Source organism: Trichomycterus rosablanca, chromosome 4, assembly GCF_030014385.1.
Source record: "Trichomycterus rosablanca isolate fTriRos1 chromosome 4, fTriRos1.hap1, whole genome shotgun sequence".
NCBI classification, from domain to species: Eukaryota; Metazoa; Chordata; class Actinopteri; order Siluriformes; family Trichomycteridae; genus Trichomycterus; species Trichomycterus rosablanca.
The window spans coordinates 43695918-43840096 of record NC_085991.1 but is presented as its reverse complement, the minus strand read 5'-3'; the positions used below and the strand labels follow the sequence as shown (position 1 = coordinate 43840096).

The following is a 144179-nucleotide window of genomic DNA, read 5'->3' as shown; positions in this document are numbered from 1 at the left end:
CAGACACAGCAGCACTTCTGGAGTTTTTAAATACTGTGTCCACTCACTGTCCACTTTATAAGACACTCCTACCTAGCTGGTCCACCTTATAGATGTAAAGTCATTGACGATCGCTCATCTATTGCTGCTGTTTGAGTTGGTCATCTTGTAGACCTTCATCAGTGGTCACAGAACGCTGCCCACGGGGCGCTGTTGGCTGGATATATTTTTGGTTTGTGGACTATTCTCAGTACAGCAGTGACAGTGAGGTGTTTAAAAACCTCCATCAGCGCTGCTGTATCTTATCCACTCATACCAACACAACACACACTAACACACCACCACCATGTCAGTGTCACTGCAGTGCTGAGAATGATCCACCACCCAAATAATACCTGCTCTGTAGTGGTCCTGGGAGAGTCCTGACCATTGAAGAACAGCATTAAAGGGGGCTAACAAAGCATGTAGAGAAACAGATGGACTACAGTCAGTGCTTCTATATGGTAAGTGGAGCTGATGAAATGGACATTGAGTGTAGAAACAAGGAGGTGGTTTTAATGTTATGGCTGATTGGTGTATTCTTGTTACAGAACTCATTCTTAAACTTAAACAAAACAAGTTTAAAGCATGTTTATTAGTGCTTTAGTACTTCTTTGGTGTTGACTTATTTTCTTCACTCTGACATGAATCAGAAATGCCCTGACTTGTCTGAGTGGTGTAACACACATTCCACAGTCTGCAGAATGAATGTGTGCTTGAAAAACACAGCAGTAACTAAGCACTAAAACGTCAAGAAAAAGTTTATATAAAGTGATTCGTAACACACAAAAACTTATTTTTGTACAGCATGAAAAAGGCATTGTGTTAAGTTGAAAATGATCATGTCCACCTACACACTCACAGTGGTTTGTGTTGCTTCACAGCAGTGTTTTTCTGAAGTTAGATTGCTGACCACCTTATTCCATGAATACAAGAAAGGAATGTTATAGGTGGTGAACAAAATAACAGAAACACTACAAAGATAAAGTTAACTTTAAAGAGTCACCATTGCAATCACAAGTTCTATAAAGGTAATCAACATTTAACAGCATATATCAGCAGTGGTGGCAAGTCAAAACTCATTGACAGTGAAGGACGGACACTTTACATAATAGTAGCTAAACATCACAAAAGTACAGATAAAGAAATAACCTTGATGAATAGTGTGTGTTCCATAATGATACAGCAAATCGTTTGGAAATCATTTGGTCCATGGACTGCTCTGCTTGGTTGTTTAACAGTCAACAGGTTGCACACTAACAAGCCAGATAGATATATCTGGATGATTATACACCCATATACACCGATGAGGCACAACATTATGACCACCTTCCTAATATTGTGTTGGTCTTCCTTTTGCTGCCAAAACAGTCCTTCAACTGCGATGCACTGTGTATTCTGACACCTTTTATCAGAACCAGCATTAACTTCTTCAGCAATTTGAGCTACAGTAGTTCGTCTGTTGGATTGTATTGGACCACATGGGCCAGCCTTCACTCCCCACATGCATCAATGAGCCTTGGCCGCCCATGACCCTGTCGCCGGTTTACCACTGTTTCTTCCTTGGACCAGGAACACCCAACAAGAGCTGCAGTTTTGGAGATGCTCTGACCCAGTCGTCTAGCCATCACAATTTGGCCCTTGTCAAACTCGCTTAAATCCTCACGCTTGCCCATTTTTCCTGCTTCTAACACATCAACTATGACGATCAAATGTTCACTTGCTGCCTAATATATCACACCCACTAACAGGTGCCGTGATGACGAGATAATCAGTGTTATTTACTTCACCTGTCAGTGCTCATAATGTTATGCCTGGTCGGTGTATATCTGGATGATAATACACCCATATATACTGTTAAAATTATTTATGAGTTGTTTGATCAACACTAGGAGGAAGTCAGTTAGTTCCTTTGCCGTACCCAATCACCAGATTTATAAATCATTAAACTTGATAAGAATTATTTAAACACAGACTGTAAAAAAGAAGCCCTGGAAAGTCCTGCTCCCTAAAAGCAAATAAATATAGTGTTCCGTATTTGCAATATTTTGTATATTTCTTTACAGTATTTTAAGTTGTTCTTGCAGGATTATGTAAAAATGCATGTATTTTATTTTTATCTATCATGCTTTTGAGATTAAGTGTGACTATTAAAAAGAGATTAGAATAGTTTAAGTATACATGCATACAATATTGTTGCAAAAATACAACAACAGGCGTCACAGGTTACCCAGGTTACCACAGGTTGCACCCTTTTTAGTGTAATGAACACAGTATGGATGGTTTAACAACACTTCCCGATTTGGGACCAATAGCAGTGCCTAATTGTTCTGTACCACCTTTTAAGGTCATGACATAATCCAAGTTTCCTCACAAAACAAGTTCAAACAGAGCACAGAAACGCCCTGCATATCTCCTCTTACTGAAACACAGCCTGGAAGTCCTGAATTTGTTCATAATGGGTCCAGTGTAAATAATAAATGTAATAAATTAACTTCATTATTAAATTAAAAATAATTGCATGTTCTAAATTAATTGACATTGAGCATTGGGGTGTATTACAGTGTCCATGAGCTTAAATGTAATATTAAGATGTCTTATTTAAACCAACAGACTTCTGGACATATTTAGTAAATATGGTTTTACTATCACGCTTGGAAGCCTATCCATACAGTTAAATCTATGCAAAACACCTAGCATTCTCCCACTCCCAGTAAAAGGTAAAGTCCGCTTACCCCAGTGCCATTGTCACAGACTACCACTTTTCTTCCTGCACTGTCCATGCTGCAGCGGTCAGTAGCAGGTTAAAGCCCTGCAGTCCTGCAGCAGTATTATTCCCACTTTTGTAGCTGTAAAAGAAGCCGTCAGTATGACAGAGTGGCTTCTCCACAAATGCTTGCCTTCACTTCTGTTTAGGAATGTAGACAATGTGCTGTAAGGGCTGGCTAGAAAAAAACAGTCACTCCCACTGAGATCCCACCCATCCCACCTGTACCTACCGAGAAATACTTATAGGTAAAGGAGCTTTCAGATTCTCCAAATTCTGCCTAGCACTGTTATACATTTACATCCTTTTGTAGGTTGCATATATGTTATGTGTAGTTTATGAAGTTTTTCAGTTTCTTCTGTAACATGGGAGCATACTCTGCAGCTTTTATTTACCTGCTTGTTTTTAGTGTAGACTTTATGAATGTCAAGTCACGGCAAATATTGCATTCCAAAAATATTCATTTCTGTATTTATTTATTGTCTGTTTTACCACATTTTTAGCCTATTCTGAGTCGCAGTGGATATAATTCATCAGGCATAAGGTAGGACCCCCTCCCCCAAACAGGTCACCAGTCCATCACATGCAAACACACACACACTCAATTTTTTATGCATTTTTATGCATTTTGTCCCTTTTTCTCTTGATTTTTTAGTGTGTCCAATTTTTCACCCAATTGCGTTATGCTTCCTCTCCACTGGAACTGACCCCCACCCCGACTGAGAAGAGCGAGACTGTCATTTACATTTTCAGCATTTAGCAGACGCTTTTATCCAAAGCGACTTACAGTACAGTGACAGTATATTGTCTAAGCAATTGAGGGTTAAGGGCCTTACAAAAAAAAGGATATTGTAAATCTCCTATGTGTTTTAACGGGCAAACCATCACGATAGCATACCCCCCGTCAAACCATGTGTAATATCTACTCTCTCTTACTCTATATTCCATTATCGCACAATTTAACATTTTTAGTGTCCTGATAACCTGGCATAGCAACTTAGGATTTCAGAATATTGTATATGATGTAGCTATTTCCCAAAAACTTCTATATATTGTTAAATTCCAGCAATATTTTTTATCATGGAATCGATAGCTGGATAGGCAGTATTTTACAATCTAGTTCAGTGGTGTTAAACTATATAGGAACTGGGGGTCAGATCAGTCATCCTTTCCTATAATCAGGAAAACATAACATGTGGTTTTATGTCTTTGTTAACATTAGGAAGGCATTTTGAGGCATTTGAACACCTGATCAATAAGATTTTCATTTAAGATGCCAATTCACAAGTTTACTTATGTGAAGCATATGCTACTCTCTCTACTGTCTCAGCCCAGATCTCAACCCACAAACAGTGCACAAATGCGTGCCTTGAAAATATCTTTCCACCCTTCCACCACCAACGACTTGACACAAGGGAGGTTGCATCCATCAATTTATGTTGTTTATGCCAACATCTAAAAATAGTATCTGTGTTTTGCTGCAAGACTTGAGTTCATGCCAGAATCAATGTTACTCAGATCAGAACTTTTTCCTAACTGGAGTTCTGTCATACAATTACTGCTACTCTGTACATCTTCTACCCCTACCCCAATGGAATGGGATCATAGAACCCCACTGACCAGATGTTGTATTGGTATTGGTGTTTTAAATGCAGCGGCATGTTTGAGGTTTTTGAACACCCTCTTAGCACACGATGTAGATATAAAGTAAGACACTACAGTTATATTTTATGTATGTCCTATGGTAGCATTTGTTGCTTTGTACCTGGTACTACTTTTATCACTGAAAATGGACCTCAATCTGTTTCTCTACATACTTTTTTAGCTTGCTTTCACCCTGTTCTTAAATGGTCAGGACCCCCACAGGACCACTACAGAGTAGGTATTATTTAGGTAGTGGATCATTCTCAGCACTGCAGTGACAACTCACTGTCCACTCACTGTCCACTCTATTAGACACTCCTACCTAGTTGGTCCACCTTGTAGATGTAAAGTCATAGACGATCGCTCATCTATTGCTGCTGTTTGAGTTGGTCATCTTCTAGACCTTCATCAGTGGTCACAGGACGCTGCACACAGGGCACTGTTGGCTGGATATATTTTTGGATGGTGGACTATTCTCAGTCCAGCAGGGACAGTGAGGTGTTTAAAAACTCCATCAGCATTGCTGTGTCTTATCCACTTATACCAGCACAACACACACTAACACACACACTACCTGCTCTGTAGTGGTCCTGGGAGAGTCCTGACCATTGAAGAGCAAGCTAAAAAGGTATGTAGAGAAACAGATGGACTACAGTCAGTAATTGTAAAACTACAAAATGCTTCTATATGGTAAGTGGAGCTGATAAAATGGACAGTGAGTGCAGAAACAAGGAGGTGGTCATAATTTTATGCCTGATCAGTGTATAATGCCATCCTACCATGTGTTGTACTTGTAAAAACATAGCAGGTGCAACAGTGTTGTTAGGACTGTAAACACCTCACTGTTTATGCTGGGCTTCAATCAAAAATATGAAACACACAGTGTTCTGTGATTAGGAAGTGTCCACGGATGAAAAGAGTAACGGGAAAAAAATAGTTCTAGTCTCTAACTGTACACCTATGAGTGCAAGCATGGTTAGGTCAGTAAGTTTAAGCAGTATTTAAAAATCCTAACAACACTGCTGCACCAGATACACTCATACCAGTACAATACACTACCATGTTATCACCATGTTAGTGTCACCGCAGAGCTAACAATGGTCCACCATCCAAGCATCATCTGGTCAGCAACAGTGCACAGAGCAACATATGAGCTAAAGTCTGTAACTGTATACCTACAAATTTCATCTGTATAGTAAATGTAGCTTTAAAATAATCAATAGGTGTACACTATATAGACAAGAGTATTGTGACAACACTTCTAACTTTTGAATTCTTGTTTTTCAGCCACAACAATTACTAACAGGTGTAATAAATCAATTGTATAATAGAAAATTATATGCTTTCAAACTTGCCACAACAGTTTAGGGAATGTCATATTCTGTTTCTCAAACTCAACTGAACAGCTTTGAAATGAACTGGAGCATAGATTGAGGCTTTATTGACCAACATCAGTGCCCAGCCATACAAATGCTCTTTTGACTGAATGGGCACAAATTCCCACAGACATGCTTCAAAGTCTTGTGAGTAGGCTGTTGTTATAGCTAAATATCGCATAGAGAAGTCAGTCTATTTTAATACCATTTGTTTTTTTGAAATGGGATGTTCAACAAGCTCATGGTCAGGTGTCCACATACTTTTGAACATATAGTGTATGTACTTCACCTAATAGGTTGACCTAATAAAGTGCACATTAAGTGTTTATATGATGAAGTGTTCATAAGATGGAGATAAAATGAGTTTCTATCTAACAGAATCTAAAATGAATGATAGAATTTATCTTTTTATTGTACATTTATTATACAGTAATGTTGCCTAATTCAGTTCAGGTGTTTTCTTGTTCATCATACATGTGCCAGCTTACAATCTTACATTGTGTTCCTCCTGTTACAAACAGTGAAGCATTTATTTTATTTGGCAACAGTTCAGTAATCAGAATTGATCAAGGTTCCCGATTCACTGATTTCACAAACGTGTCCTTTTAAGTGCAAGTCTTTAGATTCTCAAAAGTCATTTTCAGATGCAGATTCAGTCCATCTGATCTTTATCAGTTGACAGTTAAGACACTCCAGCATGTTCTCCATGTTCATTTAGCGATGTATCTTACTTTGGATTGTGCTTGTGTCTGCAGTCAATCAGTCTTTATTGAAGGCTTTGCTCAGGGTTCGAACTCACTGTCACTGCTGACTGATATATCAGGTGTGGATGCTCTGGTGTCTCGAAGGCCTGAACCTAAACTACAGTCACTGTTCTCTGAGCTGTGATTCTGCTCTGAGGAAAAACGATCTGGAGAACTACCAGATGTGAGAAGAGACGAGTCCTGTTGCAATCTAGAAATTGAAATAAAAAGGAAAAAAGAAAGATTGTTTAAGACATATGTTTAATTTCTTTATTGTGGCAGGAAGTTGAATATTTATATAGTTTGTAGGTCTGGTTTTGGCTAAGCTGCTTACCTGTTTTTGGCTGATGCCGCTCTGTCTCTTTGGCGTCTATTTTTGAACCAGTTGCCCACTTGTGTTGGTGTGAGACCTGTTGCCTGGGCCAGGTGTCGTTTACGGGATGGGTTTGGGTAGGGGTCCTGCAGGTACCACTCTCTCAGCAAAGTGCGTGTCCTTTCCTGAGAAGACAATGCATTGTGAAGGTGGTGTATTTAAAAGCAGGAAGCATCTGTATCCATTCAAAAATACTTAGTAATAAGTCAGACATAAATATTTAATAATATTTAATATATAATACTTGTATCAAATTTACATTTTTGGCATTTAGCAGACGCCTTTATCCAAAGCTGCACTGTGACAGTCTGATCAATTGAGGGTTACGGGCCTTGCTCAATAGCCCAACAGCTGCAACCTGGCAGTGGTGGGGCTTGAACCAGTGACCATTTTGACTAGTTCAGTACTTTGTAAGGAAGCAAAAACTAATCCTGCTGCAGTATTTAAATATTTTATATATCTTACAACCCTTTTGGTTATTAATAACAGGTTCATTACTTGCAATAATAATTTTAGGAAAGAAAAGTGATCTGCTTTAAATTAACAAGTCCTCAGATACAGTTTATAGGACAAACAACAATCATTTAGAGTCTTAGAGACTACAAAACAGCACAAAGAAACCAGAATCAATCTGACTGTGAGCATTTGTTCTACGTGGATTAGCACTGACTGCAACCAGGACAGACGACTTTCGATTTAAAGAAAGAAAATCATCTGTGACTGAGCAGCTTAAGTGCCACAGGTGGTCCTTAACAGAAAAAGATTAAATACGACAACATTTCTGTATTTACATGGTTTTAATATACAGTGGCACTTATAGTAATGAAATATTTGAAGAGTTTAATAGGGAGCATAAGGTTACACAGTGGTGGAATAAACTATCCAGTTTAGCAGAATAGTGCTGTGATTTTCCTTCTTGTTGTCTTCTGTGCGAAGCAAAATGTATTTTCTTCATTTATATGAATATATCCATTTAATCATTTTTTCATTGTTATTCCATAACTGATAAATCCTGATTAGGGTTGCAGTGAGTACTACATATACTTATTTGCCTATTTACTCTGTGTTTTAGTCATACCAAGGAGCAAGATGTGGGCAACATGCCAAACTACAGACCAGTAACCACAGGCCAGATTCAAGCTCAGATTCAAGCTCCCTGTGTCCACCCTGAAGCTGTACAACTGTGTCAATAACAACTGATTGTTCTTATGTCTATGTTTTTTAAAAGCCTTTTTCTTTGGTTTTACTTTCTTTAGAAACGGTTGTACAATTGTGCAACATTTAAGGAATTGGACTAGTAATCAAAAGGCAATTGGTTCAAGCCCTTCATCTGCCAAGTTGCCACTGTTGGGCCCTTGAGCAAGGCTCTTAACCCAAATTGCTTGAGTTTAGAGAGTTTAAGAGCCACTTAAATAATTTAAAGAAAATGTATTTGTTGTTTATCATGTTATGAATATATTATCATTTATTTTTATCATTTATTATTACATAGTAAGCAGTATAATTTATAATACTATAATAATAATATGATAAAATAGTCAGGAAGGAAGGTGAGAACTCATTTAAAAATAAATAAATGATAGAAAATTTTTTTTAAAAACTACAGATTCATAAGGGATGGCTTGTGGGGCAAGCCGTAGCCTAGATGTTAAGGAACTGGACTAGTAATCAGAAGGTCACTGGTTCAAGCCCCACCACTGCCATGTTGCTGCTGTTGTGCAAGGCCTTGAGCAAGGCCCTTAACCCTCCAAGTGCTCAGACTATATATTGTACCTGTAATGTAAGCCACTTTGGATAAAGGCGTCTGTTAAATGTAGAAAATGAAAATGTAAAAGTGATTGTGTTCCTAAGTGGAGTACTCAATTGTTGATTCTTTTTTTGTGTAGGTATAGTAATAATAATTATTATTGTTGTTATTATTGTTAGTGGTAGTAGTAGCATTAGTATTATTAACATTATTATGTATTATGTTGATTCTAAAAACTTAATTTAGCTTTTATTTTCAGGTTTGGTTTATTATTAGCCCATAGTGTATGACCAGCAAAATAAATAATAATTAACACGTACATTTACATTTTCGGCATTTAGTAGACGCCTTTATCCAAAGCGACTTACAGTAGTGTGACAGTACGCAGTCTGAGCAATTGAGGGTTAAGGGCCTTGCTCAAGGGCCCAACAGCAGCAACTTGGCAGTGGTGGGTCTTGAACCAGCAACCTTCTGATTACTAGTCCAGTACCTTAACCGCTAGGCTACAACTGCCCTAGCGTATTAATATATTAATACTTTCATGGAAACAGATACATACATTAGGCATTAAACAAACTGACCCAAAACATCCAAATTTAATGAACTGGATTATGTCTGTATTTTGGTGAAGAAAGAAAGTGTCACTTTAATGTCATAAACACAAGTTGCCACTGTTGGGCCCCTGAGCAAGGCCCTTAACCCTCAATTGCTCAAAATTGTGTTCAGTCATAATTGTAAGTCGCTTTGGATAAAAGCCTCTGCTAACTGCCGTAAATGTAAATGTGTGTTATTAAAGACTGGTGTTTTTACCTTGAAGCAGTGGGTTTTCTGCTCTCCATCCCAGATGGTTCTGGGCAGTGGGAACTTCTTGCGGATCCGGTACTTCTCCACCGGTCCCAGCGGTCTGCCGCGCATGCGCTCCGCCTCCCGGTAATGCGCGTGCAGCCAGAGATCCTGCAGCTTGGCGTGGGATTCCCGGGTGAACCGGTGACTCTGTAGAATCCGGTACAGAGCCTCAAAATCTCCACCGTGGAAAGCAACCAGAGCCCGGGCTCTCATCACTGATTCATGCCGGTGTAGTGCATCTGCTGCGGAACCTAACGCCGCTGCAGCCGGGAGAGACCAGAGGAAGCGGCCCAGGCGCTCCATGTCCCCCGTTTCTTCCAAATTCTCACACACACGAGCCACCTGATCCGCCGTGAACATCGGTAACGGGAACATTACTCCGTTTTACTTGTTTTAACTCTATAAAGAAGCCACACACTTGCTTCAGTATTTGCAGGTTTGCGCACTAAAGCTGAACTTTGCGCATTTTCTCCAAATGTGCACTGAATCATCCAGAGTCCACACAGCTTTATAACGAAGTCACTTCAATCATGATAAAGAATTATAGTCATTAAAACTCTAAATAAATGAAATAGCATGCACTACACAGACTAAACCATTTAGAACAAGTTGATGGAAGTGTCCGTGTTAATGTTCGTCTGTATTTAAGAAGGAAGGGCAGAAGTATTTATAATGAGGATTCTATTAGCATCTCTGTAGTTGTTTTGAGAGGGGATTAAATGCCCCAGTCATTAGCCACTTAGCAGGGGGGAATAAGCACTGAGGTTAGCACTGATCAAATTGTCAGTCTAAGCCCAGCAATACATTAACTGTATGGATAGCTAACAACATGCTTATTTCATAGGTTTTATTTGCAGCTGTAAGTTATACAGTGTTTCTTTCTGTAATTTACATCCAATAATTGAAAATACTTTGATTTTAAAGCTGCAACATGGAACTTTATGGAGGCTTCACTGGAGAAATCTGTTACTGCAAGCAAATGGCAGAGAAACATTTATACCAAGAGGTTTAAACTGATCCCTGTACTTTTTAATCAGATGACAAGTCAGTACATTTGTAAATGGCATTTGGCAGATGCTCTTATCCAGAGCGACTTACAGTAGTGCTTTCATAGTAGACATTTCATTACTCTAGTTTAAGTAAACAACAGTCCAAGAACACAAATCTGCTAAAACCTGTTAGAACCAAAGTGTTCTTTTGTTTTTGTTTTTTTAATGAAAAAGTGTGTTAGTAAGTACAGTAAGTACATGTCAGCTTAAGTGCTTAGTAAAGAGGTGATGAAGGTTTTTAATCGTTTTTTAAAGATAGCAGGAGACTCAGATTCGGACAGACAGAGGAAGTTTGTTCCACCATTTGTGTGCCAGTACAGAGAAGAGTCTTGATGCTTGTCTTCCTCGAGTCCTGGATGGAGGATCAAGTCGAGCGAGAATAGTGGCTCGGAGGTTGCGTGGTACAGAGCGGGGTTTGATTAGACCACGAAGGTAGCTTGGGGCTGGTCCATTTTTGGCTTTGTAGGCGAGCATCAATGTTTTAAACTGGATACGTGCAGCTACAGGAAACCAGTGAAGAGAACACAGCAAATGGTTTTCAAGTTGTGGCATCTGTAATTCTTTACACTTGAAAATGATTTAGGTAAAACTGAAAATGACTTACATACTAATTGTAATGCCAGTAAACATCAGTTTAAAAACACAAAGAAATATATACCTAAGTATGTGTTTCAGCTGTATTTTGTCATGTCAATCTAATGTTTTTAAATTGTTCGGTAGGCCTATAAAATATAAAACAATGACTTAATAATCTTAGCAGGTTAAATGCTTTCTACCATGCAAGCTATCATATGTATGGAAATATTTGCTGACATAATTTGGCTATCTTTTTTCACATAGTTTATGATCATTTATTGTGTGTTTTCTGTTAAGGTTCTATTGTATTGTTACTATTAATAAAAATTAGGTGGATAGATCTAAAAAAACAATACAAGTATGTGTTTCAGCTGTTTTTTGTCATGTCAATCTAATGTTTTTAAATTGTTTTGTAGGCCTATAAAATGTAAAACAATGACTTAATAATCTTAGCAGGTTAAATGCTTCCTACCAGGCCAGCTATCATATGTAAGGAAACATAAGCTGACATAATTTGGCTATCTTTCTGCACATAGTTTATGATCATTTATTGTGTGTTTTCTGTTAAGGTTCTATTGTATTGTTACTATTCATGTAAATTAGGTGGATAGATCTAAAAAAAAAAAAAACAATCAAATTTGCTAAAACAGTGTGATTAAAGCAAATATAATGCAAGCTTTAAAAAATCAATGCCGAGCCATGCTGTCATTTACATTTTCGGTATTTAGCAGATGTTTTTATATAAAGCAACTTACAGTACCGTGACAGCATACTGTCTAAGCAATTGAGGGTTAAGGGCCTTGCTCAAGGGACCAACAGTGAACCACTGGCAGTGGTTGGGTTTGAACCAGTCCACTATAGTCCCCTATACTAGTCCACTATATAGTCCCCTATACCGCTAGGCTACAACTGCCTGTCATGTTTAATTTCTCAGGGCAGCTGTAGCCTAGTGGTTAAGGTACTGGACTGGTAATCAGAAGGTTGCCAGTTCAAGCCCCACCACGTGCCAGGTTGCCATTGTTGGTCACTGAGCAAGGCCCTTAACCTTCAATTGCTTAGATTGTATACTGTCACAACTGTAGGTCACTTTGGATAAAAACATCTGCTAAATGCCAAAAATGTAAATGTAAATTCCCCCAGCTAGCATGGCATCGTCTTCCTGTGTCTGTTTAGGCATCCTCAGTTGTCTTCTCACCTTGAAATATATGGCAGTATGTGGATTGGCTGCTCTAATCTGCTAAATAAATAAATAAATATATGCATCAGTATGTAAAGTCCTTTAAATGGTTTTGTAAAGTGTGTTTTGGCCGTGCGTTTAGTGTTTTTGGCATAAACTTCAGACCCTAACTATAACAAAAGAGATACTGATGATAAATGTATGAATTCATCCATCTTAGTTGCCTAATATTTTTTAAAAATAAAAATAACAAGTGTTGTCTCTTATTACATTTTGTGTAAATTGTTACCAGCCTTTGTTTTTATAAACAAAGTTATAATTTCATGTTACTGGGACATAGTCTTTTTAAATGTTAGGACACCCCTGCTCAAATATTATTCTATACAGGGAACACACTTAATTGTGCCAATTTATTTAATTTGTTTATTCTATTTAGTTTACATGTTCTCCCTGTGTCCACATGGCTTTCCCCTGGGTGTTCCGGTTTCCTCACAAAGACATGCAGTCTGGCCAGTAGGAGCTATTAAATATTGCCCCAAGTGTGAGTGTGTGTGTTTGCCCTGTGATGGACTGGCGAATGAGCACTCTTTGTTGTGGATGCAGCAAATCTGTTTCCCTCCAATAAGTTGATTGGGGTGTCAGGTATGTCTGTTGGCTAGCTGCTAAAAGTGTGAAGAACATTTGTATAAGTAACTGACTGTAAATTGTTTGTTAATTTAACAACTTGAGAGAAGACGGGGACCTGTTTAACATACGCAAAGAAGCTAATTGGTAGATTCCCTATCTGAAGGGAAGTAACATTCAGAACAAACTAACATTCAGAAAAGACCTCAATAAACTAACTGTGTCACAGATTAAAACAGTGAGTGTAATTGGTGCTAATGCTGGAATCGTAATAGTTTATGGTACAGATAGTTGTGAGACTAAATGCCACTATATTTAGATCATTCTATTAAAGTAAATTTGTCCATATTGTCAGATGTAATCCAAAAACCACAGGTTTGCCATGATAGTGAAGCTACTAGAACAGAATTATCACTGTCCATCCAGAGGCAAGCAAGCTTTTTATCGCCACAAGACTTAAACACATGAAAAGAAGCCTGTGTTCTGGGCAAAAAAGGATACAGTTTTCTTTTATCTTTGACCTTGGCAAACATCGCTGTTCCATGTATTTTAGGGCTCCTATTTATGTTGCCACAGAGAGTCACCTGCTATAATCATTTAAAATTACTAGCAAGCAATTAGGAGACCATACTACAAAGCTGAATGACATTTTAACACCACTAACCTCGCTGAATATGATTTTTAAACCCACACTAGACCTACACTGACAAAACTAACATCTAAACGTAAAATCTCAGATTCCTTTAGTTTGAATTGGGTAGTTTGAACTGCTTTTTTACATTTATAAACCTTTACTATGTAAAAACAAGAGTCTAGTTTCTTAATGTATTTGTTTTTGTTAATATACAAAAATCAGAGCAAGAATATAATGTTCAAATAAGATGTAAACTAAATAATTATTGTTCAGTTTACATACACAAAGGTTAAATTCCTTCGCATTTATAGACCTACCACCATATGGTAAAAATCTTTTTACTACTATATTTGGATAATGCCGAACCTCTTTAATTGGGATTTGCATTTCACCATAACGCCTGAACCACAGAAACCAGTATCCCATCATGCAAGCATCTGTTTTAAGGCACATGTTTGTTTAAGTGGCTCTCAATCCTCCTCCACTCCACCTGCCTAATGTCAGGTTAATTAATCCACACAGTCTAAGTTACACCGTATCCTGAGGCACCCTGAAGCAGAATTAAACCCGTCTGTACACTCAGTAAGGTGATGGGACAGCACAGCTTTATGTCTGTAGCACACTAACACCTTAAATAGTATTTTAAAATAGCAGGAACATCAGCAGAATAGTGTAGTTCACAGCCCAGATCTCCAAGCTGAAGGGGTGCCTTATTGTTTATACAGATACAGTGGTACCTTGTAACTTAACGTCCCCTAAACTCAAGATCTTTGAAACTTAATGCCCTTTGTCGAGAAATGTGTACCCTTAAACTCAACGTGTTCAGTTTGTTTTTTAAATTATGTATTTAATTTCAAATGAACAATGAACAGTCGCTTTCCTCACTGTTTCACTTTACATTTGTGTAAGAATCAGCTTTTTATTTCAGTGTTTTTTATATTATATTTGTGTTATTTTCAGTGTATAAGTCTAAAATGCCTAAAGTCCACAGGACCATGAAACGCATTAACAGGTTTCCCATACATCCTTATGGGGAAAAATACCTTGAAACTCAACGCCAGTCCCAGAACCAATTGACGTTGAGTTTTAAGGTACCACTGTATATTGTTATTTACAGTATTTATCCCCACCCTCTTTTCATGTGACTAAAAAGTAAAGTTGTATTAATGGTTATTAAAGCTTTTTTAATATGGTAAAAACTAGGGATGCATCAATACCATTTTTTCCCAACCGAGTACAAGTACAAGTACATGTATTTTTGTACTTGCCGATACCGATACCAATACCTATTGGATCTGACATGCTAGAAAACTCGATCCGGTCGCAGAGCGCTCGGCATGCCGGTCGGATCGAGTTGTTGGGTAGTTCACACTTAGCGAATGAGAGCCGAGTTTTGATCGCCGAGCGAACGCCGAGTTGCTCCTGAGCCGGCAAATCTAGCGCCGACCAGTCGCCGAGTGAAAATCAGGGCAAAAATCGTGTAGTGTGAACTAGGCATAACGCAGCAACGTGCACTAGGCACACGGTATCGGATGTTTAGTATCGGAGCTTGGGAGTACGAGTACGGATGTTTAGTATCGGAGTTTGCGAGAACGAGTACAAGTTAATGAGCGCGGTATCGGGCCAATACCCGATACCAGTATCGGTACTCATGCATCTCTAGTAAAAACAATCAATTAAAGAAGAACATATCGTACTTAAAAAAACTGTGAAAAATATTGTATAACTGGCTTCAAAATACGTCAAAAACAAATCAATATGTTAAAACAGGAGGCATACCTTTTTTGTTTTGAAGAAGAGTTTTCTTATTTATGAATCACCCATGATAAATAGTAATGCAGTGTTATGACATCATAATCACTGCATTACACCAATCAATGCATTAAATTGTATTTCATTTTTTATTTCAGTTTTTATTCTCTTTTTTATTTCATAATTTGGGAACTGGAAAGCAAATTTTAGACAGTAAAATACAGGCAGAGTTTTACAAAATGAAATAAAAATGTAATTTGAAAATAAGATTTTTGTTGTTTGTAATGGTTAGTAATGATTAGATAAGCTTTTAGTTTAATTGTGATTGTATTAGCATAGCTGAATTAGGTTTTACGCTAAATATTAAATGCGTTTTAAAACAAAAAAAAAACTTTTGTAAAAGCTTTGTTTTGTTGGGGTTTGTTGGTCTTACCTAAAAGGCAGGAAGGTCAACAGATACAGTTTTAGACATCATATCAGACATGTGATTTTAATGACTTTGTATGAGTGTATATCTTCATAAGCTATAGCAAAGTGTCATTTTGCCATTACAGTAATTAAAAGAATATTTTCTTAAATATAGTTTTTACATTGACTGAATCTTCAGGAGTCCATATGGCTCTTGACAGAAATACAGGTCACAGTCAGGTAAAGGATCAACACGGTTTAGGCTGCAGTTAAGTCTAATGTGATACAAAGAGAAATCTGTACATGTGATCTTTAAACCTCTGTGTTTAGGGAAAGATCTTCTAAAGATCTTCTAAAGAAGACATGGTCTCATTTCATTCTCATGTTTTACCACCACTTTAACCTGGTCAGTGTCGTGATGAGTTTGGTTTTCCCAATTATTTATTATTATTTAAATGTCAGTTATTTAGTTGTATACCAGCAATGTGTTAATTTCTTACTAACTTCATTTTAATACTGACTGCGTAAATTAATTTAGCCAGATTTGAGATGGATCAATCCTTTTTTTAAGGATTCGTTTTGGAACCCCACTTGGCATAATTAATTAGGCTTAAATCTGGTCCTTCTGCTTAAAAATGAACTGCTAATATTGCCACCAGGCAAACCGGCTCTTACGGGGGTAAAGCGGTATTACCACAGGCTGAGATATCCACAATTAACAAGCAACTGGGAGGAGAACTAATTAGTGTTATCTCTTTATCATCCAGCTTCTCTACAACTAAGACAAGAAACTCACACAATCACACACACACACACACACACACACACACACACACACGCACACACACACACACACACACACACACACACCCTAACACCCAATCACACATTAATACTCTGCAAATAGCTAATCACAAACTCATTTGCAACTGAATAAGGACCCCTTCTCAGACCGTAATGCCCCCTCCAGCTGAGCTGGAGTAAATGGTATTCACCTGCTAAAGCAGTGTTGCACTTCCCCTCCTATTGTTACAGTGTGTAATAGAAAAGATAAACTGCTTTAGCCACAGTGAAGGGGGCTGAACAGACAGGAGGGTAAACAAGTAAACTGCCAAGAAACAAATATTGGGAGAAGGAGAGCAAAGAAGGAGGGGTAGGAGATGAGGCGGTCTGTCTAAAATATGGATTTTGATGCTGCATGGTGTTTAAGAGCATTAAATATACTGGACCATATTTTTACCACTTTGTGTGTGCATTTTTGCATTTATGGTACCTTTATTAAGATTATTTTTGTACTTGTGTTATGTGTGCAGTGTGTAACTATGCAAAGATAGTGAATAAACACAGAGTTGAACATTCACCAACATCAAACAAAAAATTTTTTGTTTAATATTGACAGTATGGTCATGAGGTCAGTTGAAATTAAACATAATACTTTCATTGTAAGCTTAAAAAATAACATGAATGCACAGCTATTCTTACACATTTTCGCCCACAGTTAATCCAGAAAGGAAATTATGCAATTTGTTTTGGAATTTGCAATCATACACCACATTAGCAAACTTAATTGTTTTAGAACTAAAACGGGTGGCACAGCAGTTTATAAGGTAGCTCAGTGGTATCCGCTGGTGCTATCAGTCAGCCATGCGCTTACACAGACAATGATTGGCTATGTCATCTGGTAAGGGGAGGGTTTGGGATTTGTGGCTGGACTTGACCTGCCCCAACCCAGACCAGGATAAAGCGGTTGATAAAAATAATATTAAATGAACAAAAACAACATGAGTAAACATGGTCATTACATTTGATTAGGAAAAAAATGTCATACACCAGCTGGTTGTCTTAAGAATTTCGGTTGTCTAAGAATGTTTTAGGCATCAGATTTTCTATTTGTATGTATTCACGAAATACAATTAAGTTGATCAGTGAAATCATTCTATACAGTGAATCAATGTATACATCGATATAGTGATTTGGACAGCTGTATAGCAGCTATCAGCAAACAGAATATAGTTGAACTGCTAAATAATATGAGAGCAGTAAAAACAAATGATAGATGTCCAAATCTTATAAGATACAAGTTGACAGCCAGTGATTCATGGCACAAATGACACCCCCTGTTTAATTAACAGGCCTTATCGGATTAGATTACACATTTTTAGTAAACAGAAAGATTATGTTACTAATTAAATCTGTAGCACTTAATCTCTACCTGTTTACATATTCTTATGTAATCCAGCAAATACTGCTCCTAAGAACAGACTAAAAGCTCATTTTGAAACCGCTTTTACAACAATGTAGTGTTCATCCAAACGCTATTACACCTCTTGTAGTGCTTCAAAAAACAATCTTGGTAGCAAAACAGTATTAAATATCCACTGCAGGACACCACACACTCACTCACATCTAAGGGCAATTTAGAGCAGCCAATCCACCTTAGAGAGTGCCCTGTCCTTAGGGCCTTAAAGTTGCTTCATCATGCTGCAACAATAAGGATACAGTAATGTTTTAGTTTTACTTAAATTAGATGTTTCACTTTGTTATGCAATATTACAATATATATGGCAACATGGTGGCAGCATTCTTGGGCGCACACACACACATGTGTGTGTTGAAGTGCAGCTGAGATGGGATCAACTTAGTGAGGTAGGTTTAAATTATACCTAGCCCGTCTGTCCAAGGCCACATGACTTACTGGCCTATTGATACATGTCAGGGTGGCCACTAAGCCCTAGCTTGACTAAGCATTTCCACTAGCAGTATTTTTATTGTTGCAAGTAAAAAAAATGTGGCACTAAATTATCATTTTTGATTGATTGATTTTTAATTGCAATAAAAGCTGAGTTGATCAGTCCTGCTGTCTGTGTGGAAGAAACCATGGTTCGATTTATGGGGAGGGGATTGTGGGGGTTGCTAGTTAGCTAACATATAAAGTTGACTTCCCCAAGTGTCACTCGCTCACATTCGCACTCTGGAAGTAAACAGTAGTCCAGTCATACCTATTAATTATGCAGCACTAGCCACACCCAGATGTATGTAATTATAACTGTGTTTTTAACACAAAATAGTTAAAAGATACACCATATGTACACTTGATTGTAACATTAAAATTAAAGTAGTCAGTTCACCAGCCAGTTTAGTGGGTAACAAAGTGCTGCTTATAAAAATCTGTCTTTTAACAGGATTATCTATTTATATTTATAAAGCTGTACTTGGCCAATACAGATGGTTTAAAATAGGTCTAACAGTAATAGAACAGACGGCATGTAAAAGTGCCAAGAGGAAATAGATGTTTCAAAGAAAGATGGTGTAGAGCCAACCAGTTGCTTTGGCCAGTTAATATGTAAAATGAAATATGTACAGGCAAAACTTTGGACACATTTCCAGTTGTAAAGTATTAACACAATTGTTAGGACTTAAATGACTCATAAGGACTTATTAGGAGTCATAACACTCAACAACGATGGGCTCCATCCAAGCAGCTGACAGAGGTTCTGAAACTAAAGCTAAATAATGACTATGTTAGAGAAAAAGTATAATATATAATATATATAATATATAAAAAACTATATGCAAGCATCTCTAGCTCACAATTTGTCAATGGCATTTACATGGAACTGTAAAAGTCAGGGCAAGATTTGGATCCTAGCAACATGGTCACATGTAATAGTCCCAGTGCCAATGACACTTTTTGTGGTTTCTTTCATTCTTTGCATTATTTGGATATAGGGAATATATGGGAAAAGAAACGTAACTTGCATCTATAATGAGCATTGGATGTGTACAGTACATTTTACATTTTACAGTGCATTGGTATGCCAGGATTCTTGGGCAAAATTTGACTTGCACCAAAACAGCCACAAAAGTTCAGTCTATTTAGCCCACAGTGTTAATAAGCAGTAATAAGTAGTACATTTGTTTCAACAACAGATAACAAATTAATAATTTGAACTGTTTTTTATTTTGTATTTTATAAATGTCAGCTAGTAAAATGCTGATTGGATACTGATTGGAAAATAAGTAGCTCCAGTGGCTATGGAGCTACAAAGTAAATTTCAAGCTCTGTATCCATTAACCGAAAGATAGCCAAATATCTTTAAATATTACAAGGGTTCTTCAAAACGTTTATGCACTTTATTTCAACAAAAACAAGTGACATCACTTTTCTACAGTCACCTTCCTTTGTGATGCATTTTTCTCAGCGTCATATCATTTTACTGCCATTGTCCATTACTGTAATTTAATTTTAATTTTTCACTATTCATCTATGCTATTTTTCTTTTTTCTGTATATATACTAAATTCTGTCTAGCATGTTAAATTTGTACATCTGTATCTGTATAGTCTTGCCTGTATATTGTATTGTTTGTATATTGTACAGAGATAACAAGAGCCGAAAAAAAATTCCTTGTGTGAGTAAACATACTTGGCGAATAAAGCTGATTCTGATCAGCAAAAAATGTTTTTGCTTGAGCCACTGATGCACCGCTGCTTTCACATCATCATCACATTGGAAAACAGATGGCGCTAAATCCAGACGATAAGCGTCTCTCAGACGTGACCAATTACTACTCCTCCAACCATCACCGTTTCCAACCACAAGATAAAAGTGCAGAACCTTTTTGAAGATCCATCGTACTTTACCTAAACTGAGTAGACTGCATTTTATAGAGCTGGAATTAGACGTCTACTGGCCCGATTGTGTAAACAAAGTATACATTGTTTCTTTACACGTTGTTTGGATTAAACCACTTGAAGTCCTGTATTGTTTTATGAGTGACCACATAATGCACTACTTGTAAAAACAATGATCAGTTCACTGAGCCATAAAACTGACCCACAACCTGCTTAAAAGGGCAAAAGTGGTCAGGACCGCTGTGGCTCCCCTCCCCATAGGTCAACTAATCTAAAAGCAGACTGCCTCCTGCTAGCATCCGAGGGGGAGCTATTGCTAATTGCTTGTGTCGTAAATCTTTGTGACCCGAATAAGTCTCGTTCCCCAAAGCTGTCAGGATAAACCTCAGCAAACCTGCTTAATAAGGCTCTTTATCCACAACATCTCTAATTCCCTTCATCCTCCCCTCTACAACATGCTCCTGCTCTTAGAGGGGAGGGGTGGGAGAAGAGAAGGAAAGCAAATGTTAAAGTGAAGAGTGTGAGGGGATAACGCTTTATAGTCCTAGCATAGTATCATATAAACACTACACCGATCAGGCATAACATTATGACCACTTTCCTAATATTGGAACTGGTGTTGGTCCTCCTTTTGCTGCCGAAACAGCCCTGACCCTGTCGAGGCATAGACTCCACTAGACCCCTGAAGTTGTGCTGTGGTATCTGGCACAAAGATGTTAGCAGCAGATCCTTTAACTCCTGTAAGTTGTGAAGTAGGGCCTCCATGGATGGACTTGTTTGTATAGCACATCCCACAGATGCTCGATTGTATTGAGATCTGGGGAATTTCCTTGGACCACTTTTGATAGATACTGACCACTGCAGACCGGGAACACCCCACAAGAGCTGCAGTTTTGGAGATGCTCTGACCCAGTCATCTAGCCACCACAACTTGGCCCTTGTCAAATTCACTCAAATCCTCACGCTTGCCCATTTTTCCTGCTTCTAACACATCAACTTTGAGGATAAAATGTTCACTTGCTGCCTAATATATCCCACCCACTAACAGGTGCCGTGATGAATAGATAATCAGTGTTATTCACTTCACCTGTGAGTGGTCATAATGTTATGCCTGGTTGGTGTATATAAAGAACTGTTTAGGAACTTTTCAGAAGACATGTGTCCTGTTATATCTGACATAAAGCTACCACTGCATTTCACCATAGAACAGTCAAATATGGTGGTTCTAGTGTGATGATCTGGGGCTGCTTTTCTTCCTCAGGACCTTGTCAAAATTAATAAAACCATGAATTCTGCTCTCTACCAGAAGATCTGAGGGGGAATGTCCACCCATCAGTTTGTGACCTAAAGCTCAAGAGCAGTTGGGTTATGCAGAAGGACAATGTTCCAAAGCCCCTCCCCAAAACACAGCCTATCATGTCTGTGTAAATGCCCGGCTGGTCTATAAAACTGATAACATACAAACCCAGATCTCAGTGGTGGTGGGCTAGCATAATAGGACACTCAAGCACCATAGACAGCATTGTCAGGACAAAAAACAAGTCATGAAGTTCACGGAACTGTCTACCTGAAGCCTGGCACAACAATAAAACCTCCCAAAGTTGGTAATTCTGCCAAATTGAGCATTGGGGCAAGAAGGGTCCTGTGCAGAGATGTGAGAACTTATTAAATAGACAACCATCTGGATGATAAACAGGCACTCCACGTCATCTGGCTAATAGCATCCCTACAGTGGTGGCAGAATCATGCCATGGAAGTGAATTACTGTGGCTGGGGAAAAATTAAGGGAGGAATAACTGCAGTCAAATACAGAAACATGTTTAAAATATTCCTTTAATAATCTCCTTCAGAGAACACACAATCTTATCTTTCAACATGACTGGACCAAAGCATATAGCCAATACAACAAGAGTGGCTTTTGTAAAATGTTTTTGAATGTCCTTAATGTGGCCCAGCCAAAGCATAGACTCAAATCCAATAGAACATCTGGGGAAGGATCTCATGATGCCAGTTTAGAGATGCTCACCATCCAGTCTGATGGATCTTGAGAGGATCTGCCTTGAAGAATGGGATAAACTGGCCAAATCCAGATGAGTACATTTTGGAGAATATATCCAAGAAGACATGCAGCTGTAATTTCTGATAATTGGGCTTTTACATATTGAATTTGGGTTGTTAATAACTTTGTAAATAAGACATTTTTTATTTAATTTAAAAAACAAACTCTGAAAATATGCTTTTACTCAGTAGGTATGGATAATTAAGTGAACATTAATGGGTAAAAGTGACAATTACATGCTTTTAAATCCAAATTCACAACACAATAAAAAGTGCAAAAAGTAAAAGGATCTGAATACTTACTGTTGCCATTATACCACAGAAACACTATATCCCTATAATCCCATATCCCAGAAGCACAGTGCACAAGCACACGGTGAACAGGGTGCCAGTTCATCTTAGTGCACCATACTCACAGTTACTTAATCATAGACACTCACACACTACAGCGGTTTAGTGTAGCCAAATCACTTACAAGCATACCTTTGGGATGTATTCGAAAAAAAAAAACAATGATACTTTTTTACAGTGCTGTAATGAAATGAGTAAAAAACAAACTATATCCATATGCTGCTAGCATTACGCTGGCGTATATTCCACTCGTTACTTTAATTTCTTAACCTATAAGAGCTGGTAATGGGATTTGTGTCACAGATGTCAGGTGCCATTTGTTAAGATCTAAAGCAGCTGGTTGTGTAAAAGGGCACAGTACAGGTGGATAGTACTCAGTCAGGCTAAGCTATATTTATGCAGCATGTCTTTAGTCTGACAGAAACATCATCTCTGATGTAAAAGGTGTGAAACAGTAAGAAATAGCACATGTAAGGAAAACTTGACTTCTGTTAGAATGGTTCTACATTAACCACATGTATTAGCTATAAAATCTTTAACAATTAGCACTTTGAGATGCAAGATTATAAAAAAAAAACCAACACAACAGTTTTTATGTACCCGCTAGCAAAGGGTGAACCAAGCTAGTTGCCCATGTACAAGACTGTTGGGAATGAAGTAATTCATCACTGACCCAATGTTTCCAGTTTGACCGAATACTCAGTATATGAGTGGTATCTTGATTCATGCAAAAAAAAAGAAAAAAACTGTGTGGTGGTAAGTAGATGGAATGGTGAATGGGACAGTAAATGGGACAGTGGTAGCCTAGTGGGCTCTCAGTCAGAAGATTGTCGGTTCAAATCTAGGTTCTGCTATGCAGCCACTGTTGGGCCTTTGTGCAAGGTCCTTAACCCTGTCCGTTCCAGGGGCGCCGTACAGTGGCCTGACCCTGTGCTCTGACCCCAGCTTCCAAAACAAGCTGGGATAGGCAGAAAAAGAATATTATTATACTGTACATGTGTATATGTATATACTGTATGTCAATTAAAGCCATTTTTCTTCCTCTAGAGTGGACTTAGTGACTGGACATCTGCAAACATCTTTGAGACACTAATATGAGACTCACTTGTTGTTTAACTATCATTTCAACTGTTGTTATTTAAATATCTTTTGGATATTTTATTTTTGTTCATTCTATTTTTATTACTTGGCTTTCACATAAATCTCTAGTAGATGACGTAGATTGTAAATCAATTTGGATTCTGTTCCTGCAGTGCCCCCTATTGGTCCTCTTACAACTCAAAGTGGTACATCGGTTTAAAAAAGACAAAGATTTTACATTTTTCTAATAAATTTAAACTAAAAGTATGTATTTACATTTATAAAGCATGCATGTATTAATAATTAAACCCCATGCATGTATTTAAGATGTATACACCGATCAGCCATAACATTAAAACCACCTCCTTGTTTCTACAATCGCTGTCCATTTTATCAGCTTCACTTACCATATAGAAGCACTTTGTAGTTCTACAATTACTGACTGTAGTCATCTGTTTCTCTGCATGCTTTGTTAGCCCCCTTTCATGCTGTTCTTCAATAGTCAGGACCCCCACAGGACCACCACAGAGCAGGTATTATTTGGGTGGTGGATCATTCTGGTATGAGTGGATCAGACGCAGCAGCGCTGCTGGAGTTTTTAAACACCTCACTGTCACTGCTGAACTGAGAATAGTCCACCAACCAAAAATATCCAGGCAACAGCGCCCCGTGGGCAGCGTCCTGTGACCACTGATGAAGGTCTAGAAGATGACCAACTCAAACAGCAGCAGTAGATGAGCGATCGTCTCTGACTTTACATCTACAAGGTGGAACAACTAGGTAGGGGTGTCTAATAGAGTGGACAGTGAGTGGACATGGTATTTAAAAACTCCAGCAGCGCTGCTGTGTCTGATCCACTCATACCAGCACAACACACACTAACACACCACCACCATGTCATTGTCACTGCAGGGCTGAGAATGATCCACCACCCAAATAATACCTGCTCTCTGGTGGTCCTGTGGGGGTCCTGACCATTGAAGAACAGGGTGAAAGCAGGTTAAAAGGGTATGTAGAGAAACAGATGGACTTCAGTCAGTAATTGTAGAACTACAAAGTGCTTCTATATGGTAAAAGGTTGATAAAATGGACAGTGAGTGTAGAAACAAGGAGGTGGTTTTATAAAATACTTAATAAAAATACACAAGCAGACGCGTCTTTCTTGTAAAGTAGTCCTTAAGTCCATGGTGATGTAAAGCTTGCTTGCCTGTGGAGAGTGTCACCAACATTCCAGCAGCTCCAAATTAATAGCAGACCTTACATTTAGGGTTTTGTCTCTTTGCAGAGATGAAAGTTTGGGTTTCCTTTCTGTCCTTGGCAGGAGACCACTGTTCCATGTACATTTTAATGTGTCAATCTCTAACAACCAATAAGAATCTGTGCCATGTTTAATGACATTATAGAAGTCACTACACAACCAAAGTAACCGCAGACAGTCGTAGCGGTTAAGGTACTGGACTACTAATCAGAAGGTTGCTGGTTCAAGCCCCACGACTGCCATGTTGCTGCTGTTGGGTCCTTCAGCAAGGCCCTTAACCCTCAATTGCTTAGAGAATATACTGTCACAGTACTGTAAAGTATTAAGCCAAGTTGATGTATGTTTATGACCCAGCAGATCCTCAGAAAACACACAATAAATGAATGTAAAGATGTTTTTGCTATAAACGACAAAATCCTAAGTGTGTCCCCTACAAGTGTATGTAAATGCTTCATTTCAATTGTACAGCTGTTTAAATCAGCAATAAAAACATTAAAGCTTATTCAGGACAGATTTTAATCGTTTGAAATGAACAGTTCAGACACAATTTTTAGCATCACTCAAATACTGATAAATACACAGTTTAATGTTAATAAATATATAAATGACATACTTCACTTAACAGAAAATAATTTACAATTGTACAAGCATGCACAAGCCTTACAGGTGACTTTTTGCAACCCCCTTATATATTAACAATGCTGCTACCACTGTAACAGTATTCAGTAGTAATGTTCACAATATAATAAGGTAGTGACTGATAAAATAATAAGGTTTTTACACATATGAGTCAAGACAAATATTTATACATGTACATTTTACAGCTGCAAAAGAAACAAAATAACCAAAACATTATTATTCTGGTCAGGGTTGCAGCAGTCCCGGTTCCACTGGGAAACACTGACCCTGGACAGTGCGCCAGTCTATCAAAGGGCTTCGGCCGACCCAAACTATACAGTGGTGTTCAAAAAAATAGCAGTCCAACACCATTAACTTGATAAATCAAAGTTTTTAGTAGAAATGCTATTTCTACATAGCAAAAAATTTACTTGAAAGTGTAGTAGAAGTAATGAAAACAAAACAAACCCAACAATTAGGACATGCATGCCGTTCATTCTGAGTAATCGAAGCATTGATTGAAAGGGGGTTGTTCAAAATAATAGCAGTGAGGAGTTCAATTGGTGAAGTCATTCATTCTGCAGAAGAACGGGTGTCAGTTTTGGCCCTTATTTAAGGTAGGAGGGTGGCAAATGTTGCACAGGTTGGTCATAGCGCGTTTCCTTCTGAAATATTGGGTAAAATGGGTTGTTCCAGACATTGTTCTGATGAACAGCGTACTTTGATTAAAAAGTTGATTGTAGAGGGAAAAAACATACAGAGAAGTGCAGCAAATAATAGGCTGCTCAGCTAAAATGATCTCAAATGCCTTAAAGTGAAAACCAAAACCTGAAAGATGCAGAAGGAAGCGTGGAACTACTGTTTGAATGGATCAAAGAATAGCCAGAATGGCAAAGGTTCAGCCAGTGATCACCTCCAGAAAGATCAAGGAACATCTGAAGTTCCCAGTGAGTACAGAAGATGATTAAGTAAAGCCAATTTACCAGCAAGAACTCCTTGCAAAGTCCCGTTGTTAAGAAAAAGACATGACCTGAATGGGTTCAAATTTCCCAAAGAACACATTGACTGGTCCAAAGAGAAACGGCTCAACATTTTGTGGACTGGTGAAAGCAAAATTGTTCTTTTTGGGTCAAGTGGCCATAGACAGTATGTCAGATGACCCTCGAGCACTGAATTCGAGCCAAAGTACACTGTGAAGACAGTAAAGCATGGTGGTACAAAACTATGATATGAGGATGTTTTTCATACCATGGTGTTACGCTTATTTATGGCATACGAGGGATCATGGATCAGTTTAAATATATCAGAATACTTGAGGAGATCATGTTGCCCTATGTCGAAGAAGAAATGCCCTTAAAATGGGTGTTTTAACATGACAATGACCCAAAACATCTTGGTTACAGACAAACAAGATTGAGGTAATAGAGTGGCCAGCCCAATCCCCTGACCTCAATCTCAGAGAGAACTTGTGGGCTGATGTCTAAAACGCGTTTTTTTGAGGCAAAACCCAAAATTGCAGAAGAACTGTGGAATGTCGTCTAATCATCCTGGACTGGAATGAATACCTGTTCAGAGGTGCCAGAAGTTGGTCGACCCCATGCAACACAGATCTCGGAAACAATTGTTCTTCCACTAAATATTAGTTCAGTAATTTAAAGGAAAGTGAAACCTCAAACATTTTCAGTTTATAGATAAATTTTTTGAGTTTTTAAAGAAAAATGCTGCCACTGCTATTATTTTGAACAGCCTAATATTCATTTTTCTTAACTTTCTGTAAATGATGAACACAAACTGGCTAAATGTTGTTAATGTTTTGATTTAGAATTAAAAGTGTAGTATTTTCAGTGCATTTGCATTTATGGAAATAAAAGTTATTATAATGATTTTGTGCTTTATTCACTTTTTTTAAATCACTGCTATTTTTTTGAACACTACTGTACATAGCCAATCATGTCTGTATAGACACCCAGCCTGCCGTTTGCATCATAAGGATTTGTTTGGGTCTTCAGGCTTTTAATGGCCTCATCCATTTTATTGTTGGTTGTCCTCTTCCTCTTTTACATTTAACTCTTCCAAACAGAACTGTCTTCTCTAATAAAATGGTTCTTCTCATAATGTGTCCAACATAAGAGAAAAAGCGCAGTGGTAGCTAAGCAGTTAAGGTACTGAACTACTAATCAGAAGGTTGCTGGTTCAAACACCACTGCCGCCAAGCTGCCACTGTTGGGCCCAGCATTAAGACCCTTAACTTCCAATTGCTTGAATTGTATTCAGTCATAATTGTAAGCTGCTTTGGATCTAAGCATCTAATAAATGGTGCAAATGTGAATGTATGCGTACCTAGGTAATCCAAATTTTAATTAGTATTCTCTCCTACTTATTACATACGTTACTACATAATTTTTTAATTTTCTCTTCATCAGCCATTGTTTCCTGATCAGGGTCACGGTGGGTCCGGTTTCACTTGTAAACATTAGGTGCAAGACAGGAATACCTGTACGGGAAGACTATCCCTCCTCCAGATGTAGCCAATCATGTCTGTGTATATGCCTGATGGATCAATCGCACCACCTAGATTCGAACTAAGTTGACATAATACACCGCTGCGCCACCCAAGTGCCAACATAACGGGTTATTTAAGATACTAATAAGATACTTCTATAAGTACCATGAAGTATTAGTGTGCAATTTTCATTCAGTCATACTCTAAGAAAAGAATATACATATTATTTTTGAGTTTATCAAGTGCATTAGGGATCACACTTGCTTGTCTAGTCCAATTCAAACTGAAACTGATAGGTGTTTAATTTTCTGTTTGGTATGTTTTGGGTTCACAAAGCACAGAAATATTTTGACCTGCTTATTTTATTTATATATATATATATATATGGGAGAAAAGCGCATAATATATATTTTATATATATATATATATATATATATATATATATATATTAGAGATGGGACGATCGATCGGCTATGAATCGGTATCGGCCGATTTTTAATCAAAATATGCTATCGGCGATCGGCCGATATCTCCTAAAAGTAGCCAATCCGATCGTGTGATATATAAAGATCATGTTAAGTTAACAGCTCAGTGGATTGATCCAGACGCCAACCATCACATCACCATTCATCAACCATCGTACAGAAACCACAGTGAAAGCTCTTCATGACCTAAAATAACATCATTAACTTTGTGCATCATACATACGATGTAATTTTGCTGATTGTAATATTTACTTTAAAAAGATAATTCAACCCGGTCACATCTGAGTCGATTCTATCAGCACGTTATATAAACTCGTGGTTCACTTTGGTAAATCGTAAGCGGTTCTTACTTGTGATGTAGATGAGAACAGAAAATGTTACAGAGCCAATCAGAGGCAAAAGTTTATTAATTACCAAATTCGTTAGTTCAGGATCATCTGCTGAACTTTTAGCTCCTTAGACGGAACGAGTCTGACTCGGTTACAGATCTGTGGTAATAGCAGTTTAATTAAGCTTTTTAATGAAGCTTTTTAATGTAAGAGAGTCACACAGAATGTTCTGTAGTAGTTGGTGTTTATTTAAAACCACGACATTTAATTAATAACAGTAAACACGGAGAGATAACTGAGAAGAGAAACTTACGCTTGGCGAAAAATTAATCGACTCATGAATCAATGAATCACTTATAGCGATACTGTGAACAAAGCGTATCTTCTAAGGGCACACACACACACACACACACACACACACACACACACACACACACACACACACACACACACACACACACACACACACACACACACGCGCGTGCGCGCGCTGCTCCGGTTTATCTTCACTGTGAGGCTCCTTTTAAGTTTATTTATTTTATTTACTGCTAACCCCCCCCCCAACCCCCCCTCCCCCCGATCGCAATCGGCTATCGGCCGATGTCCCTGAAAGGAGATCGCAGATCGGAATCGGTGCCAAAAACCCCGATCGGCACATCTCTAATATATATATATATATATATAAAATATATTATGCGCTTTTCTCCCATTTTCTCCCAATTTAGCGTAGTCAATTTGTCTTCCGCTGCTGGGGAATCCCCAATTTTTTGCAGTTGAGGAGGTTATATTGCTGCTCATGCCTCCTCTGACCTGCGCGGAGCCCTTAACGGAACCCTTTTCCACCCATGCACTCTGCACAGGTGCCTCTATCCGCCAATCAGGGTCCTTACACATCGTTTGAACACCCCGCCCACATAGTCCGGTCATCCCCCCTTGCAGGCACTGACAATTATGCCTGCTAGATTGCGCCCAGCTGGCCGGTGGCAACGGCGAGTTTCGAACCAAGGAGTCCAGAATCTCGACGCTGGTGTGCTAGCGGAATCCCCCACCACGCCACATGGCCACCGTTCGCTTATTTTGAACTCTTCATTTTTCTTCTCAGAGCTATGTGTAGCGGTAGGGCAGTTGTAGCCTAGCGGTTTAGGTACTGGACTAGTAATCAAAAGGTCACTGGTTCAAGACCCACCACTGCTAGGTTGTCACTGTTGGGCCCTTGAGCAAGGTCCTTAACCTTTAATTGCTTAGACAGTATACTGACACAGTAGTGTAAGTCGCTTTGGTTAAAAGCATCTGCTAAATGCAGTAAATGTATGTGCTCTGCTTATTAAAAGTCAAAGTCATAATGCCACAAACACACAGTCTAATCATGTTATAAAAAGAAAAAAACAATTGGAGCAAACTTTTACTTTTGGCATTTACATTCCATACATACATAGTGTTCTAACATTTCATTATGTTTAAATGGAAGTTTCAGTAGTAAGTATAGTCCTTTTTTCATACTATACATGCATACACTACCCTGACCAAGAAGAGCTATATTATTATACACACCCCATCGGACGTATGTAGTAGCCAACAATACATTTCACAGAGATATCAGTGTCCCATATAAAGTCACGCACTGCTCTCCATTATTCACCATCTCTTCGACCAGCCAGCAAAGGCCGCAAAAGCAGCAGCAATAAGGAATCCCTTCAATCCACCGGCCCACCCTCAGACATAGCCAATCATATCTCAAAAGTGCCCCTTTTCCTTTGTTATTAAACTTATTTCAGAAATATTTTATTTAAGGTCCATTAAAGAAGCAGCTGGTTCAGAGCTACACTGTACCAGCTTGAAAACCAGTGGTCATGAACATAGTGCTGGGTAATATGATACACAGTAGATACTGAATTATATTATGTGAACATTTACTTTGTGGGGATTGTCAGTACTTTATAGGACTGGCTTACAACTGCACCCTTTGTTGTTAAATTCTCTGGTTTTAGTGAAAAAAAAAAAGAATTTAAAGCACTGAATGTTTTCTATTGTACGTGTTAATATACAAATATAACATTTTGTGCTATATTGTCCAGCAATACGTGAATATTTATGCCACAGTAACAGTAGATATACACTGATCAGCCATAACATTAAAACTATCTTCTTGTTTCTACACTCACTGTCCATTTCATCAGCTTCACTTACCATACAGAAGCACTTTGTAGTTCTACAATTACTGACTGTAGTCCATCTGTTTCTCTGCATGCTTTGTTAGCCCCCTTTCATGCTGTTCCTCAATGATCAGGACTCTCCCAGGACCACTACAGAGCAGGTATTATTTAGGTGGTGGATCATCCTCAGCACTGCAGTGACACTGATATGGTGGTGGTGTGTTAGTGTGTGTTGTGCTGGTATAAGTGAATAAGACACAGCAGCGCTGCTGGAGTTTTTAAACACCTCACTGTCACTGCTGGACTGAGAATAGTCCACCAACCAAAAATATCCAACCAACAGCGGTCTGTGGGCAGCGTCCTGTGACCACTGATGAAGGTCTGGAAGATGACCAACTCAAACAGCAGCAATAGATGAGCGATCGTCTCTGACTTTACATCTACAAGGTGGACCAACCAGGTAGGAGTGTCTAATAGAGTGGACAGTGAGTGGACACAGTATTTATAAAACTCCAGCAGCGCTGCCGTGTCTGATCCACTCACACCACCACCATGATATTGTCACTGCAGCACTGAGAATAATCCACTACCCAAATAATACCTACTTCGTGGTGGTCCAGTGGGGGTCCTGACCATTGAAGAACAGGGTGAAAGCAGGTTAAAAAGGTATGTAGAGAAACAGATGGACTACAGTCAGTAATTGTAGAACTACAAAGTGCTTCTATATGGTAAGTGGAGCTGATAAAATGGACAGTGAGTGTAGAAACAAGAAGGTGGTTTTAATGTTATGGCTGATCAGTGTAATATTACCTTTTTTGTTTTTTTTCTTGATTTAGACCTTCTTTACTCAATGCACTGTTTAAAAGAGCGCTCATGTCAGGAGTAAATGTACCACAGTTGTGTTGGTTTGAAATCCTTGGCATTATAAATCATTTACAATATTATAAAAGTACAGAGACCCTGTTTTCCAGTCAATGCAGTGACATGTTTCCCATCACACAGCTCAATAAACAACCTAAATAAGCAAAAGGAAATGAGATGCCTGTCCACAAGCTGTCACGTAATACTAGCTTGCCTATGGTAAGTAAGTCCAAGTTATAAGTTATACTTACATCCAAACAAAAAGACAATGTCTTGAATACTGACTCATTCAACATTATTGTATCTCAAAGCTTCATAAATGTGCTTAACTGCTTAGCAGGACATTTTCCACCCTCAGCAGCGGCGTGGTGAGTTGGGATACTTGATCTTCAGACCATCTTTAAACTTACGGAAGAGCATCCGGTTCTTGCGGTTCTCCTCGTCCTTGCGGTTGTGAAACTCACCGTGCACCTTAAAGCCGCGGTGCACCACGAAGGCATTATTCACCACAGAAAACCTGAACCCTGCTATGTGAAGCTCACATGCCTGCAAAAGTATAAGAGGAAATTATGAGTCGGTCAAAAGAAAGTCCACAGCAAAGAAGTGTGTTCTTTATCTACCAGATTATGGCATGTAATCAAATTAAAGTTTATTTGTCACATACACAGTTATAAACAAAAGCAGTGAAATGCTCGGCCACATTAGTAATTTTATGAAATTGGACAAAAAATATTTACATAAAAAACTAAATAGGTGCTATTCCGCTAGCACACCAGCGCCGAGATTTTGAACTCCTCGGTTCGTCGTCACCGGTCGACTGGGCGCCATCTAGCAGGCATAATTGACAGTGCCTGCAGCAGACAATAATTGGGGAAGGGATGACCGGACTATGTGGGTGGGGTCTTCAAACACTGTGCAAGGACCCTGATTAGCAGATAGAGGCGCCTGTGCAGTAAGCATGGGTGAAAAGAAAGGCGTCCGCTAGGACTGCACACGTGTCGGAGGAGGCGTGAGCAGAAAATATACCCTCCTCGAATGCAATCTCCAGGATCCCCAGCAGTGGATGACAGATTGACTATGCTAAATCAGGAGAAAAATGGGAGAAAATGAATAAATAAATAAAAAATAAAATGTATGCCATCATCATAGACAGGAATGCTGAAATTGGTAGCTGGAGCAGTAAATAAACATTTATTCATCTTCAATACATCTTCAGCCATTAGGGGGCCGCAATTGCAGCAATAATAAAGAATCCATTCAGCTCTCCAACCCCCATCATGTCAATCATGTCAGAGCTGAGATTTAAACCTGAGAGTCCAAGGTGTTTTTTATAGGGCTGCTACTAACAACTATTTTTCTATCGATTAATCTATAGACCATTTTACTAATTAGTCAATTAATCTAAACCAGGGGTGTCAAACTCAAGGCCAGGGGTGTCAAACTTTCAGAGCTTAAAAGACATATGATTGATGTGATGGTTCAAGTAGTTACAAAGATGCACTTATAATGTAATGGGACACCTGCGCCTTTAAGTGGCAACCGTTGACATCGTAGTCATGGCAACTAACTTTGACTGCTGCTAAAAACCATGTCACTTTTACGTTTTAGCGGCAAAAGCGGTAACGTAAAAAATAATGAATAAAAGTTCATTCTCGTACATTAACTGCATCTCTCACAATGCATGCCGATTTTGTGACCTGCAAAGTGACGCATCCCACCACTAGATGATGTTGAGAAATATTTACAAATAATGTCAAAATGTACAAGAAGACAAAATTGAAGCAGAAGGAGGTAATTTCATAAAACATGGTCAAGTGAATACAAGTTTGTGCTTCAAGAAGTATAAATTTGGCATTTTGACACCAAACACAGAATTTAGCCTCCAAGAAAAACAACAAATTGTCCAAGACTTAAAAGGCAGACTGCAATCACAGCAGGACCCTTTAAGGGCCACCATAAAGCAGATGTGGCCCTTTGTGAAAATGAGTTTGACACCGCTGATCTAAACGATTAATTTTCCTCCAAAAAATTTAATTTTTTATTTAATTTCTTTTATTTTCTTTATCAAATTCTCAAGTGCTCCATATTAAACAAAGTGCAACATGTGTTTATGGCATTCCGTACACAAAGCAAAGTGCTTAAACTTATAGCAGAAATAAAATAGTTAGAGGTGGGCAAGTCTCATTAAGTCCATTGTACAGCAAAGACAGAATGAGCCCAGATTCTAACCTACACATTCACTCAAAACTTATAAAATTCTAAGCCATGTAAACAAAGTGGTAAGCATTACGGCGCATTCACATGAGAAGCTTTTTGCGTTTTGAGCGCCGTGGCAACCGCAAAAATCGCGAGCCCAACACAGCAAAAGTGTGCGGCGCTTGTTTCTTCTCTCGTGAATGCGCCCTAAACTAAACTCGCTAAGAAATATGGTATTCCAAGATCTCGCGATTAAGAAGCTTAATGAAACAATATAGACGTGCAACATCGCGCTAGTGCTGCTGTGTCGTACGCAGCAAGTAGTACTGAGGGAAATCATATAAATGGTTATATGAATGTAGACGTTGTAGAAATGAAAAGGGATCATTTATAAACATAGTTTTAAAAACGATGCATCGATTTAAAATATTTAACGCTAATCGATTAGGTTTGACCAATTGCGGCAAATCTATGTACCAATGGCAAGCCTAACCAGGATAAATGGTTACTAAAGATAGATAAATAAAGCTAAAAAACTATTTCTCTGTGGTGATAATGAATAAAGAAACGGGAAAAAATCCACATATGTAGCTGATACAAATCCTCTTAACCCTTTGATGCACAAGCTAAGCAAACCCCTTCTAATGCACAACATGGGTCAAAAATGACCCATATTCATCCATTCAAGAATATTTTCATATGCACATTTGTCAGTTATTCATGTATTTGCTGTCTTAGCTAATATACTAGAATACTAGAATATGTAAACAGCTAGCAAGCAAATAGTATTGGACATATTCAAGATTCAAGAGCCTAATCTTTGGTTGTCTTTCAAAAGATCAGTAAATATGTTTTTGACTACAAACACTTACAAATGTCAGTAGTTCCTGTCAAATTCCATAGTAAATACATAAGGGTCATTTTTGTTGAGCATTAGAAGGGTAGTGATACAAAAATGATTTTTATTAAAAAAGCAAAAAATATAAAACTGAAATAAGGATTTGTGATGATCAAAAACAAGTTAATTGAAAAATTCATGAAAGCTTGAATGACGAAATTAATTTATTGCAAAGATGTATAAAATAAAAACTCAGTTGGGTCACTTTTGACCCAGGTTGTGCATCAAAGGGTTAAACATGTTAGCCCATTATATCAGATGCTTCTGTAGATTATCTTAAATGTCAGTTTTAATTTGATATCAGAACTCACTTGACTGATGCGGTTGAAGCCATACTGCTTGAAGCTCTCATCAAACAGTGGCACTGATTTGGGCCCAATGTAAAAGGGCTCCCATGGGTCGACCCAGTTCAGTGTATACGCCACCTCCAGCAGCCCTGATGTCTTAACGGCCATATTTATCCACTTTGAGAAGTTGGTAGGAGCTTGGCATCGTGGGCACAGTTCCTCGTAGAAGGGCCTGACCTCACCCACCAGGTAAAGTTGTGCCAGTTCTGATTTAGAAGCGGGTATTTTGCGTGTGTGCCTTATTTCAAAAGCAGGTAGGACGAGAACCTCATCCAGGGCTGGTTCACGCTTCATAAGCATCGTGACGAACTGGTGATGGAGGTCTGCACTGGGCAGCATGTCGATATCAAGGACAAGTATGTAGGCAGCATCTGTGGCAGTCCGTGCCACGTTACGGAGGAGGTTGTTGGGGTAGGAGATGTTGCTTCCCATTGCATAGTTCTTGTACTTGTCTCGGTATGATTCGAGCTTTGCAAAGACACCGGGACAGCCGTCTTCTTCAAGTCCAGCAAAGTGCTCTCTGTCTTGGTCTGGGAAGCTGGCCATGTCCTCCGAGTGGCACACCAGGTGGAAGTCCACCAAGGCTTGGACACGTGGACAGAACATGCTGAGGGCGTAGACAAGGGCAGTGGCAAACTTGACATCCTGGCCATGAGCGAAGATGGCAACTGAGAGGGAATGTTGCCAGCGTTCAAGCAGAGAATCCAGGTGGTGCAGGTTGTTGATAGTTGTATGTGTAACCAAAGCCAAGTGATGAGATCTCTGATCTGCACCCAACTTCTGATTTGCGGAATAGTCACTCTTGATAAGGTTTTTGTAAATACGGTACTGACCACTGCTGTCAAAAATCCCGCCGCTGGATAAAGAGTACCTTAGACGCTCCTTTTTAGAGTTCTTCTCTTGCGCATGCGCAGTGCGCTTGGAGCCGAACAGCTGGGAGTAGCTATAGTGCTGCTGTTTACCGTGCAGTTTGGACAGAAATGACAGGTAGATTAGCTGCAACAGAGCTACAATCAGCAGGGCACTTAGCACCACTTTAAACACCGAGCATTTTTTAGAGAAATGCATTCCAAAAACGTCAGTAAATTCAATCCAAAGTGTTACACAACTAGCCTACAGTAACCACCAATGCAGAGCCTTCACCTACACCATCCGTCATGTGTCTAGAAGTATCATATGTAGTGTTGCACAGTGCAAAGCAGCTGAGCTGATCATCCTAAATAAGCGTCCATATTTTCTTTTCTAGCAGATTATTCTGTCCGAGCAGATGCAGCCGGGCTCGACTACACATTACTGCGCATGCGTACCACCGCCGCATGTTTATGCCATCGACTGTAAATACTGGACCAAATGGCGCCACTGATATTTTTCTCTTTAAATGGAACAATTAACAATTATAGGAAACACATACATACATAAAACATTTATTACAAGCACACTAAATCTGTTATTATCATGCAGTCAAACATGTTTGTTTAGTACAGACGTATTTCTTGTTATTACAGTAAGCTGAGCGGTGTTTCCTTGCGCCTCTTTTAAGATATTACGGCACAGTCGCTGCTCTCTGACGCCCTTATTTTTTACCGTAAATATCCCCTGGACTTTGAAGCTATATATTATTTTCAGGTTTGTGGTAAAAAAGACCAGTTTATTCTGTGTAGGAAAAGAACCAGTTAGAGCAAAGTGGCTTAGAGGAATGTATATTGTTTATCAAAAACAACCAGAAATTAATACAAATACAAATACAACGGCTTTGCTACGCTTGTGTTCTACCGTAAATATTAGAAACTATAGCATGACATACGAATGAAACGAAACAAATACTACTTTATTTATTTATGTCTTATTGTTTGCCGACATGGATAAACAATAGTTCACAACTACAGCAATAACGAATCAAAAGAACAAATGTATTTTAAATGTATTGTATGTTACTTCTAATGTAATACTTTCCACATCGCGCTCATACAAGACGAGGTGGCCGAGTGGTTAAGGCGATGGACTGCTAATCCATTGTGCTCTGCACGCGTGGGTTCGAATCCCATCCTCGTCGGAAAGTTTTTAAACGTCGAGCCAAAAACACAAATAGTATTAACTTTTAGCCTTCCATAAAAATAGAAGTCCCAATAAATTGCCGAAAAGCAGTCTATTAATAGCTACAGGGACACACACATTCATAGGCTTAATCCCTATGGGTCAACAACTATCCTCTATGGACAGATATGTAAGGAGTTCCACGCACAGGATAGCCTTGTTGGCCGAAAGATTTCCGTCTGGGTCAGCGAGGCTGGCCACAAGATAAGAAAAGGTTGAGAAGGGAAAGAGCCTTTCCTAAATTGTTACTGTAAAGTCGATAGCATTAAAATATAAAACTTGTTACCAAATGCTGTAGCTAAAACACATGAATTCAAAATTTAGAAGGGGTCCCAGGACTTCAAGACAGTGAATTACACTGAATGGCTTTGGGTGTGTAAACAAACATGGTTCATGAGTAATGTTTCACCACATTTACAGCATTAATTTTATCCAAAGAGACTTAACAGTTGTGACCAAATACAATCCAAGCAATTGAGGGCTAATGGCCTTACAGTGGCATCAAACCAGAACGTTTCCAAATGATGATTTCCAAATGTATATGATTGTACAGTTCTATTCTGATAAAAGTTGTTTTTAGACTGGCAATGTCTACATCTGAAGGAAACATAGGAAAAACATGGGGTTGATTATTGATTTGTTTGTTGTTTATTAGGATTTTAACGTAATGTTTTATACTTTTGGTTACATTCATGACAGAAACGGTAGTTACTCATTACACAAGATTCATGAGTTCATAAGGTTATATCAAACACAGTCTTGGACAATTTAGTATCTCCAATTCACCTCACTTGCATGTTTTGGACTGTGGGAGGAAACCCACGCAGACACGGGGAGAACATGCAAACTCCACAGAGAATGGACCCAGACCTCCCCACCAGGGGATTGAACCCAGGACCTTCTTGCTGTGAGGCGACAGTGCTACCCACTTAGCCACCATGCCGCCCTGATAATTGATTTAATGGGTATAATATAATATAAATCATATGCTAGGTCTTGTCAGTCTTTTGATGTTGACCCAATTAACCTATGGAAAATAGGCACAAGGGGCAAAGAATGCATTTTTATGCATTTCAATACACAAGAACGCATTAAGTAACTAATTTGTCTTACCCTGAGACTTACATTGTTTTAATTGTTTTTTTTTATGTTGGTTATGTTTTAAATGTTTGTAGTGCTACATGAGTTAACAGGTTGTCACGTTTATTGAATAAAAATGTGAACACATTTATGGCCATTACACATGCATTCATAGCAACACCTTTAAAATGCTGAATTTCTTTCAAGACTTGCAGTCAAATGCTCTTGTAATCGTTTGTCCAACCAATTTAAAATGTTAAAAGCAGTATTCAACATTTCACTAACAGTATTTTCCACACTGATTTTGTAGGGATAAACCGAGCGGCAATTAGTTTTTTACATTTTACAATTTCGGCATTTAGCGAACGCTCTTATCCAGAGCGACTTACAGAAGTGCTTTCATAGTAAACATGACCTTACTCTAGTTTAAGTAGGCAACAGTCCAAGAACACAAATCTGCTGAAACCCTGTTAGAACCAAAGGTTTTTTGTTTTGAATGAATAAGTGTTAGTAAGTAAGTACATGTCAGTTTAAGTGTTTAGTAAAGAGGTTTTTAATCGTCTTTCGAGCGAGACTAGTGGCTCGGAGGTTGCATGGTACAGAGCGGGCTTTGATTAGACTTTGAAGGTAGCTTGGGGCTGGTCCATTTTTGGCTTTGTTCACGCCAACATGTTGATTTATACCAATGCCACTAATCTTTTTCAGTTTTTTCAAAATATAAAACCACGTTTTAAGAGGAAAAATCACAATGGTTTAGGAATTATCCAGTATTATAAAAACTTTTCACGGGAGTGGTAGCTCAGTGGTTAAGGTGCTGGACTACTAATTGAAAGGTCACTGGTTCATTCCCCACCACTACCAGGTTGACGCTGTTGATTCCTGAGCTAAAACCTAAATCGTTTTCTAGCACTGAATAGTCACTTTAGATAAATGCATTTCAACTGTTTTAATAAATTTTTCACTTTTATACTGCATCCACATTTCAATCTTAACTAAGACACATGAGAACATACAACTGGGGGGTGTTCAAGAGTGCTTTTTAATTCAATAACAAAAAATACAAACATAAAAAAGCTTTGCTGACTATTGTTTTTGGCAAATGATCTTAAGTAGGACTGTTATATGCTCTAGAATCAATAAGTGACCACAAAATGCTTTTTCCTTTTCCTAAGATACAATTTCTAAACAAATGTATTATTAGGGCATAAGAGAGGCCAAATAAAGGCCTGCGAGCATTTATGTCTTCATGAAAATGTAGTTTATTAATAGTGATACTCAACACATTCATCTCTTCAGTTTCTAGTTTGAAAATGTAGTTTTAATTGGTGTGTTGTTAAGTTCATGACGTAACAGTTTATTTCTGTACGTTTATTGAAATGTAAATGGCAAATGCAGTTTCTCAATAAGCATCATGATATGTAGAACACCAGGCTGGTGTGTTAAAACCTAAATGTTGCGCATGTGAAGCAATAACAAGGAGTGAAGGATCAGAGTTCAAGTCTGCACTACTTAAAATGAATTCATCATGTTAACTTGTTATGACTGTACTGTGTAACTACAAGAATTCTCAAGATCAGTTGTGGTGTATTATGGTCTACAGTGTAATTGAAAGAGATATTAGAATTTTATATTATGAATATACAAAATTCACATGTAAATTGTGACTTCACAATATTCAGGCTCTCTACACCATGTCAACTTTACACCATCAAGTACAGTTTTATATCGACTAAGAAACGAGGACTCCTGCTCCACTTTTAGACCCTCCTCCTTCACTTTCTTTAGATTGACCACTGTTGCCTTTGCCTTGTCGGTCATCTTCACCAACCAACCGGATGTTGTAGCGTTCCCTGTATTCTGTCAGCTCCCGACCTTTTGTCTGCATTTGTGTGTTGAGTGACTCAACAATCTTTGATATCTAATAAAATAAATAAAGAAGAAATGTTGTTATGGAAACATACACATTTTGGACATTTGCTGAGAATATACACTCACGCAAAAAATACATTTTACAGTTTACAAAGTCCTTTGGAATTTTCATGTATTTTTCAAAATGTGCTTGTTCAAGTTCTCTCCGGTCATATTCAAGTATCCAAAATTGTTCATTCGTATTTTTTAACTCAAAATAATCTCTAATTGTTTCTTCTGCGGGCGGCATGGTGGCTTAGTGGGTAGCACTGTCGCCTCACAGCAAGAAAGTCCTGGGTCCTTTCTGTGCGGAGTTTGCATGTTCTCCCCGTGTCTGCGTGGGTTTCCTGCGGGAGCTCCGGTTCCTCCCACAGTCCAAAAAAACATGGTCAGGTTAACTGGAGACACTGAATTGCCCTATAAGTGTGTGTGTGTGTGTGTGTCTGCCCTGCGATGGACTGGCGTCCAGGATGTTACTGTGTGCCTTGCGCCCATTTAAAAAGCTGGGATAGGCTCCAGCACATTCCCGCGACCCTAACTGGATAAGCGGATAAGAAAATGAACGTTTTTTCTACACATTTATGCAGCCACTAAAACTGTATGAAGTCCTCAGAGAAGAGGATGTAAATGATGTGTATGATTTTTAATTAGGAAAATCAAGAAGACCTAATAAACATAACATTGTGTTGCATTGTTTACACAACAGAGGCCATGAGAAGCAATTTTTGGTCACCAAATTTCCACCACAACAGGTACACTTTAATGGTAACATCTATTTTTCTTGTACAAAGCAAAAACATTGATTCTGCTTAAAACAGATTCAACAGATTCATCTGATTAAAACAGGCATTGGCACTTATACCACTAACACAAGTTAGACATGGGTTAATTAATTTATACATACCTGTTCTTTATTGTTTTCCAATGCAGGAAGAACTTCTTTAACAGTCCTTTCTACAAGAACACCTCCAACTAAACGATAGCACTTCCGTGAGGGGTCAACGTCTTTCAGTGTGTCTATTACCAGGCTAAAGAAAAAAATTGTTGTTTATATTCATCTGAAACACTGACATAAAAGCTCTCTCACACAAAACCTAAAACAGAAGTGACACACATTTACCAGTGATATTTTAACTTGGTATTACAAGCACAAAATGCTTTCACACAACAATGTAATTAAACACAATTGTCAGCAAGTATCAAAAATTGTTCATTCATATTTAATTTTTTTTTACTTCAAATAATCTCAAATTGGTTTTTTTTACAGGCGGCACGGTAAAAAAAATCACTACCCTCTACGGCATAAGCCCACAGGTAAGTTTATTGCATGTGCAAGTGTTGTTAGAGTGATTTACATATGATGGAGATGCACAGTTTATTCATTTTAACATTATCCTCGGCATAAATATCCAACAGATACTTTATTTCTGAATTACTGTAATTTATGTGTATTTTTTATTGTTTTCACTAGTTAAATTGTTTAGCTTTCAGATGTTTGAAATCACCCAGCACACTACTGCATGCAACACGTAATTGAAAATAGTAGAACACTACTCATCTGCTTGCTACTGTCATTGATATCAGAAGAATGCACACAACAGTCACCTACCCCACTGGTCTCCCACTACATGACAACTAAGGTGGATAAACTGTCTAGAAAATAATCTAAATCAAAAATTATAGTGCCTTGCGTCATTTTTGTGAGAACTGAAACTGAGGTGAGACTGAGGTCTACATTGCAACAGGACACTGAACAGGACAATAATTTGTTAAAAAGTCACATCTAATTGCTACTTTCAAATCTAATTACAAAACTGTAGTATGACATTTTAAAATTACAGTTTATGAACAGTCCCTGTTTAATTTGACTGAGCTTTAATGAACAGGCTCAAATGTTAGAACCCAGATGTTTACAGCTAAGAGATGCTCATCCCAGCTGTAAAATCTTTCCATACATTCCATACACCGGCATTACTGGGTGGCTCAAAAGTAGTCAGCCAGAAAACCACAAGTCTAACACAACTGCTGACTAAGCAGAGATATTAACATTTCACATAACTAATAGTTTATCATTACAGAAGCAAGGAAAATATAAGACTGTAGTGTATTTATATTCACTTATGCTTAATCAACATTTAAATTGACATATTTGGCATTGGCATGGTTGCATTAATACAATTACAAATTATTGTAAAAACCTTGCTAAACAATTGTTTCCAATTCATTTGTGCTGTGGATGTAGAATACAATGATCTTTTCAAACCACTCCAGAGTCTAGCCCCTTCAGGAAAGTAATTAAGTAATTGATGAAACTGATAAATAGTCCACCTGTGTTCATTGATCTCCATCTCTAGTTCAGCAGCCTTTGAGGCCATGCTGCGCTGCTCCTGCCGCATCCTTTGGAAAGTTGCCACAACCTGTTGGCAGAACACACACAGCCGATGCTAGTTACTCTGCAACATGCAGAAACCATATTTATTCTGAGCTTTATTCGAGATTTAAACCTACAGAACAATACTGATGAATACTTTAGCCTGCATAGATACTGAGAAATAACTTAACAAAATATGCACAGTTTTTTAGTAAAGCGATCAAGATGCTAGAATTGTCCATCTTTGGCAATTATGTACAAGATGTTTTAGAATAGACTTGTCTTTGGTTGTCATAAATATTAGTACATGTACAATTTGTGGTGTATAGGGTAAAAATTTACAAGGTTACAAGGTGAACTACAGCAAAGGTTTTTCGTACAAATATACTTCCCTTAGATGTTAGCCATTGAGAATGATAATCTGTAATTTTTTTTATTCGTAAGAAGTCAAGCCGCTCAGGTGGCGCAGCGGTAAAAAGACACGCTGCAACCAGAGCTGGATTCTGAGTACCTCGTATCGAATCCAGCTCTGCTTCCCCGGTTCGAGGCTGAGCAGCTATATGAACAATGATTGGCTGGTTGCTCAGTTGGGGGGCGGGACAAAGAACCGGATGTGGGTCTCTCTCTGTCAGAATGCGATTACGACCTCTGCCGGCTGATTAGAGGCACCTGCACAAAGATGAGGAACACGCCCTTAGGGTGTGTCTCTCCGCATGCAACGCTAGGTGGCGCCACACTCATCAATGTGTGGGTGGCAAAAATGCATCCGGCTGCTGCCCATGTTTCGGAGGGGATATGGGTTAGCTTCGATCTCCTTGGTCAGGGCAGGGTTCGGCACAGACAGAGAGGAAGTACGATGCAAATTGAACAATTGGATGTGCTAAAGGGGGAGAAAAAGGGGGGGAAAATAAATAAAATAAAATAAGAAGTCAAGACAATGATGAATCCATTTGGGATCACATTTATGTGTTTTTAAGCTGGTTTGTCTTATGATAGACATGATTTAATGAGGCATACACTGTTTCAACAATATTGTTTGTGTCTGGAATGTTCCATGTTATTCTAAATATTAAAAACAATCCAGTTTAATACAGTCTAGTTGTCCTTTATATGTATCAGATTTTATCCCATTTCCTTAGTCATGTTACTACAAAAAACTGCATGCATAAATCAATGTACACTTGGATGTCATTGGCATAAATAGAGCACCGTTTAATGCACACTCAGCTCATTCCATACCGACAGTGTCTGACTGAAATTAACTCAGGCTGCCACTGCAGCTGGTGTCCAACACTTGCTCTCTGCCTGTTATCACACTCTACTACTAACTATATTATAGTCCCGAGTGTTATTCAAAAAAGTAATGTCTGGATTTCCCATCTATTGTATTTCCAAAACCAACCAAATAGAGCATTTACTGAGTAGTTTAATCTACTGTAAGTGTAAACATACACTCTGTTCTCTACTTATTGCCCTAGTTAAGTGGTTTTACTTTTTTTAATTTAAAATCCCAGCTTAATATACAGTATGTACAGAATCACAAGATATTTAATATAAAGTAAACTACTATTTTATAGGTCTCTGGAGTCTGAATGCTTAATCAGTAGTAAAATGTATTTGACACAGTGAATGATCTGAGCCACTTATGTTATATGATGTAAATGCATATCATTTATTTGAGCTGAAACCAACTGTGCATTTTGTAGTATCTGCTCTTAATAATACTTAGTATTGGATCAGTACATACCCACTAAATAAAACACGTTACAGAGCTTTTTTCATTTTAAACAATGTTTTGGCATATTGGAAATGGTAATTAAAGTTCAAACAAAATACCTTAAATATCTTAAATACCTTAAGTTTCTCTACAGTTCATGATATTCTACATCATGATAATTGCATGTTCAGTTAATTTCATTTTTACTGACTGCTTTTACATGGTCAGGGTCAGAGGGGTTCTAGTTCCAATAGGAAACATTGGGCACAAAGCAGGATCACCCTGAACAAAGCATCAATCCATCATAAGAAAACATATGGAAGTTATTATGGAAGTTCTACACAATTCATTTAAGATCAGCAGCACTGTTTTATCTTTTGATTAGTTATCCAAACAGTGGCATAAATGCCATAGCAAAATCACTTATAATAGAGCAGTTTCTATTTCATACTACTGTATACATATCCTCATATCGCACATACTGGAAAGAACAAAATGATCAAGACATTAATTAGGTCTGAATGTATGACATGTCGTAAACATTTTATTTACTATGCTGTGCACTAGGTAAAGAGTTTAGCTATTTAATGAAATCTACTAAATTTACTTTACCGTGTGTACAAAGTCACATCTCATTTACTACGCATTGCACTAATAATGGGCATTTGTCATTTGATGGTATGGTTGAATATACAGTGCTTTATGGATTCCACAGTGTAGTCCTGGTGTTGCTGATCTCTAACTCTGATGTGGACAAAGGATTTATTTATTAGTTTTTTTAGGATTTTGACATCATGTTTTACACACTTTGGTTACATTCTTAAAAGGACAGGTAGTTGCTGGCTACACAAGATTCATCAGTTCAAGTCTTTAATGTCAAACACAGTCACGGGCAATTTCACCTCCAATTCACCTCACTTGCATGTTTGTTTGTTTATTAGGATTTTAACGTCATGTTTTACACTTTTGGTTACATTCATGACAGGAACGGTAGTTACTCATTACACAAGGTTCATCAGTTCACAAGGTTATATCAAACACAATCATGGACAATTTAGTATCTCCAATTCACCTCACTTGCATGTCTTTGGACTGTGGGGGAGAACATGCAAACTCCACACAGAAAGGACCCGGACCGCCCCACCTGGGGATCGAACCCAGGACCTTCTTGCTGGGAGGCGACAGTGCTACCCACAGTCCCGGCATGGTGTGGATGTACAGAAATATGGTGTAATTTGTACTTAATATATAATGGTGTTAGCCAGTGTTGCATGCAGACAGTGAACTTGGCTAAATGTCCATTGAGACTGTCTGAATCCTACTGCACTACACAAGGTGGAAAATGATTTCTACACCCGTTTAAGAGCACTGCAAACAAAGACTGTCTCATAGCGCATACTGTCGTATTAAATATTGTGTTATTTAGTATATAACCACTGTGTCTATACTAACTGGACTTTATATTCAGCCTGATATTGAGCGGTTTTAGCCGGAGTCACACACACGCCTCTGCTTGTTAGCAAAGCTAGCTCATTGTGCAGAGCAGGAATAAAGCTTGAAGGCCGCAGACACTTTTGTTTTATCGCATAAACAGATGAAATAAAATGTGATATATTTTGCACATTGGTTGTAACTAAGCGCTACCTGCTCAGCAGAGGGACCGGACTGCTTTCCTCCACTGCTTTTACTGGCCGTGCTGCTACTGCTGTTCGCTGCCATGTTGAAATGAATAGCACTCCCCATGCAGGACCCCTACATCCTCTATAGGTCTGTCAGAGATAGCGCCTACTCAAAAATACACCACACATTCGGTTATGCAGCTAACATTAACAGGTTAACATTTTAATACCGCGGTTTAATAGTTTTGTCTTAGTTGGAGATAAAGTGAAGTAAAATTAGTATTTAAAAGTGTAACTATTCCAATAGCAAGCCCAAACTATATATATATATATACAGTGTATCACAAAAGTGAGTACACCCCTCACATTTCTGCAAATATTTCATTATATATTTTCATGGGACAACACTATAGACATGAAACTTGGATATAACTTAGAGTAGTCAGTGTACAGCTTGTATAGCAGTGTAGATTTACTGTCTTCTGAAAATAACTCAACACACAGCCATTAATGTCTAAATAGCTGGCAACATAAGTGAGTACACCCCACAGTGAACATGTCCAAATTGTGCCCAAATGTGTCGTTGTCCCTCCCTGGTGTCATGTGTCAAGGTCCCAGGTGTAAATGGGGAGCAGGGCGGTTAAATTTGGTGTTTTGGGTACAATTCTCTCATACTGGCCACTGGATATTCAACATGGCACCTCATGGCAAAGAACTCTCTGAGGATGTGAGAAATAGAATTGTTGCTCTCCACAAAGATGGCCTGGGCTATAAGAAGATTGCTAACACCCTGAAACTGAGCTACAGCATGGTGGCCAAGGTCATACAGCGATTTTCCAGGACAGGTTCCACTCGGAACAGGCTTCGCCAGGGTCGACCAAAGAAGTTGAGTCCACGTGTTCGGCGTCATATCCAGAGGTTGGCTTTAAAAAATAGACACATGAGTGCTGCCAGCATTGCTGCAGAGGTTGAAGACGTGGGAGGTCAGCCTGTCAGTGCTCAGACCATACGCCGCACACTGCATCAACTCGGTCGGCATGGTCGTCATCCCAGAAGGAAGCTGACGCACAAGAAAGCCCGCAAACAGTTTGCTGAAGACGAGCAGTCCAAGAACATGGATTACTGGAATGCCCTGTGGTCTGACGAGACCAAGATAAACTTGTTTGGCTCAGATGGTGTCCAGCATGTGTGGCGGCGCCCTGGTGAGAAGTACCAAGACAACTGTATCTTGCCTACAGTCAAGCATGGTGGTGGTAGCATCATGGTCTTGGGCTGCATGAGTGTTGCTGGCACTGGGGAGCTGCAGTTCATTGAGGGAAACGTGAATTCCAACATGTACTGTGACATTCTGAAACAGAGCATGATCCCCTCCCTTCGAAAACTGGGCCTCATGGCAGTTTTCCAACAGGATAATGACCCCAAACACAACCTCCAAGATGACAACTGCCTTGCTGAGGAAGCTGAAGGTAAAGGTGATGGACTAAACCCAATTGAGCACCTGTGGCGCATCCTCAAGTGGAAGGTGGAGGAGTTCAAGGTGTCTAACATCCACCAGCTCCGTGATGTCATCATGGAGGAGTGGAAGAGGATTCCAGTAGCAACCTGTGCAGCTCTGGTGAATTCCATGCCCAGGAGGGTTAAGGCAGTGCTAATAATGGTGGTCACACAAAATATTGACACTTTGGGCACAATTTGGACATGTTCACTGTGGGGTGTACTCACTTATGTTGCCAGCCATTTAGACATTAATGGCTGTGTGTTGAGTTATTTTCAGAAGACAGTAAATCTACACTGCTATACAAGTTGTACACTGACTACTCTAAGTTATATCCAAGTTTTATTTCTATAGTGTTGTCCCATGAAAAGATATAATAAAATATTTGCAGAAATGTGAGGGGTGTACTCACTTTTGTGATACACTGTATATATATAAACAAAATTCTAAAGGAGTATGTGTGTGATATTCTTTAGACCAGTGGCGGCTGCTGGTCTTTCAAAGAGGGGAAGCTCATTGTCGGCTTACACCATAAAATTTGTCAATTCATTTATATATAAATGTATAAATTCTCCCCTTTGTTAGTTTTCAAGAAAATGTCCTGAAATGGGATGCAGTTTGTCTTCCGACTTCACTCGCAAAATCCGCGATGGTACTGAAGCTCCCAGCGACAGCTGTCAATCAAAACGGGATTCAGCCTTTCGACTGATCCTCCAATCATCTTGCAGAAGCTCAGCGTCCAGACCCGCCCACAGCCCCATTCACCCCCAGAGACGCTCAGCGTCCGGGCCCATGCAGCCCCATAGAAGCAAAGAGACGCTCAGCTTCTGCGGGTAAATGCATTGACGCTCCGGGAATGTATGAGTTAAGTTAACAAAATCGAGTCGATTTGTGATAAGTAGCTGATTCTGAACGAACTCGTCTTCAAGATGAACGTGTTCTATCGCATTTGTAGTCAATGAAATGTTAACACAACTGTACATATTTCACCATTTAATTTTTGACATTTTAGGGGAAGCTGAGCTTCCCTTGCAGTCTTAGAGAAATCGCCACTGCTTTAGACGCATATTAGGAAAAATTATTTATGACTTTTAATGATTTTAGGTTTACAGATAATATTACTTAGAAATGAACATAGAGAAGTTTGTAAATGCTTTTAACACCTCTTACGAGACAATTCACCTTTGATGTCATATCCACACACATCACTTCAAACAATCGTTTAGGCATGCTTGATGCAAGTGTTTTCAGGAGGCTAGTGGAAACGTTGCTCCAAGTGTTGAAGATGGCTTCACGAAGGGCATCCACTGTCTGGAACTGATGTCCATTTTTGTAAACTTCCCTTGCCATCCATCCCCAAATGTTCTCATTCGGATTTAGATCAGGGGAACACGCAGGATGGTCCAAAAGAGTGACGTTATTCAATTAACTGTGGATGTTAACCTGCAAGTTACACTTAAAATACTGGAGGTCCAAAATTTTCTTTCAAATAATAGGTTATATGTGTGCTTTAAACCACCTAAGTCCACCAACAACCCAGGTAAAACCCTGCATTTGTGCCATTGTGTTTAGTCAGGGCTCTCAAGTTTCCAAGGAGGGGGGGGGGGGGGGACGACGATATAATTGTAGATATACGTTATAAATATACAGAATAAATTTGGCAATTTAACCTCCAAGAAAAACAACAAACTGTCCAAGACTTAAAAGGCGACTCCAATGGGGCGCCCAGGTGGCGCAGCGGGATATTCTGCTTGCCACCGGTTGGCTGGGCACCATCTAGCGGGCGTAATTGGCAGTGCCTGCAGCAGATAAGGTAAGATAAGGTAAGATAAGGTAAGATAAGGTACGATAAGATAAGGTAAGATAAGGTAAGGTAAGGTAAAGTGAGGTAAGGTAAAGTAAGATAAGGTAAGATAAGAAAAGATAAGGTAAGATAAAGTAAGGTAAGGTAAAGTAAGATAAGGTAAGATAAGGTAAGGTAAGATAAGGTAAGATAAGAAAAGATAAGGTACGATATAGTAAGGTAAGGTAAAGTAAGATAAGGTAAGATAAGGTAAGATAAGAAAAGATAAGGTAAGATAAAGTAAGGTAAGGTAAAGTAAGATAAGGTAAGATAAGGTAAGGTAAGATAAGGTAAGATAAGGTAAGATAAGAAAAGATAAGGTAAGATATAGTAAGGTAAGGTAAGGTAAGATAAGGTAAGGTAAGATAAAGTAAGGTAAGATAAGGTAAGTTAGTACCTGATGATTTTTTTCTTTTACGAACTTTATTAAACAACAAATATATTACAAAAGAATACATCAATCACAGCCAAGATGTAACATACGCAATGAAAATTAGACAATTATTAACTAAAAATTGCTCAAGGTTATAGAAACAGAAATAAAATAAACTATCAATAAAATGAGCTAAAGCAGGAATTTATAGATAATACCATTTAATGATTAAGGGATAGAGAAGTTTTCTAACAGTGTTAAAGTACGTCTTGCCTTCACATTTTCACAGAGTTTTAACGAATTAATGTACGATATAAAGGATGCCTTAAAAGTGTTAAAATATGGTCTATTATTCATAAATTTACAACAATTAATGTGATATTTGGATAATATTAAGAGAAGGTTGACAATATAAGTCTCATCTGAATTCAGTATGTCACTTTTAGTTATTCCAAACAGAATAAATTCAGTTTTCAATTTAAAGTTATAGCTAATTTTTCTATTAATAAAATTATTTAAATCAGTCCAAAAAATTGAGCAAAATGAACAATCCCAACATACAGTAAGTGAGTAAGGGATTCTTTATATTTGTGACAAAATGAACATTCAGTATTTATATCTTTTTTAAATTTAGCAATAGTTTTATTGATAGGGTAACATCTATGCAGAATCCTTAGAGTTTCTTCCCTTACCTTATTTGTGATTAAAAAATTATTTGGTAAAAGCCATGTTATTTTCCAATCTATATCATAATATAAGTTATTCCAAAAGAATACTGCAGCTGGTTTAGATATTATATTCCTTTGAACAATGTTCCTAATACATAGGTTAGGTTCTCTTCCACCTCCAGCACAGAGCACAGGTTACCAGCTGAAACCTATTTCAGACCTCACCCAGCAACAAGAAATTCTATTTTCTGATTGGCTGAGAAATTCTATTTTTCTGATTGGCCGATAGGTCGCTAATTCAAGACAGCGGTATGAGCGCAGAGTAGTCTGCCCTTGACTCGTGTGTAGGATAGGATATACAGGTCCTTCTCAAAAAATTAGCATATTGTGATAAAGTTCATTATTTTCCATAATGTAATGATAAAAATTAAACTTTCATATATTTTAGATTCATTGCACACCAACTGAAATATTTCAGGTCTTTTATTGTTTTAATACTGATGATTTTGGCATACAGCTCATGAAAACCCAAAATTCCTATCTCAAAAAATTAGCATATCATGAAAAGGTTCTCTAAACGAGCTATTAACCTAATCATCTGAATCAACGAATTAACTCTAAACACCTGCAAAAGATTCCTGAGGCTTTTAAAAACTCCCAGCCTGGTTCATTACTCAAAACTGCAATCATGGGTAAGACTGCCGACCTGACTGCTGTCCAGAAGGCCATCATTGACACCCTCAAGCAAGAGGGTAAGACACAGAAAGAAATTTCTGAACGAATAGGCTGTTCCCAGAGTGCTGTATCAAGGCACCTCAGTGGGAAGTCTGTGGGAAGGAAAAAGTGTGGCAGAAAACGCTGCACAACGAGAAGAGGTGACCGGACCCTGAGGAAGATTGTGGAGAAGGGCCGATTCCAGACCTTGGGGGACCTGCGGAAGCAGTGGACTGAGTCTGGAGTAGAAACATCCAGAGCCACCGTGCACAGGCGTGTGCAGGAAATGGGCTACAGGTGCCGCATTCCCCAGGTCAAGCCACTTTTGAACCAGAAACAGCAGCACTGGACTGTTGCTCAGTGGTCCAAAGTACTGTTTTCGGATGAAAGCAAATTTTGCATGTCATTCGGAAATCAAGGTGCCAGAGTCTGGAGGAAGACTGGGGAGAAGGAAATGCCAAAATGCCTGAAGTCCAGTGTCAAGTACCCACAGTCAGTGATGGTCTGGGGTGCCATGTCAGCTGCTGGTGTTGGTCCACTGTGTTTTATCAAGGGCAGGGTCAATGCAGCTAGCTATCAGGAGATTTTGGAGCACTTCATGCTTCCATCTGCTGAAAAGCTTTATGGAGATGAAGATTTCATTTTTCAGCACGACCTGGCACCTGCTCACAGTGCCAAAACCACTGGTGAATGGTTTACTGACCATGGTATTACTGTGCTCAATTGGCCTGCCAACTCTCCTGACCTGAACCCCATAGAGAATCTGTGGGATATTGTGAAGAGAAAGTTGAGAGACACAAGACCCAACACTCTGGATGAGCTTAAGGCCGCTATCGAAGCATCCTGGGCCTCCATAACACCTCAGCAGTGCCACAGGCTGATTGCCTCCATGCCACGCCGCATTGAAGCAGTCATTTCTGCAAAAGGATTCCCGACCAAGTATTGAGTGCATAACTGAACATAATTATTTGAAGGTTGACTTTTTTTGTATTAAAAACACTTTTCTTTTATTGGTCGGATGAAATATGCTAATTTTTTGAGATAGGAATTTTGGGTTTTCATGAGCTGTATGCCAAAATCATCAGTATTAAAACAATAAAAGACCTGAAATATTTCAGTTGGTGTGCAATGAATCTAAAATATATGAAAGTTTAATTTTTATCATTACATTATGGAAAATAATGAACTTTATCACAATATGCTAATTTTTTGAGAAGGACCTGTAGTCATTTCTGTGCGCCGAAGTTAATCATTTCTCAGAGTGAGAAATACCATGTGTGGCGTGTGAGATAGTTGAAATGCGTGTGTCTCACGCTCAATGCGTGAGACTTGAGAGCTCTGGTTTAGTTATTGTAGCATTCTGTTAACTACAGATTTAAAATATGAAATTAAAAACAGTTTTTTTTATTCCAGGAAAATGGCCACATGTCAAGGAGGGCTGCTGAGGTAGAGAGAGTCTCAGTGTATTTGCCTTCATTCACATCAGCACAAAAGGATGGGTCGCCCATATTCAAGTTTATAATAGTTGCAACAAGTTTGACATGTAGCACACTGCTTCTCAACCAGATTCACAGAACGTCAATGTTTTTGTAGCCCATATCCTAAATCAATTGAAGTAAGTGCTAGTTGACTTTTTTATTAAAAAATATTGAGTTGGAAATATATTTGTGTAAAAATATATTGTGGAACAACTCGCTTTTTTCAGTTCTGGTGCTGACAATATCTACTGGTATTCATTCATCCACCTTTGTGCCCACTCGCCCATCTCTGTATGCTTAAAGCCCTGACTGTTATCAAATTTTGTTGGGTGTGTTCACCTGAGCTACTTTGCAAAATAGATGTACTGCAGCATAAAGTAAAGAAGTTAAAGAGAGAAAACATCTGTCTAAGACATTAGTGCAGGTGAAGGTAAGTCATGTTTTTCAGCAATAAATATTTTGTGCACCATAAAAATTAATGCTGAGATCACAAAATATATATTTTGCAATATACTGACCACCCAAACAACAGATTATCTTTACAAATAACATTATCTTTGAAAATAACAATACTATGTCCCTTTAACTCCTGCTTAGGCTCAATCAATGTTGTGACCATAAAAGTATTTATTTTCTTTTTAAAGATTGTTTTTTCAGTTGCTGCTACTATTAACTATTACTATTATTATTGTGGGCCTGTGGTAGCCTAGTGGGTAGGGCTTTGGGCTATCAACCGGAAGATTGGCGGTTCAAATCCAGGCTCTGCTATGTAGCCACTGTTGGGTCCTTGAGCAAGGCCCTTAACCCTGTCTGCTCCAGGGGCGCCGTAAGTTGGCTGACCATGCGCTCTGACCCCAGCTTCCAACACCAGCTGGGATATGCGAAGAAAGAATTTCATTGTACTGTACATCTGTATATGTATATATGACAAATAAAGGATATCTTTCTTTCTTTTCTTTCTAAAAAAACATTCATAGAGTTTAATACCATATCGCAACCAAGAGAGTTGTACCAAGAGACTGTAAGAAGTGCCAAGTGAGAGTGGTGATACATTCTTAACAATATGGGTGAGCAAGAACAACATCTGGTTATATGGACTGTACTCTGCTAGATGTGAACAATTAAATGGAACAGTACTTGGGCTGCGAATAATGACGTTTCTCAAGTCCATAAGATTGAGGAAGCAACCAATAGCTAATCTGTTGCTGCACAGTTTGTATTAGTCATCCTCTAGTCCTTAATCAGTGCAAAAACAGATGTTTATTCATAACTTCAATAGCATTTAAAGTATTTAGCATATTAATAACTTCAATAGTTTTTAAAATATTCATCAGATTACTCCAAAACAAGTAGGATTTTATCAAGTGTAACCCACATTACATACTACAACTCTTATACTGACACTTTTACCCTTTATTACATAATAAAAAACAGATTTTTATTCATTAATTGACTTCAGTTCAGCATTTAACACAGTGATTCCATCCAAGCTGATTTTGAAGCTCAGTCAGCTTGGCATCAGCACGTCACTCTGTAACTGGATTCTGGACTTTCTAACTAATAGACCTCAGTCTGTTAAGTTAGGCAGTCTCCACTCATCCTCCATCACCCTGAACACAGGGGTTCCACAAGGCTGTGTGCTGAGTCCCCTCCTATACTCCCTGTTCACCTACGACTGTGTTCCTGTTTATGGTTCCAACTCCATAATCAAGTTCGCGGACGACACCACGGTGATAGGCCTAATCAAAGACAACGATGAAACGGCCTACAGGGAGGAGGTTCAGCATCTGGCTGCATGGTGTGAGGACAACAACCTGGAGCTTAACACAGGGAAAACCAAAGAGATTATTGTGGACTTTAGAAGAACAGCAAGTCAGGCACACGCCCCCATCTGCGTCAACGGTGCTGTAGTAGAGCGGGTGCCCAGCTTCAAATTCCTCGGCGTCCACATCTCTGATGATCTCTCTTGGTCCCTCAACTCATCAGTCCTGGTCAGAAAGGCACAACAGCGCCTTTACTTTCTTCGGAGACTCAAAAAAGCCTACTTGTGTCCCAGAATACTCGTGGACTTTTATTGCTGTACCATTGAGAGCATTCTTACAAACTGCATCTCTGTGTGGTACGGCAATTGCTCCGCAGCTGACCGGAAAGCTCTTCAGCGGGTGGTTAAAACCGCCCAACGCATCACCGGCACTCAGTTACCCACCATACAGGACACTTACAATAAACGGTGCGTGGGCAAAGCGAGGAACATTATCAAGGACGTTTCTCATCCCAACCATGGACTTTTCACCCTACTTCCGTCTGGCAGGCGTTACAGGAGCCTCCGCTCTCGTACCAGCAGGCTCAGGAAGAGCTTTTTTCCTGAGGCTGTAACCCTGCTGAACTCCAGCACACCATTGTAAAAATATCACTGCACTTTGTACCACATTTAACTCTGTACTTTTTACAAATGTTTCATCTTGACTGTATATACAATCAGTATTTGCAAATTTGCACATGGCACTATTGCACTGTTTACACCAGCACAATAATAATGTATATACTGTATATACTTGCTATACTTATATACTTCACTTTATTTATTTATTCTCATTCATGTAGCCACTCTAGTCACTTTCATTTCTCTGTAAATACATATTAGTCTATTCACTGTACAATTAACATTGTCTGTTTAACAGTCTTAATATTCTGTTTAATAGTCTCAATATTCTTATACGTCTCCTTATTTCACCTATCTGGTCACTTCTGCACTTTAACTGTGTATTATATGTATATAATCTCTATCTTGCACTTCTGGTTAGATGCTACTGCATTTCGTTGGCTCTGTATTTGTTTACTCTGCACAATGACAATAAAGTTGAATCTAATCTAATCTAATCTAATTACTTCAATAGCATTTAAAGTATTCAGCATATTAATAACTTCAATAGTTTTTAAAATATTCATCAATTTGCTCCAAAACAAGTTGTATTTTATTAAGTGTAACCCACATACTACAATTACACTGTTAGCCCGGACTTTATATTTAATCAAACATTTTTAGTACAACATACTGTACATAAATTATTTAAGTTTTTTTGCTCTACTATAAAATGCAGAGTACATTGTACTAATTTGAGTACACATTTAAATGTGCTAAAAGATTTAAGATTACTAAACAAAAAAAATTACTTTTCTATCAGATTAACTTAAAAAAGTTAAGTTAAGGTAATAAAACAGAAAAACGCCACCATTTATGCGTAAGCCCGCCTTTTTTCAGCTCGCTGTTGGTGAATCAGGCAAAAATGATTTTCTTGTGTTCGGGTAGCCATTTGTTTTAACTTTTGAAACCTGTTGTTGCAAATTACTTTTTACTTTTCATTGAAGGCTTTTTGCAAAAGTAAACTTGTCTTCCTCAAATGTCTTTTGTGAAGTGGAACCTTTGTTAAACTAAGTGGACAAACATTTTCTTCCTCATTATGCTATTTTTGAGTAGCATGTACACCAGTCTGATGGGGCTTTTTCATCTTCCGTCTAATTTTGGTAAGTGTTGTACTTTACTTAACAATTTTGTTTAAAATAAATGATCTTAATGTTGACACTAAATAAATAATCAAACAGCGCTGCTTTATTTGCCGTATTTAGGCTACATGCTAGCATGCTAGCCTTCATACGAAGCAAAGAGTGTGCTGGCGAGTGTGTACGAAGCAAAGAGTGTGTACCATTTTTTTAATTAATGGTAATATCTGAGGGTGTTGGGGGGGTTCAAGACTAGTATATTAGAATTGTATTTGGTGATATATAACTGTAAGTTAGTTAACGGTTAGAAAGTGGCAGTAAATACTTAATGACTATATAAGATAATGAGGGTAGAATTACTAAGCAAATGCACATGTAATGGGTTGGAAGCATGAGTGTGTGTGTGTGTGTGTGTGTGTGTGTGTGTGTGTGTGTGTGTGTGTGTGTGTGTTGCAAATAAATGTGCATAGTTAAACGGATTCTCTCTCTGCCTGCAATCTCCTTCATCCAGTATATCACAGAGACAGAGGGATTAACATTGTCTTGAATTAACATTATCTGTAGTTATGTTAAAAGTTTGTTAAAGTAACATTTAAAACATTAAAAAAATGTTTTTGGGTTTGTTCTTTAACTTGTATTATATGTCTTGAGAATATTAAGAAAACTGACAAAAACTGACAAAATAACGTTGAAGGAACGTTTTAATAAAACATTCATACAACCAAAATGGAACGTTAAGGGAAAGCTCAGAGAACCTTATTTAAAATGTTCTTAGAACCTTCCAAGACAACGTTTCTATGAACATTTTCATAACTTTAAAAAAAACGTTTTGAGAACATCAAGAAAACTGGACAAACAAAGGTTAAGGGAACATTCAAATGCAACGTTCCCACAACCAAAATGGAACGTTTGTTAGCTGGGTATACACAAACACTCTTTTGTTATGCCAATTGGTTAAGAGAAGAGCTAATAGGGCTTGTGTGGTCATTTCAAAAAGCTGATTCAAAGTTGATTCTCAATAAGTAAACTGTTGAGACCATTTTTTTTTTACAATGCACACCTTTTTTATACAAATGTTGAATGACGAGCAGGTTAAATGTTAAACAAATCCAGCACTGCAACTTGGGTCCTTGGGACCTGGGTTTGATCCTTGCATTTAGTCTGGTCATTGTATAGTCGGTAGCTATTTCTATGAACTGTAGACTTTGGGCATTACCATGGCTGCTGCTGGCATGGGTGTTGCCTCTTTAGTAGATTTTAATAAAATCACACAGGGGCAAGCCGTAGCCTAGTGGTTAAGGTACTGGACTAGTAATCAGAAGGTCGCTGGTTCAAGCCCCTGCTGTTGGGCCCTTCAGCAAGGTTCTTAAGGTGCTCAGACTGTATATTGTAAAATAGACGTAAATATAAGAATACAGTATATAAACATTGGTTCTTCACTGTATTACAGTAAGTTTTTAGTTGACATTACAAAATAAGTGAGTGAATTAAAACTAAAATAAAAAAAATCGGGCATTGATATTATTTCTGTTAATTCTAGCTACGAGTGCTTTTCGTGGAGCACTTGAAGGTAGCATAAGGGCGGTTGTCATTGATCACGTGACTTTAGTAGCCCTATCCGCTTGTTAAGTCGTGACGTGTCGACCTTATGAAACGTCACATCCGGGTCCAAGTTGGCTGAGACCCCTCGTATTTTCAATATACCACAGTGCTGTGTCCGAGTCGGAAAAAAACTACCCAACTGTCTTTCTACCGCTTTTCTTGCAATTAGATATCATGAAGTAATATTTTTGTTCATAATTTAATGTAAACTGTCAAATTGTATATTCATTACACGTGTTTCAAGCTGTTTTTAATTTACATGTAATATGTTCATATAATTTACATGTGATATCCTGGATTTTTGATTTTTATAAGCTATAAGCTATACTGATTAAAAGTAAAACCAAAGAGTCAGAAATGTCAGTTTTCATGTAATGAATTAAAAATATGACCGCTTACCTCTTGATGAGTTGACATGAAATTAAATAATGACATGAACTAGTGTACTGCACATCTTGTCTATATATATATATATATATATATATATATATATATATATATATATATATATATATAAAAGACCTTTTCTCGTCCAGATCGCTATTGAGAAGGACTAGACATTTATGACTCGTGTTTGTAAACCCAATTTCCAATGACAGCGACACAGAGTTCCATAAGTTTTCCACAAACATTATTTATTTTAACTTTCTTCTTAAATTGGCTTATCCATTAATCCAAGTTTCTTATAAAAACAAAATAAAAACTCAATAGGTTCGCAATTGGCGTATAACAAACAAAACTACGGTAAAAAATCTATTGCTCCGCGTCCTCTTTCTTTCCGTATATTTTATATATATTTTCCGTATATAGAGCCAATACAATTCTGCCCTCTTAAGGGCTAACCAAAGAGGACTAATGAATAACAGCATACATTGATTACCAGGAAAAATTATCAATAGTTAAAATACCAAGTCTCCACTTCAAATAAGTATTATTTAACCAAACAGGAAATATTTATGACAATAAACATAGAAAATTACAATTAGTGCAATATTGCTTTTACAATATATATAAAAAGGTTCAGAGGTTCAGCCTTATCTTATCTTATCATATCATAGTTGTTTGCGTTTGGACCCGGAAATGGTCCGAACGTCACGTGTGACGTCAGACTTAACAAGCGGATACATACAGACACTGGTTCATATCTCGAGCAACGCTGTTTATTTTTAACAGAAGCTTTAAAGTCAGCGATAAATCCGTCATTTAATATAACAGTTTAATATATAGTTAATAATTATACACATCTACAGTCTATCCTCAGGTTGGAATCTATCCGAGCCGTTTTTGTATTGTTATTTGTCAGGTTAAGGTGCAGACTTAAACTGCAGTAGGTTAACAGTAAACCGAAACAGTAACATATTAGTGTGGTGAAGCTGGAGTAAAATTCAGACTGGGACACTATTAGTGTTCTGGGTGCTCATGGTTTACTGTAACTCTCTGTGGAAGCAGGTGCTGCTGTATCCAAAATTCAGATTTTTCCGAAGTCACTTCAGGTAACTAAAAATTCTTACTTAATCCAGCAACAGATAGTCATGTAGAGATGTATATATACACCAATTAGGCATAACATTAAAACCACCTCCTTGTTTCTATGCTGATGGAGACTCCTCACTTCACTGCTGACATGGTATTTGAACTCCAGCAGCGCTGCTGTGTCTGATCCACTCATACCAGCACAACACACACTAACACACCACCACCATGTCAGTGTCACTGCAGTGCTAAGAATGATCCACCACCCAAATAATACCTGCTCTGTGGTGGTCCTGACCATTGAAGAACAGGGTGAAAGCAGGCTAAAAAAGTATGTAGAGAAACAGGTGGACTACAGTCAGTAATTGTAGAACTACAAAGTGCTTCTGTATGGTAAGTGGAGCTGATAAAATGGACACTGAGTGTCGAAACAAGGAGGTGGTCATAATTTTCTGCCTAATTGGTGTGTGTGTGTGTGTGTGTGTTACCAAAAATTACCAAAAGTCTCAATAGTTTTTGAATATTTTTCTTCAATTAAGAAAGCTGCTTTAAACCAGTGCTTTTCAGCTACTGGTTAATAGTTGAGAAGTTAGTTTTAGTAACTAATAGTATAGTGTTTGGTTTAAGTGTCTGCCATTCTTAACCCTGTAAACTTTATGCATGTGCTAATCATATATAATGTATAAAGTTAATCATCTTAGAAAATTTTTCTTTTCTTTCAGGATGACCTCATCACATCCTTTAGCAGCCGTATGTCAAATGACGTCCACCCCGGACAAGGAGGCCAACTTTACCACATGCAAGCGTTTGGTGGAGCAAGCCAAGCAGAGTGGTGCAAGCATGGTCTTTCTACCTGAGGCCTTTGATTACATTGGCTCAAACCGAGAGGAAACGCTACAGCTGTCTGAAAGCCTGCAGGGTGATCTCATCAGCAGATACACCAAGTTGGCCCGGTGGGTTCAGTGCTACATGGGTCATGTTAATTTACATGGGGCATTTAAACAATTTATTGTGCTGGTAACTTTGCAACAAACACAAACTATTTTATTTGTTAAAGAAAAAAACATCATACATTTTAACCAGCATTTTACATGTTGCATCCACCATTAATATAATCTAACATTAACCATAGAAAAAGTACTACTTTGAAATTAATTGACAAGATTAGAAAAAGTTTAACAGAGAGACAGTGCAGGTAGGATGTTTTGAAGACAAAGTTAGGGAGGCAAGGGGGGGGGGTGGGGGGGGGGGTTAGCACATTGAACTTAGTGTGGCTCTTTGTACAGAACAGGCACAGATTAGACACCTGTTGGAAGGGACCTGTAGTGATCCAGTTTTTTTTATCAGATTGTGGGACATGAAGGCAGCAGCAGATTTACAATCTGGAAATGGAAATGACTAACATTAAATATTAACCGTAAACGTGTGTTGTTATTTAGAAGAATGTAAAGAGGGTATGTGGCAAAGATGTACTACTACCTTTGTCTCCCATTAGGATGCTGAATGTGTGGCTGTCTCTAGGAGGTTTTCATGAAAGAGGGCATGACTGGGAGAACGACAGACGCATCTATAACTGCCACATCATTATTAATGATCAAGGTTATGCACAGTAATGGAATCGAGTTCTTGATATGTTAAATGGTATTTTTATAATCATTTGTATTGATCACACAGTGTATCCCTTAATCCCAACTCGACTTTTCAGAAGACTCAAGTGCCACAAACTTTTTACAAACATTTTAATGCCCATGGATCTGGTGTAGGATATCCATGAAGCTCATAGTCAAGTGTCCACATATTTTTGGATACTTAAGGATTTGACAGCACTGTGCTGTAATGGATATAACAACAGCATTTTATTGCAATCAGTTTCAGATATTACATTGACATATTAAATGATTCTTAATCTATATTATTTTTATGTTATATCACTGCTTTAACTAAGCATAATGCAGTAACACACCCCAGACAGGACACCAATTCATCGTGGTGCCTTGGCCATTTTCCAGTCAGACATAGCCAATCATGTCCGTACGTAGATGTCTGAGCCGCCGATAGCACCACTGGGCATTAAAACCTTGAATCAGAGCTGTAGTAGGCTAGCACAATTTGCATTACCCGAGCACCAATATTAAATGATGTCATAACATAATCAACATAATTAACCTTGTGCCACATTGTAAACATATTTTTCCACAGGTGAGATTGTATCTGTGTACAGGAAGGGTCATTTGTTTGATGTGGAGTTGACTAGTAGAGGTGTTTCCCTGAAAGAGAGTGCCTTCACCATTCCTGGACCAGGCTTAGTGCCACCTGTTCAAACGCCCATTGGAAAGGTACAGCACCTGATCCTGTATAGAAACTGTGTATTGTTTTTTTTTTTTCTGGAAGTAACTGTTGACTGGCATTATTGTTCCTCACTATGGTTGTACAGGTGGGACTTGGGATTTGTTATGATCTGCGGTTCCCTGAGATGTCAGTGGCTCTTCAGAGACAGGGGGCTGAAATTCTCACTTATCCGTCAGCTTTCACAGTGGCAACTGGCACTGCTCATTGGGAGGTGAGACACTGGCTGCTTATTTGAAAAAAAAACCCAGGCATGGTGCACTTGGTATATTTACAGTTAAGAGCAAAAGTTTGCATTCACTTTAGACAATCTGTAAATAATAAAGATTTACCTTAGTATCTTAAACTTAAGGGTGATTTCCTTTTTTTATGCATTTTCTTCTTAATTTTGGGGACCTGTATCGTGTACAGAGAGTCACACACTGGTCTTAATTATCAATGAGCAGACAAGCCAGTTGTCATATAGGTACCCGGGCCGGTAGCAGGGCTTATTCAAACCAATAAGAAGACTAAGAAATGTAAAATTTGTTTAGCTAGAATCCAAAACGAACAGCAAGTGACTGTAATAAGTCCTTAGTGTTTGTTTGTTTGTTTATTAGGATTTTAACATCATGGTTACACTTTGGTTACATTCATGACAGGAACGGTCATGGACAATTTAGTATCTCCAATTCACCTCACTTGCATGTCTTTGGACTGTGGGAGGAAACCGGAGCACCCGGAGGAAACCCACGCGGACACGGGGAGAACATGCAAACTCCACACAGAAAGGACCCAGACCACCCCACCTGGGGATCGAACCCAGGACCTTCTTGCTGTGAGGCGACAGTGCTACCCACTTGCCGCCCACCATGCCGCCCAAGTCCTTAGTGGCAAATTAAATAATGGTTCACATCTCAACAGTGAAGCGCACTCTGCACAAACAGAAAGTCATTGCTTATTTTTGACTTAACACAGCACACTTAGATCACATTAACAAACCAAAATAATTTGGTACTGTATTATGTGCTCTGATGTGACAAAAGTTCAACATTTTGGTCAGAATTCATACAGGTACATATAACGAGAGAACGAGGTGGGATTTATCATTAGTAATATACACAGTATTAATGTACTCAAATGAAGTTTCTCTTTTTTTAGGTCCTTTTGCGAGCCAGAGCCATTGAGACTCAGTGCTTTGTCCTGGCTGCTGCTCAGGTTGGAGCTCACCATGCCAAGCGCTCATCATATGGTCACGCCTTGGCCGTGGATCCGTGGGGTGTGGTAATGGCAGACTGTGGAGGAACAGACAGCGGTGTAGTTATGGTGGAGATTGATGTGCAGAAATTACAGAACACCAGAAAGGATATGCCAGTACAGCAGCATCGGAGAGAGAAAGAGTACTACTCTGGTTTAGACTAAACAGAGACTAAACCCTCTGTTTAGTCCAACCAAGCATCTTGTAGTCTATATAAATTGCTTTTGCACTGTTACTGAGTAACTGTGACTAAATTGCTATTTAGTAGATGAGGCCCGTCTAATTCTTATTAGGAAATAACAGCATGACAAACACCATGACAAACACCACCACAACACAAGTCAGTTATTACCCTGTACAAGGACGGTCCAGCGGTGGTTATCTTGCTTATACCATGACCACTAGCCACGATTAAAAGAGAGGTTTGGTGAACAGTAAACTTTATAAATCTTACTTTAGCTTTTACTTGGTGGTTGCTATGGATACACATTGATTAGCTGTATTGTGGTGAGTTTAGAATTTATTAAGGTAATGCACCCTATAACATGCAGGTAATTACTAACCTTTTGATTTAAATAAATTATTTAATTGCTCATTTAATTTAAGGTGAAGACAGAAATTGGAAAGAGCAAAATATGAATTTTATTAAAAAACGGTAATCTTACTCCTAATGTAATCTGTAACGTGACGGTGATTTTAGAGAGTCTATTACGAATAATTTTGTTATTTTTTAGAGGATTCATGATGATTCATGACGTTTTTCATATTTCTTATTTTGTGCAACCCCACTTCAAAAAAGTTGAAACTGTATGAAAAGTTAGATAAAACAAACAGCAATTATTAATAAATTCTTGTTGAGCTATATTCAAACAAATATTGTACAAAGACAAGATACTTAATGTTTTAATTAAGTTTCTTTAATTGTTATTTTTTATTTACACTTATTTAATTTGCTAGTTGCAACTCATTCCAAAAAGATGTTACAGGGTATGCTTACTACTGTATTAGAGCACCTTATCTCGTCTTCTGTAATTGTTTGAAAAGTACAACTGTTGCCGTTTTAAAAGGGATTTTTCTTTATTTGTACCAAATATAGCACTTCAGCTGTTCAATTTGGGGTCTACATCGTTGTATATTACACCTCATATTACACTTTATACTGAGCCAAACAGTTTTAATCAGAAAAAGGTCTGGACTAGAGACAGGCCAGTCTAGCCTGCACTTATTCGTCCATGCTGTAACACATGCAGAATGTGCCTGGACATCGTCTTGCTGAAACAAGCAGGGATATTCCTAAAAAAGACATCGCTTAGATAACAGATGTTGGCCCAAAATGCCCTTTGTATGCATGTTGTTGATTTATGTTGTCCACCTTTCTTAGCAGAATATTAATTTGTATTCATTGCAAAGGCATGTTGGTTTTCAGTGCCTTATAGTCTGAGGGGTTAAAGATGACAGGATTTCATTATTTATTTTAGATCTTGCCCTGTATGCATCCCCCCAGAATTCTCTATCTTTCAATAATAATATGGACTGTAGATGGTGAAATCTCTTCAGAAATTTTGCATGAAGAAACATTGTTTTTAAACTGTTGGACTATTTGCTCACATATTACATTTTACATTTTCAGCATTTAGCAGACGCTTTTATCCAAAGCGACTTACACAATGAGCTGAACACGATGAGCAATTGAGGGTTAAGGGCCTTGCTCAGGGACCCAACAGTGGCAACATAGGTTGTCAAAGTGCTAAAGTCTGACCTGTCCTTGCTAGTAAACAGCAGCTTTATGTTCAGGCTCATTTATACCTAATCATGACAGCATCACCTGTTTTATACATTAATACCATATATGGCATATATAGATGTGCACACACCCCCCCCCCCCCTCCCCCAATTTTCTCCCTAATCTAGTAGTATCCAATTACCCTAATTGCATTACGCTTCCTCTGTACCAATACTACACTCTATCGCTGACTGAGGAGTGCCACAGTTGACACCCCCCCGACACGTGTGCAATAACGTCTGCATCTTTTCACATGCATGAGGCGAGTTCAGCTTTTGTGTACAGAGAGCCACACCTCTGATCAGCATTATTCTTTGACTTTGTGCTGGTGCCATTAATCAGCCAGCAGAGGTCGTAGCTGCATCAGTTATGAGGAAGCCTGGTCTGGCTTTTCCACCCTGAACAACAGCCAATTGTTGTTTATGTAGCTGCTCAGCCCAGCCAGATGGCAGACCTGAGTTTCGAACCAACGAGTTTGAAATCTCAGCTCTGGTGTGCAACACAATATTTGAATTGAAAATGTATTGTGAACCTGGTTAGTAAAAGGATCTTAATTCCATTTTAAGTAGATCTGTATGTGAGTGATATAATAAAACCCCTGTCACCAGCTTTGAGGCACATGTTTTAGGGCCATGTTAAGTACTGGAATCTTGAAAGATTGTGATATCAGATGGTCTTTTCACTGCACTTTGAAGCAACACAGTCATGCAGATGTTTGAAGCGAGCTGTTTGCTTTGATAAGTCTCTCCCAGTAAATCATGAGGTTTTTTCTCCTACAGGGTTTTTCTGTTAGACACAATTAAACACATGTATTCAACAGATTTCATAATGGTACAAGTAAAGTAAATGTACTCATATTTTAATTTGAATAGGGTAAAATGAAATCAGTAGTTTTTGCTGTTACAATAATTTAATACTGTTAGTTGCCATCTGATTGTAATAAAGTTGTTAAAACATAAAAAATATTCATAGCACCATAAAATAAAGATCTTCCATCAAAGACATTACAGTTTCTCTGTAATCTTTGCGTATATTACTATATTCTTAGTAAATGCTTTATGTGCTACGTTTTAATGTCCATTTTGTTATATAAAAGAATGATTGTATGTGACTGTTCCTCTTGAAGTCTTCTTTAATGTTATCCATAATGGGATGAGCTCTGATCTTGTGGACACAGATCACTGTGAATGGTTGTATTCACTGGACAAGGAGCACCCTATAAAGTAAACACACTACCCTGATAATATTCCAGGGTACTTACACTTGTTAACAGAAAAAAACAGGTGGTTTGTTTTACTACAAATTAAACATGAACCTGGAAAGTCCTGAAGCACAGACTGTGATGTTCTTCATCAATTTAAGAACTGTAAGATTTTCTTATTTGAGAAAGAATTAAAATAAGCAATTCAGGACAGATCGTTTCAAGAAGGACAAAACCAATGTTGCGGCAAATGGTAGCCTTACACTTATGAATTAATAAGTTAATGAATGAATTGAGAAATGAATGAATAAACAAAAAAAAAAATGAATTAGATTAGATTTAACTTTGTCATTGTGCATAGTACAGAAGTACAGAGCCAATGAAATGCAGTAGCATCTAACCAGAAGTACAAGATAGAGATTATTTACATATAATACAGTTAAAGTGCAGAAGTGACCAGATAAGTGACATGAGGAGACACAAATTAAGAATATTAAACAGATAATGCTGATTGTACAGTCTATAGATTAATTACAGAGTGATAAAAGGTGACTAAAAGTGACTAAATGAATGGGTAATGAATGAGAATAAATAAAGAATATAAGTATAGCAGATATATACAATATATACATTATTGTTTGTGCTTCATTATTCAGTCCAGTCTGTGATAAAGTCCGTAGTGAGTTCTTGAAATTTTTGGTGCAAACACGCCAGGTTTCCGTCATATCTAGCAGGAGCAGCATTGTTAGCACAGCGGTCTCGACTTGCAGGATTCAACCTCGGGGGGTACCTCAGGGTTCAACCACCTTGGTGTAAAAAGCAGAAAATGTAGTTAAAATGTGAAATTGTTAAGAGTAAAATGTCAGTTCTGACATTTCGCTAGCCGACTGGTCGGCGCTAGATTTGCCGGCTCAGGAGCAACTCGGCGTTCGCTCGGCGATCGAAACTCGGCTCTCAATCGCTATGTGTGAACTGTTCAACGACTCGATCCGAGCGGCTCGCCAAACGCTCGAAGAGAGATATCTAGCATGTCAAATATCTGGATCCGAGTCGCCCAACTGGCAATGAGTGCTATGTCGAACAGCCAATGAGAACGCAAGATACGGTGTGAGGGGAAATGTAGAGGAAGAGTTGGGAAGGTGGGACAGGGGCATAATATAGTTTTATCAGAATACATCAGCATACACACAAGTTTTACAGTATTTCTGACCTTATCGTTTTCTAAAAAACATAACACCAACGTTGCACTGCAAAAAATACTTACTAACCTCCAACTCACTATGGAACAATCCATGCTGTTCATGTAGCCAAATCCACTCAGATTCATTTATTTTTTCTACTTGATTTTACGCTGCACATCAGCGCACAAATTTTGATCCCTCACTACTTGTTGACGTGCATTTTCGGACGTGGTATCATTAAACTCCTCGTCACTTCTTACGTTTGCTTTCGAGACAAAACGTAGTTTGGGGGACCAGAGAAGCTCGCCTGCGATTCCAGTTGGTGATAGATGGTGTAGTGTGAAACCCCCTATCGTCGACCAGTCTTGCAGTGTGAAAGCCACACCGACTTGAAAGACTCCCGATTACAGGAGATCCAGTCGTGTAGTGTGAACTGTACAGCGACCTGACGACTTGGAAAGTCGTGTAGTGTGAACTTGGCATAAGTCACGAAGGCACCCACCTCTCCCACCGTCATCAAACCTGAGTGATCGGACAAGAGAGGCAGAACAACAGCAACCCATCATTCCTAATCGCCATAAGTCTCTGCGCCTGGAGGTCCTAGGGGTCAGAGATCAAGCGCAGTCAAAAGCCAACACGGAGCCAACAGAAGCCAATTAAAGAATGAACGAATTAATAAGTGAATGAATGAACAAATGAACCAACACAGTTTCAATGTGAAACTTTTCTAGAAGCTCTTTATAGCTTAGCGGGAGGGGGCGGGGTTGACTCAAGCACACACAGGAAGTGACGTCACCGGCCCAGAGAGCCGGACTGTGAGGATGTGAGAGCAGCTGAGAGGAGGAGAGCGGAGGGGAATGTCACATAAACACTGACAGAGACAGAACTATTCCTGTATATATGTTATTACTGGAGAACAGCATGGTTCCTCTCGACACTCTGTGCAGGTAAAACGCGTTTCCGTTGTTTTATATTCACGCTGGCTAGAACCGTGTTGAGCAGGTAAATGTGTAATTTGACAGTTAGCTTAGCCTGCTGTGCACTAGCTGTCAGATTCAAACGGCTTGTTTGGCTAAACATACACACATAATCACTCATTATTACATGTATCACATTGTATTCATGTAGTTACATTTAATTATTAATTTTAGGAATATGAATGTCAGTTTAATAAGGATGTTAACATTAATCCATGCTCACACAGAAGTGAAGTATTCTTTATTAAACGTTTTCTCAGCGTTACAGTAGGTGGTTTAAAGCAGAAACCCGGGCTGACAATGTCATCATCACAGTAGATTTGAATATGTTTGTAGTAATGCAGGAATAATCAGGACTTCTGAAATACTGACTAAATCAGTTCTCACCCACTGTTACAAGTTATGGGTTTGGGAAATGTGACGTCACGCCCTTGTGGGCCACCATATACCCCCAGCATCACTATCACCAGTAACTACCTACTGAACACTTCAACAGTCCAACACAGGGGTGGGCAATTACATTTTCCAAGGGGCCACATAAGGTGAACTTAATTCTGCTCAATATTAATTTTATCTTTTTATTTACATTTACATTACATTTTCAGCATTTAGCAGATTTAGCATTTATCCAAAGCGATTTACATTACAGTTACAGTATACAGTCTGAGCAATTGAGGGTTAAGGGCCTTGCTCAAGGGCCCAACAGCAGCAACCTGGCAGTGGTGGGGCTTGAACCAGCAGCCTTCTGATTACTAGTCCAGTACCTTAACCACTAGGCTACAACTGTCCACTCTTTATGAAAAGCAGTGAATTGTACAGTTCTAATAAGCTGTTAATGTTTTGATGTTACATTTAGAAAATTAGAAGTATGCAGAGTAAAAACATCAACATTATTTTACTATTTAAACAAACAAATGCAAAAAAACAAATGTGAACAAAATGTGCAGGTTTTTAAACTTTACACTATTTTTTTTTTAGTCTAATTACCTCATTTGTTTTTCAGTCCTTTGTTATTGTTGGATATTACATTTACATTTACATTTTCAGCATTTAGCAGACGCTTTTATCCAAAGCGACTTACACAATGAGCGGAACAAGATGAGCAATTGAGGGTTAAGGGCCTTGCTCAGGGACCCAACTTGGTGGTGGTGGGGCTTGAACCGGCAACCTTCTGTTTACTAGTCCAGTACCTTAACCACTGAGCTATCACTGGCCCTTATATTATTATTGGATATTATGTTTAAAATCACAAAGCTGGTCCTGACTGCTTCAGTTCTGGACGTGTTAAACTTTATAAAACAGTCTTTGTTGCTTTTGCAGTTTAGTTAGAGAAGCTTCAGGTGTGACGCTCCACATCGTTCATATTGTAGCGTCACCGCTACTAGGCCGCCACGGGCTTTACCCAGAAAGCCTTGCGGCAGTGGTGTCTAAGCTCACCGTAGCCGTGTATCCCGTTGTTGGGAGTGGGGTGGCTGCGGTGAGGGTTGGGTAAGTAGCTTATGTGTTTGTCTGTTGTATGACTGTATGTGTGTATGAATGGGTGTCTGTCCCTAAACCACTGAATGAACTGCCAAAGGCAGCTCACTTGCGGCCCTAAGGCTATCCTTCCTACTCGCCGGCGCCACAATATGCTTGTGTTTCTGTTTAGTACCGCAACAGAGATTTAGAGCCTAAATTCTGATCCTTAACCAGCGTTACATCTGACTTTAGTAAATAAACAATTCAGAAGTTCGTGTCTTGTTAAAAACTCCACCGTCAATCACACTCAGTTCTGTTCACATTACAGTGAAGCTGATACACTCGCGCACACACGCGCATACGCAACTCGAAACGTGCGGATATTTAAAGACACAGAGCTCACACAGAAATCAATCCTGTTATATTGCATGTTTGATGTACATTTATTTACATCTCATTTTTAATTGCCACGAACCTCACGCTGGCCGTACAATGCCCAGGTCTGGTCCAACAGTTTATCTGTGATACAATGAATCATGGAAATGATCAAACAGCTCAGCTGTACACGGTCTTGTTCATTTTTCTTTTGATTGTTTGATTGTTGGCTGTCTGACCACAGTGCATCATGAGAAACTCTTAAGGAACTGTGAAATATTTACATTTACCACATGACTTTATCCTGGACCACTTCAAATTAATCTGCTGCTCTATTAAAAGAGTCAAATTCAATCATAGTTAGATAGTTAGATCATAGTTATAGTTGGATCCTTTTGTATTGGTCTTCAATTTAAATAGTGCTGCATGTTTACCATATATGCATATCTATTAGGACTGCAACTAAGGGCTATTTTTATATAAAAATCTGTAGTTTCAAATATATAAAGAGAATATACAAAATATTTGAAACAGATGTAATACACAACTCTCTTGTATTTTGTTAATATAACCAACATTTGAATTTGGTGCCTGCAAATAACTACAAATAACTTTAAAAAGTTGTGACAAAAAACAGTGAAATAATTAGAGATTGTTCAGAACCGTTTTGAAACAGTTGACAATAAGCAGGAGACATGTTAACAATCTTAATTGAAGATGCACCTGCTTTCTTTAAATCCCACCAAAGTTTTTTTTATGGGGTTTAAATCTAGAGACGGAGAACTCCAGGAGCCACTCCGGGATATTTCTTAACCATTTTTGGTTGGCTTGGAAATGTGGTTGGGACCATTGTCTTGCTGGAAAGTCCAAGTATCACCAAGGTTCAATTTCACCACAGAAAGCAAAACTTTCCTCCTGAAAATGTGTTGGTTTTTCTGTGAATCCATGATGCCAGAACATGGTCAAGATGACCAGTTCCTGCATCAGAAAAACATCCCCACCTCATCACTGACCCACCTCTATGCTAAACTGTGGGAATAGTATTCTTTTTCTTTTTTTTTTTAATGCATTTCCCTCCCGATTTAGCACACTCAATTTTTGTCTTCCGCTGCAACCAGAGATGCCAGATTGCATCCGAGGAGAGCACGTCGCTGTACACGCCTCTTTCGACACGTGTACAGCCCTCCTCTTCTCACCCCTGCATTCTGCACACGCGTCTCTTCCGCCAATCAGGGTCCTTACACAGCGTATGAAGACCCATCCACCCACACATAGTCCGGCCCCCACCCTGCAGATACGGTGGCCAATTAGTATCTGCTGCAGGCACTGCCAATTATGCCCGCTAGATGGCACCCAGCCGACCGGTGGCAACACCGAGTTTCGAACCGGGGAGGGAATAGTATTCTTCTAGTCATAATACTTTCCTGCACCAAACAATCTGCTGATCCATATGGCACAACAGTTCCATTTTTGATTCATTACTTCATAGAACTGTCTCAGAACTTTGCAGGCCTATCCAAATTTCTTCTTGCATATTCCAGTTGACCTTTTCTGGGCTTCTTGGTGTCCATTGAGAAGTCTGGCCATGAAGTTGTTGACTGATGGTTCTTATGGTTGCCATCAGCCTGTATCAGGTCATCCTGTAGGTCTTGTGCAGTAACACAAACCTGATCCTGTTTTCTGTATTTACTTCATGAACTATGAGTAACTATTATCAGCCCAACATTTAATATATCCCTGACTCGAACATGCACAATTATTACAATTATTAGCACAATTTTGGGGGTGGTTTTGATGAATTAGTTCATAATAGAATAAAAGCATCAGACATCTGTAAGCTGAGTAAACAGTGCAGTGAGTCATTAACAGATGCATTTTGGAAGTGTGTGTGGCCACAAGTGTGTTGCGTTTGTGTTAACTTACACTTCCATACTATTAGAGAACAAAGCTGCGATGTTGGGTTGAAGAGTATGCAGGTGAAGTTTTGCAACAGTATCAGCTGCACCAGTGGAAACAGAATAAATACTGCATGAAATGTGTGACTGTATTCTCACGTTTCAGTTTAGATATAGCCGTGTTCTACTCGTGCTCAAATGTAATAGCTTTTCTCTGACGCTGAGAGAAAGTGAATCAATCAGGCAGCACGTAACGTCGCCTTACTTTATCAAACGGCTGTATGACCTATTTACACACCTTTTCTCACTCACCTAATCACTTGTGGGTTGCCATGGTGAAATGATTATCTCTCTTGATGGGGAGTGTGGTTTGAATATATCAGGTGGAGACGTGGCAGCCTAAACTACTTGTCTCTGATGGGTTTTCAGTGAATCATAAACCACGGCCCTGCTGGTTTAGCTTTTTTTTCTGTTGGTTGTGGTGAAGTCAGTTGTGGTTAACACCGTAATTTGAATGCACTACATTTGCAATATTTCTTTTAACACATGATCACTTTAGAAATTTTGGGGGTGGCACGGTGGCTAAGTGGGTAGCACTGTTGCCTCACAGCAAGAAGGTCCTGGGTTCGATCCCCAGGTGGGGCGGTCCGGGTCCTTTCTGTGTGGAGTTTGCATGTTCTCCTCCGGGTGCTTTGGTTTCCTCCCACAGTCCAAAGACATGCAGGTGAGGTGAATTGGAGATACAAAATTGTCCATGACTGTGTTTGATATAACCTTGTGAACTGAAGAATCTTGTGTAATGAGTAACTACCGTTCTTGTCATTAATGTAACCAAAGTGTAAAACATTTAGGACGTTAAAATCCTAATAAATAAATAAACTTTAGAAATTTTGTACTTCAATATATGGCCAGAAGTATGTGTACACCTGACCATACGCTTGTTGGACGTTTTATTCCAAAACCACAGACTTAAAGATGGAGTTTTCCTTCTTTGGCAGCTGTAACAGACTTTACCTTGTTGGGAAGGCTTTCCCCACAGGATTTTGGAGTGTGTCTATGGGAATTTGTGCTTATTTAGTCAAACAAGCTTTTGGTACATTGAGCATTCATGTTAAATGAGGAGGCATCACTTGCACTGCTTACTTTAGCTGCTCAACAATTCATGGTTGGCGTTGTCTAATTCTCTTGATGATGCACCACATATTTTCAAAAAGAGACAGATAAAAGAAGGAACCCACCAATTTGAATAATCAAAACAAATAAATGAACAATAACAACAATAATCAGCAGATTAATTGATTATCAAGTAATTATTAGTTTCAGCCCCACAGTGCATTCCAGACCTTTCTTCCATTAAAACCATGAGGCGCATTATGAAGTACAGGACACAGATACTAAGACCCTGGAACTGATAAGCGGCTAATGCCAAGTTTACACTACACGACTTTCCAAGTCGTCAGGTCGCTGTACAGTTCACACTACACGACTGGATCTCTTGTAATCGGGAGTCTTTCAAGTCGGTGTGTATTTCACACTACACGACTGATCGGTGATAGGGGGTCACACACTACACCATCTATCACCAACTGGAATCGCAGACGAGCTTCTCTGGTCTCCCAAACTACGTTTTGTCACGAAAACAAACGCGAGAAGTGACGAGGGGTTTAATGATGATGTCCTCAGTTACTAAATGGAAATGTGTTGTAACAGTGGTAGGTATGGCCTTTTGGAATGTGATACAGCTACTAAATTTAGAATAAGCATAAAGTAGCTTATTTGAAACTTTGAATATCTGTAATATTTCGGGTAAATACAGGTCAAAAAAAGATTTGCAAATACTTGCTGTATGTTTTTTGTCCCAACTTTTGGGATTGGGTTTGTATGTGAATGTCTTTTGTGTATTGAAATTATTTATATTTTTAATACATTTTGCTTTATTACAAATTAACAGTAGTTTGTTTTTAGTACAGTAGACTCTTGAGTTATGAATGGTTTACCATACGAACATTTTGGGTTACGAACGATCTTTTTCAACTTAACGTACGAAGAAATTTCGGATTACGAACTGAAATTCGCGAAACACGTGACGTCACAAACAAGTTGACTCTGACCGTCTCTCTCTCTCTAGGAGATAATAGAGAAATATGAGAGTTATTGTTGTTTCTGGTAGATACATTTTATAAAAAAAGAAGGAAATTTATGATGGTGTATAGTACAGAACACGTACTGTACTGAAATGTGGTGTTTTTATGTACAGTACTACTGTGTATTGTTGTTTATTATTGTTTATTACAGTATTATCTATTCTATAATTTAAGATTTAAGGGAAAACATTAGAAGACATTAGAAAGGTTAGGGGTAAGGGGGGGGTTTGGGAGGTCTGGCACGGATTAATTCTATTTACATTATTTCCTATGGGAAAAATAGGTTTAACTAACGAACATTTTGAATTAAGAACAGCCCTGTGGAATCAATTAAATTCATAAGTCAAGGGTCCACTGTACTTGCTTAAAATATACATTATTGACCAAAAGTTTGAAAAGGCTCAATTGGTTTTCTGCCTTTGGAATATTAGTGTAAGAAAAATTACACTACATTTTTACCTCTGCCTTATCCTGATCAGGGTCGTGGTGTTAGTTGGTGTAGGGCTGGGCGATTTTGCAAAAAAAAAAAAAAAAATCTCGATTATTTTAAAATGATACCAGATTGTCGATTACGATTTCGATTTTGTTTGTTCTTGTATAATGCAATTAAAATAAGACTCAAATTTCTTTTTTTGCATTGTAATTAAAGGCTGCAGAAGTGCAAAAATAGTAACAGCACCACCTATAATTATCCTTTTAAGAGACTCAAACTTTATAACAATAACGATATCACAATAATTAACAATAATTAAAACAAAATAGATCTAAATTATCTATATCCTTATCTATCTATATCTAAGAATAGCTCACAAACAACTTTTATTTTAAATAATGTTCAGCAGAACCTCCTTACATTAGGAAAAAAACTACAAAAAGTTCTTTACAGGTTTCTTAAAAGGAACACGAGCCTGTACTGTACTGTTTCCACCACTGAGTAAGTCTGTATCAGTATCTACACTGGGGGGGCATCAAGTAATCACTCAGCTCAGCTTTGATTTTGTCCTCTTGTGATTAGGGGGATGGATACAACATTTTAAACATTTAAGGATGTGTAACGTGTAATTTTAGTCCCATAAAACTTTCAAACTGTATTAACCACTATTTATGTGTCGTAGAATGATTCGATTCTATTGAACGGCCCTTTAAGCCAAAATAAAGGAACCGATTCGCACATTTGGGAGTCGTTACATACATACGGCTCTTTAAAAGGAACCGAAACAAAAGATCCGACTCCCTATCGCAGAATTCACTGCAGCAGTTTACCAGACGCGATTTATTTACTCAGTAACGGATGCGATTTAAAATGTAGCGAATTACAATTCTAGTACAAAACTAACTTAAGTAAAAGTAAAATTACAGGCTGTAAAATCTACTTTAAAAAGTACAAGTACACAAAAAAAATGACTCAATTACAGTAACGCGAGTAAATGTAATTCGTTACTTTCCAGCCTGATCGCGCTCATCGGCTCCGTGTTTTGATTCAGTTCAGCGGTGTTTGATTCAGTGAATCTTAATTAAACTCTTCTGTTCGTGTCTCGTTTTGCCGATCGTGTTTGCGCTCCTTATTACTGAATCTAACCGTTAGCGTGTATAATCCTTGTTGTCTTCTGTTTACTGTTTTGGTTTTCGCTGGTTTTGGACTCTACCTGATTTTGTTTTCGCCCTTTTAATATTAAACTTTCCCTGATTTATATTCCGCGAGCGTCTGCTCAGTTTCTGCCTCGTGACATGTTGGTATTTTAATTAAAATATAAAGTATGTAAACAATCGCGATTGTCACATTCTAACATCGGGTGAAAACGTTCATGCGAATTAACCGAATTAATCGTGAAAATCGCCCAGCACTAAGTTGGTGTTGCACCACTAACTAAAACATAAACACAGTTAAATGTTTTTTATCAAATAATTCTTTTATTTAAAAAGCCATCAGGGAGCTGGGTTGTTTTTTTTCTTTTTTTCTAAATAATAAAATGTCAGCAGTATCATTGCCATTATCATGTCTTTCTTTTAAAGGAAAATCCATTGAGAAAGCAATTTTGCCATGTTGCTTAACTGAGCTTGAGAGGAAATAAATGATCATTTCTTTTTCCACGGCTAGATTGGGTAACCATTGTTTAAATCTAATTTGTGTCCCATTCAAGTCTTCCAGGTTAAAAGAATCGGTGTTGGAGAGCAAGAGGCTTCGTAACTCTGTCAACATAATGAATGTAATAAATTGGATTCTTTGCTTTAATTTGAACCTGTTCAGTTTGAGGAACACGAAGCACTGGGTTAAGCAAAGAGGCTGGGATGTGCTGTTGTGACATTTTGTGAGTTGTTACAATATTTAGACAGGCAGATGAATGCATGACAAAAGCTATAGTTTTTATATGTGATCAGTATACTAGAGGTGTGTTGTTAAAGTCATATATTTAATTTCCATGAATGATTTATCCTGGTCAGGGTTACTGCGAGCCTGGCTCCACCGGGAAACACTGGGCGCTTGGTGTAAACAGGGTGCCAATCCATTGCAGGCCTTCAGCCACCAGCCCAGACATAGCTAATCATGTCTGTGTAGATGCCCGGCTAGTTGAACACTGTTGAGATTTGAAACCAGATCTCAGACCAAAATAAATCTGGTAAGATAGGGGGCCATCTAATTCATCTGGAATTTTGTTTTGTTTTGATGCAAACAAACTGAATTAAGCATGCTAGTAGCATCACATTTTAAAAAACATATGGTTATCTTGGCTAGCTCTGTTGCATTTTCACTACTTAGGCCATGTTTTGGGCTACAGTAAGCCAATTCTTGCACACTACGAGTGTAGGTAACTGATATCCATCCTACTCTGTAATCCACTTTGGAGAAATGTTGGCGCTTCAGGCTCTCGCCTGACTTTCAGATCTCGACCATGTGATCCTTAAATAAAGACTTGGGTTTTAAATGGCTGACAGTAAATATGATTTTATTTAGTCATGGTATTATCAATGATGAACTCATTTCAGTGAAGACTTGTGACTGGAGTTTTCTCACATGATTAATTATAGTTTATAGTTGAGAGAGAAAGTTGAGAGAGAATTATCAGGCTAAAAATGCTTTGTGGAACATTAATATGTGATTATAGCTGCAGGGTGAGCCATGATGAATATGCCTTAGTTTTGATCTTCTCATTCAAGTCCCTGGTAAAAGCCATCATGTGTATTTCCTCAAGGTTTCTGTGTGTAGAGCTCGTTTACAGTTAGTTCTTATTAAATGTGAAAAAGGCTTTTGCATAGCCTGTGTGTTAAGCTATCGAATAAGTGTTTACCTGAACTGTGTATAGAAAAACACTGTCTGTTGGACCATGAATGAGAAAACAGAACAAGCTTCTGGGATTAAGCTTGCTAGCTTTTTACAGCTTTTTTTACAGCTTTTCTGATATTTGATTGCAGCTCCAGTATGATCTCACACTGAGTCTGTGCTGCTTTTAATTGTTCTTTACTTTTTTTAGATTCAGTTTATTACTGGGCTGTGAACATTTACTACAAGTGGTAAATTACGGGCACAAATGTAGGGCAGCTGTAGCCTAGTGGTTAATGTACTAGACCAGTAATCAGAAGGTTGCCGCTTCAAGCCCCACCGCCCCCACTGGTTTCCACTGTTGGGCCCTTGAGCAAGACCCTTAACCCTCAATTGCCTAGATTGCATAGTGTCACAGTCCTGTAAGTCGCTTTGGATAAAAGCGTCTGCTAAATGCTGAAAATGTAAATGTACAGGCAAAAGTCTGGAGGAAATGGGAGCTCAATTAGTTCTACAGCTCTGTCATCACTTTTTGCTCTTTCTCTTATTAATCCTCGGTCAGTCCCAGCGAATTGGTAGTTTCATCCCACCTTCTTTAAAACTCACACTTAAATCTAATAAAAATTCAACCCCGGCCCAATAGTCAATTACACAACAACCAAAGTAATGTGATCTACACCAGTGTTTCCCAACCTTTTTGAGCCACGGCACATATTTCACATTAGAAAAATCACAAGGCACACCACCAAACAAAAATGTCACAAAAAGTATATTGAAATATAATGAAAATCTAGTCTCAATTTACTCAATTTACTTACTCAGTGTGAAACCTGGGCCTGTTTAGCTCGCAGCATGACTATGTACTTTCGTATTTCTTAGACTCTAAGCGAGTGGTGTGTAGTGACAGGCAGAACAATTACATTGTCTTCCACTAGAGGGCAGTACAACTTCTTGCTCCAATTAAGTGGGTTGCCAACCAGTAAAACAGAAGAAGACGAAGAAGAAATACAAAAGTACATAGTCATGCTGCGAGTGAGACAACGCCACAGGTAATAAGCCTTAGAGTACCAATCAGGTGAAATAGCTGAAATGACAATAAAGCCTCTCTTGAACTCTCTTAAACTCTTGAAGCTTGTCAGACATCCCAAAAGTGTGCATGTGCATGGCTGGGTACTGATGTTGGTCAAGAAAGCCTCAGTTGATGTTCTAGTTCCAACCTTTTTTGCACCACAGTTTCATATAAGCGATAATTTTACGGACCGAAGGGGGCGGAAGGATTTAAAATAAAATTATGCGACGAGCATAATAAAAAACACAAAGTGCATAGCATTACTTCTCACCAGTGATGGAAAATCAGTGGGAACCCTGAGCTTTTTTTTGCTGAAACGTGACGCTTCCACCAAAGTGTGTTCCTTATGTTCAGTCTACTACGTAACTTTGTTTGGTTGCCATCACTGCAGAAAATCTCACTTCACAATTATGGAAATTTAAATGGAAACAGTGTTTTCACTGCTTTTGTAGCGATCTCTAATTATTTATTCTTTCTGTGCGGCCCGGTAATAAATGACCCACGGACCAGTATTGGTCCATGGCCTGTGGTTGGTGACCACTGTTCTAGTTCATTCCAAAGCTCTTCAGTGGGGCTGAGGTCAGCCCAATTAAGGTCTATAAATTAAGAAAAGGCCAATGGAGTTTCTTTAAACTAAGCTTTTCTTAATTTATCGATCCTGATTTGTGCACAGAGGCATAGTCAACCTGGAACAGGAAAGTGCCTTACCATTTCCTACCATGGTACCAAGCATACCATTTCCTTTATATAATTAATTTATCACACCTGTTGTGACTGAAGCATGCCTTCAAAAATGAGAAATACTGTCCCAATACTTTTGTCCATATACTGTATTTTTGGAACGGTATTTCTAGCTCATAGCTAAAAAACAGGAGCCAATTTTCCATAATTTTTAATTAGAATGTTTTTTTTAGTCCACACAGACTTACTAAACTGAAATTGAACAAGTTACCAGACAATTTAACTAATAATGGTCCACCAGCAGCACTTAGAGATGGTCCAGTCATCGAACCCAGCGATCCCTAATTTTTTTGCACCACTTACCGGTTTCATATAAGATGTAATTTCATGGACCGGCAGGGGATTGAAAATAGAATAACAATACTACTCACAAAAGATGGAAAATCAATGGGAACCCTGAGCTTTATTCCCTGCAACAAAACGCTCCCACCTAGGGGTGATAGAAGACAAGTGTGTTGGAAATGGAAGCGGTGTTTTCATTGCTTGTGAAGCGGTCTCTAATTATTTATTCTTTCTCTGCAGCTCGGTAATAAATGACGCACGGACGGTACCGGTCCGTGGCTCGGTGGTTGAGGACCACTGATCTAATCCATGAGTTTTTTTCTTCTGGCTGTTCTCGTATTTATGGATCACCACAGCTGATGGTGTAGTTTATTTCATCTTATTAATTCAAATGATCCTTTAGGTCACCCAAGGAGGATGGAGGTCCCTGTTAAGCAGATGTGTCAAACTCAAGGCCCGCGGGTCAAATCCAGCCCGCCACGTCATTTTCTGTGGCCAGCGTGAGCTTAAAAGACGTACGATTGTTGTGATGGTTCAAGTAGTTACAGAGATGTACTTATAATTTAATGGGACACCTGCGCGTTTAAGCGGCAACCGTTGACATTGTAGTCATGACAACTAACTTTTACCTTTGCTAAGAAGCCATGTGACTTTCACGTTTTATTTATTTAAAATAATAATAAGTAAAGTCAGTAGCGTAAAAAATAATAAATAGAAGTTAATTCATATTGTACTAGATGTAACACCTAACTACAACTATGTGCATGTACTGTATTAAGTTTTTTATTGTTTTTATCGTTTGTATTTTGTAGTTTTACTCCATTCTGATACACTCAGTGTACAGTTGGGAAGCAAATAAAACCGACGTAAGTGTATTTTGGAGGGAGCTATCTGTCTGTCTGTCTGTCTAGCTGAGAAAGGGTGAAAAACTCTTAGCGAGGGCAGAACAATCGTCGTAAAATACATTGTAAAATCGTACAATAACTGCATCTCCCACAATGCATGCCGATTTTTGTGACCCGCAAAGTGACGCATCCCGCCACTAGATGATGCTAAGAAATATTTACAAATAATCCCAAAATGTACAAGAAGAGAAAATTGAAGCAGAAGGAGGTTATTTAATGAAAGATGGGATAGTGAATACAAGTTTGTGCTTCAAGAAGAAAAACCAGTACGTCTCTTGTGTTATGAGGCCGTGTCTGTGGTAAAGGAGTACAATATAAATGTAGATATACATTATAAATATACAGTATACATTTGGAATTTTGACACCAAACACAGAATTTGGCCTCCAAGAAAAACAACAAATTGTCTAAAACTTAAAAGACAGACTGCAATCACAGCAGGATACGTTACAATCCGCCCTTTGAGGGCCACCATAATGCAGATATGGCCCTCGGTGAAAATGCTGTTAAGTTTCTAAGGTTTCTTCCTTGTAATACTGGGGGAGTTTTTCCTTGTTGCCCTCTGTTTGCTCATCAGGGATATTGGTGCTGGAATTTGTAAAATTGCCTTAAGACAAGGTACATTGTAGACAGCACTATATTAATAAATTTGACTTAATATGTGGTGTGCACTGATATACAGGTCCTTCTCAAAAAATTAGCATATTGTGATAAAGTTCATTATTTTCCATAATGTAATGATAAAAATTAAACTTTCATATATTTTAGATTCATTGCACACCAACTGAAATATTTCAGGTCTTTTATTGTTTTAATACTGATGATTTTGGCATACAGCTCATGAAAACCCAAAATTCCCAAAAAATTAGCATATTTCATCCGACCAATAAAAGAAAAGTGTTTTTAATACAAAAAAAGTCAACCTTCAAATAATTATGTTCAGTTATGCACTCAATACTTGGTCGGGAATCCTTTTGCAGAAATGACTGCTTCAATGCGGCGTGGCATGGAGGCAATCAGCCTGTGGCACTGCTGAGGTGTTATGGAGGCCCAGGATGCTTCGATAGCGGCCTTAAGCTCATCCAGAGTGTTGGGTCTTGTGTCTCTCAACTTTCTCTTCACAATATCCCACAGATTCTCTATGGGGTTCAGGTCAGGAGAGTTGGCAGGCCAATTGAGCACAGTAATACCATGGTCAGTAAACCATTCACCAGTGGTTTTGGCACTGTGAGCAGGTGCCAGGTCGTGCTGAAAAATGAAATCTTCATCTCCATAAAGCTTTTCAGCAGATGGAAGCATGAAGTGCTCCAAAATCTCCTGATAGCTAGCTGCATTGACCCTGCCCTTGATAAAACACAGTGGACCAACACCAGCAGCTGACATGGCACCCCAGACCATCACTGACTGTGGGTACTTGACACTGGACTTCAGGCATTTTGGCATTTCCTTCTCCCCAGTCTTCCTCCAGACTCTGGCACCTTGATTTCCGAATGACATGCAAAATTTGCTTTCATCCGAAAACAGTACTTTGGACCACTGAGCAACAGTCCAGTGCTGCTGTTTCTGGTTCAAAAGTGGCTTGACCTGGGGAATGCGGCACCTGTAGCCCATTTCCTGCACACGCCTGTGCACGGTGGCTCTGGATGTTTCTACTCCAGACTCAGTCCACTGCTTCCGCAGGTCCCCCAAGGTCTGGAATCGGCCCTTCTCCACAATCTTCCTCAGGGTCCGGTCACCTCTTCTCGTTGTGCAGCGTTTTCTGCCACACTTTTTCCTTCCCACAGACTTCCCACTGAGGTGCCTTGAAACAGCACTCTGGGAACAGCCTATTCGTTCAGAAATTTCTTTCTGTGTCTTACCCTCTTGCTTGAGGGTGTCAATGATGGCCTTCTGGACAGCAGTCAGGTCGGCAGTCTTACCCATGATTGCAGTTTTGAGTAATGAACCAGGCTGGGAGTTTTTAAAAGCCTCAGGAATCTTTTGCAGGTGTTTAGAGTTAATTCGTTGATTCAGATGATTAGGTTAATAGCTCGTTTAGAGAACCTTTTCATGATATGCTAATTTTTTGAGATTTTGGGTTTTCATGAGCTGTATGCCAAAATCATCAGTATTAAAACAATAAAAGACCTGAAATATTTCAGTTGGTGTGCAATGAATCTAAAATATATGAAAGTTTAATTTTTATCATTACATTATGGAAAATAATGAACTTTATCACAATATGCTAATTTTTTGAGAAGGACCTGTAGATTGTGTCTGTTAAGCTGAATCTGTTGGTTGGATGATGCAACATCTTTTCTGTAAGAGGGAAACCTCCAATATTTTGTGTTTTATATACAGTATGTTTATGTGTTTATGTGTTTTTATGTGTGTTGGGTTTATTAGGGTGCCACACAGCTAAATGGAGTCTAAGCAGCTGTTCAACAGAGGCTACTGCAGGAACAGTTACAACAGCATCACCAGTGCCAGCAGTGACGAGGAGCTGCTCGATGGCGCCGGCGTCATCATGGACTTTCACACCACTGAAGACGACAACCTGCTCGATGGAGATGCTTCTCCAGGTATGAGCCTGCATCCGTCTATTCTTCCGTCCATCATTTCATTTGCATTAACATTTACATGTAGAGCATTTAGCAGAAGCTTTTATTCAAAGCGACTTACAGTTGAGACTGAATAGACTTGGGGTGATGGGGTTTTAAACCAGACACCTTCTTATCACCAGTCCAGTACCTTAACTGCTAAGCTACCACTGCTTTATTAGTTAAATCTCTCTGTCCATCTGTCCTCCCCTCCAACACCGTGACTGGTCAGTCTTTACAATGGATGTACACTGCAGTAAAGCAAAACACTGACTTCATTGACTGGTCACTTTGAAGCCGCTGTGCTAAAATGGCAAGCAGGTTATGAGTATGTTGCTAAATGTACTAAAGTTTTAAATAATTGTGTATAAGGGCAAGCCGTACCCTAGTGGTTAAGGCACTGGACTAGTAATCAGAAGGTCGCTGGTTCAAGCCATACCACTGCCAGGTTGCTGCTGTTGGGCCCTTGAGCAAGGCCCTTAACCCTTAATTGCTCAGACTGTATACTGTAACTGTACTGTAAGTCGCTTTGGATAAAGGCGTCTGTTAAATGCCGAAAATGTAAATGTAAGTTTTGGATGCTAGGCCACTAATGCTAAGATCTAGGCTTCAAATCACCAGCTCTGGGGGCACTCATGTGGTGCAGCTGGATATTCCGCTAGCGCACCAGTGCTGAGATCCTGAACTCCCGAGTTCGAACCTCAGCTCTGCTACTGGTCAGTTAGGCGCCCTCTAGCGGGCATTATTGGCAGTGCCTGCAGCAGACAAAATTGGCCATTTAAGTCTGACGGGAGATTTAAAGACCGGACTAACGTGGCTGTGTAAGGACCTGGTTAGTAGCCCGATGCGCCTGTACAGGAAGTGGAGGAGTGCGGAGATCAGTGCATGGCTCTCCTGGTGCGAATATTGGCCTCACGCACTAATTCACCGAACGTGTGGGTGAATAAGAAGGGGTCGGTGTACTGCGCACGCATCGGAGGAAGCGTGAGGCAGGCGAATATACTCTCCTCGGACACGACCGGAGTCTCCAGCAGCTGAAGGCAAATTGACTACATTAAATTGGGAGAAAATGGGTAAAATGCATAAAAAAACCCAGCAAAAAAAATTTATAAATAAAAAAATAAACCAGCTGGGCTGTACGCTGGTTGGGCTTCTACATACAGACACCATGGGCTATGTGTGTGTGTGTGTGTGTGTATTTATCTTCCCCTCAGCAATCATTTATTAAAAAGTAGTGCATACTAGTGTACTGTGTGCAGTTTGTGTGGGCGTGCAGGACAGAACGGTTGTGTTTTTCAGTTTAGTGATTGTGGGTTGGATTGGTGTTCATGAAGGGTCTTTGCACAACTGAATTTGCTGAGGATTATCAGACAACAAGACTCTTGTTTTCTCTGATGCCTATAGTGTCTGTACGGGTTTCCTTAATACACAGAGCTTTGTTTGTGTCTGTGCCAAATTATTCTAACACATTCACTAAGCAAGCGGCTCTGCGTACTCACTTCTTTGTTTTTACATACCATAACTGTGTAAAATATTGATCTCTTAAACTTTCAAATTCTGTTTCTCAAATTCCAACGTTCCAAGTTTTGTCCGAACTGAATTTATTTTTATTGGATTAAATTATGGATTTATGCTAGCCATTGCCGATAAAGCATTTTAGGTGCTCGGGTGCACACCTTTGCTGAGATCTTGATCTATTGAGTTTGAATCTCAGTTCTGCTATTAGCCGGCTGGAAGCCTACACAGGCACACAATGTGTCTGTATGGGGCGTGACAATGGCTGAACAGGCCTTCTTCATATCTGCTGTAGTTACGACCTTTGCTGGCTGATTGTGGCTGGCTGATGATCAGAATTGGCAAGATCAGAGTTCAGTTTCCTTGTAATATGCTGGTTTATTATTTTGTTCTAATTAATTTATGTGGTGAACTTTTATGATGTTATTAACCTTAAGTTATAAAACATAAACTGTCAATTTAAAAAAGTGAAGAGGAAAGTAAAAATGTAATCTTTAAATTAAACTTTTTGTTGAAAAAATTGTCCCTTGCTGCTTCCTGTAGAATAGAGATCAGTAGAAGGCTGTCACTGAAGAAAAAAAAAAATAACGGTCTGCTCTAAAAGCAAAAAATATATATTTTTTTTATGAAAGGGGCCCAGCAGACTTGAACATCAGCAGTGGGCTTTGATTACAGAATTATGTCCATCTGCCCTGCCCTTAACAGCCGTCAGAGGGCGCGGCGGTGCAAATGACACATTAATTTAAAAGGTCACAGTACAGTAGACCCTTGACCCAACCGTCTCTCTCTCTATATATATACAGTGAGCGAACATTCGGAGAGTGGACGGTGTTTTTCTGGTGTTTTCTTTGTATTTTGTAAAATTAAATATTAAAATGTCCCCAATGAAGGTGCACAGGAAGCGCAGTAGTGAGAAAATTAATCTATTACTATTTGTTGTTGTATAATTACTCCTGCCAGTAGGTGTCACTGTATCAGACAGAGGGGACAGAGAGTGAGAGAGAAGAAGGAATTTGGCTCAGTAAAGTATTCTTTCTTTCGTTCAATTACACCTACAAAATACAATACTATTGAAATAAAGAAGGCAATAATAGAGAAATATGAGAGTTATTGTTGTTTCTGGTAGATACATTTTATAAAAAAGAAGGAAATGTACAGTATTATGGTGTATGGTACAGCACACGTACTGTACTGAAATGTGGTGTTTTTATGTACAGTACAGTACTACTAATGTGTATTGTTGTTTATTATTGTTTATTACATTAATGTCTATTCTATAATTTAATATTTAAGGGAAATATACTTGTATTTATAACCAAAAAGACAATTTAAGACATTAGAAAGGTTAGGTAGGGGGGGGGGTTGGGAGGTCTGGCACAGATTAATTCTATTTACATTATTTCTTATGGGAAAAATAGATTTAACTAACGAACATTTTGACTTAAGAACAGCCCTTCAGAACCAATTAAATTCGTAAGTCAGGGGTCTACTTAGGGCTTGGCGATATGGATCAAAAGTAATATCTCGATATATTTTAGCTGAATGACGATATACGATATATATCTCGATATTTTTTTATCCCATAAGGTAATAACAAAAAGACACTTCTGAGACAAAGCTACATGTTCCAAATTTTTTACAGGCACTTTTATTAATATTCATGCTGGGGAAGCTTCACACAAGGGGGAACTATTTTTCCTTAAAAAAAAAAAAAAAGAACTATTCTAAGAAAATGTTTGTTGTTTTCTAACATCTCACCTGTCGTGTAATGTGAATTACAAATATATTGTCTGGCCCTTTAAGAATGTTAAGTGCACTATAGGGCGCAGGGAGCGAGTGTGTAGGGAAGATATCAGAATATATCATCTCCCGCTGTGCGTTCTCCCGCCCCCCCCACACACACACACACTTGTACTTTATTAAAGCAATAAGCCACGAGAGGCCGTGCATTACTGTGATTTTAGCACGGGGATGACGTTTTTGACACGACGCGAAGCGGAGTGCCTAAAACGTCTTTCCCCGTGCTAAAATCATAACAGTAATGCACGGTCTCGAGTTTTTCGAGTTTAATGCACGTTTTCTTGTTTTTCAACTTTGGGATTTGAAGTGAAAAACGAATGAAGGTACACGGAGCTGGAACCTTTTATCTGGAATTGTTTTCGGCGTTCTCTACTGAATACATTATTCTGCTGCTCATCTGACACTTCTCCACCACTGAATCCGAACCATCTCCAAATAATTGAGCCATTATTATTCTATTTACTAACCAGCTCCTCCACGCTTTCATGGGAGTTTTACTTACAGAAATGAAAGGGATTGGTGGTGGGGCAGGGCGAGTTGTGTTCAGTGAGGGAGAGAGGCGTGGCAGGTGAACATGTGCAGACACAAACTGGGAGAAGAGAAAGGCGAACTGTCGGATCTAACTGGAACGCAACATCTATATCGATATAAGCGATATTGTCTTATCTTATATCGCATATGAAAATATATCGATATTTTATAAAATCTCGATATATCGCCCAGCCCTAGGTCTACTGTATATAATTCTGCTGAAATTGTACTGTAAATTGTAACTGTAATGATCAGTGATGCTTCACTTATACAAGTAAGCAATATAGTACGCTTATAAAAGTTGTGTCCCATCATAAACATGAATAAAAAACTTTATACTTTGTAAATAAAAAATTATTTAAATGTCTTTCATAATTTATCATTACTGTTCTGTACATTAGGATATTAGCAGTTAGTTAGTATTAGTAGGCCATGCTGGTTTAACTGGTTTAATATTGTTGAAATGTTAAACATCAGCTGTTTTTCATGTGCTTTGGGGCATTTTTAATGCATTTTGGCAGATTTTGGAACCACTGAAGCAATCTGGCAACCCTGGCCACAATTTTGATCTGCACTTCACAGTGTTTACTGGGCTGCTTTTTTATTTTTAACTGTATTTTCGGCACCATTAAATGATGCCAGTAAAGCATTACTCTGGGTACAAAGACAAAACCCTAGAAGATTAAAGCTGATGAAATGTTTATATTGCCTCCCACTGATTTTCTTTGCTTAAAAAACCTACTCAGTTCTCACTGTTTGTTATGCTTTTATGCCATTTAAACATTTTATATTTCATTTTAATTGTATGTTTTACAACCACTTTGTCCTGGTCAGGATCGGGCCTCTACCTTCTTCAGACATAGCCAATCATGTCTGTATGTCAAAGTCAAAGTCTGCTTTATTGTCAATACTGCAGTATGTACAGGACATACAGAAGATTAAAATTACGTTACTCTCAGACCCATGGTGCAACAATAAACATTAAATAAACACAAAACGTATAATATATGAAAAATATATGAATTAAATAAACACACTAAACACAAAAATATCTGCATTGAGTAGAACACTGGATTGTAAAAATCTAAAAAATATATATATGTATGTAAACATGACTGCCATCTGACCACCCCGCCATTTAAACATGAATGACTATTTGTATATAATAATATGAGAATGTTTTGAAATACTAGCACTCTTAAGTACCTCCAGAAAGGTTTTTAAATGTGTTCAGATGGCATGTTGGGATCGGCACAGAAAAAAATGTAATATTTAATACACAGCACGTTTTCTGTACTTGCTACGTCTCTAAGTATGAGTCTGAAGTTGGTCTAGTCTAGTCTGCAGTCCTTTTGCAGAATGAATTAAGTTCATGAAGTGGACATTGACAATGCAATGGGAATTGATTAGATTAGATTAGATTAAACTTTATTGTCATTACACATGTACAAGTACAAGGCAACGAAATGCAGTTTAGCATCTAACCAGAAGTGCAATAAGCAGAAAGTGCAGAATAAACAGCATTTATGATATACATGATTTACAGTGGGTAAATAGCAGTGGTATAAACAGGATCTATAAACTATACTATAAACAAGATATGTATATAGTATACATATTAAGGTGCAGATTAATGTTGAACATCTAAAATTGAACATCTCTACATAAAAAAAACATGTTGCCTGTTGTGAATAATTAAATAGATAATTCCAAGTCCGCCCCTCACTGTGCTGATTCATTTGTTCTTGGTCCAATTGTTCAGAGGATCAGAAGCATGGTCCTGCCTTTGTGCCTGCGCAACCCAAAGAGTGTCGGCTTACACAGTCACACTGCAATCTCTGTCCTATCAGATAGCTTTCTCGCTGGCTGCCCTCGAACTGGAAGTTAACTTGTGTAAGGGTGGTTGAGTCTGACTCCACAGAGATTAAAGATTGTCCAAGGGCACACTGAGGAACAAGGTTGAGCACAAGGTTGACGTGGTGTACCTGCAGCACAAGGTTGCACGTCACTACAGACGAAGAGTTTAAACCCGACGTGGCTGTTAATAGACGACATTTAAAAACTTGTTAAACAGCTCTTGTTTAAACAGCAGCTTGACTTGTCTCTAGGATATTGTGTGCTACATATATGATAGGGCGTGTGTAGGTCTGGAGTGAGAATTCTGACAGCTTTATTGACATATACCTTGTAAAACATTAGTAGTGTGTTAATAAGGGGTACTATGGATTGCTCCATAGTAAAGGAAACTACCTGGACTACCTTGGCTGTTTGGTACCAGATTAAGACCTGGTGACTCTGATTGGTGAACTGATGGGTGATCTTACCACCAGATTACAGACTTCTGATACTGGACAGGTGGAATATTAGACACAAAATCCAGGTAAAAGAGTTTGTGTGTTTATTTATTTATTAGGATTTTAATGTCATGTTTTGCACACTTACACTAATGACAGGACGAGTTATTACTGGTCAAACACAATCATGGACAATTTTGTATCTCCATTTTACCTCACTTGCATGTATTATGTACTTTGGGAGCTCCCGGAGGAAACCCACACAGAAAGGACCCGGACCGTTTCACCTGGGAATCAAACCCAGAACCTTCTTGTTGTGATGCCACCGTGCCACCCAGAGTTTGTGTGAGCGTATGTGTGTGTGTTTTTTTCCTCTTATGGCCCTTTTTCCACTGCATGGTACCCTGTGGTGTATGGTTCTTTTTAAATCTGTGATCCACCCTTAAGTGGTTGTTTTCATTGCTTATATTCTATCTAAGTACCTGTGGTAAATTTGGTTACCCTTCTTGACCAAAGACCAAGCATACTAAAGATTGTTGGGGTGAAATAATGAAGATTGTAAATGGTTAAATGCACCACTGTGAAGCAAAACAAGTAGTATATTTAAAATCCAAAAACAATAGATTTGATGATAGTGGTGTCATAAAAACATGAAAAAAAACTTGAACCACAACCACAGTGGGGCAAACCAAAAGAGGTCATGTTTTCCACTTTACCCTGGTCAGGATCACGGCAGGTGCAGTTGCACTAGGAAACACTGGGTGCAAGACATCCAGCCATCGCCCCGCAGACATAGTTGATCATGTCTGTGTAGATGCAGATTTGAACTCGGATCTCAGCAGTGGTGGGCTAGCTTAATAGAATGCTGGGCCACCCAAACGCCTGGTCCTGTTGTTGCTAATGCTATTTGCTTTCAGCATTTGTTTGAGAATGCTGTCACAGGCTCACTTTTAGTAAACTTTGTCACCTTTCACAAGTGCCTTGGTGAAAATAGAAGAGTACATTATTAGGGACAGCACATGTTACTCAACATTAGTTCTGGATTTGGATGCATACTGTATTGTACTGTGGGGTTCCATGCGAAAAAGGCTATGACGGGCAGTGTTATTTTAGCATTCTGTCCACCCACATTTAGCAGGTGGGTGAATAATTCTGGTATTGTTGTTGACTTGCCTAGTGTGTACAACACCACACAACTTCTTACTGTTGACCTGCTGACATCTTCAGAATATTTAAAGAATCAGTCAGACCAGTTCTAAATCAAATTTGCCTTTTAAAAAAAGTCATTCTACTATAAAGAAATAAAGGGTAGGATAGGTCTTATAATGGTTTATTTTGCTTCTGTATCATATTCATTAAACACTTTTACTCATACCCATACCCACTTATCATTTTTGGGTAAGACATTATGATTGCTGGAAATGTGTTTGTAGTCTACCATACCCCAGCATGTTGTACTTATTTGCACTTCATTTCTTACCTGCTCCAGATGGACACTTTATTGACACATTGAAGTAGGGCAGTGACAGCTTAGTGGTTTAGGTACTGGACTAGTAATCATTTGCTAGTGACCATGGGAGTTGGTCCCACCTTCCATGCAGCCTCCACTTTCCATCACTCCAGAGCTGACCAGTAGGGTTTAAGTGATCAGTGGGATTAGAATCGTAGTGGTGTTCTTGGCCTGCCAGGCATCTACACAAACATGAAGTCCTGCAATGGATGGCGGCCTGTCTAGGGTATTCCGGTCCTGCACCCAGTGATTGATTGATATCCCCGAAATAAAGTTTAATAAATAAACTGCTTTTATATACACCGATCAGCCATAACATTAAAACCACCTCCTGGTTTCTACACTCACTGTCCATTTTATCAGCTCCACTTACCATATAGAAACACTTTGTAGTTCTACAATTACTGACTGTAGTCCATCTGTGTCTCTACATACTTTTTAGCCTGCTTTCACCCTGTTCTTCAATGGTCAGGACCCCCACAGCACAGTGGTGTGTTAGTGTGTGTTGTGCTGGTATGAGTGGATCAGACACAGCAGTGCTGATGGAGTTTTTAAATACCGTGTCCACTCACTGTCCACTATTAGACACTCCTACCTAGTTGCTCCACCTTGTAGATGTAAAGTCAGAGACGATCGCTCATCTACTGCTGCTGTTTGAGTTGGTCATCTTCTAGACCTTCATCAGTGGTCACAGGACGCTGCCCACGGGGCGCTGTTGGCTGGATATTTTTGGTTGGTGGACTATTCTCAGTCCAGCAGTGTCAGTGATGTGTTTAAAAACTCCAGCAGCACTGCTGTGTCTTATCCACTCATACCAGCACAACACACACTAACACACCACCACCATGTCAGTGTCACTGCAGTGCTGAGAATGATCCACCACCCAAATAATACCTGCTCTGTAGTGGTCCTGTGGGGGTCCTGACCATTAAAGAACAGCATAAAAGGGGGCTAACAAAGCATGCAGAGAAACAGGTGGACTACAGTCAGTAATTGTAGAACTACAAAGTGCTTCTATATGGTAAGTGGAGCTGATAAAATGGACAGTGAGTGTAGAAACCAGAAGGTGGTCATAATGTTATGCCTGAGCTGTGTATAAACTCATATGTTTGATACAAAAAAAGCACAAGGCACAAAAAAAATAAAATAATAATAACTCAAATTGAGAACATTGCTGGTATATTATGAATGGGATTCTTTTTCAGTTTAAAACAAAGGACAAAATCAGACTAACCTCTGATTAATTAGAGATTACACTCACCTGGTTTTACCTCGTCAGTGCTCACATTACTTTGAATCTGAGTTTGAATCTTAGCTGTACTACTGACCTGGTCGGGCGTCCAGCAGTCACAGTTGGTCGTGTCTGTAGGTGGGTAGTCCGATGGGGGTTTCTGCTATCTAGGAGAGCATAGGCTAGCAGATAGCATACTGCCTCTCACTGACAGAGCTTTGTGGAAAGGGGAAATATCAGATTGTTTTGGTGATGAGGCACATTGTGTTCTTCGGATCAAAAAGGAAAAGGACCGTCCTTATTGTTCCAGAAAGGTTTTAAAGAGCTTTACTTCAGTCACTGAGGTACCACTGCCCTTTTTCTTACAGTCCCATTTTTTAATTGGAGTTCCATGAAGGCCAAATAGTGGGCACCTAAACTGTAAAGACATTCACTTTAAAGGAAACAGTCTTAAAAGTCACAGTGTCAACACAAAGAATTGATGCAGCTTATGCCAAGTTTACACTACACGACTTTCCAAGTCGTCAGGTCGCTGTACAGTTTACACTACACGACTGGATCTCTTGTAATCGGGAGTCTTTCAAGTCGGTGTGTATTTCACACTACACGACTGATCGGTGATAGGGGGTTACACACTACATGATCTATCACCAACTGGAATCGCATGCGACCTTCTCTGGTCTCCCAAACTACGTTCTGTCACGAAAACAAACGTAAGAAGTGATGAGGGGTTAAACGATACCACGTCCAAAAATGCACGTCAACAAGTAGCGAGCGATCAAAGTTTGTGCGCTGATGTGCAGCGTAAAATCATGGATCGTTCTATAGTGAGTTGGAAGTTAATAAATATTTTTTGCAATGCAACGTTGGTGTTATGTTTTGTAGAGAGCGATAAGTTCAGAAATACTTTGTGTGTGCTGATGTATTCTGAAACTTTATTATGCCCCTGTCCCACCTTTTTACATCTTCTCCCCTGCGTTTCCCCTCACCCCGTATCTTGCGTTCTCATTGGCTGTTCGACATAGCACTCATTGCCAGTCGGGCGACTCGGATCCAGATATTCGACAAGCTGAGTATCTCTCTTCGGTCGAGCCGCTCGGATCGAGTTGTTGAGTAGTTCACACGTAGCGATTGAGAGCCGGGTTTAGATCGCCGAGCGAACGCCGAGTTGATCCCGAGAAAATCAGGGCAAAAATCATGTAGCGTGAACTAGGCATTAGGTGGACACTGGTTGCAACTTAAATCAAACAAAAACTATTTTCAATATAACCTGTAGGTCACTTCCATTCACTGGATGTTTTTTTGTTTTGGTGGATGGATTTCGCAGTGCCATGCCCATAAGAATGCTATAGGTGGTATGTTCTCATCTGATTAGGGTTTACCGAGTGTTTATTAAACAGAGATGCGTCCAAACTTAAGCTCACTAATCGGTGACCTGATTCACAAGCACTAGTTAAATCTAATACAGGAAACTCGATCGAACAGCTCCGACCCCCCAATTCCCATATTGATTATTACTCTACGGTTTCGCCGACGCGCATAGCAACTAGTTAATCTCGGGCTGCATCCTAAACGGCACACGTGCGTCCTTAATAGTGCGCCTAAACATTGACTCACCGCTTTGAAAAGCCTACGGCGTGAATTTTACCCGTGTCCGACAGATACCCCAACATGCACACATAGTAAGAAAAATGACGAAAAATGATATTTTCCTGCATCCACTGTAGTGTACAAACGTTTGCGTTGACTTGCTAGTGTTCACTTTGCGATTTGGAAAGCGGCCCTAGTTTCGATGACATCATCGCTCCTGAAGGCAGCGTGAAGGAGGGCGGCGCCTACCGAGTCTGACTGACGGACTCACTGCGGAGGGTAAACATGGCAGCCGGTGGATTACGCTAGATCTTAGACGTTGTTCGGCAGGCCGGGTTAGTTTAGTTTAGGTGGCGTTGAGCCGTAATGGAGGACGAAACGGCTGACCCGTACTTACCCTACGATGGCGGCGGGGACACCATTCCGCTGCAGGAGATAAACAAGACAGGTACAGATTTAGAGCAATGTGACAGTCAGTGTGGGTTCTGTTAATCACTGACTAACCTTGGCCGCGGTTTGTTGGTCTGCTATAAAGCAACATGCAGTATGCGCACACACGATCGAACCAGCTCTGCACATGCACCGTGTGTGATGTTGGCATCGACATCACCATGCACTGAATATGCAAACGCATGATTGTTTACAGCTCGAATTTAATGCTGATTTTGTGTGTTTTTTTTGTATCCGTCTGCAATGCAGATCCACGCAGTTTACCGTGGTCAGTTGATTTTGGCAAATCGCGATAATGCGTCAGCTTGGCTGTTTGCAATGGTTCGTTAAACACGCTGCTTGTGCACGTTTGGTTATAAAGCTTACAAGAGCATAGTGACACAGTATTACATAATGCGTAGGCTTGGTTATTCCTTGTGCAACATTTAAGCCTTATATTGTGATACATGCAACTGATGTGACATAATTTGAGGTGAGTACTTCTGTGAGAATAAACTGTTACTGGTACTAATACTGTCATACTACCAAAAGATTCAGATTCAACCAGAAAGATTGGACCAATCATCATCTCTATGGAAGCCATTTAGGATCTCTTGCATGGATTGTTAAACATGCAGTTGGGCCAAACCTAGTAGTTTGTCTTACTGCACTACAACATACAACAGGATGCTTATGTTTGGGTATTAGGAATGACACAATATCACATAATGCGTAGGCTTGGCTATTTGTGGTGCAACATTTAAGCCTTCTTGGTATGTCAGATTAGATTTATATTGTGATCTAATTTGAGGCGAGTAGTTCTGTGAGAATGAACTGGTACTGGTACTGATACTGTCATAGTACCAAAAGATTCAGATTCAATCAGAATGATTTGACCAATTTTCTCTATGGAAGCCATTCAGGATTTTGTCCAATCTCTTGCAATGGTTCATTAAACATACACTGCAACATACAAAGGGATGCTTCCGTTTGGTTATTAAGCTTGCAAAAGCTTATTAGAGGAATGACACAATATGCTAGTCCTTTATATACAGTACTCGCATCATGATACTTAGGCCTGGTTAAGTATCTTGCAGTGCAACATTTAAGCCTTCTTGGTATGTCAGATTAGATTTACATTGTGGTACATGCAACTCATGTGACATAATTTGGGGCGAGTACTTCTGAGAGAATTGGCTGGTACTGGTACTGATACTGTCATAGTACCAAAAGATTCAGATTCAACCAGAAAGATTGGACCAATCATCTCTATGGAAGCCAAGTATTGTGTTCAATCTCTTGCAATGGTTTGTTAAACATGCAGCTTGGGCCAAACCTAGTAGTTTGTCTTACTGCACTGCAGCATACAATAGGATGCTTACATTTGGGTATTAAGCCTGCAAGAGCTTAATGGAGGAATGACACAATATGCTAGTCCTTTTTATAGAGTGCTCACATCATGATGTAGGCTTGGTTACGTAGCTTGCAGTGCAACAGTTAAGCTTTCTTGGTTTGTCAGATTAGATTTATATTGTGATACATGCTTCTCATGTGACATAATTTGGGGTGTGTAGTTCTGGAAGAATTGTCACTGGTACTGATACTGTCACAGTACCAAAAGATTCAGATTAAACCAAAATGATTGGACCATTCAGATTCTTGTCCAATCTCTCGTTGTTTTAAGGCTGGATTACTGCAGCTCTCCTCTGGCAGGTCTTCCCATGTCTACCACCAGATCTCAATCAACCCAAACGCTACCCCACTGCTCAACTCTCGTCACTGGCTTCCTGTAGCTGTCCTTGTTCAATTTAAAACAAGCACGCTTGCTCACAAAGCCAAAGATGAACCAGACCAACCTACCTTATAGGACTTATCAACTGTTGTTCTGTACCATGTGCCCTTCACCCCACAAGTCTGGCTCGTCTTGATCGACCAGTCAGAGCTTGAGAAAGACATCAGCACTGTTCTCTGTAATAACACTCAGGTGGTGGAACAAACCTCCTCTGTCTGTCCCGTGTGCTTCAAAAACGATTAAAGGGCACACCGTCTTACTAAGCACTTAAACGAGCACTTATACAAACCCTGCACATTCTTATGTATCTAGCTTTCAAAGTTCTTCTACTAATAATTTTGCTCACAGGGTTTTAGCAGATTTGTGTTTTTAGACTGTTGTTTATTTGTACTAGAGTACAAAACTGTTCTGAACAAGCGATTTTGTGAGTCGCTTTGGGTAACATCATGTGCTAAATGCTGTAAATGTACCATCATGTTACTTTTCTTGGTTGTTAGCAATACAAAGTTAGACTTACGGTTTCTGTTTTCGTAATATTGATTCAGTGACAAGTTTTGGGCAAGGTGCCTTGTTACCAATATTGTGATGTGTAAATATTAGTGTCTAAGCTTGGTTGTTTAAATGCAAAATTGAAACCTCTGTATGTGTGAATAATAGCCTGTAAGCCTGGCTGATGTGCTTATCTGAACTTATGAACACATGACATGTGTAAGGGCATTTTAAACATTTATACATGTTAGTAGGAGCGGCACGGTGGCTCGGTGGGTAGCACTGTCACCTCACAGCAAGAAGGTCCTGGGTTTGATCCCCAGGTGGGGCGGTCTGGGTCCTTTCTGTGTGGAGTTTGCATGTTCTCCCCTTGTCCGTGTGGGTTTCCTCCGGGTGCTCCGGTTTCCTCCCACAGTCCAAAGACATGCAAGTGAGGTGAATTGGAGATACTAAATTGTCCATGACTGTGTTCGATGTAACCTTGTGAACTGATTAACCTTGTGTAATGAGTAACTACTGTTCCTGTCATGAATGTAACCAAAAGTGTAAAACATGACGTTAAAATCCTAATAAACAAACAAACAAACATGTCAGTATTACTGAAGTGTGTTTTTCAAAGACAAATGTACTTTTCACCACGTTCTTTTCTGACTTAAAATCAGATTTTGTATCAGCATTAATGTGCTATTGCAGTCACATTCTCTCTAAAAATACTTCCAATACCTTTTTGTAATAAGAATACTATTACTCTAGATGTTTTTTTGTGTAAATCGCCCACCTCTGAAATTGACATCCATTATTTAAATTAGGGGTGGGATTTTTGCTTTATTCTTTGAGCTGATAACCAACAAGCTTTTAACATCCCGTTATGGCTAAGTGGGTAGGTAGCACTGTTGCCTCACAGCAAGAAGGTTCTGGGTTCGATCCCCAGTAGGGACGGTCCGGGTCCTTTCTGTGTGGAGTTAGCATGTTCTCCCCGTGTCTGTGTGGGTTTCCTCTGTGTGCTCCGGTTTCCTCCCACAGTCCAAAGACATGCAAGTGAGGTAAACTGGAGATACTAAATTGTCCAACACTGTGTTCGATATAACCTTGTGAACTGATGAATCTTGTGTAATGAGTAACTACTGTTCCTGTCATGGATGTAACCAAAGTGTAAAACATCCTAATAAACAAACAATGATATAAAACACATCATCTAGTTTTATATCAGTAAGTCTTATATTATTATATATTTTATTTATATTGTATTTATTGATACTGTAGCATAGTGAACATTAATATTCAATGGCAGTAATATAGAACAGTAAGATGACCATAAACCATAGCAGAACCAGTTTGGCACTATGAGTCGTAGCAATCAGTTAAGTACGAGTGCTAACTAAACATTCTAATCATAATAAATGGTATATTAAAGCTCTTCCTGACATTATTATTAGTTATTCAAAATGATAAGTTCTGTCAACATTCTGTCTTTATACATTTGTAATACAAATAAATAAATAATGATTTAACAATTCATGATTTAAAATAATAAATTTTAGTCATATAAATGTATTCTTAAAAGTTGTTCTTTTGGAATTAGAGCTGCCACACTCTTTCCCATACATACTTGGCACATGCTTACTGAGGGTGGGTAAAAGTGAGTCTCATATCATCATTCTGAACTTTTGAGTGTTGAGCTCTGTAGCTTCTCTCTCTCAGAACTAATCAAACATCAGTGGAATTTAGGTGTCATTTTTAAATGGTAATCCATTAACCTGGTATTTAACTGTGTACAGTGGGGCCAAAAAGTATTTAGTCAGCCACTGATTGTGCAAGTTCTCCTACTTAGAAAGATGAGAGAGGTCTGTAATTTTCATCATAGGTACACTTCAACTATGAGAGACAAAATGAGAAGAAAAAAAATCTAGGAAATCACATTGTAGGATTTTTAAAGAATTTATTTGTAAATTATGGTGGAAAATAAGTATTTGGTCAATAACAAACAAGCAAGATTTCTGGCTCTCACAGACCTGTAACTTCTTCTTTAAGAAGCTCTTCTGTCCTCCACTCGTTACCTGTATTAATGGCACCTGTTTGACCTCGTTATCTGTATAAAAGACACCTGTCCACAGCCTCAAACAGTCAGACTCCAAACTCAACCATGGCCAAGACCAAAGAGCTGTCGAAGGACACCAGGAAGAAAATTGTAGACCTGCACCAGGCTGGGAAGAGTGAATCTACAATAGGCAAGCAGGTTGGTGTGAATAAATCAACTGTGGGAGCAATTGTAAGAGCAATTGTATCAACGAAGGAGTGGCTCTGTAAAAAGCATTTCAAGGTCCTGGAGTGGCCTAGCCAGTCTCCAGACCTCAACCCCAGAGAAAATTTGTGGAGGGAGTTTGAAAGTCCGTGTTGCCCAGCGACAGCCCCAAAACATCACTGCTCTAGAGGAGATTTGTTTTGAACTTTTGTTATTGACCAAATACTTATATTCCACCATAATTTACAAATACATTCTTTAAAAATCCTACAATGTGATTTCCTGGATTTTTTTTTCTCATTTTGTCTCTCATAGTTGAAGTGTACCTATGATGAAAATTACAGATCTCTCTCATCTTTCTAAGTTGGAGAACCTGCACAATCAGTGGCTGACTAAATACTTTTTGCCCCCCCCCCCCCCCCCCCCCCATAACCCCACATGATACTCATATGATCATACCAGCAGCTACATTACTGACAATGCAGACATTCTTAACACATCAGCTCTTTGTTTTTATCTGATCCTGTTTTCTGGGTGACATGGCTTGGTTGTAAGAGGAAGACTGAAGGTTGGAATCTGACCTTCCTGATCTGCTCAGCCCACAAGACATGTGACTGAACACACAGTAGCTCCGCTCAACACACAGTTTACGCCTTTTACTGTTGCTCAACACACAGGCATAACCTACCTGGATTCATGTGGTAAAATGTCCACCCTCTCTGGAGACATATTTATCAGCGCTTATACACACACAGTCACTTCCTGTCTTAAAGCTACATGACTGCTGGTTTGAGTAATTTACCATTATTGATTTGAAACAGACTGACTGGTGTTGGGTTTCAATGAAAAAGTCACTCAGTTGTGCTGTTATGACTTTCACCCTGTAGCTTCCATAATGTGTTTTTTAATCAGCTTGTTATGTCTGATAACATAGCTTGTTGTTGAGAAGTAAGATTAGCATGTTTAAGCCAACTCTATCTTCCAATCTAGTCATTTCCAATTTCTGATTGTGAATCTGCTGCCGCTTGCACAACCCTGATCTGATCAAGGAGAGCCAGATCACCACAGGCCCCCTCCAACACAAGTCCAATCTACGACCGCTTCTTATCATCTGTCATTATTTGGTTCCCAAACAGAGCCTTATCTTATTTGAATTCACCCTCCTAATCCAAATCCTGATCAAAATGCATTGATCTTCAGTATGAGCTTTATTCTGAGCAGAGTCACTGTGGTTTCGGAGCACAAGGCAGGAACATATTACACAGATATGTGTTCTGTTTTTAAAAATAAACAAAAAAAAAATCAGTGTCTATTTAAATCATCTGTGTTGATATTGGTGCTTTTATTACTGTTTCAATAAAAATAACAATATTCCACTAGCGCACCAGCACCGAGATTCTGAACTCCTCGGTTTGAAATAGGGATGCACCGATCCGATATTAAGATCGGATATCGGTCGCGATATTACCAAAATGAGATAGATCGGGTATCGGATAATTAGGCCGATCCATGGGGCCGATACGCTGCCTCAGTAGAGAGGATTCTAATAAGTCAATATTATTCGAACGCGCTACTTAGACAGCGCTTCCATCGGGTTTCGCGTTTAGCATTTAGCATCTTGACATTAAAACCAATGAATTGAGGTAGCACAGCACGCTAACGTCAATATAGCATCACCCTTCATGTCCCGATAACGGTTACATTTCCTGACAAGCTCGAACTTGCAAATAAAAACACTCGGTACAAGTTTATACAGGTTAAAAATCAGTAATATTGTATTTACGTTTGATAATAACTCCATTCGTTTCGCCGCCCCGTCAGCCATGTTTATTTTTCTGTGAGAGAAGAGCACCCGACCCGCAATGAATGCTGGGATTGCCTTGATCACCAAGGCAGCGTCGGACGCTCACTCGTTCTTGAGCCAAAATAACATTGAAATATTAAGATGCCTCAGAAGTGAGGATTTTAAGGCATCTAGGATTTCGAACAGCCTCCTTCTCGGGAGCGCGCACAGGATGATGTAAAATGCTGCCTATGTAGAGAGATCGCTAGCTTCTCCAACACACCCTTTATGTTGAATTGCACTAGATGTTTGCTTGTTTACAGTGTTTGATTACTGATTGTATTGTACCAAGGTATTCGTTTATTCTCAGGTTCTTCCGCTGCTAGATTTTATTTTGAATTACTGTTTACACTACATATTTAAAAAATAAGATTGATTACTGTTTGTGTAACTACTTCAGTTTCAGCTAATACATTTAATTTATTTTAAAATATTTTAAGAAGAAATATTTAAGAAAATATTTTAACTTTTTTATTTTGAATTTGAATGCTGTGCCAAGGTCCTGCACAATTGATTATAATTTTATTGACAAATAAATAGCAGTTCAGAACATTTATATCTGTGTTAATTATATTTTGTTTTGCAAACTTAGTCATGTTTAAGTCAATCCTGATGCCTTAAGTCAGGGGTGTCAAACTCATTTTCACCGAGGGCCACATCAGCATTATGGTGGCCCTCAAAGGGCCGATTGTAACGTATCCTGCTGTGATTGCAGTCACATTGCTGTTTTTCTTGGAGGCTGAATTCTGCATTTATATTGTTCTACTTTACCACAGACACAGCCTCATAACACAAGAGACGCACCGGTTTCTCCTCCTGAAGCACAAACTTGTATTCACTTTCATTACATTTCCTCCTCATGCTTAATTTTCTTAATTATCTTTTTGTACAATTTAGGATCATGTGTAAATATGTGTAACATCATCTACTGGCGGGCTGTGTCACTTTGCAGGTCACAAAATCATCCTGCATTTTGAAAGATGCAGTTTGTTTAGGATTTTACAGTGTATTTACAGTGACTCACTAATAGTTTATCCCCCTTTCTCAGCTAGACAGACAGACAGACAGACAGACAGACAGACAGACAGACAGACAGACAGACAGACAGCTCTCTTCAGAATACAGTCGGTTTATTTGCTTCCCAGCTGTGTGATACACTGTGTGCATCAAAATGAAGTAAAAATACAAACAATAAAAACAATAAAGAACCTAATACAGTAAAAGCACACAGCTGTAGTCAAGTGTTACATCTGGTACAATATGAGATTTAACCAAACGTAAAATACAGAGTTAAAATTGTGTGTAAAGATACTAATTGCTATAGTAACGTAACAACAGTATTTAATTACGATAAATTTGTAACTAAAGCGCTGTGATATACTCACTAAACATTTACTAACAACTGAGAATATAAACGCCACTACTTACAGACAATGCTTGGGTATTATATTGCAATATAATTATCTGTATTTATTTATTATTGTTTACATTACTGACTACGCTACCCCGCGTTCTTTTGCCGTAAAAGTCACATGGCTTCTTAGCGAAGGTTAAAGTTAGTTGCCATGACTACGATGTCACGTCTCTTAAAGGCGCACGTCTCTGTAACGACTCGAACCATCACAAGTCGTTTAAGCCCTCGCGGGCCGGATCAAATGACGCGGCGGGCCGGATCTGGCCTGCGGGCCGTGAGTTTGACACCCCTGACTTAAGTCTTTCCCACATGATAAAGTATACGGTTTATTAATTCAACAATGGTATCGGATCGGTATCGGGTATCGACCGATATGCAAAGTATATGTATCGGATCGGTATCGGAACTGAAAAAGTTGGATCGGTGCATCCCTAGTTTGAAACTCGGCATTGCCACCAGTCGGCTGGGCGCCATCTAGTGAGCATAATTGACAGTACCTAATTGCAGACAGCAGACATTAATTGGCCACTGTGTCTGCTAGGGCGGGATGAGCGGATGTGTGGGGGTGTCTTCTAACGCTGTGCGAGGTCCCTGATGAACAGGTAGTGCATGGGTGAAAAAGAAATGGTCCGACAACATCACACTTATGCAAAATTGCATTTTTTTAATAATCTAAAAACATGACAGAACTTAATGGAAAATCTCAACCAATCTCTGCGTCAATTCTAATTGGTCCATCGCGTTTGATTGACATCCAAATCTTCCAATTGTAGACACTTTGACGACATACCGTAACACAGTGTTTTTAGTTGTGGCAGTACTAGATGATTTTTTAAAATGCTAAAAGTTTAAGTAGATCAGTGTGGTAATTTCTGAATGGCCTTATTTACATTAAGTGTTATTTACATTTAGTGTTATTTACATTTAGCAACAGTATCGGATCGGATTACAGGTTTTTTTCCATCCGATGTCCGATCCAGTGATTTGGGCCAATATCGGACCGATACAGATTATGGGATCGGTGCCAGTTTTAATATAATTACAAAAAAGATATTTCGAACACACAGCATTAATCGAGCAGTGATGTCTATTCGTCTTGTGGGCTTAAACAGGACAAAACATTTCTTAGTTCATTGATTTAGAAGTTTTAGTTTTGCTCATTCAACAGTATTTACAATACACTGCAATTGAAACGGAATTGATGTGGGGGGCCTGGCTGCTTGTAAATAACAATATTAACAACAATAATAATAATAAAAGAATAACAACAACATTAAATTAGCTTATTTAAAGTAGAGGTGTTCCAACATAAAGTAGACTTATTTTTTTTAATATACAACCAGTGCTTGTATTTACTTTACATTTAAACAAATAATGTATTTTGCTTTTCCATAGAAATATAAAGTGTCTACATGGCCAACTTTGTGTTTTTCTCAGTAGCTCTCTAAACAAAGCTGCTTGCATCAGCTGAAATGCAGCACTGTTAGCTAACCTTTGCCAGCCTTCTTTTATTCACTTCCTCTTTTCCTTGATTTTTTTGCAGTGCTTTTAAGAATGCTTCGTTGTATCTATTATAGTTGCAAATGTGACTATGAACACTTTGAATTTTAAACCTGTTTTTATAAAAGGTTTGTGAGTGCTGACGGTTGACGAGAGTTAGCACTTCGTGAGAACTTTGAGACTTGTGCTCCTCTATTCACAGAAGGGTTCAATTCAGTGTGTGGTGTAACACATTCACCTCATCAACAGCATCAAATGACCTGCAGTTTAAGTCACAGTGGCTCTTCTTTGGTTCATACCGGACACCATAGCCTTCAAGTCTTCTGGCATCAATTATTCTTGGTTGCTAAACAGTTTATGACTTGTCATATATACATATACACAAGTGCAGTACAACAACATTCTTTTTTCACATATCCCAGCTCATTTGGAAGCTGGGGTCAGAGCTCAGGAATTATACAGCACCCATGAAACTGTGAGAGTTAAGGGCCTTTCTCAAGGGCCCAACAGTGTCCGTGTGGCAGAGCTAAGATTCGAACCCTCTACCTTTGAATTGATAGCTCAAAGCTCTACCCACTAGGCTACCACTGTCCCAATACCACTACTACCACGGACGTAATACCACTGTGTCTTTTGATACTTACCACAGCTGCCTGAGATCATTCTTTGCTGTTTCAAAGACAGGCCATAACAATTTGGTCCTTTTCAAAGTCACTCAGGTCTTTCTGTTTTATTTCCTTGTTATAAGAAATTCTGTGAATTGGTTTTAATCCCCTAAAAATTGTGAACATTTTGGCTTACCAGAATTGGTAATGACATGGCTTTGGGTGAAACGATGATGTGCTCTTGAACTCTTTCACACATGACCGAGCTGGTGCACGTGGTGCACCATATTTACATGTATGGCACATTATGCAAAGTGACAAGAGTGACCGAATACAAAGCAAGCAGTTAAGGATTAAATTCTTTGCTCTGGAGCACAACTAAGCCAACTTGGCACTGGTGGAGCTTGAACCAGCAACCTTCCGGTCAGTAGTCCTATATCTTAACTATTGAGCTACCACTGAACTTATAACAATAAGGCCTCTAACAGTTTGACATACATGTGATCTGGTGGAATTTGAGATTGTTCTTGAGATTCTGTCCTGATTTACTCACAAACGATTCCTCATTATTACTTGCTAGGACATAATGTCTTTTAAATTTACAGTGGGTCTCATAACTACCTGCCCTCTTTGGAGCAAGAAACTCTGTTAAACATATTCTATGCATGCTAAATGTTAAGTAACACCAGAACAAAGTTTTACAATACAAACGACAAAAAAAAATCTTCACCTCAGCCCCCCATAAAACTGCTTAAATTCTTAGAAGCATTAGGACTTAAAAACCATATAAGATATGAAAAAAATCAATTAAACTCTACACCCTCACAGTTACTCAAACAACACCCAAATCCAAATAAAGAAACATATCGACCCTCACTTTGACTTTTTAAAGATGGAACCTTAATCGGCCATTAAATAGCCATAGCAGCTGACATGGCGTTAAGAATTAAACAAACAAACACAAATTTACAGTGGGTAATGTAAATAAATAATCAGATGAAAATAAATATGCATCTGTAGATTTAACATGGTAAATGTGACATCAATTACCATGAGCTTGTTGTTCATCCATTTCAAAACCATGAGCATTTTGGGAAAACTTTCCAAAAGATTTTGGAGGGTGTCTGGGAATTTGTGCCCGTTCATTCAAAAGAGCATTTGAGTGAAAAGGTCTGGCTCACAGTCGACAGTCCAGTTTATTCTAAACGTTTTCATTGTGATTGAGGTCAGGGCTCGGCACAGGCCACAAGATGAGCTTTTAAAACTTGCTTTGTGCCCAACAAAATGTAAAAGATTATTATGTATATTGAAATGACGTTGTAGACACCTACAACAAACATTACAATATAATTGCAAAGTGTGTCCGTACATTTGCCCATATTGTGTGTGTGTGTATATAGCTCAGGTGAATGAGGGCAGCATGTCGCCAGTTCTTTACTTTGCCACCTGTGAGTGACCCAACAGAGTACTAAGCTTATGCTAAGCCGACAAGCTCATTAGTGCAGATTCAGCAGTAGAAACGGTCACAGTTATGTTCCGTGCACTTGTGTTGGTATGTGACATGGATCATTTACTTGACCAGACCTGACCTAGTGCACTTCACTGTACGTTAAGGGTCGTAAGTATTTTCAGGGCAATCAAAGGCAGGAATACCTGGACAGGGCACCAGGTCATTGCAGGGCTTTGGTCACCCCTTTCTCACAAGTCATAGCCAATCACTTTTGTGTAGATTGCCCAAGCAGATAATTGCACGGATGAAATTCAAAGCCAGATGAGATAAGAACTACATAAGTTTGTTTATGTACAGTTTATTTTTTACTTTATAAACTCAGCAAACTCTAAAGACACTCGGTTACACTAGCAATCGGTTAAACAAAATGTCCCAGATGTCGAAGTCTAAAGCAGCTAAAAACACGACTTGGGTTGGAAAACTCCCAAATGATTTTGAGGGCGGTGTGTCAAAACATGAATTGAACTTTGTGCACAGCGAAAAGCAGTAAAAACCGAACATCAAAGCAGTAGTTTTGCGTGATGCGAAAAGGTAAACAGCACCACCTCGCTCCATAGGAAACGCTGGCACAGTCGTGCAGAGGCAGTTGCACTCTTCTGCGACCTGTCTGGGGTGTGTTACTCCATTGTCACTTGGGAAACTGGACCCACCGGGACACTGACGAGGATAAAGCGGTGGCAAAACATGAATATATACTAAAACATGACTATTGTACACTTTCTATTGTACACTTCACAAATGTTCCAGTAATCATACTGATCAGCTGTGTTTCTGTGTGCAAAATTACAGGTTCAAATTACGCCATGTCCAACGGTGGGGGTGGAGCTGGAGGGGTGAGCAGCACCACACACCTCCTAGACCTGTTTGAGGAGCCCATTCCAGGTGTGGGAACCTACGATGACTTCCACACTATCGACTGGGTTCGAGAAAAATGTAAAGATCGTGAGCGGCACCGCAAGGTATCAGTTCAACCATGCTGAACACACACACACACACACACACTATAATGGGGAAATATTATGGATCTCAATGGCACTACAAAGACCACAGCTTAGCGTAAAAACATGAGCTCCAAAATTGTCAGTCACAAGATTTATTAAATTGCAAAAGGAAAAGTGAACGAAGCTACTGCAAATTTTGCAGATGCAAAAAGTAGGGATGTCCCGATCCGATCTCAAGGCATTTTTGTAATCGATCGGAATCGGCTTTACTAAACCCGATCTTAATCCTGATCTTTTGTTTTACGTCAGCATGTCCGCTGTGTGGAAATAGTTTAAATTGAAAAGTAAAACAAGTCCAACAGTGAAGTGTAACGTCTGCACTGTGAGCGTTTCACGAGGCGGTGGGAGCAGAGCTGCGTTCATGTGTGAGAGTGTGTGTGAGTTAAGAATCACACCGGTTTACAAAACAACGTAGTGATGCACTCGTTTAATAAAGAAATAAATGCACAGTATATTCACATATTGTCGGGAGCAGAACACTTTATTAACTTCTGTTACGGTACCGAATAGCCGACAGCTGAGTCAAGCACGCTATTTCATGTTCTATGGAAGGCCTAAAGGGTCAAAACACACTCACTTCATGTACAAACGTCCATCAAACCATTGTCACAATACAAGCACTTAAAGAACTGGCTTTCCTTCATAACAAAAGAGCCTTTCCATTTTATTTTGGTATTCAGGTTTTACTGGAATGCTTTTAAGTATCTCTTTTTCTTATATTCAAGTTAAGCTGCTACACAGATTTCTGTTCATTTTTAGTGTATCACTGCATTAAACATTTTTTTTCTTTGAATGTAAAGTTTAAAGTAAAACTGTAATTATCTAAATCATTTTGATTGATTTTGTAAAAATACAAAAACATTAAGCAATAGCTTGGATGCAGCATTTTTTCCTACAGCACTGCAGAGCTATTTAGTTGTTAAACATATACACTGGATTAATTTAAATAACTGTAATGTACTTGAAGTGTGCACTGTGTGAACAGTATTATCTAGTTCTTATCTAGACAAGATCTAGAAAATACAAGTATCGGTTTGAGACTCTGTATCGGATCGGGATCAAAATTAATAATCGGGATCGGTATCGGGAACAAAAAAACGTGATCGGGACATCCCTAGCAAAAAGTAAAGCTGTTGTTTTTTTTTTGCCATTCTAAGAACCAGTTCAGCATCATGTATGTAGATTTCAAACAGAGTTGGTGGCAAACAATTCATCACATGCGCTAACTAAACATGCTAATCAAATAATAAAGATGCAGTTGATATCTGAAAGCTCTGATAGTTTTCCGGTTTAGATTAGAATCTATAAAAGTGGTGCCTGCACACTGGGGGTGTGTTTCAAATCGGTGTTTTTACTCTGTACAGTTTCCAGTTTAAATGAAGAGTCTGCTGTTGGAAATGAATATTTCACCTGTGTGTGTGTGTGTGTGTGTGTGTGTCTTGTCTTGTCTTGTCTTGTCTTGTCTTGTCTTGTCGATGCAGATTAACAGTAAAAAAAAGGAGTCAGCATGGGAATTCGTAAAGAGCCTGTACGATGCCTGGTCTGGGTGGCTGGTGGTAACGTTAACCGGACTGGCTTCAGGTAACTCTCTCTCTCGCTCTGTCTTACTCACTCTATTTCACACACTTACATACATACACACACACAATCTAGTAGTACTGTAAGGCTATGTCTTATACCACAGTGTAAGCAGACTCGCAGCAGCAGCTTCAGCTTTGACCCACATACTCACGGTCACTCCCTGAAACCTGAAACTCGGCCTCCCACACCAAAACATACAGTGGGGTCAAAAAGTATTTAGTCAGCCACTGATTGTGCAGGTTCTCCTACTTAGAAAGATGAGAGAGGTCTGTAATTTTCATCATAGGTACACTTCAACTATGAGAGACAAAATGAGAAAAAAAAATCCAGGAAATCACATTGTAGGATTTTTAAAGAATTTATTTGTAAATTATGGTGGAAAATAAGTATTTGGTCAATAACAAACAAGCAAGATTTCTGGCTCTCACAGACCTGTAACTTCTTCTTTAAGAAGCTCTTCTGTCCTCCACTCGTTACCTGTATTAATGGCACCTGTTTGACCTCGTTATCTGTATAAAAGACACCTGTCCACAGCCTCAAACAGTCAGACTCCAAACTCAACCATGGCCAAGACCAAAGAGCTGTCGAAGGACACCAGGAAGAAAATTGTAGACCTGCACCAGGCTGGGAAGAGTGAATCTACAATAGGCAAGCAGGTTGGTGTGAATAAATCAACTGTGGGAGCAATTGTAAGAAAATGGAAGACAAAATGATCATGAGAACGGTGAGCAAAAATCCCAGAACTACACGGAGGGACCTGATGAATGACCTGCAGAGAGCTGGGACCAAAGTAACAAAGGCTACCATCAGTAACACACTACGCAGAGAGAAACTCAAACCCTGCAGTGCCAGGCATGTCCCCCTGCTTAAGCCAGTACATGTCCAGACCCGTCTGATGTTTGCCAGAGAGCATATGGATGATCCAGAAGAGGATTGGGAGAATATCATGTGGTCAGGTGAAATCAAAATGGAACTTTTTGGTAAAAACTCAACTCGTCGTGTTTGGAGGAAGAAGAAGAACCCAAGAACACCATACCTACTGTGAAGCATGGGGGTGGAAACATCATGCTTTGGGGCTGTTTTTCTGCAAAGGGGACAGGACGACTGATCCGTGTTAAGGGAAGAATGAACGGGGCCATGTATCGTGAGATTTTAAGCCAAAACCTCCTTCCATCAGTGAGAGCATTGAAGATGGAACGTGGCTGGGTCTTCCAGCATGACAATGATCCCAAACACACCGCTCGGGCAACGAAGGAGTGGCTCCGTAAAAAAACATTTCAAGGTCCTGGAGTGGCCTAGCCAGTCTCCAGACCTCAACCCCATAGAAAATTTGTGGAGTCCGTGTTGCCCAGCGACAGCCCCAAAACATCACTGCTCTAGAGGAGATCTGCATGGAGGAATGGGCCAAAATAGCAGCTACAGTGTGTGCAAACCTGGTGAAGACTTACAGGAAACGTTTGACCTCTGTCATTGCCAACAAAGGTTATGTTACAAAGTATTGAGTTGAACTTTTGTTATTGACCAAATACTTATTTTCCACCATAATTTACAAATAAATTCTTAAAAAATCCTACAATGTGATTTCCTGGATTTTTTTTTTCTCATTTTGTCTCTCATAGTTGAAGTGATGAAAATTACAGACCTCTCTCATCTTTCTAAGTAGGAGAACCTGCACAATCAGTGGCTGACTAAATACTTTTTGGCCCCACTGTAAATACACTCAATAACCACTCATGTACTTTTTATCTGTTTCTTAACATTTATTTATTTATTTATTTTATTTTATTTTTTACAGTAAATGCTTTTTTAGAAATTTTAAACATTTCCAATACCCAATTATAAAACCCCTGCCACTTGTGCAACCCCCAATCAGATCAAGGAGATCGGACCCCCTCCGACACATGTTCAGTCAGACACATGTTCAGCCAGTGGCCGCTTGTTTTCACCTACCAGTGTTTGGTGTTTGCCGAATGGTTTTATTGCGTACAGAGAGCCATAATATGCTCCATGTGACTCCTATTAAGGTTTGATAGAAAATCTGAAGAGGGATAGCCAGCATTCAACTCTTAGCTGAGATGCAAGATTTTAAATCGTACCTTATTTTACTTCTGAACATGTGAAGCACAGAGTTGTTTTAATTACCAGGACAGGCAGCAATAATCAAATCAAAGACAGGCAGCTTTCACTTAATATGTGGCAAAATTGCTTCTGCGCTGGCTATTCTGTTTCCTATAGAGTGAGAGTTGGTGCCACTTACCTTGCCACTGTGCTACCTTGAGCATTGTGCATTGTGCAGATTAACCGCTCTGGCAATGTGTTCCCAGCCAAGAAGCTCTAAAAATGGAAAACAGTCTTCACCTCAATTTTTAATGCCTCTATTTTGGCTATTGTTTGGCTGTTTAATTTCAATTTTATTTAACAGATTTTCTTGCGTCCTGAATTTAGTCTTTATTCAAATTCCGTTTTTTTAATCTGCTGCTTCTTTTATTCATGTTGAGCTGTTATTCCTGTTGGTCCTTCTCTTTTTCCTTCTAAATACCTTTTTACCATTTGTTTTTTCCTCCTTCACCTCTTTTCATGCTCTCTCAGGTGCGTTGGCGGGTCTGATAGACATTGCTGCTGATTGGATGAACGACCTGAAGGAAGGTGTGTGCCTGAGTGCTATGTGGTTTAATCATGAGCAGTGCTGCTGGGGCTCCAACGAGACAACTTTTGCTGAGAGGGACAAGTGTCCACAGTGGAAATCATGGGCTGAACTTATCCTGGGCCAGGCTGAGGTGAGTATAATAATGAAATGAATCATATTGCTTTGTCACTTCATTATAGGCTTTCTTATTTCTTGTCTCCCGCTTTCCACTTTTTTCTACTCTTTCAGATATATTTATTTACTTATTACCATATCATCATTATGTTATTTTCACATGATACGAGGTAAAACAGCTTTTTCCTTGGCTGTGCTGTTCTCTGTGAAGTAAAGCTGCTCTACCTTAAGCACTGTGTATCGGTCAGATTTGTAGCTTTGGCGATCGATTTTTACCCCTTGCTGCAGCGCTTTAAATTCAATAATTGCAGGTTTGACCTTTTTTGCCACTGACTTTCTGAAAGTGCTGCCGTGAGACAAATTGTATGTATGACATAATCAGATTTGAAGCCCAGACACGGCTGAGAGGGTTTCCCAAAAACCCTTTTGAACCATAGCATTGTGAGATAAATCCGGACTAGTGAGCTGTGAAACGGTGAGACCAGGTTTGCATTTTAAATATCAAGCCTTTTTTTTCTCATCCTGGAATCACTTGTCATGGCTTTGTAGCTTTTTAATAAAATATAATACATCCTTAGATTAACAAAACAAAGTTCCATGAACTTTCTTGCTCTTTTTATCTTCACGGCTGATGACACTGAAACACATTTTTGTATAAACTAAAATACATTTCATACAAAACTGCATGTGAATAAAATGCTCACTATACTGTCAGTTAATATTGGCCATAGTGTTTGTTATTTACAGCTTGCTATCAGTGGTACAGCCAGCAGAAAGCAGTTTTGCTGCATACCATGTTAAAGGTGTGGTGAACGAAGCGCAGAACTCTCAAAAGCCACTTTACTGTACAATCTCTCTCCCTCCGAAACCTAAAATCTTAGTTGAAGCCGAAAAATTAGGACACTAAATCCCAGAGTTAATTAAATGACGATGTTCTTACTCTAACTACTGGGGTATTAAATAAATAATACTTTTCTTAATAAAGAACAAACTTTTTTTTTTTTAAATAAAATATAACTGTCTTATACTGCTTTTTATAAAACCATTATCAACCATTATTAGATAAATAATCACTAGAAAGAGTGAATCTTTTGCACTAGTCATTAATGCTGCTTTTAAACATTGACTGGGCTCCATTTGATCACCTTCACCAAAAAATTATTTTTGGAGCTGATTCACAATTTGATTTAAGAAGGGAAACAATGCATCTAGCAACCTACCTAGTTTATGAAGTAAGTCTTCACATTTACTATATTTTTTGCAACTGTCTGAAATCATATCGTACATCCCTGTCTGTCTGACTGTCATATCTCGAGGGCAGAAGTAGCTTAAAAATAGTTAAAGTGACCAGTAGTGATCAGAAGGTTGCTGGTTCAAGTCCTACTAGCGCCTTATTGTCACTGTTGGGTTCCTTACTTGATTTGCATCATGTTGTGTTTACTTAAAATTAGAGATGGGACGATCGGGGTTTTTGGCACCGATTCCGATCTCCGATCTCCTTTCAGGGACATCGGCCGATAGCCGATTGGGATGGGGGGGGATGGGTTAGCAGTAAATAAAATAAATAAACTTAAAAAGAGCCTCACAGTGAAGATAAACCGGAGCAGCGCGCGCGTGTGTGTGTGTGTGTGTGCGCCTTTAGAAGAGACACATTGTTCACTGTATCGCTATAAGTGATTCATTGATTCACGAGTCATTTTTCGCGAAGCGTAAGTTTCTCTTCTCAGTTATCTCTCCGTGTTTACTGTTATTAATTAAATGTCGTGGTTTTAAATAAACACCAGCTACTACAGAACATTTTGTGTGACTCTCTTACATTCAAAAGCTTCATTAAAAAGCTTAATTAAACTGCTATTACCACAGAGCGGTCACCGAGTCAGACTCGTTCCGTCTAAGGAGCTAAAAGTTCAGCAGATGATCCTGAACTAACGAATTCGGTAATGAATAAACTTTTGCCTCTGATTGGCTCTGTAACGTCTTCTGTTCTCATCTACATCACAAGTAAGAACCGCTTACGATTTACCAAAGTGAACCAGGAGTTTATATAACGTGCTGATAGAATCGACTCAGATGTGACCGGGTTGAATTATCTTTTTAAAGTAAATATTACAATCAGCAAAATTACATTGTATGTATGATGCACAACGTTAATGATGTTATTTTAGGTCATGAAGAGCTTTCACTGTGGTTTCTATACGATTGTTGATGAATGGTGATGCGATGGTTGGTGCTTTGTAACTCAAAGTCTGGATCAATCCACTGAGCTGTCAACTTAACGTGATCTTTATACATCACACGATCGGATCGGCTACTTTTAGGAAATATCGCCGATCGCCGATAGCATATTTTGATTAAAAATCGGCCGATACCGATTCATAGCCGATCGATCGTCCCATCTCTACTTAAAATGTATCTATCTTGTTAATCCTTGTTCTTTTATTTGTAGTGGTGGATTTCTGTTCTTCATATTTATCAGTTTTGTGCTTTATTTTTTAGGGTCCTGGTTCCTACATCATGAACTACTTCATGTACACGTACTGGGCTCTGTTCTTTGCTTTGCTGGCAGTGTGCCTCGTCAAAGTCTTTGCCCCTTACGCCTGTGGCTCCGGGATCCCTGAGGTACTGTTTGGGATTTTGTTTTAGAGCATTTAGCTTAAATGATTTTTCATACCAGTGTTACTCACTATTATCAGCTATGAGTTGTAGTGGCTGCAGGTTTTCCTACCAACCAAAATGAATCTTTGTCTAATATCACTTGAGTAATCAGGTAGTCTTCTTTTAACTAGTTGTTGGTTGGTTATTTAATCCTGAAGTTGCTGAGGTACCAGCGATTAGGCCAAACTAGGAATGCGTTAGTATTTTAGAATGTTTTTTAGAAGACCCCAATTGTCATTTTCAGCATACAGACTAAACGTATTAGCAAAAGTATGTGGACTTGTCTCCTAATTATTAAGTTTAGGTGTTTTAGCCACACTTATTAAAGTGAAAGCATCCTGTCCCCTCCACAATTATTGGCACCTCAGGCAAAGATGGGTAATTCACTTTTGGTAAATGAGCTTAGTCTCACACTTTGATACAAAATGTAAGTAAAACTTTGTTTTGATTATACTTGACTTGAATGTCTAGGAACTTTCAGGCAGTACTCCATGCCTTTCAGTTTCATTGAGGTTGTTACAGATCTTCCAGCTAATTTTAATCTAAGATTAAAACAAAAGTAAACACAAAAGAATGTTTTTGTGTTTAATTTAAGTATATTCAGAACCTATATCACCCTGTAAAAAAGTAATTGCCCCCAGCTCCTAAATCAACCCGTTATTCAATTGACAATTGGGTTCAATTTCACTAGCTACAACCAGGTCTAATTACTGCCAAATCTGTCAAACCTGAACACCACTTAAATAAAACCTGTCTAAGAGATTTAAATACAGATGCAAAACAAAATAATTCAAATCTATCAGTCCAGAAAGTGTAACAAAGCTATTGCTAAGGCACTGGAACTACAGTGAGAGCCATGCAATACACCATGCACAGCTAACAGTGGTTCCTTTAGTCAACTCAATTCCATTCAGTTTAATTCAAAGGATGCTTTATTTGCATGACCAATGAGGACATTCGTATTGTCAAAGCTTAGTTACAGTTCTAGGAAAAATAATAAAAAGAAGAAAAAATAACAATAAAAAATACAATATATTCAAAATAACTAATGATAATGAGGCTTTTTATGCTTCCGTTCCATTGCCACTCAGGTGGCACAGTGGTAAAAAAACATGCTGGAACCAGAGCTGGGATCTTGAATATATCGTATTGAATCTCAGCTCTGACTGCAGGCTGGGCTGAGTGACCACATGAACAACAATTGGCCTGTTGTTCAGATATGGGCGGGACTAAGCCTGATGGGGTCCCTCTCATAACAGATGCAATTACGACCTCTACTGGCTGATTGATGGCGCCTGCACAGAGATGAGAAAAGAGTGCTGTCAGGGTGCGTCCCTCCGTACACAGTGCTGATCCGCATTGCACTCGTTAAAGTGTAGGTGACAAGATGCATACGGCTGCTGCCCTTGTGTTGGAGGGGGCGTGGGTTAGATTCGTTCTCTTCGATCAGAGCGGAGATCGGCATTGGTGGAGAGGAACCATGGCGCAATCAGGCAATTGGACGTGCTAAAAAGGAGAAAAAGGGGAGAACATGCATAAACAAAAATATATAAAAAAAAAAAAAGAAAGAAATCTCATTCTTCGAATGATTAGCATTAAAGTTCTTGACAAGTCTGTAATGAGCCTTTTTTGCACCTTATAATTTTCCTCTCAGATAAAATGTATGCCTTGGGTGAGACTTGGAACAGTTTTATTTGCGGTCTGGAGCTGTGATGTGACCCAACTAACAAACAAGCTATTATTTATGTTATGTATTTAAAGTTCTATATTTCATTCTGAACTATGGTGTTTCTGCCTGTCTCACTCTTAGATTAAGACCATACTGAGTGGCTTCATAATCCGGGGTTACCTGGGTAAATGGACGCTGATGATAAAGACCATCACTCTAGTGTTGGCTGTGGCCTCAGGACTCAGTTTGGGGAAGGAGGGCCCCCTGGTGCACGTGGCATGCTGCTGTGGCAACATCATCTCATACTTGTTTCCCAAGTACAGCAAGAACGAGGCCAAGAAACGAGAGGTGACAGACACTCGCGCAGCTGTTTTTAAAGTAGCATGTTCTGATGTGTACAGGTTCAAAAGCACAATGACATTTGGGAATGTATGTCTTGCAGTAAAATTTGACATTTTAATGTGCAGGTACTGTCTGCAGCGTCAGCTGCGGGTGTGTCGGTAGCTTTTGGGGCTCCGATTGGAGGAGTTCTGTTCAGTCTTGAGGAGGTAAGAGCACCTCAGTAAAAGTGGCCACCTGATACTTTTGCTTAAATCTTATAAATGCTACAATTACAAAACATCAAACTCAAGGTCTGGCCTCGTGCCTACAAACTAATCACAGCCTGCTGATATTCAGTATGCATGGCTGGATTACTGACCGGGCCAGTGGGGCCAGCGCCCAGGGGCCCTCGAGGTTAGGGGGTCCTGAGGGGGGCTCCGGGGGCCCTAGCCATGCTTTTGGGGCCCCTAGACTTCTACAGAAGTCGTTCACCATGGGTCCTTGATCCTCTAGGGACCTAGAAATTGCCAGGCAAGCCATCGTACTCCGTACTCCACCAAGGGGGAGGGGGCGTGGCGGAAGTAACTCAATATTTTGAACACTTTTAAAGGGTGCCGTGACTGAGTAAAGGTTGAGAAACTCTGGTTTAATGTATTAATCTATTTATGTTTTTGGAGGGGGCCCTGGGCAACTCTTTGCCCAGGGGCCCAGACTATCCTTAATCCGTCCTTGTCAGTATGAATATATATATAACAGCATGACCTAGAGTGTGATACAGCATTTATTCAACAGACTTACAAGCTCCATTTATTAGTGAATAGTAATAAGCGACAACAGATCATGATTTCATTCTTTTTTTTATCACGTCTTTTACTCTACAAATGCATAATCCCAGACTGTTGCCAGGCAACGCAAACATATTCCTGCACACTAGTTAGCTGCTAATTTGTTTGGTTAGCTCTACATCTTACCCAGGTTGTCTACTTTCTACCATGCACGTTTATTTCTGCCATCTAATTGATTGTGCAACCGAAAAAAAAGAGCCTGTATATCAGCACTCGAGTTCAAGAGAGGGCCAGGGTGCGACACAGAACACAATGCAATTGCAAGTGCAAGACAATACAATATACACAGTGCATATAAAAATAAACAGTACAATAAATACAAAAGACCTTTCTAATCTAAAGGAATTAAGGGGGGGCAAATTGAAGGGGACAAGACTACATTTACATTTACATTTTCAGCATTTATCAGACTCTTTTATCCAAAGCGACTTACAGTTATGACTGAACACAATTTTGAGCAGTTGAGGGTTAAGGGCCTTGCTCAGGGGCCAAACAGTGGCAACTTGGCGGTGGTGGGGCTTGAACCGTCAACCTTTAGATTACTAGTCCAGTACCTTAACCACTGAGCTATCACTGCCCATTACCTGCCCAGACTAGAGACAAGTATAGTGTTGGCCAGTACATGGTACTGAGTAATTGACTCATCGGATGGCTGTTGTATAATTAACACTGCTGCCCACCTTTTCCATCTTTGAGGAGGACTGTGTGTCCTACTTCCCTCTTCCGGGCGGCATGGTGGTTCAGTGGGTAGCACTGTCACCTCACAGCAAGAAGGTCCTGGGTTCGATCCCTAGGTAGGGCGGTCCGAGTCTATTCTGTGTGGAGTTTGTATGTTCTCCACGTGTCTGCGTGGGTTTCCTCCAGGTGCTCCGGTTTCCTCCCACAGTCCAAAGACATGCAAGTCAGGTGAATTGGAGATACACAATTGTCCATGACTGTGTTCGATATAACCTTGTGAAATGATGAACGTTGTGTAATGAGTAACTACCGTTTCTGTCATGGATGTAACCAAAGAGTGTAAAACATGACTTTAAAATCCTAATAAACAAACAAACCTCTTCCAACATGTGTACGGCCGTCAAGCGCTTCTTTTTACCTACCAGGGGCGGGGTTTCACAGAGTACAGTATGTACAAAAAAAAACCTACTTTTGCCGTTGTCCGCCCCCTCTACACACAGCTAATCATGTCCCTATGTAGGTGCCTTGCCAGTAGATAATACAGCTGGGATTTGAACTTTAGAGCTTGTGATCCCAGTGGTGGTGGGCTAGCATGATAGACCACTGCATCACGAGAATTAAAAAAATAAATAAATAAAGAGGTTGTAAAATTTTTGTGGTCCTTATATACAAAGGAGACAATGGTAGCCTAGTGGTTAGAGCTTTGGGCTATCAGTTAGAAGATTGTCGGTTCAAATCCAGGCTCTGCTATGCAGCCACTGTTGGGACCTTGAGCAAGGCCCTTAACCCTGTCTGCTCCAGGGGCGCCGTACAATGGCTGACCCTGCGTTCCAAACAAGCTAGGATATGCGGAAAAGAGTTTCCTTGTACTTTACAAGTGTATATGTATATATGACAAATAAAGACATTTGTTTGTGTTCATTTAATAAATTGTGTAAGTGCATACCTGTGTTTTTCATTTTCACAGTTTTTAAACCGTTCAGATTTTGCTGAGTTTGTAATTACTGATGCTGGTATTGTACATGACAGTTTTTAAGACTAAGCAAGCTTTTATCTCCTCCTAGGTGAGTTATTACTTTCCACTGAAGACTCTATGGAGGTCGTTTTTTGCTGCCCTGGTGGCCGCGTTTGTACTTCGCTCCATTAACCCTTTCGGAAACAGCCACCTGGTGCTGTTCTATGTGGAGTATCACACCCCCTGGTACCTGTTCGAGCTCTTCCCTTTCATCCTACTCGGTGTGTTTGGAGGCCTGTGGGGAGCTTTCTTCATCCGAGCCAACATTGCTTGGTGCCGCAGACGCAAGTCCACGCGCTTTGGTAAGGGCCTTTTATGTGTGCAAGCTTTTAGATATGTGTGTGTGTGTGTGGGGGGGGGGGGGGTGTATGCAGGTATTTACGGTAATAATCTTGGGACATTACAACAATGGTCTCTAAGAGATAAGCACATGGAAACATGTACAGTGGTACCTTAAAACCAGACGTCAATTGGTTCTGATAGTGGCATTGAGTTTTAAAGGCGTTGAGTTTCAAGGTATCTTTTCCCATAAGGATGAATGGGAAACCTGTTAATGGTCCCATGGAACTGCATATATTTTAGGCTACTGTAAAGTAATAGGGTAAAATAACGAGGTTGTTTTTGACAGTTATATGTTGCAAATAACACAAATATAATATTAAAACACTGAAATACAATTGAAAACACAGTTTATTGTTCCTTATGCTTTTTAGTAGTAAAGATGGTTGATTCTGGAATACCATATTCCCTAGCGAGTTCAGTCACGCTAACTGCGCTCTCATATTTCACTATTATCTCCTTCTTAACTTCTACTGTTAGGGCGAATTCACATGAGAGGCAGCAAAACCGCTTTTGCGCTGGCTGTGTTATTGTTTCCTATGGAGTGCACACTTTTGCCGCACTGGTATTTGAACCCTAGATCACAGCGGATGTGAGCTAGTGTAATTTACTACTACATCACTTGAGTGCATACCACTGTAAATATGTGAATGGTAATTAACTTATTACTTAATAAGGTCTATGACATCTTGTCTCTGTTTTGCTGTCTTAGGTAAGTACCCAGTGCTAGAGGTAATGGCAGTGGCAGCCATCACAGCCCTTGTGGCCTTTCCAAACCCGTACACGCGGCAGAACACAAGCCAGCTAATTAAGGAGCTGTTCACGGACTGTGGGCCGCTGGAATCGTCGCAACTGTGCCAGTACCGCAGCCAAATGAATGGCAGTCAGGCATACTCCGCGGGCACAGAGGCTGCTACGCCAGGCGTTTATTCTGCTATGTGGCAGCTCAGCCTGGCACTCATCTTTAAGATCATCATGACTATCTTCACCTTCGGGTTAAAGGTTATTGTTTTTTTAAGGTTATGTACAAATAATTTGGTACTTGCTTTTTTCTAATAGCTTGTGTTTTTATGTTCTGTTCCCATTGCAGGTGCCATCGGGTCTGTTCATCCCCAGCATGGCGATCGGGGCGATAGCCGGTCGTATTGTGGGAATTGCTGTGGAGCAGCTGGCCTACTACCACCATGATTGGTTCCTGTTTAAAGAGTGGTGTGAAGTGGGTGCAGATTGCATCACCCCTGGTCTCTATGCCATGGTGGGAGCAGCAGCCTGTCTGGGTGAGCTCATATAAGAGGTTTGGGTTTCCATGCCAGCATGTCTGGTTTGTTTTTGTAGACCAGTGGTCCCCAACCACAGGTCCGTGGGCTAATTATTACCGGGCCGCACAGAAAGAATGAATAATTAGATATCGCTAGAAAAGCAGTTTTCACTGCTTCTATTTCGTCTCGTTGCGGCGAAAAAAGCTCTTTTTACATCGCTTGTGAGCAATATTATTAAATACTCCCTTCCCCGCTGGTCTGTGAAATTATATCTTATATGAAACCGGTCCGTGGTGCAAAAAAGGTTGGGAAACGCAGTTGTAGACTATCAAGAAAATAAATGCACAGTTTTACTTCTGGCTGGTGCTACATTATATAAAGTTATATAGAGTGAAGGTCACACTATCTGCTACCACTAGATTGTTCTGCTAAACATATTCTGACTGTTTTGTTATCAGTATAGAAAAACCATTTCCAAATCCGGAAAGTCGACGTCTTCTTAGTCTTCCTCATCTTAGGCTGCTTAGTGTTGTTTCATCTCACTGGCCTTCATTGAGATATACTGTAGAATAATAGCATAGCATAGCATAGAATGAATAGAATCCAGGCTCTGCTGTGCAGCCACTGTTGGGCCCTTGAGCAAGGCCCTTAACCCTGTCTACACCAGGGTTGCTGTACAATGGCTGACCCTGCATTCTGACCCCAGCTTCCAAATAAGCTGGGCTTTGCGGAAAATTAATTTAATGATACTGTACATGTGTATATATGACAAATAAAGGATTCTTCTTCTTCTTTTTAGGTTTATAATGGTATAACTGTTTGATGCATATACCTGTATTCATATGATACGTGGCTTTATCTTCTTCGTGTTGGTTATAACCACCTGTTTAAACTTCTAAAGTACTGCAGGACCTGAACAATTTTTAGAAGTGCAGATTAAGAATAATGAAGTTTTTAACAGGATCAGCATTTTAAGTTCTGCATAAACCTTATACCTGTTATTTGGTGGCTTGCTCTCTTAGGTGGTGTAACGAGAATGACGGTCTCTCTGGTGGTGATTGTGTTCGAGCTGACCGGTGGGTTGGAGTACATCGTTCCACTTATGGCTGCTGTGATGACCAGTAAGTGGGTAGGAGATGCATTCGGGCGGGAGGGCATCTACGAGGCACACATCCGCCTCAATGGCTACCCGTTCCTGGACGCTAAAGAGGAGTTCACGCACACCACGACAGCTCGAGAGGTGATGCGGCCGCGGCGTAATGAGCCACCGTTAGCGGTGCTGACTCAGGATGATCTGACGTTGAGAGAACTGCAGGCCATCATCGGTGAGACGAGCTACAATGGCTTCCCTGTTATCGTCTCCAAGGAGTCTCAGAGACTGGTGGGATTCGCCCTGCGTAGGGACATCACTATAGCTATAGGTAAGTCATAACTGACAAACTGGTATAATACTGTAGCTATAGGTAAGACATACACATAGAAACAGGGACAATACTGTAGCTATAGGTAAGACTTAGAAACAGGGACAATACTGTAGCTATAGGTAAGACATGTACATATAAACAGGGACAATACTGTAGCTATAGGTAAGACATGTACATAGAAACAGGGACAATACTGTAGCTATAGGTAAGACTTAGAAACAGGGACAATACTGTAACTATAGGTAAGACATGTACATATAAACAGGGACAATACTGTAGCTATAGGTAAGACATGTACATAGAAACAGGGACAATACTGTAGCTATAGGTAAGACATACACATATAAACAGGGACAATACTGTAGCTATAGGTAAGACATGTACATAGAAACAGGGACAATACTGTAGCTATAGGTAAGACATGTACATAGAAACAGGGACAATACTGTAGCTATAGGTAAGACTTAGAAACAGGGACAATACTGTAACTATAGGTAAGACATGTACATATAAACAGGGACAATACTGTAGCTATAGGTAAGACATGTACATAGAAACAGGGACAATACTGTAGCTATAGGTAAGACATGTACATAGAAACAGGGACAATACTGTAGCTATAGGTAAGACTTAGAAACAGGGACAATACTGTAACTATAGGTAAGACATGTACATATAAACAGGGACAATACTGTAGCTATAGGTAAGACATGTACATAGAAACAGGGACAATACTGTAGCTATAGGTAAGACATACACATATAAACAGGGACAATACTGTAGCTATAGGTAAGACATGTACATAGAAACAGGGACAATACTGTAGCTATAGGTAAGACATGTACATAGAAACAGGGACAATACTGTAGCTATAGGTAAGACATACACATATAAACAGGGACAATACTGTAGCTATAGGTAAGACATGTACATAGAAACAGGGACAATACTGTAGCTATAGGTAAGACATGTACATATAAACAGGGACAATACTGTAGCTATAGATAAGACATGTACATATAAACAGGGACAATACTGTAACTATAGGTAAGACATGTACATAGAAACAGGGACAATACTGTAGCTATAGGTAAGACATACACATAGAAACAGGGACAATACTGTAGCTATAGGTAAGACATGTACATATAAACAGGGACAATACTGTAGCTATAGGTAAGACATGTACATATAAACAGGGACAATACTGTAGCTATAGGTAAGACATGTACATGTAAACAGAGACAATACTGTAGCTATAGGTAAGACTTAGAAAAGGGGACAATACTATAGCTATAGGTAAGACATACACATATAAACAGGGACAATACTGTAGCTATAGGTAAGACATGTACATATAAACAGGGACAATACTGTAGCTATAGGTAAGACATGTACATGTAAACAGAGACAATACTGTAGCTATAGGTAAGACTTAGAAACAGGGACAATACTGTAGCTATAGGTAAGACATACACATATAAACAGGGACAATACTGTAGCTATAGGTAAGACTTAAAAACAGGGACAATACTGTAGCTATAGGTAAGACTTAGAAACAGGGACAATACTGTAGCTATAGGTAAGACTTAGAAACAGGGACAATACTGTAGCTATAGGTAAGACTTAGAAACAGGGACAATACTGTAGCTATAGGTAAGACATACCCAAACAAGTGGGGACAAAAGCTCTGGTGTCACCTAGCCTTTTCTGGCATTTAAATACATTCAAATTGTACTGTTCCTCTTTACTAACGATGGTTATTAAACTCTTTTGAATGTGAAGCTGTGTAAAAACTCTCTGTAAAAGGGTTGATATGACCAAGGGGTGACTTGTTATTCTCTCTGCTCTCCTCTAGAAAATGCACGGCGAAAGCAAGAAGGCATTGTGCTGAATTCACGCGTATATTTCACACAGCATGCCCCAACTCTGCCAGCGGACAGCCCTCGCCCTCTAAAGCTGCGCAGCATCCTGGACATGAGTCCCTTCACCGTCACCGACCACACACCCATGGAGATCGTGGTAGACATCTTCCGCAAGCTTGGCCTGCGCCAGTGCCTCGTCACGCACAATGGGTGAGTCGCTGCAACACTTGAGTCACTGACACTTGGGGTTTGGGAAATAATGCAATCAGACCCACAGCTTGGTCGGTAATTAATTGCAGTTTAAAGTGCAGTGATAGTCTCTTCACTTTTGGGTAATGAGTGCGTAATGCTTTTATCAAATTATGTTTAATTATTTTACAAGCTACTGAACATGATTTTTTTGCTAATCGTCTGAAGCTGTTTAGCTGATCTGTGAAACTGCTCAAGCACTGCACGCAGTCCTGTATTCATTTCTTGAGTTACTACCACTAGACTATTAGAACAAACATAGATATAGACCTGATAGTGACTAAAGCTTATTTGTGCACTCAAAATTTAACTCTCAGGTGCCCAGGTGGCGCAGCGGGATGTTCCGCTAGCACTCGAAGTGCCGAGATTCTGAACTCCCGGGTTCTAATCTCGGGTCTGCTACCTGTTGGCTGGGCACTTTCTAGCAACCTTTGCAGGGTTGCTATGCTTACTCTCCATGCCAGGGTGAGGAGCTCAGCAATCCAGGAGTCTTTGAGTAAAGCCGCTGCTCCTTTAGATCAAGAGGAGCCAGTTGAGCTGGTTTGGGCATCTTACAGAAATGCCCCCTGGTCAGCTCCTCACTATAGACCTGAGGTCAGACTCAGAACCCGCTGGAGGAATTATGTCTCATAGCTTGCTTGGGAAACATGGGGTGGGGGGATCCCCCAGGGAGGGACTGGAATCTATGGCTGGGGATAGAGAAGCCTTCTCTGACTGTCGCCCTCACAACCCTCAACAGACAAAGTGAATGAATTGCTACTGATTTCACAAGGATTTTGGTGCATTTTAATGGGATGTCATTGCTGCAGGTGTGTAAACAGGCTTGTCAGCTGCACAATCATGCTGCGAACATCCTGTTCTACCACATCCCAAATGTGCTCCACTGGGTTCAGAACTATTGGCTGGGAATAATACTGTTCATGAAACCAGTTTGAGATAACATAATTTTTCCCGTTCTATTCCAGTTCTTGTCTGAGTGGAATAAAACTATTGTGCATTTCTCCCCCAATTTTCTTCCATATCTAGTCGTATTTGATTACCCCATTACATTACACTGATGTTGACCTCCACTCTGTCTGAATAAAGCCATGACTAACACACGCCCCCTTCAACACGTGTGCAGTACCAGCTGCATCATTTCACCTGCATGAGCCGAGTTCATATGTGGATCAGCTTTGCGCACAGAGAGACACACTCTGATCACATTATCCCAGTTTCTGTGCAGGTGCCATCAATCAGCGATCAAAGGAATTAGTTATTAGTTATTAGTTATGAGGAATTCACTCCGGCCCCCTTCCTGAACAACAAGCCAATTGTTGTTTGTGTAGGAGCCAAGCCTGTTGGTAGCAGAGCTGAGATTCGAACCAAGTAGTTGGAGATGTCAGCTCTGTCCAACGCAAGGTTTGATGTGCTGTTAGCTTGAAACAATGTGGCTAGTATCCTCTGACCTATGATCATTAAGCTTTGTGACTGGCAAAACTGCTGCTCACTGGATGTTTAATCCAAGTGTCCAAGGATGTCCAAGACTGCTGGTCAGAGTTAAACATATCACTTACAGAAGCTTTTAGACTTCGTCTGAATGATTTTAAGGATTGTTTTGCTCCTGCAGACCAAAAGAACTGGCTGATTGAATAATTACATGAACTGCAGAGTTAATTAAATTTTCTATTGTTATCATAATATGAGTTCTCATGATAAACACATCAAGAACTGCGGTGATTACACGTCAGAAGTCTTAAATAAAACTCAACTTAGTTTGCGTTACCCGTGTGAAGTCTACACACTCCACACTGTGCGCATGTGACAAAATTAGGCTGGAACCAGATCAGTGCAAGGGATTAGTGCTGCCAGGCTAGGTTTCAAAAACCACAGAGGCACAAAAACACTTTGGTTGTAGACTAGATGGCCATGCTGGGTCCAAAGTTTCATGTAAAACGTGCCGAACCATTGTGGCTGCTGTCACAGAGAACGCCAGGAACCTTTATCATGGTTGAAAGTGCTAATCCAGTACTTAAAGCTTTAAAATCATGACACCGTATTAAGTAACTCCTAGTGTCATTAAGAAATAACTGACTCATCATATACAGTGTATCACAAAAGTGAGTACACCCCTCACATTTCTGCAGATATTTAAGTATATCTTTTCATGGGACAACACTGACAAAATGACACTTTGACACAATGAAAAGTAGTCTGTGTGCAGCTTATATAACAGTGTAAATTTATTCTTCCCTCAAAATAACTCAATATACAGCCATTAATGTCTAAACCACCGGCAACAAAAGTGAGTACACCCCTAAGAGACTACACCCCTAAATGTCCAAATTGAGCACTGCTTGTCATTTTCCCTCCAAAATGTCATGTGACTTGTTAGTGTTACTAGGTCTCAGGTGTGCATAGGGAGCAGGTGTGTTCAATTTGGTAGTACAGCTCTCACACTCTCTCATACTGGTCACTGAAAGTTCCAACATGGCACCTCATGGCAAAGAACTCTCTGAGGATCTTAAAAGACGAATTGTTGCGCTACATGAAAATGGCCAAGGCTACAAGAAGACTGCCAACACCCTGAAACTGAGCTGCAGCACAGTGGCCAAGATCATCCAGCGTTTTAAAAGAGCAGGGTCCACTCAGAACAGACCTCGCGTTGGTCGTCCAAAGAAGCTGAGTGCACGTGCTCAGCGTCACATCCAACTGCTGTCTTTGAAAGATAGGCGCAGGAGTGCTGTCAGCATTGCTGTAGAGATTGAAAAGGTGGGGGGTCAGCCTGTCAGTGCTCAGACCATACGCCGCACACTACATCAAATTGGTCTGCATGGCTGTCACCCCAGAAGGAAGCCTCTTCTGAAGTCTCTACACAAGAAAGCCCGCAAACAGTTTGCTGAAGACATGTCAACAAAGGACATGGATTACTGGAACCATGTCCTATGGTCTGATGAGACCAAGATTAATTTGTTTGGTTCAGATGGTCTCAAGCATGTGTGGCGGCAATCAGGTGAGGAGTACAAAGATAAGTGTGTCATGCCTACAGTCAAGCATGGTGGTGGGAATGCCATGGTCTGGGGCTGCATGAGTGCAGCAGGTGTTGGGGAGTTACATTTCATTGAGGGACACATGAACTCCAATATGTACTGTGAAATACTGAAGCAGAGCATGATCCCCTCCCTCCGGAAACTGGGTCGCAGGGCAGTGTTCCAGCATGATAATGACCCCAAACACACCTCTAAGACGACCACTGCTTTATTGAAGAGGCTGAGGGTAAAGGTGATGGACTGGCCAAGCATGTCTCCAGACCTAAACCCAATAGAACATCTTTGGGGCATCCTCAAGCGGAAGGTGGAGGAGCGCAAAGTCTCGAATATCCGCCAGCTCCATGATGTCGTCATGGAGGAGTGGAAAAGCATTCCAGTGGCAACCTGTGAAGCTCTGGTAAACTCCATGCCCAGGAGAGTTAAGGCAGTTCTGGGAAATAATGCTGGCCACACAAAATATTGACACTTTAGGAACTTTCACTAAGGGGTGTACTCACTTTTGTTGCCAGTGGTTTAGACATTAATGGCTGTATATTGAGTTATTTTGAGGGAAGAATAAATTTACACTGTTATATAAGCTGCACACAGACTACTTTTCATTGTGTCAAAGTGTCATTTTGTCAGTGTTGTCCCATGAAAAGATATACTTAAATATCTGCAGAAATGTGAGGGGTGTACTCACTTTTGTGATACACTGTATATCATATACCCGACTCATCATATACACTTGGCTAATTATGAGGGATCTTCAAAAAGTTTCCGCACTTTTATATTTTTGTTGGTAACGGTGAGGGTGGGAGGAGTGGTAACTGGTCTGAGAGAGAGCTTATAGTTCGGATTTAGCGGCATCTGATTTTCACCTTTTTGGATGCTCAAAGAAGCTTTAAGGGGAAGAAGATTTTCATGTGATGATGATGTAAAAGCAGGGGTTCATCAGTGGCTACGCACTCATCCAAAACATTTTTTTGCTGATGGCATTAAAAAGTTGGTACAATTCTGTAAAAATGCATCGGAATGTGACTAGAAAAGTGATGTTATTAATTTTTGAAATTCTTAATAAATAGAGAAACTTTTTAAAGAACCCTCGTATATGGTCAAAATAGTATAACTAGATGTTGGTGATAAAAAAAATGGTGTAGGATGAAGGAACTGAGACTGAACAACCTATACATTTTAGTTCCCAATCAAGCATCTTCACACTCATTGTTGGTACAATGAGACAGTGTTTAAATGGTGCAAGAGAAACCACTGCCTACTCCACAAGTTAATAATACTTTCTGAAAAGGTTAAGCAGCGGTTCCTACTTTGTACTTCCCCTTTTTGTAGCTACTAACAGATGTATTAACCAGTGACAGACACCCACACACACACACTTTCTGACTTGTATCTACTGATGAGTTCACCTATGCATGGTGTCAAACCTATTTGCTCACAGTTGCTTGGCTTTTGGAACCACTGTACACTAACACAAGCAAGCAAGGAAAGTTGTCTCTCAGTGCTGCTGAATTTAAGCACAGACCTTTTTTATATCCTGCCCTGTATTTCACCCAGATTACTTTTATCTTTAACTCATGCAAAAGAAGATGAGCTGTGTGGACGACACCCAAATCTACTTGGCTCTCTTACCAGATGACTACAGTCCTATTGTACAGTACTATAGTAACAAATGAAAGACACAAAAAATAATCCACAGCCCACAACTAAAAAGGTGTACAGAAAAAGGGATTGAGCAGAAATTAAAACTGGTTGTCACAATATGGCAAGCTGCTCAGAGCGTATGTGACAACACAGTTCTTGGTAAAAAGAATATTTATTTATTTAACGTCATGTTTTACACACTTTGGTTGCATTCATGACAGAAACAGTAGTTACTCATTACACAAGATTCCTCAGTTCACAAGTTTATGTCAAACACAGTCATGGACAATTTTGTATCTCCACTTCACCTCACTTGCACGTCTTTGGACTGTGGGAGGAAACCGGAGCCCCCGGAGGAAACCCACACATACACGGGGAGAACATGCAAACTCCACACAGAAAGGACCCAGACCGCCCCACCTGGAGATCGAACCCAGGACCTTCCTGTGAGGCGACAGTGCTACCCACTGAGCCTCCGTGCCTGCCTGTAGATTGGACACCAGTAGATTGGAACCAGTGGACCATTTTCTAAATAACAGCTTAAACCAATCAGTACAGGGCACGATAGCTTAGAAAGATAAACACGATAGCTTTCATTCTCTGTTGTTACTACAAGCTCTGCCTTTGTCTGCCCACCTTAATAAGACCTAGTTTCGGGCGGCTCGGTGGGTAGCACTGTTGCCTCACCGCAAGAAGGTCCTGGGTTCAATCCCCAGGTGGGGCGGTCCAGGTCCTTTCTGTGTGGAGTTTGCATGTTCTCCCCGTGTCTGTGTGGGTTTACTCCGGGTGCTCCGGTTTCCTCCCACAGTCCAAAGGCGTGCAAGTGAGGTGAATTGGAGTGAATTTTACTGTGTTTTATATAACTTTATGAACTGAAGAATCTTGTGTAATGAGCAACTACCGTTTCTGTCATAAATGTAACCAGAGTGTAAAACATGACATTAAAATCCTAATAAACATAAGACCTAGTTTCCACGCATCTTTATTATGATCCTTTTTTTCAAGCCAGAAGATATTTTAAACCGTTATCAAATCAAAAAAGGGATTTTTTTTAACAAGCATGTTAATTTTCTGTTTAATAAGTTAATTTCATTGTAACAATAACACTTGCTTTAAAACTATTTGCATTAATTTAAACTCTTTAAGTTGTGTAATGATTTGCTTGTGTTTATTTCTGTTGGTTATGCTGTTATGTTTTTAGTTTGTGTGTACTTTTTTTTGCTAAGTGACAATGGCCACGGTGTGTGTTGCAGGATTGTATTGGGCATCATCACTAAGAAGAATATTTTAGAGCATCTGGAGGAGCTCAAGCAGCACACGGAGCCCCTGGTGATTAGCCCCGCCCTTATCACGCCCACTCTAGCTTTTAGGCCCCGCCTCTTAGGAGGGACGCATGAAACTTGAGTGGAAATATAAAAAGGCAAATGTTGTAGGCAGTTCCCCGGAAAGTAGCTTTTCCTTTGCTACAGCCACTTTCCTTTAAATCAATGAGTGAAGTGCTAAATCACATTGGGTTTAAACCAGAACTAATTTGGTCATACAAATAAAAGTTTGGAGGAACTGTGAAATAATCTACTATACATGTCTCAACAGCGTCTTGTAGTTTGTCATGTGGTCACTCCTTAGTGTAGCGTTGATAATGTTACACACTGTAACATGACCACACCAGTCCAGTGCAGCTAGTGGTAGGTAGTATACCAACAACTACATTTAAATACTTAGTTAAGCTACTTTTTATAATACCTGCTTTTAAAATGCTTTTACTACAAAACAAAAGTAGTTGTTTCTCTATCACATATATCTGTATGCCTGCCTCGCCAGAAAAGACAGCAGCGGAACATCAATACAATAGTTACATAAGCTGGTAATTGTTATTAACGGCACATTTTCCCAACAAACAACTGCCTTAGTACTTCTAGGGGTAGGGGATAGGGCAGCTGTAGCCTAGTGGTTAAGGTACTGGTCCAGTAATCAGAAGGTTGCCAGTTCAAGCCCCACCACTGCCAGGTTGCTGGGCCTGGTTGTTGGGCCCTTGAGCAAGGCCCTTTATCCTCAATTGCTTAGACTGCATACTGTCACAACTGTAGGTCGCTTTGAATAAAAGCATCTGCTAAATATCGTAAATGGAATAGATACCTTGATATTTTTACTGTACATATAGTGTTTTTAATTTATTGAAAGGTGGTGTCCTAAACCACGTGCTGCAAACTACATAGTGTACAGTTTTACCTAGAAATTGAGTGCATATTTAAATATAGAAGGGAAGCCTCAATCCGCTGTTTTATTCTCTGAACTGAGAACTTAAATTCAGTATGTGTAATTAGGTGGGTCACGCCTCACCTAGTCTCGTATCTGCAAGAATTGAAAATGAACCCAATATGCAAGATGCTTAACCAAGGTAGGACTATATTGGGGCTACAAACAAAAATGTGGAAATGATAATGGGGAAAGTAAAAACAGAAAGAAAGAAAGAAACACATAAAAGACACAAAATAACATCTGCAGTCGGCAATACCGAAAGAAAGGAAACTCGGCACAAGCCAAAAACTGCAATGAACAAGCAGTACCCCACCCCACCAACTGGCACAGTCCACACCAAATGTGGAGCCAGCTGTGAAAGGGGGTTGTAACAGTTCCCAGTAAAAACTAAAGAGTGTGATCTGAGTGAGCAGACAACCATACCAGATTGAACCCAGTGTCATGGTTTTGGGAGAAAGCAGCTGCCAACTGAGGTGCTGGCAACTCTGTGTGGAAGAAACCATAACAAATATAAACACTCCCACCTGGAGCGAATTAACACTCGATGGGGAGCATAATTGGCAAGGCAGAGGTACATGATTTAGCAAACGTGCCCAGCCACGGATCTCTACAGCAGGTGGACCCATTACAATATGGTCTCATACCGCTCTATATTTTTTAGATCATATCTACAGCTGCACAGTTCACTCCTCAAGCACATTAATACAGATTAAACCCTTAATTACTCACTTACGCTAGACAACGGAATGGCCATTAAAGCCTGTTTCACTACTTCGTCTTTAGTACAACTAAAAACATCTTTAATACATTTTATTTATATAGCGCTTTTCAAGATACTCAAAGACGCTTTACTACGCAACAAGTGTAAACAGTGTACACCATGCTGCAATAATAATTATAGTAACAATAGGCCTTTAATACAAGGGTGTGAGCTGCATCTCTTTGTTACAGGCAGCAACTGATTTATTATCATTATTACAACCAACCATTATCTGACAGTTAGGAAACGCCCAAAAGTTTGAGAAACATCCGCCTTTGTTCTGTAGTGATTGTATTTTTTATTTCAGTAGTATTTTATACATAGTGTTATCATAGTATTATGTACATAGTGTAAAAGAAGTATTTAAACACTTTAACTACCACTGTTATCTAATTTACTTCCAGTGCATCTACTTTAAATTCTTACACATTGTCTTTTACTTTTTACTGATAAATATTGAAGGCAAAGTATGTATTTACAAGCATAAATAATACATTTAAAATAATAAGGTAACAGTACATGGCAGATGTAAAAATCAACACCACTGAGATCTGTGTTTGAATCTTGGCATTGCTATCGAGATAAATTGAATCCCAGTCCAAGGTATTCCTGCCTTGTGCCTAGTGGCTCCCTGTGAAACCAGACCTGCTGTACTGCAATTCTGACTAGGCTAAAGCAGTTAATAAAAAATGTTAAAACCACAAATAGGCCCCGGTCACAAGATTTCTACTAATAAGTACGGTTAGAGGGAAGCCTGCAGTCAGTTGAGTATCATTGCCTGAAAACAGCAGAAACAACAGTTCATTCGTTAACAAAAAGAAATGAACTGCACCGCACCCACAAATCCTCACACGGAAAAAGCTCAGTTATGCTAACCTGTCTTCAATTTTAAAATTGTCTGTAAACAAGTAATTCAGCTCATTTATGTGTAGCAAAAGAAGCACACCATATCCTCAGTCATGTATAGAGGCTGAAGCAAGATAATGTATGGGAGGGACCCCGTAAGCTTGGTGAATTAAAGATAATTTATTCAAATGAAGTTGGTTGAAATTGAGCCGAATTGCTGCTGAAAATCAATTAATGTACAGCTAAGTTCTAATATTTATATATTTTTTAAATTATTTTATTTATTATTATTATTTTATTTATTATTTTTATTTATTATTATAAATAATAATTATTATAAGTAATTGTATTATTATTTTCTCATTTTTATTTATTTTGCTAACATAATATGCGTTCTAATATTTATCATTTTAAATGTTAAAATCTTTATTTTTATTTATTTTGATAACACGATATGCTTTTAAATACATACTTGTTCATTTTTTAAATTATTGTACATTTTTAAAATTCTAAAATGTAACATTTTTCAAGTGAATTATATAAAATTATATAAAAATTGGAAGTATATTAAATAACAAAAAACAAAAGTGGTGAAATACTTGTTTCCTTCCTACTGTATACTGCTCACCCTAGTTCAGCCTAGTGCAGTACATGTGTAGTTGAAACACTCACACAGTGTAATCCATGTACTAGTATGCCATCTGTTAAAATTTGTTCTATGTTTTGTTTATTTCCTAAATTCCTCCTCTGGGTGCTGGGTCTGCATCCACCGCGCAACAGATTGAAGGTCTGAGATCCACTCGTAACACTGCGTCCTAAAAGATTGGCGAGTACCAAACAGGCTGTCTAGAATTCCTTACAATAGAATTTCTTCTTATTTCCCTCATAGAATTTCTGTTCTGATGTTAGTCAGTTGATTGTGATTCCTTGTGGTTTGTTATAGCTGTAGAGAACAGTTACTTTAACAGCAGCACTTTTCCAAACCAATATGTTCCCTATTTAGTTCACTTCAATCCCTGCACTCAAGTCTCTTCTGACTGTCTGTGCTGATTCGCCAGTTTCTCCCAAGCGTTTCATGCCTCCTGCTCTGTGTGTACTAAACCCTCTGAATCCTGTCCGGTTTTGTACAGGGAGAGCTGTTTCTTGTCTGCTTTCCAAACTGACACCCAAAATGTAAATGAGCTCTTTGGATGTTCTCTAATTACAATAACGTGTGTAAACAATTCTGTAAAAATACTGTATGTGTGATTACAATGAACTAGAATTAAAACTGAACCATGAACAGAACAGCTCACTTATAATTGAATCTAAAGGCAGGAAACAAAGCACATTTTCCAGAATACATAACGTGTGGTTATAGGTTACCGACGTAGGTGACACAGTGGCCTATTATGCTGGCCTACCAACCCAGATCTCAGCAGTACTGTTGGCCACACGATTGACTATTAATGCATCCGAGTCCTGCGATGGATTGGCGCTCTGTCCAGAGTGTGTTCATGCCTTTCAGCCATCGAATCCAGATGAAATCGGACCCAACATATTCTTGATGAAAATAAAATGTACTGCACAATATAAATAGATGACTTGCTCAGCTTGTAGGCTTTAGAGCTTTGACAGTGTTTTACCTATCATCAAAAAGCTCACCATGGCCAAGAGTGTAAGAAAGTCCAATTGGCACTATTGTATCTGTGTGGGAGCGATGGAGCTTTTTTCATTGAAGACACTGGAAACTTGCTCCTATAAGAGTTCCAGTCATGTTTATGTCACTGCCCTATGATGTTACATGAGTTGCAGTTTGTAATTTGTAGACTCAGCCAATTCTTTGAAATTAGCAATGACCAAATTAATGGAAAATTAGAAGTTAGAGTTATGCTTTGTGGTATAACAGTTTAGAGGGTTAATGGCTCACCAGTTCAACACCTCCCATGTTCTGTGAAGTCTACCAGTGTGATTATGCGATAATAAACCATCTTCATTATGAGCTGCTCTGCAACAGAATAGGGTTGTAATCCAGTCATTTAAAAATGTTACTGGTATATAAACTTACACAGGTGGTATTAGTTGTACAGTCCCCTTCACAATTATTGGCACTTCTGGTAAAGGTGAGTAAAAAGTCCTATAACAAACTAACCCTTTGGTAAGTTTCTTTTTTCTGAGAAGCATAGCATCTTGGTCTCCATGAAATATTAGTACATTTGAAATCAAAATGAGTCTGCTGCTGCCAAAAAACTAAAAATCATCAATTTCAGCTGGACAGCGATTCAAAACGTGTCCAGATCAACACTTACCAAACACAGAATCAATCTTCTGACATGTCATATTAGTCCCCTGATATAAACCCTATAGAAAACCTGTGGGACGAACTAAAGAGAAGAAATATTTTTACTTATTTTACCAGGGATGCTAATAATTGTGGAGAGTATTGTAAATGTGGATCAGTGTGTACCATGGTTCTCAGGGTTCCTGGTCATGATTTACGTTTTGTTTTGATTTTCTCACATAGTTGGATCTACCTGGTCATCAACACACATTGCTATATTTTCGTACTATTTTAATTACTACACGTTTTAAAGATTTTACCAGTTAATCAGCATTGGAGTAAATTACTTTGAAATTTATTGGCCTGTGTAAAGTAATAATGCATGTTCATTCTAATCTGACCGTTTTTGTATATTTACACGTAATGGAAAGGCACAGAAATAAAGCATTATTTTTATATTACATGCAGCATTGCAGTTGTAATGCGGTATTTAAACTGCATGTTTAACTTTATGATTTAGAAATGAGACTTTGGAAATACACATTTGAATTAAACATAGAGTTTAGTAATGGAACGGATGCATATTATCACTAATAACATCACATTTTTTTATTTGGTTGCAAGCACAAGCTGCAGGTGATGTTATACATGATAACACACAACCTCAAATGCTCTATTGCTTTTATACAACCATTTTTACAAAATACTAAAAAAAAACCAAAAAAAACGAAATTAATTAAGAAGGCCTTGAATTTTATACTGAATAATACTAACAAAAATGTGTTCCACAACAAGTGAGTTGTTGCTATCCAACAGTAACAATTCCCCAGCCTGCCTACACAGTTTGCGTGCATGAAACATGTCAGAGGAGTAAAACAGTACTTGTGTGAACCCGCTGTGCTTTTATCACCACTATCAGCACATTGAGAACGTTTCTTAAACAGGATCAGATTGTAAGCTCAGGACTAACTGGTGTATAATCACTTATAACAAATATATTATATTTGCTTACGTATTAACTGAATGGTACGGTGTGCTGTGATTATACACATTAAATTACAAATAGGGACGTGTCTCTATCTGAGTTGAACAATTTCACCACACACTTACACACTTAATTGCTTTTTTAATGAAATCAACAAGTGCTGCCTTTAGACTTCTGGTAAAGTGAGTTTTCTGTTCTCTTTTCAGTTCTGATAAACATTATACACCGATCAGCCATAACATTAAAACCACCTCATTGTTTCTACACTCACTGTCCATTTTATCAGCTCCACTTACCATATAGAAGCACTTTGTTGTTCTACAATTACTGACTGTAGTCCATCTGTTTCTCTACATACCTGCTTTCACCCTGTTCATCAATGGACAGGTATTATTTAGGTGGTGGATCATTCTCAGCACTGCAGAGACTATGACATGGTGGTGGTGTGTTAGTGTGTGTTGTGCTGGTATGAGTGGATCAGACACAGCAGTGCTACTGGAGGTTTTAAATACCGTGTCCACTCACTGTCCACTCTATTAGACACTCCTACCTAGTTGGTCCATTTACATTTACATTTTCAGCATTTAGCAGACGCTTTTATCCAAAGCGACTTACACAATGAGCAATTGAGGGTTAAAGGCCTTGCTCAGGGACCCAACAGTGGCAACTTGGTGGTAGCGGGGCTTGAACCGGGAACCTTCTGTTTACTAGTCCAGTACCTTAACCACTGAGCTATCACTGGCCCACCTTGTAGATGTAAAGTCAGAGACGATCGCTCATCTATTGCTGCTGTTTAAGTTGGTCATCTTCTAGACCTTTGCCAGTGGTCACAGGACGCTGCACACAGGGCACTATTGGCTGGATATATTTTTGGTTGGTGGACTATTCTCAGTCCAGCAGGGACATTGAGGTGTTTAAAAACTCCATCAGCACTGCCGTGTCTTATCCACTTATACCAGCACAACACACTCTAACACACCACCACCATGTCAGTGTCACTGCAGTGCTGAGAATGATCCACCACCTAAATAATACCTGCTCTGTGGTGGTCCTGGGAGAGTCCTGACCATTGAAGTACAGCATGAAAGGGGGCTAACAAAGCATGCAGAGAAACAAAGTGCTTCTATATGGTAAGTGATGCTAATAAAATGGACAGTGTGTGTAGACACAAGGAGGTGGTTTTAATGTTATGGCTGATCGGTGTAAGTTATAATTATTAGTAATCACACATGGAGTGGTTTGAGTCTTTGGTTAACTCGGAACTTGCTTTATTAAATGTGGCTCAATCTGTCAAAAAAAATTGGGGGTCATTCTGGATCCAGACTACTTAGTATTAGAAATGGTTTTGTTTTAACTTTTTAGTTTCACACTCTTCTTCTTTGTTACACCTCTTCATAGACAACTGTGGAACTTTTTCATGATAAAATTCAAAAGCACATTATTTTCTACTCATATTTACTCAGATTTTGTTTGGGTAGTTTGGAAATGAAATGTAAAAAAATATGTATCATACATGTGAAGAGAAACTTGGTTGTGCTTTTGAATTTGGATGAAGATGCTGACTGCTGTCGCTCATGTATGTGAGTGTGAATCATGGCCCAGTGGCGGTGTGTTCTCTGTGCACTCTCTCCTTCATCTTGTTTCATCTTTTCTGTTTCTCTCTAGGTGCTGCAGGCCACGATCACTCTTTAACGTCTTTTTGTTTGTGTGTCTCTATCCTTCCTCACGGCACCTTTTTGTTGGCACAATTTACCTTTAAGTGATTTGGATTCTAATTAATATACACAAGTAAAACATATACAAAGTCGATTTGATCTTGGTGCCAACAAAAAGAACCAAACATTTCCCACACTTGCGGTTTAAATCTGGTACACTCCTAACACACTCCCCTCTCTCTCTGTTTGTACAGGCGTCTCCTTGGTATTATTACAAAAAAAGATATTCTCCGTCACATGGCCCAGATGGCAAACCAAGATCCCGAGTCCATAATGTTCAACTAACGCCCTCAACCAGACATGAAGATGAGGAGTGTGAAGAGGAGGTCAGATTACTGGACCTTACGTCTCACTGACCCTTTTGTATCCTGCCCCCTTTGCCACCCAGCACCTAAACTGGAACCTCACTGGCCGTCAGTCGCCTGCTGGAAACTTCCAGATCTTCATCCAGGATGAGCCAGGATGTGTGTGAAACAGGCCTAAAGATGGCCCACAGCTAAACATGATATAAGCTGTTGTTTTCACACTGGGATATGCACTGACTGGACATGACCCTGGCCTGGCACCTTGCCTCTATTGACTTCCTCAGTGAGATAAAAGGTTGCAGCTGAGACGAAGGACCTTTACGATGAACCAGTGTGACTTTTGCCATCTGAACTGCCCTGCCATGATCCTGCTGGACTTTGCAATCGATGTTTACCTGTAACCCAAGAGGTAGAGAGTTTGTGTGTGTGTGTGTGTGTGTGCATGAATGAGAAGGTCTCTACGTCTCAGACAGGTTGTTTTACCGTATCCTCAGTTATGTTCTGGAATGTTCTGCAGGAGAGAGGAAACCACCCTGCTGTGGAAGTGTGTGTGTGTGTGTGTGCTTGTGTGAATGAGGGAATTCTGATCCATCGAGTATTTAACATTGTGAGATGATCAAGTGTACAAAATCATATGTGACATCACCTTCTGCAAAGCTGCTTAATGGTTATTAAGTTTGTTCTTTATTGAAACGTTTAGCACAGCAAACTAGGGGTGTAATGATACTCTCACCAAATCCTCTCATGTATTGTTGTTTGTGCACCATCATACAGTATCATACAGGTGCTGTGGCAAAGTGACACACCAGAATAGTTAGTGTTCGCCATAAAGTCCAGACCTTGTGGGTTTGAGCCCTGACTATGCTACTGTGTCACAGCTGAGAGCTGATTGGCTCTGGTCTCTAGGTGGAGGAATGGTAACCATGTCTCCACTATTAATCATACAATATCAGTCAATCCCAGGTGTTCTGTGCTGCTGTTGTTAAAGGTAATTGGGAAGCACCCTCTATGTGTAATGACCTGTCCAGTGACTGGGCTACAGTTTAAAAGCAGGTGACTTAGTTTACCCCCTTTTCTACCCAATTTAGACACAGTCAATTCCCACTGGTTTGTGAGGGTGGGAAGGGCGATCCGTGTTTCCCCCCCAGACACATGAAGCCACTGGAACTAAAGAAGTGAACTGGGATAATGAAATTACTTGGTGTTAATTGCTTTGCATAGGTGCTTTGCAACTAGCAGTCCATCACAGTTTTACAGTTTGTTTTACAGGTACTGTTCATGCCTTGATATAACCCAATACATCCAGTCCTGTTTTATCCAGTCTAGAAGTGAGCACTTTGATCACACAAAATGTTAAAAAGCTGTAGTAAAAAGTTCTAATTTGTATTAATTTTCCATCCATTGCTTAATCCTAGTCAGGGTCGTGGTGGGCCCAGGTAAAAACTGGATGCAGGGCAGGACCCTGAACAGAGCACCAATCCATCTCAGGGCTTCGGCCAACCCCCCTTCCTCAGACATAGCCAATCATGTCTGTGTAGACGCCCGGCCAGCCGAAAGCACCGCTAAGGATCAAACCCAGACCTCAGTGGTGGTGGGACAGAGTTGTACCACTGAGCATCTCAGATCTGACATGCTCTCTGTCCTCCGCTGTAAAGTAGCATTATTCACAAAGCTTATTGTACTGTGACTATTAATAAAGAAACAACACTAATATTAGCATGTATTGTTACACCCCTACTGCAAACACACTTTGTCAGGCAGATGAAGCATCAGGTGGGCTATGTTTTTTTTCTTCCTCGAATCCACCTGAGCTGGAGTTTTATTTCTCTTTTCTTTTTTGATACTAGAAATGAATAAATAACAGCTTATTCAAGATTTGACCTGCTACACCTGCTGGATGTATTGATCATGTTATTTACAGAGTCAGTCTTTGCTTTTATGATGAAATGTGCTACATTTTTTTAAAGGTTCTGTCATGTAATGGTTAGTGTAAGATCTTCATTCATCAGTTTCACACGGCTGTTTATAACTGGAATGCACATGCTGCCTTCACATGCTTGTAAAATGTCTTTTTTTTTCTCAGTGGCTCACACGTTCAGAGGTCAGCAGATCTTTCATCTGCTTGTTTGATTTGGCACTGATGCAACCCTCCTGTTTGGCTTGGGAATGACACCAAGAGTGCGCTGTTGAAGATCCAGATTGTTTTGGACAAGACAACTTTTATCTATGGAAAATCTGTGTAATGAAACTTAATTTATATAAGAAAACAATAAATATAACAATATCACTAAACAAGGCCAGTAAAAAGCCCTAATATACTAGATATTTAATTGCAGTATGTGTTATGATATTGTTAAGAACTGTTGGCTAGACTTGGCTAGACTTTTTAGTGTGTATTTGTGCTTCCATCTCTGCTTCTTCTCTTCATGAATTTGATGAGCTCAGACACACGTTCTGATCGGTGGTATTTTCTTGCTTTATTTGTGGGAACATGTTAAAAAAATCACCTGCCACTGACCACCAAAAATTTTCCTTCTTTTAACAAAATGAAAGCGTAAGGTCAGGTCAGTGATGTGAGATACGGGTATTAAGAAACCTTTATTTACAGCTGTTCTGAGAGCACATGAAGGCAGCATGAGGATTGATCTTGCCCTTTCTGCTGAATAATTTAACGTGTCTTTAACTTAATTATTCCACAGCCTGCATTTCTCTCCAATGAAATATCACGATCGCTAACACTGGACGTTTACGAAGCCCGTGTGATGACTTGAACGCTGATCCACCCTGTGAATTAAACTAGAAACTGAAAATTTAAGCTCATTTGAGGGTCTGAAGAAATTATTAGCATTCTTGTTGAAAGGAACTGGGTATACACTGACACAATTAAACATAACTGGATTTTTTCCATCAATAGTGCTTTCTATCATTTTTTTTCTTCTCATTTCTAACTTATTAAACAAACTTATTAAACTGTCTTTTTCTAAAACACATTGTTGTATCATCTAATACACAAACGTGCCGTGCTTGCATTGTTTCTCGACTCTTTGTCTCCCTCCAAATGAAATAAAGCTGATAGAGAAGGTGGGGGAGCTCTCGGTTCTCAGCAGCAGTTTGTGTTTCTGTTGATGAAAACAGTGACATTGTTCTCGTTTGTGTTCCTCTCTCATTCTTTTTTAATTTATAATAGCACTAGATTTGTACATTAATGTAAATTTTAAGTACAGTTACACAGTTGATGGTTTGATTGTACATTTAAAACGTGTAAAATTAAATTGTTTAAAATCTAGTGTTTCTGACTTGAGTGGTGTTAATTCTTTTATTTTATTTTCACCCCCAGCTTTAGGCTGAAGAAAAAACCCTGAACAGGCCGCAAGCTTATCCCCTCTCATCAGACATACCCAATCATGTCTGTGTACAGTGGTGTTCAAAAAAATAGCAGTCCAACACCATTAACCTGATAAATCACTGTTTGTAGTAGAAGTGATATTTCTGCATAGCAAAAAATTTACTTGAAAGTGTAGTAGAGTAATGAAAACAAAACAAACCCAACAATTAGAAGCACAATTAGAGTAATCGAAGCATTGATTGAAAGGGGCTTGTTCAAAATAATAGCAGTGAGGAGTTCAATTGGTGAAATCATTCATTCTGCAGAAGAACGTGTGTCAATTTTGGCCCTTATTTAAGGTAGGAGGGTGGCAAATGTTGCACAGGTTGGTCATAGCACGTTTCCTTCTGAAATACTGGGTAAAATGGGTTGTTCCAGACATTGTTCTGATGAACAGCATACTTTGATTAAAAAGTTGATTATAGAGGAAAAAACATACAGAGAAGTGCAGCAAATAATAGGCTGCTCATCTAAAATGATCTCAAATGCCTTGAAGTGACAACCAAAACCTGAAAGACGCAGAAGGAAGCGTGGAACTACTGTTCAAAAGGATCGAAGAATAGCCAGAATGGCAAAGGTTCAGCCAGTGATCACCTCCAGAAAGATCAAGGAACATCTGAAGTTACCAGTGAGTACAGAAGATGATTAAGTGAAGCCAATTTACCAGCAAGAACTCTTTGCAAAGTCCCGTTGTTAAGATAAAGACGTGTCCTGAATGGGTTAACATTTGCCAAGAACACATTGACTGGTCCAAAGAGAAATGGCTCAACATTTTGTGGACTGGTGAAAGCAAAATTGTTCTTTTTGGGTCTAGTGGCCGTAGACAGTATGTCAGATGACCCTCGAGCACTGAATTCGAGCCAAAGTTCACTGTGAAGACAGTAAAGCATGGTGGTACAAAATGATGATATGAGGATGTTTTTCATACCATGTGTTACGCTTATTTATGGCATACGAGGGATCATGGATCAGTTTAAATACAGGGTGGGCCATTTATATGGATACACCTAAATAAAATGGGAATGGTTGGTGATATTAACTTCCTGTTTGTGGCACATTAGTATATGGGAGGGGGAAAACTTTTCAAGATGGGTGGTGACCATGGCGGCCATTTTGAAGTCGGCCATTTTGGATCCAACTTTAGTTTTTTCAATGGGAAGAGGGTCATGTGACACATCAAACTTATTGAGAATTTCACTAGAAAAACAATGGTGTGCTTGGTTTTAACCAGAGCCGTAGATAGAGAGAGTTGCGACACTCCTTGATCTCGCCGCTACGCGGTCACGTGGTTCATGTAACCCTCCAATAGTTCCAAACAAACCCGGCGCTGTCATGTTCTCATATGGGACAGGCAGCAGTGAGTGAAATATTAAACGCTAAATAATAAACATTTGTACAATTTCTGGGTATTTTCAACTGCGTTTACATTTACTGCATCTGCTTTAATATCAATTTGGTATATGAAGTGGAAGATTGATGTTTATAATGACTTAATAGGTCGTTCTTGTTAACACACAGTACATTATATTAGCATACATTACATAATGCGATATCATTAAGTAGTAGAGACAATATACAGTACAGAGATTAGACAGTTTTTTATGTTTTGTTTTTTACATAAACTAATCTCCCTTCACTTTCCTGAGGATTCATAATAATAATCATTTTGGTTAAACACTAAGCCATGTGGCTGGATTCATAAGGTTTACCTGCACTGAATGAACAGATTCATAAACACACTACCGTACCAATACCTTTAACATTATAGTGCAGGTACATGAAATAGCATTAATTCATGTCTTATTTCATGAGTAAGTAATAATTTATTCCTACATAAAAACATAGCACGTCTACGTCCATCACTCTCCTTTTCTGCCGCCGAAACCTTGATTCATGCTTTTATTACATCCAGAATTGATTATTGCAATAGTATCCTTTATGGTACATCTAACAAAATCCTAAAAAAACTTCAGTATATCCAGAATTCAGCTGCTCGCCTCCTTACTCATACTCGCTCCCGTGATCATATTACACCTGTTCTACAAAAACTTCATTGGCTTCCCGTTGCTCAACGCATTCAATTCAAAATTCTTCTATTCACTCACAAAGCTCTCCATAATCAGGCCCCATCCTACCTCACCGACCTGCTCCATCAGCACATTCCCTCCCGTAGCCTTCGCTCTTCTGAGGCTAACCTACTGTCCATACCCTCTAGGACCAAGCACCGGACCTGGGGTGACAGGGCCTTTTCCATAGCTGCTCCATCTTTATGGAATGCTCTCCCCAAACACCTACGAGATTGTCCTGACCTGTCCAAATTCAAGTCACTTCTCAAAACTCATCTATTCAATATGGCATTTAACTTGTAACAACACGAAATAAATGCTTTTATTTTTGCTATTCTTTTTAATAGTTTTTATACTTAGATCACGACAGAAATGTGAAGTCCTAGATCCTAAAACTTGTAAAGTTTTCAGTTTCCTGATTGCATGTAAATCTGTCCTGTTTCTGTCTAATTTTAAGAAATTGTTCTATATTTGTTGTTCTCTCTCATAATTTAGCTAATTTTTAATGAACTGTCTTATGCTGCTCTCTTTGTTTTTATCTTAATTATTCTTGATGTTGATGTACTATTTTGATTTTGTACTATGATTTGTATGGTGTATGTACGTATTTGTTTTGATTATTTGTCTTATGTAAAGCGTCTTTGAGTATCTTGAAAAGCGCTATATAAATAAAATGTATTATTATTTATTATTACATGTAATACATGAATTAATTCATAATTAATATGCACTAGTTCATTTTGTCTAATGTAAGTGGTGGACAAGGTACACAAACCATGTAGTTGAGTTGAAGTAGAGATATCCAAGGTAACATATTACTCCAGTAAAAGTAGTAGTAAAAGTAAAAATACTCTTTACCTCCACTAAAGTACTAAACTAAATTTACCTTCAAATGTACTTAAGAATGAAAGTAAAAGTATAATGATTTATTATGGCTCTGATGTTTTATTATCATTTCTGTAACAAGACTCTTGATTAATCAACTTTTAATTAATCAATTTTAGGTGAAAAGACTCTAGTGTCAATAATTTAGCTTAGCTGACTAAGCTAAATTCAGTTATACCTATTAATTAAGATAAACATGTAACATTTAGTGCTGAGCAAATGCTAAATAATAACAGTATTACGTATATTAATGACATCAAATTCATTATTTTTTTTAAAACAAAGCAACAAACAGCTAAAAATGCTTGATAAGTAGTGGAAATGAATGGGGCTCTATGGGATGTTTGGAACTATACAGAGCTCCACAACCCGGAAGCTGCACAGAAAATATGTCCCGCCCCCTTTCCAACGGTTCCCTATGGGAGTGTCGCCACTCTGTTCTCTCTACCGCTCTGGTTTTAACGTAACTGTATTCTTTCATGAGTTATTTACAAGTTTCTGACCTTATAAAATGTGTTCAAAGTGCTGCCCATTGTGTTGGATTGTCAATGCAACCCTCTTCTCCCACTCTTCACACACTGATAGCAACACTGCAGAAGAAATGCTAGCACAGGCTTCCAGTATCCGTAGTTTCAGGTGCTGCACATCTCGTATCTTCACAGCATAGACAATTGCCTTCAGATGACCCCAAAGATAAAAGTCTAAGGGGGTCAGATCGGGAGACCTTGGGGGCCATTCAACTGGCCCACGACGACCAATCCACTTTCCAGGAAACTGTTCATCTAGGAATGCTCAGACCTGACACCCATAATGTGGTGGTGCACCATCTTGCTGGAAAAACTCAGGGAATGTGCCAGCTTCAGTGCATAAAGAGGGAAACACATCATCATGTAGCAATTTCAAATATCCAGTGGCCTTGAGGTTTCCATTGATGAAGAATGGCCCCACTATCTTTGTACCCCATATACCACACCATACCATCAATTTTTGTGTTCCAACAGTCTTGGAGGGATCTATCCAATGTGGGTTAGTGTCAGACCAATAGCGGTGGTTTTGTTTGTTAACTTCACCATTCACATAAAAGTTTGCCTCATCACTGAACAAAATGTTCTGTGTAAACTGAGGGTCCTGTTCCAATTTTTGTTTTGCCCATTCTGCAAATTCAGTGCGCCGATCTGGGTCATCCTCGTTGAGATGCTGCAGCAGCTGGAGTTTG

At 39.2% G+C, this 144179-nt stretch overlaps 5 protein-coding genes and 1 non-coding gene across 13 annotated transcripts; 3 read left to right on the top strand and 3 right to left on the bottom strand.

The window, feature by feature from the left end:
• Nucleotides 1-6238: 6238 nt before the first annotated feature.
• Nucleotides 6239-9889, bottom strand: six7 (SIX homeobox 7). Of its 2 annotated transcripts, none has more exons than XM_062993375.1 (3): nucleotides 9479-9889; nucleotides 6882-7046; nucleotides 6239-6517 (listed from the first exon to the last, which is right to left on the bottom strand). In XM_062993375.1, exons 1-3 carry the CDS (start codon nucleotides 9887-9889, stop codon nucleotides 6488-6490), a joined length of 606 nt encoding a protein of 201 aa, XP_062849445.1. In that variant the 3' UTR covers nucleotides 6239-6487. The 2 variants fall into 2 exon arrangements, with proteins under 2 accessions (XP_062849445.1, XP_062849444.1); XM_062993374.1 differs by having other exon boundaries at nucleotides 6455-6759; nucleotides 6883-7046.
• Nucleotides 9890-10983: 1094 nt separating this feature from the next.
• b4gat1 (beta-1,4-glucuronyltransferase 1) lies at nucleotides 10984-36573 on the bottom strand. The gene is made up of 3 exons (XM_062993373.1): nucleotides 35470-36573; nucleotides 32395-32610; nucleotides 10984-11063 (listed from the first exon to the last, which is right to left on the bottom strand). Exons 1-2 carry the CDS (start codon nucleotides 36571-36573, stop codon nucleotides 32419-32421), a joined length of 1296 nt encoding a protein of 431 aa, XP_062849443.1. The 3' UTR covers nucleotides 10984-11063; nucleotides 32395-32418.
• A 903-nt stretch (nucleotides 36574-37476) lies between these two features.
• Nucleotides 37477-37558, top strand: trnas-gcu (transfer RNA serine (anticodon GCU)). The gene has a single exon. It is a non-coding gene; the product is annotated as a tRNA-Ser (tRNA).
• Nucleotides 37559-39699: 2141 nt separating this feature from the next.
• Nucleotides 39700-46414, bottom strand: pfdn2 (prefoldin subunit 2). Its single transcript, XM_062993372.1, has 4 exons — nucleotides 46320-46414; nucleotides 42916-43004; nucleotides 41492-41615; nucleotides 39700-40597 (listed from the first exon to the last, which is right to left on the bottom strand). The coding sequence occupies exons 1-4, from the start codon at nucleotides 46392-46394 to the stop codon at nucleotides 40409-40411; spliced, it is 477 nt and encodes a 158-aa protein (XP_062849442.1). The 5' UTR covers nucleotides 46395-46414; the 3' UTR covers nucleotides 39700-40408.
• Nucleotides 46415-56190: 9776 nt separating this feature from the next.
• nit1 (nitrilase 1) lies at nucleotides 56191-65811 on the top strand. 3 transcript variants are annotated; one of them, XM_062994362.1, is made up of 6 exons: nucleotides 56191-56390; nucleotides 60164-60394; nucleotides 60937-61040; nucleotides 61641-61777; nucleotides 61876-62001; nucleotides 62928-65811. In XM_062994362.1, exons 2-6 carry the CDS (start codon nucleotides 60165-60167, stop codon nucleotides 63186-63188), a joined length of 858 nt encoding a protein of 285 aa, XP_062850432.1. In that variant the 5' UTR covers nucleotides 56191-56390; nucleotide 60164; the 3' UTR covers nucleotides 63189-65811. The 3 variants fall into 3 exon arrangements, with proteins under 3 accessions (XP_062850432.1, XP_062850429.1, XP_062850430.1); XM_062994359.1 differs by lacking the exon at nucleotides 56191-56390 and adding an exon at nucleotides 59104-59461; XM_062994360.1 differs by lacking the exon at nucleotides 56191-56390 and adding an exon at nucleotides 59792-59834.
• A 2200-nt stretch (nucleotides 65812-68011) lies between these two features.
• On the top strand, nucleotides 68012-139913 carry clcn3 (chloride channel 3). Of its 5 annotated transcripts, none has more exons than XM_062994354.1 (15): nucleotides 68012-68136; nucleotides 82680-82855; nucleotides 105958-106127; nucleotides 107651-107750; nucleotides 110340-110527; nucleotides 113008-113130; nucleotides 114977-115183; nucleotides 115303-115383; nucleotides 117744-117996; nucleotides 118746-119035; nucleotides 119124-119310; nucleotides 120315-120713; nucleotides 122575-122791; nucleotides 128751-128826; nucleotides 136517-139913. In XM_062994354.1, the coding sequence occupies exons 2-15, from the start codon at nucleotides 82696-82698 to the stop codon at nucleotides 136676-136678; spliced, it is 2613 nt and encodes an 870-aa protein (XP_062850424.1). In that variant the 5' UTR covers nucleotides 68012-68136; nucleotides 82680-82695; the 3' UTR covers nucleotides 136679-139913. The 5 variants fall into 5 exon arrangements, with proteins under 5 accessions (XP_062850424.1, XP_062850426.1, XP_062850427.1 ...); XM_062994356.1 differs by lacking the exon at nucleotides 136517-139913 and adding an exon at nucleotides 132143-132191; XM_062994357.1 differs by lacking the exon at nucleotides 128751-128826.
• Nucleotides 139914-144179: the final 4266 nt, after the last annotated feature.

Excerpts from the sequence above, each read along its gene's own strand:
- six7 (XM_062993374.1), bottom strand. The coding sequence starts at position 9,889 with ATGTTCCCGTTACCGATGTTCACGGCGGATCAGGTGGCTCGTGTGTGT. Across the intron at positions 7,047-9,478 it reads AGAAAACCCACTGCTTCAAG|GAAAGGACACGCACTTTGCT; the intron begins GTAAAAACACCA and ends TTGTCTTCTCAG. Across the intron at positions 6,760-6,882 it reads GCGGCATCAGCCAAAAACAG|ATTGCAACAGGACTCGTCTC; the intron begins GTAAGCAGCTTA and ends TTCAATTTCTAG.
- b4gat1 (XM_062993373.1), bottom strand. The coding sequence starts at position 36,573 with ATGCATTTCTCTAAAAAATGCTCGGTGTTTAAAGTGGTGCTAAGTGCC. Across the intron at positions 32,611-35,469 it reads GCTTCAACCGCATCAGTCAA|GCATGTGAGCTTCACATAGC; the intron begins GTGAGTTCTGAT and ends ATACTTTTGCAG.
- clcn3 (XM_062994354.1), top strand. The coding sequence starts at position 82,696 with ATGGAGTCTAAGCAGCTGTTCAACAGAGGCTACTGCAGGAACAGTTAC. Across the intron at positions 110,528-113,007 it reads TTATCCTGGGCCAGGCTGAG|GGTCCTGGTTCCTACATCAT; the intron begins GTGAGTATAATA and ends TTTATTTTTTAG. Across the intron at positions 122,792-128,750 it reads TGCCTCGTCACGCACAATGG|GATTGTATTGGGCATCATCA; the intron begins GTGAGTCGCTGC and ends TGTGTGTTGCAG.
- nit1 (XM_062994359.1), top strand. The coding sequence starts at position 59,388 with ATGGTTTACTGTAACTCTCTGTGGAAGCAGGTGCTGCTGTATCCAAAA. Across the intron at positions 61,041-61,640 it reads CATCATTATTAATGATCAAG|GTGAGATTGTATCTGTGTAC; the intron begins GTTATGCACAGT and ends ATTTTTCCACAG. Across the intron at positions 61,778-61,875 it reads TTCAAACGCCCATTGGAAAG|GTGGGACTTGGGATTTGTTA; the intron begins GTACAGCACCTG and ends ATGGTTGTACAG.
- pfdn2 (XM_062993372.1), bottom strand. The coding sequence starts at position 46,394 with ATGGCAGCGAACAGCAGTAGCAGCACGGCCAGTAAAAGCAGTGGAGGA. Across the intron at positions 43,005-46,319 it reads CCGGTCCCTCTGCTGAGCAG|GTTGTGGCAACTTTCCAAAG; the intron begins GTAGCGCTTAGT and ends TTCTGCCAACAG. Across the intron at positions 40,598-41,491 it reads TGGAAAACAATAAAGAACAG|ATATCAAAGATTGTTGAGTC; the intron begins GTATGTATAAAT and ends TTATTTTATTAG.